Below are 119,525 nucleotides of genomic sequence, written 5' to 3'. Positions count from 1 at the left end.
GTCTTTGTTGCTGCGCGGGCTTTTCTCTAGTTGTTACGAGAGGGGACGACTCTCTAGTTGTGGTGCTCGGGCTTCTCACTGTGGTGACTTCTCTTGGGGAGCACGGCTCTAGAGCACAGACTCAGTAGTCGTGCACAGGCTTCATGGCTGTGCGGCACATGGGATCATCCCAGATCAGGGACGGAACCCGTGTTTCCTGCATTGACATTCTTTACCGCTAAACCACCAGGGAAGCCCCAGTAGGTGTTTGGATGAGTGGTAAGTTGGAATAAGGCAAAGAAGAGACAGGAGAAAAGAACAGTTAGGGTATTTTAAACATAAAGCAAAAAGAACTAGGAAAAAGGTCTTCTTGTTTCTTAAAACAGATTAAACAAAATGACTATAATTTTACATAATATAAAATATAACTATAAAGGTTATTTGCAGTATCCAATAGAAAAATTATATTTTAGCCTAGATGCCTTTTGTGGAATTGAAAAAGATGACCCCACAGTTTGCTACCTTTGAAAAGAGATTTGTAAGAAACTCATAGGAGAATTTAATGGTACAGAGCCTACACTGCGATGGCGTAGGGGAGGGGACCGCATCTTCTCTTAGGTACTTCCTCCTTCCTCCCTCCCTCCCATCCCTGCCAAATGGAGATCAGACACGTGTGTCAAGGGGACTCGGTCACTTTGTCTGCATATTAACTGTTATATTAAGATTTGCTGCAAAAAGACAGTCCATTAAAGTTTTGCCTCTGAAGAGGGAAAGGAGTGGAAATAAATTATCAGCTGAAGGACATTTTTACAAGAGATCCTTTAGCATTCGTTATGACTATTTAAGACTAATTGAAAGCAATTGTTCCAGCGCCTCAGCTCTACCCAGTTCAGTTTTGCCCTTGGGAGAGCTTGATTTCTTCCCACCTCTGGATCAACAAATAGTGTTCTGACTTGTTAGCTCTGTAAAAAGATCCAAGAGGCCTCACTAAAGTAATTCAGCTTCAAAACAGACTGTTTCACAAGAATGCAGAACTGGGATGGACTCCCATTCTCATGAGAAGCAAGGGGCAGGCCAGATGCTGTAGGCCAGGATGGAAACAAGACGCTCAATGAAAAATAAAATTGGCCAGATCAATGGCACACAAAGCTGAGGGCAGTTTCCTGAAGCAGCATCTAGATGGTACCAAGAAAGCCATTTGCAAGGGACAAGTTATTCATCCTATGTCTTGCACAAGCCTGCTCAGGAAAGTACAGCCCAGCATCACTGGGTCATTCTGTCTTTATACTTGCTATACTCTTGAGTTCATTTTCCTACTCTGATGTACAGTTGGATTATGAGATTTGAGAGCAGCGAGGAAAAGCTTACAATTCAAATGTAACCTATATGATCTTTCCTTTGTGCCTGATTTGTTGTTAATTGAAGCTGAGTTACATTATCATATTAATTACAGGAGAGACCAGGATGAAAAAGAATGGAACACAGTTTTGCTGGGAAATTAGAGGGTATGTTCTTCCAGAAGAGTGGGTACCAGAAAGAGCATTGAATCAGGAATTAGGTCTGGAGTTTGAGATTTTTCTTTGTTTCTTATTAATTACATAATGTTGGATACTCCATTTGGAATTTTAGAATCTCCATTTTCTCATTATAAAATTGGGATAATAGCATCTCCCCTAACAACCTTACAGGGCTACTTTGTTTATAACTCAGGGCGATCAAGGGAAGATCCAGGTTCTGTGGAGTCTGCAGCTTACAGAATTTGGGGTACCCTGGTTAAAAAATAGAATTACCAAATCATAAAAACAAAATTACATAAAATGTGGAATTTAGAATAAGAAATCACCGTATGTTATGAAAACCATATTCCGACCTCAAATTTATTTTAGCCAGATGTCAAAAATATTTCAAAGAATGTGGCCAGGAAGAAACACTTGAAAGAGGAGTCAGAGTAAAGAGAAAGCCTGGTCACAACAAACTCCTCAGTTGAAATACCTACTTTTTCGAATTTTACAAAAACACAGAGCGTGTGAACATATTGCCAGGGTCTCGGAAGGGGCTTGTACCTGTGAGAGACCTAGCAACCAAAGCATCTTTAGCTTCATGGTAAATCTGTTTCTGAGATGATGTTTGTTAAAGATCTTTGTGAACTGTAGAGCATAACATAGATGAAAGGCATTGTTTCCCCTTTTCCATTTCCACAGTTGTTCCCTGCCAGGAAGTCTATTTAACTGGCTACTGTTATAACTCTGTTTTAGTAAACTTGATGCAGCCCCGCAACCTAAATAATTTGGTTCAAAGAGCATATTTAAATTTTCTTTCTCTGAATATATGCACCCAATTGCATTTCCAAAGCAGGCATTAGCTTTATAAATGACTCATTTACAGTTTCTAAAACACTTTCTATTTGAGGTTTGTTTTATCTATCGTTAGGTAACAAATCATCCCCAAACTTCATAGTTTAAAACAATAACATCATGTATGATTTCTCCTGCTTCCTGTGGGTCAGTTACTTGAGAATGGGTTAGATGAATGATTCTGGCATGAGGTCTCTCATGTTGCTACAGTAGGATTTTGGTTAGAGCTGCAGTCATCTGTAGGCTTAACTAAGACTAGAGGATTTCTTCCAAGGTGCTCACATAGTTGGCGAGTTGGTACTGACTGTTGGTCACCCGCCTGGTTTTCCACATGTGATACTTTCCCAGGCTGCTTAAATGTCCTCACAGCATAGTGACTGGCTTCTCCCAGAACAAGCAATCTAAAGGAGAGAAAGAGAGAGCCCATAGAAGTCATCTTACCATTTATGACCTAGCCTAGGAAGTCGTCAGCATCATTTCCCTTGATATTTTTGGTTCAGAAAGTTAGAAGTCAGTCCAGATTCAAGTGAAGGCAACAAAAGCCTCTTCTATCAGTAAAGGATTATCAACACCACGTGGTTGAAGGAGAGGTTACAATGCAGTATCAATCAGAGCAACCATTTTTGGAAAAGATGTATGTACAAGCCTCATATAAACTTGGGAGATTGGTCAAGCAAGCACTGTCATCTTTATTCACCCAGAGGGAAAATGTCAAAGCACTTTGTCGAGGAGAAATCTAATATGCCTGGGTCGAAAACTACCCTTTATACTATAGCTAATTTCTCTGAACTCTTCTGAAAGGAAGGTACTTAACCTCTCAGGATTTCTCTTGACATGTTTGTTAACTCTAATACATGATTCTCATAAGGCTTAAATAAGATAAGTTCTGTTAGGGGGTCAACCCTGTGCCTGGCACAAAGTGCATGTTCAACAAATGGTAGGTATGGTTTGGAGATGAGCAAACACCAACTGAAACATTAAGTAATTGCTCATTAAATACTTTCTCAAGGTTATAAGCTACAAAAAAATCAAAGTATCAAAAAATTTTTAACCTAAAGAGGAATAATTTCTTCATCATAATGGGGTCCTTCACCAAACAAATAAATGACTGTCCTTTGTGTTTGCATGTAATTCATATATAATTTGTTCATATAGCTTGATTATAAGTAGAAGCCCTTCTTTTAGTCTAACTTCAAACACCAAAGGGAAAGTTAAATCTCTTTACTTCCAGATGCCCATTGTTTATGTTTGGATGTTAAATGTGATTCATATTATTGATGAAGGAAGCACTGAACTTGTGAATCACTTTTTAATTATTCATTTGGATAGAATACACAACATGTAAAATTAATAGGAGCCTCAGTCTGGAGCAAATTTCCATTTTTTTCCCCTTAGTTAACAGACTCGGTATAAACAATAACATAGCTGAGTTTAGCCCACAGGAACACGAGGCCATAGTTTTCCATTGTTAAGACATATTGACTAGTTATTTTCTCTTTTCTTGAATATTAAAGGTGATTAAGGGGCTTTGTTTACCTAACATTATTCTGGCCATGTTTGTTGGGAGGTTGAGGGGAAGGGTTAGCAGAAAGTGTTTAATGCACTAAACATAAGGTTTCCATAATTCATTAGCTCCACTTTTGCACACCTTCCTGTGCATTTACAGAGTCTGCATTCATTACACAGTGATGGATGGGATGCTGATTAAATACTTTGTGTTGCTCTTGTCCAGAATACCTTTATTCACATTAATTTAAAAAATTTTTAAATGGTGTCCTTAAAAATGACTGAATGTTTATACCAGAATTGAACAACAGACTTAACCAGAGTTATCAGGAATTTGACAAATAAAAAGTTTGCTTTCCCTTGACCTCTGTTTACTCTTTCCCATTAAGACTAAGAAACAATGCACATGAAAAGATGAAGCCTTGAATTAAGCTTTCAGCAATTCTTGAGTTCTTCACAGTGTTCATAATACTGTGAAGGATATCTTCCACCCCTGGGAAAGTTACTTGGAAAGCTTGCCTATTTCATCTCCCTCTAGGAGAATCACTGAGTACCGTCACATATTAAAGGTTCTCAGAAATCAAGTAACAAAATCCATTTCGTTTGTTTTAACTCAGTGTCTCTGAAGTGTATTTGAACAGGGAGTTCTTTTTTGTTCTTCGTTTTTTCAAAGAACTTCAATTGACACCTCCTGGACTCTCATCCTCTTTTGTGGGTTGCATTCCCTATTCTAGTGTATATCTGTAATACCATTTTACTGAGCAAAGCTCATACTGATGGATATTTCAGTTGTTAGCAGGTTTTTGCTAGTTTCAACCCCCAGTTTGTAAATGGTAGCATGTATTCATAATTACTGTCACTAATAGATGTCCAGAAGTAGGATGCACAGCCTTGACCCGGTCTTGATATTTAAGTCACAGATCAGCTTCCTGAACATCACTAAAGTTGCTCCATGGAAACCCAAAACCAATAATCTCCATTCTGCAGTGGGAATGTCATGGTGGTTCCATAGTGACAATTAGAGCAAGAGGTCCTGATGTTCAGGGACAGACAAAGCCCCATATGCTATATTTCTATGGAAGCCAGCTCTCTGCTTCACTCCTGCTTCTACTCTGGGTGTGGATACTTTGTTTTCATCAATTGTAAGGTTTGCCACAGAGGTATCAGCTGAACACCTCAGACTTCCTGGCTGAGAAAACCTTGGGATAACGTGCCCGACTTTCCCTCAAGTAGCCCCTGGAATATATGAGTTAACTGCACAAGGCATCCAGTGAGCACGCTCCTTCTGCATTGCCCTCTGCCCAGTACTTACCCATTTTCTGCTGTTGGCTGGTTACAAAAAACAGCAGTGCCTGGAGCTCAGGAAACAACTCTCCAAAGACCATCTGTTTCTGAGGGCACTAGCGGAACTTATCTCTACTTAGCTTACAGCTCATGTTCCCAGTGGTGAATATACTTTCTCAGTGAACACTTGGCCAAATGATTTGCAATTGGGAATCAGATATATTCTTATGTATAAACAGGATCATCATTTCATGTATTTTGGAAAAACTCTGAACCCATCTAATTCTCATTATGGCTGTGCCTTTGCATAAACCCTGACCTAACCGTATGACTGATTCCTTTCCAGAACAAACCTGCTTTGTCTGTGCTGCTGTGTCCAAAATCACTAGCTGGCATTGCACTCACTCTTGTATCCAAGCCTCACTAGTTGACACCATTCCTTCTTCCCAAAATAACCACCGTGCTTCATCCCTTTTCCTCACCCCATATCCTTTGTCTCCAATGTTATGGATTTGATCTGTTCTTCAGGACCGAGATCCTGTCTACAGCCTTCCAGAAGCCTGCCTGCTCTCCTTACCCCAAAATGATGATTATTTTCTCATTTTTTCGGCCTTCTCCATGTTTAGACTTATATCCTCATTTATCTTTTTTTAAAAAATCCTATGTACTTTGTCTTCAACTGGATTGTAGGCATTTTGAAGTCAGTGACTGTCTTCTCATCGTTTCAGATGGAAGAAACATACATCTTCTCTCATTTCTAGAGAATAGCAAGTAATCCCCAACCTTTTTGACACAAGTGACTGGTTTCATGGAAGACAATTTTTCCACAGACCATGGGAGGGAGGGGGATGGTTTCGGGTTGATTCAAGCGCATTACATTTATTGTGTACTTTATTCCTATTATTATTACATCAGCTCCACCTTAGATCAGGCATTAGATCCAGGAGGCTGGGGACCCCTGGGCTATAGGACAAAAGCACAGATGACGTATGCTCAAATAGACATAGAAGCTAGTGAGTGATTCTTATGAACTTCCGTAACTCTCTTCATCTGTATTTGAATATTTGAAAATAACATATGGCATATTTACACTAAGCCACAGTGCTTGGAGTTTTCTTTCATTTTCTGTAAGGTGGAAAATGTTTTCTACCTTAGTTTTCTGTCCTTAAAAGCTATTTGTTTATACAATCAGAAAATTAGAATGTCTCATTGCAAATATTTCTCAGAATTTTGAGCCAAGAGAGTGATAGGGGTACTTGTTTAAAGTGTTGACTGATTTATTGAGTCCAAACATTTACTGAGATTCTGCTATATATCAGAACCCATCCTAGGTTCTGGAATCTAGCAGTGAATAAGACACAGTCCCTATCCTCAAGAAACAAATGCACTGAAGATCTTTTGCTCTTGAAAAAATATGAACCCAACCTTGAAAGCTGAGAGAGAAAAGATATATGAGTGGCCATTTGGAATTCTGGACATAAAATATATGCATCGCCTATTTTATGCATACGTGCTAGTACGTGGTTGCATAAAATGGAGCTTTTTTTATTATTCTTTTATGGATTGGCCATAGACTATGCAGTGCAAGTGGGACATAAAAGAATAATGGAAAAGATGAGACCTTACTAAATAAATCCCTTGAAAGCTTTTTTTAAAACACTCTGTCATGAGAATAAATTCCCCTTGCACCATTTTTTTTTTTGCTTTTGTTCTTTTCTAGGTCACCAGAAATGAAAATATATTAGGAGAATGGCATGTGCATTAAAAATCTTTGCAGTATCTCCAAGTCAACACTAGACCTTTAAAAACCTGAAGGAAATACTCAGAATGAATACATTGGGGGAAGGGCACTGAATAGCATTTGAAAACCTGAAAATATCTATGCATTTGTCTAGACTGGTGGTTATTACTGTAATAAGCAACTGAAGCCAAACAAATGAGGCCATTTTTCATGATAGTTTTCAGATTGTAATCATGCACACTGAGAACACAGAATGCACATTAGATAAACCTCATGATAAGGGATTAGGGAAATAGTCTGCAGAATAAATAAAATGAGGGGTTTAGAGCCAGGCAACATTTACTGTAAATTTGGGCATATATATGAAACATCAGGCTGCAGATGTTTCATTTCCATAAAATGCTTTAAAATAATTCTTCATCGTTAGAAATTTCCAAGCCACAGTGAATGATAGATGAATGACTGGGAGGTAGAATCAGAAAGCTCTATGATAAAAATGAGGTATTGATTCTGTGAGATTTTAATTTAGATTAGTTCACTTAGAAAAAGTAATAAATTGATATGTACTCGACACAGCTTACATTCGAAATGACTTATCAGGATTCCAAAACGAAACCTTAAGCAAGCAATAATTTTAACTGTAGTTCTCCCCCAAGTTGCCCGCAGTAAATTACAGCATCTTTGCAAATAATTGGGACAAGAACAAGACAAGTGGTATATCTCTGGATGACGGATGGGAGTTTGAGCTTCAACGCCAGAAGAAAAGATGGGGAAAGAACTGGAAAGAAGTGTCTGGCCATAATAAATTAGGAAGACAAACATCTGAACTATTAGAAAAGTGATTCAATATAAGCCATACCATATATTTGCTCGAAGCTGAGTTCAATTTGGTGGTTTCAGATGGTCAGATGTGAGGCATTATCTGTAGGCAAATACAGAATTGGACCTTTTTGATTCAATCTAGATTTCTTGAGATTTTAATTTGTTGGTGTTCAACTTCATTTTGAAAGAATATTTCATTCAGTCTGTTTGGCCTTTATTCTATGCAATTAAATCAAATAGCACACGTAAATCTGCTAACACAAAATTTTGGTCTATAAGAAAATAATAATAATCATGATAGTTAATAGTGTTTGAGCTCTTATTACAAGCTTGGAACTGAGCTAAATATTCTTATTATGGCATTTCTTGTGGAGTTCAGAAACCATTATGTCCCTTTCTGTGCAATTATATCTCACTTTGCATTTAGTTTTACATTTTCTATACTGAAATCATGACCATAGAACTAGAAACTCTTTAATGTTTCATTTTCATTCTGCAATTGAAGGCTCTAGGGTCACTTCCTATGCATTTATTGTTCTCCATTGCTTTTTCAGTCAACTGATGCCATTTTCAGGATGAATATTTTGCTTACATGGCACACACAAATACACACATGCACACACAGGTGTTCTTATAAACCTTCCCGATTTAAGTGTTTTTTTCCTCCTGACCCTTTCTGTGCATCTGTTCACTTTAAGAGTCATTTTTTGCCAGGGGACCATGATGAAGTGATTTTCCCAGGATCCACAATTCGTAGTATCTTATCTCTGAAATTGTTAACTGCGCTTAGTAAAGAATGACTTAGCTTCTGTTCTGGTTCTTTCATAATAGCTCAGCTTTCTAATCTCCCCTTTAAAGAATTTTTCTTTTGTTGGTTCAATACTTACCTCTTAGAAGTGAAGTTCTTTGTTAAAGGTTTAGCTTCTGTAGCATCCCAGGATGCTTCAGGGGCCATTAAGCTTAATGAGTTAACAATTTTTTCCCCAAAGTGTATATAAGGTGCCTACTGAAGGTAACTTTAACAGGTCCTCCTGATTTATTACAAAGAAAGTCTCTTTCAACAAAAGCTTTCAGGCTGAACTTTCATTCTAGTCTAAGAGAAGCAAACTTTTGGTCTCAAGTACTGCATAATACATCACATGCTGTGTCTGTATTCTTGGGCTATTATATAACCAAGCTATCAGTTACATCAAAGCTTGTCTCCCCACATAAAGATGCATTGACAACAGATAAATCCCCTTTCTCTCCAGTTGGATTTTTTCCCCAAAGAATTCCATTGAATGAGGATCACTTTTCCCCCTTTGAAATGAGATTTTAAATTTCACACATATTTATCAAGAAACTCAAAGCAGAATAGGTAATTTTTATTATAAAGTTTTTTTTTCTATAGCGCCTCTAAAAGACAAACCCCATGGAACCATCAGAGGACTTTTTTAGAAATAAGTCTTCAAAGCATTCTTTTAGTCCAGTGGTGCCCATCTCATAACAGAGACCCCAAAAGTCCCTCACATCCTACCCACCATATTTGATACTTCAAAGGGAACTCCTGACCCAGAGGAGGGCAGAAGCAAAGTCTCTTCATGGAAAAAGCAGGAAGAGTCCCTTTCCAGCTGGTTGAAGTTGACATCCATGTAAGGCAGCTCTGGAAGGGGTAGGGGATCACCATCCTACCACCTGTCATGACAGCCAATATTTCCCGGACTCTAAAGGGCCCCGCTGACCTTTGTCAGCCCTCATTCTGATTCAGCCTGTAATATTTCTAGAAAGATGTGGTCCAGGATATAGCCTTCAGAGTTATAAACTCTGTCTATTGCCTGTGAAATAACCAGCCAAGAGCAGCATGGCACACAAGCCTCTGTAGCACCTGGAACAAGTTTCTTACTCCCACTGTGACCCTCATTTGTAAAATAGCAATTTTTTATTTTCTTTTTGAGTGCATATTATGTATCAGATTCCTGGGTGGGGAAGATCCGCTGGAGAAGGGATAGTCTACCCACTCCAGTGTTCTTGGGCTTCCCTTTTGGCTCAGCTGGTTAAAGAATCTGCCCACAATGCAGGAGACCTGGGTTCGATCCCTGGGTTGGGAAGATCCCCTGGAGAAGTGAAAGGCTACCCACTCCAGCATTCTGGCCTGGAGAATTCTGTGGACTGTATAGCCCATGGGGTCACAAAGAGTAGGACATGACTGAGCGACTTTCACTTCACTATGTGTCAGAAAATGTTTTGTGTACTAAGAATATATCAATGACCAAAAAAAAAAAAACCACTCATGAAGATCTCTATCCTAAATTAGCATACTTACTACTAAGAGGCTTTTTTATTTTGCTGTGCTGGGTCTTTGCTGCAGCATGCAGTCTCTTCATTGCTGTGCACAGGCTTCTGTAGTCACAGCAAGCAAGCTCTCCAGTTGCAGTGTGTGGACTTAGTTGTCCCACAGCGTGTGGGATCTTAGTTCCCTGACCAGGGATCAAACCTGTGTCCCCAGCATTGAAAGGCAGATTCTTAACCACTGGACCACTAGGGAACTCCCAGTCAGTTTGGTTTTTTTTTAAGTTAAATGAGCAATATACTATGGTGAAGAGTAAAAGGGGGATAGAGACCATCATGTAGGTGAGAGTTGCAGTTTTAAATAGGGGACCTGGTGGCCTGTCTTTCTGAGCTTGTGACATTTTAGCAAAGACTGGAAGGAGGTGAGGGGATGAATCATGGAAATTTCCAGGGGAATGGCAAGGAAGGAAAAGAGCCAGATTGGGAAGGTGTCTGAGTTCCAGGAAAAGCAAGGAGCCAAAGGTGAGGGGAGAAAGTGTGAAGCTGGGAGAGGAATAAAAAAGGAAGTTGAAGGGCTAACACAGGAGCAGATTTTATAGAGCTTGTCATCCTTTGTACTGCTGGACATTGAGTGAGATGGGGCTATTTCAAGGATTCGAACATAGTGATATGATCTTAGAGTTTCAGAGACATTGTGATGACTGGTTTGGGAGCAGAAGGGGACAAGCAAGGACAGAGGCAGAAAGAGAGTTTAACAGGTGGCAGTAGTTATCTAGACAGGAGGTGATGGTGGCGAGGACCCAAGGGGTCATGAGAAATGCTGAATGCTGGGCATAGTTTCAGTGGAAAATCTGTAGGATTAACTGACAGTTAAGATACATAATGTGAGGAAAAGAGAGGAATAGAGATTGGCTTAAACTTGAGCAACCGAATATATGAAGATGCTGTTTACTGAGTCACAGAAATCTGCAGAAGCAGCAGGTGGGTGGGGGAAGGACAGGAGACGAGTTTTATACACATCGTTTAAAAGGCCACCTAGGCTTTCAAATGGAAATATGGAGGCGACATTTAGATAATAGTAGTGCTTATTATTCATGATGATAGTGAGGATTAAATGGGCTTTATCGTCTTGCCCTACCTACTTCTCCAATCATATCTGCCAACGCATCTTACCACCCACCCAGCACTCCTCATGTCAAACATTTCTTGCTTTCTTCTGTCTCCATACCTGGCTATATGTAGTCTCTCCCTTCTCACTCATTCCCTTCCTTCTATTGGCAATAAGAAATGGGAATTTCTTACATTAAATCTTTCCAGTTCTTCCCTTCTTGTATGTTGTGCGTGCTCAGTTGCTTCAGTGGTATCCAACTCCTTGTGACCCCATGGACTGCAGCCCACCAGGCTCCTCTGTCCATGGGATTCTCCCGGCAAGGATACTGGAATGGGTTGCCATGCCCGCCTCCTGGGGATCTTCCTGACTCAGGGATTGAACCCGCGTCTCCTGTCTCTCCTGCATTGCAGGTGGATTCTTTACCACTGAACCAACCAGAGAAGCCCCTCCCTTATTGTCCAAGTCTGAGAAAAAGAAACAATTGGTATTCTTTGTCTAGGACGGCAACTATTACTTCCTCCAGGTAGCCCTCCATGACCTCTCTGGGTAGAGAGATGAGAGATGTCCTCCTTTGAGCATTCATAGGGCTGATCTAGAGCTTTAATGACAATGTTTATTATACTTATTACTAATTGTTGTTGTTGTTCAGTTGCCCATTTGTTTCCCAACTCTTTGTGACCCCATGGACTGCAGTATGCCAGGCCTCCCTGTCCCTCACCATCTCCCAATGTTTGCCCAAGTTCATGTCCATGTAATTATTATTAATTACTAACTTATTACTTATCACTGTACTTTGACATACATGCTGCTGCTGCTGCTGCTAAGTCGCTTCAGTCGTGTCCGACTCTGTGCGACCCCACAGACAGCAGCTGACCAGGCTCCGCCGTCCCTGGGATTCTCCAGTCAAGAACACTGGAGTGGGTTGCCATTTCCTTCTCCAATGTGTGAAAGTGAAAAGTGAAAGTGAAGTCACTCAGTTGTGTCCGACTAGTAGCGACCCCATGGACTTCAGCCCACCAGGCTCCTCCGTCCATGCGATTTTCTAGGCAAGAGTACTGGAGTGGCTTTCCACTGCCTTCCCCGTGACATACATGAGTCTCTCCTAATAGGCCTCATGGAAGATGAAATTGTCCCATGAAGCTCCAATACTTTGGGCACCTCATGCAACGAGTTGACTCACTGGAAAAGAGTCTGATGCTAGGAGGGATTGGGGGTAGGAGGAGACGGGGACGACAGAGAATGAGATGGCTGGATGGCATCACCGACTCGATGGACATGAGTTTGAGTGAACTCCGGAAGTTGGTGATGGACAGGGAGGCCTGGCGTGCTGTGGTTCTTGGGGTCGCAAAGAGTCGGACACGACTAAGCGACTGAACTGAGCTGAACTGATAGTAAGTATTTAATAAATATTTGCTGAATGAATGAGTAAACAAATGAATGTTTCATATGGCAGAAATAAAATGGAGAAGTCATCACTTGAAAAGGATTTTTGTAATCAGAGCTTTTGTCATGAAATTGACTTAAGTGGCAAATGTTGAGTGAGTGATCTTCACTGTTGAAACCCTCCCTGAGCCAGTCTGTTTAGCCCTAGCCTCTGGCATAGTGTCTGGTGCCAAGGAGATGCTGATTAGAGTTTGTTGAAAGAGGGGTTGAATGAACTCCGGAAGTGACTCCCAAAGGAAGAGTCTACCCCCATGGTCTGTGTCAGTGAGGGAGATTAGTCACCAGAACGAAATTCGGAACTGAAGTTTCAACCACTATGGTTAAAAGTACCTTTTAGAATTATTACACAATAGTAAAATGTACTTCTAAAAAGAAGTTATTCTTAAACATTTCTTGAAAGTGCCAGGCATCAAAGCCACCTGCCAACATGGGTTTGCCAATACCAGATAGTTAAGAAGCAAATGCCTTTATAAACAGCAGCTGCCAAGCATTTCCAAATGAGAGGCCCAGGTGTTCTGATGAATACTGAGCAGCAGCTCCTCTCCTTCCCTAAACATGCCACATTTTCCCCTCAGGCCACTCACCTACCCAGAATGCTGTTCTCTTCCATCTCACCTGGCCAACGCCTCCTCCTCCCAGCTTCAGCCTGGTATCACTTTCACTGAGAGCTCTTTCTTTTTAAAATTTTATTTATTTTATTACTTATTTGCTTATTTCTGGTTGCTCTGGGTCTTCGTTGCTTCCCATGGGCTTTTTCCAGTTGAGGCAAGCAAGGGCTACTCTTTGTTGCCACGTTCGGGCTTCCCGTTGCGGTGGCTTCTCCTGTTGCGGAGCACGGGCTCTGGGCACACAGGCTTCAGTAGTCGCAGCGCTCAGGCTCAGTAGTTGCAGCACAGGGACTTCAGTTGCCTCACGGCATTGTGGACTCTTCCCCGACCAGGGCTCAAACCTGTGTCCCCTGCACTGGCATGTGGATTCTTACCCACTTACCACCAGGGAAGTCCAGGAATTCTTTTGTGATCCTCCAAGACACTGGTGGGGCCCTTCCTAAGTGTCCCCACAGCACCTCCACATATCCCCCTGTTGAAATGATGATCCTTCTTCATTATATATTCTTGGTCAGTGGCCTGGATTTTCCCTTTTTTTATAATTTTAGCACATTTAACCCAAAGACTGAAATATTAGTAATACACAGGAGTCCTGAAATAAACCAGTAAGTTTGGATAGATGGGGGTGATTGGGAAAACGTTGGTGAATAGGGCTCTTTGGAAGGATTGACTTACACAGAGGGCCCTAGAAATAAAGTGTTTCAGGAATCAGAAATCATGCTTTTCCTATTCTACAATTCAGTCTGGGCCAATTCCACTAATAACACCGTGTAAAGCCATGGTGGCTGAGTGGCTATTATGAAATTCCTTATTTCTCTTTTGAAAGGTATATTGTTGTTCAGTCGCTAAGTCATGTCCAACTCTTTGTGACCCCATGGACTTTGTGACCCCACGCCAGGCTTCCCTGTCCTTCACTGTCTACTAGAGTTTGCTCAAACTCACGTCCGTTGATTCAATGATGCCATCTAACCATCTCTCAATTAGAGAACGTGAAGGCCTAAACCAGGTTGTCTCTCCTTTACGGCCCCTCGGGGTTTTCAAGATTGAATAGGAATATCTTAAATTCAAATTTGACAATCTCATTTTTCTCATGAAAGAAAATTTTATAATCACTGCCATGAAGCTTCAGAGATTTCTGAGACTTTCCAGCTACATCCATTCTAAAACTGGGTGTTTCCCCTATTTTTTGTTCCCATTTACTCCACAGAGCGTCATTTCAAACTCTAATCTGGGGTGAAAAAGGGGAATCATAGTGGATTTCGTAAGATTCCTTTTCCTGATCCACATGTCTTTCAGAAATGCACCTGAGCAAAACTTGTCTTTGAGTTTCTTTGCCTCTTTGCCAAGATTGTTTATGCCCTCAGCAAATAATGTATGAAGTCCTTGAAGCTACTGAACTCACATTAGTTGTTAAAGCAGTAGAATGAGTAGAAATCACAATTAGGACACCACTGTCAAAAGAAATTAGGTATAAAGCAACCCTAAATCCATTTAACATAGTATTTGGTGTTTAATATAAAATGTTCTGTTCTGTTCTGTTCTGTCGCTCAGTCGTGTCCGACTCTATGCGACCCCGTGGACTGTAGCCTACCAGGCTTCTCCATCCATGGGATTCTCCAGGCAAGAATACTGGAGTGGGTTACCGTTTCCTTCTCCAGGGGATCTTCCCGACCCAGGGATCAAACCCGGGTCTCCCGCATTGGAGGCAGAAGCTTTAACCTCTGAGCCACCAGGGATAGGTGAGGTCATTGCCATGTTGTACCAATTATCTCATGATCCATGCAGAAGATACATGGGCTCAGCCAAACATTACCTTACAGAACAGGTTTTCAAAAGAAAACTTTTAGTCAAGCTGAAAATTCCCACAATTTGACTATGGAATAAAATTTGAATCAGATAATAAAAATTTACCAAATTTAACTTGGTGTTCAGAAATCTATTCTTGAAATAGGCATTGTTAAACACACACAGACACACAAACTACACATGCTGAAAACACTAAAGCCTCTTATGGGATAAATAATCCAGAATTAAATTATTTCCTGTAAGACATAGATTAACAATACTGATCTCTTAATTTACAAAATTTTATTTTCAAGTTAGATATGATATTTGTATTTATCGCACCTCAAGAGCAAGAGAAATGGTAGAATTAGAGCTTTCTGAGAACGATATTGTAAAACAGAGACCATGCTACATTATTATTATTTTGATTTATAAATTACTGTTATTTATAAATAATTGGAATGTGTGTATATCGTCACAAGGTCTTTACCATTTCCATTGGTCTTCATTCCTCTGTGTACATTCATATTTCCATCTGTAAAGATCATTTTCCTCCTGTTGGAAGACTGTATTTCTGAAGTAAAGGTCTGCTGGTGATACTTTTTCAGTTTTGTATGTTTGAAAAGTCTTTAGCTTCCTTTTTGAAAGATATTATCACCAGGTATAAAATTCTAGTTTAAAAGTTTTGTTCCTGCATTATTTATATATTTTCAAAGAATGAGTATTCTAAAACTATTGGAAACTGGATTCCACATATGTTCTTAGATCTAATTGTTAATTGACTCATTCAAATATTTTACTCTGTTTTTAAAATATTTTAGCCTTACTAATTTTTCTCTGCTTAGTCCATCAATTCCTTAAAAGCATGTGTGAAAATCTCTTTCTCTGGTTGTAGATTTGACATTTATTTTTCTGTTAAATGTACTAAATGTTACTTTACATGAAGACATGTTGTTCAGTTCAGTTCAGTAGCTCAGTTGTGTCCAGCTCTTTGCGACCCCATGAATCACAGCACGCCAGGCCTCCCTGTCCATCACCAACTCCCGGAGTTCACTCAAACTCATGTCCATCGTGTCGGTGATGCCATCAAGCCATCTCATTCACTGTCGTCCCCGTCTCCTCCCACCCCCAATCCCTCCCAGCATCAGAGTCTTTTCCAATGAGTCAACTCTTCGCATGAGGTGGCCAAAGTATTGGAGTTTCAGCTTTAGCATCAGTCCTTCCAGTAAATACCCAGGATCGATCTCCTTCAGAATGGACTGGTTGGATCTCCTTGCAGTCCAAGGGACTCTCAAGAGTCTTCTCCAACACCACAGTTCAAAAGCATCAATTCTTCGGTGATCAGCTTTCTTCAGTCCAACTCTCACATCCATACATGACCACAGGAAAAACCATAGCTTTGACTAGACGGACCTTTGTTGGCAAAGTAATGTCTCTGCTTTTTAATATGCTATCTAGGTTGGTCATAACTTTCCTTCCAAGGAGTAAGCGTCTTTTAATTTCCTGGCTGCAATCAGCATCTGCAGTGATTTTGGAGCCCAAAAAATAAAGTCTGACACTGTTTCCACTGTTTTCCCATCTATTTCCCATGAAGTGATGGGACCAGATGCCATGATCTCTGTTTTCTGAATGTTGAGCTTCAAGTCAACCTTTTCACTCTCCTCTTTCACTTTCATCAAGAGGCTTTTGAGTTCCTCTTCACTTTCTGCCATAAGGGTGGTGTCATCTGCATATCTGAGGTTATTGATATTTCTCCCAGCAATCTTGATTCCAGCTTGTGCTTCTTCCAGCCCAGCGTTCCTCATGATGTACTCTGCATATAAGTTAAATAAGCAGGGTGACAATATACAACCTTGACGTACTCCTTTTCCTATTTGGAACCAGTCTGCTGTTCCATGTCCAGTTCTAACTGTTGCTTCCTGACTTGCATACAGGTTTCTCAAGAGGCGGTCCAGTGGTCTGGGATTCCCATCTCTTTCAGGATTTTCCACAGTTTACTGTGATTCACACAGTTAAAGGCTTTGGCATAGTCAATGAAGCAGAAATAGATGTTTTTCTGGAACTCTCTTGCTTTCTCCATGATCCAGCGGATGTTGGCAATTTGATCTCTGGTGCCTCTGCCTTTTCTAAAACCTGCTTGAACATCTGGAAGTTCACGGTTCACATATTGCTGAAGCCTGGCTTGGAGAATTTTGAGCATGACTGTTAAATGTACTAAATGTTACTTTACATGAAGGCATGTTGTTAGGTGCATAAAAATTTTCACTTGCTTTTTTATAATTATGACAGAGGTTTCTAGTGCTCATCCATATGTGGTTCTTCTTGCCTTCTGGGTCCATTGGAACATTATACTTCCCTGCCTCTTTGCCATAAGGCAAGACCAGTGACCAATTTCCACCAAGGGGCTGTGAGGTGAAGTGAATGTCACTTCCAGGATGAAACATTTCATTCATAGCATGTGACTGACCCTCTGGTGCTCTTACCCTCCATGGCAAAAAAGGCTGTGTCTTTCAGAGATGACAAAGATTCTATCATCTTGGGTTCCTGAGTGATTATGTTGAATAGAATACCACACTGACCTATTAACAGTTGTAAAATGTGAGCAATACATGTAAAACAACTGGGATTAGGGTTAATTTTTACTGTGGCAAAACCTATCCTGTCAAACTAATTATGTAGTGATACTCTGTCCCTAATGATAATTTTATCTCTAAACTTTTTTACAAACTGTATTTAAAAAATTTGAACACAGCCTAGCTACTGAACAACAATGACAATTTATGTATTTATTTTTGACTGTGCGGGGTCTCCACTGCTGCTTGTCTTTTCTCTAGTTGTAGGCATGCAGGCTTCTCATTGCGGTGGCCTCTCTTGTTGCTGAGCTCAGGCTATAGGGTGCTGGGACTTCAGTAGTTGTGGTACGTGGGCTCAGTAACTATGGTTTGCAGATTCTAGAGCACAGGCTCAATAGTTGTGGCCAATGGGCTTAGTTGCTTCACCACATATGGGATCTTCCCAGACCAGGGATTTAACCTGTGTCTCCTGCATTGGCAGGTGGATTCTTTACTGCTGAGCCACCCAGAAAGCCCTCTAAAGTTTTTAAAAACTGTATTTTGTGTTATTCATCTATCTACATTAACTTTCTTTTCATTAGTTTGGGGAATATTTTAGCTTGTCCTTTATTTTAATACAATTTTGTATTTTCTCTTTTTTTTTTCATTTTAACTTTATCTCTTGTAAATAGAATATAATAGGCTTCCAATCTGATTTTTAATTATTTCAATACACATTAAAGTATTCATTTAATTACTTCTAAATATTAAGATCTATTTCTGGATGCTAGAGATAAAGCAATGAAAAAAGTAGATTTTTTTTCTTTCTTTAATGAAGCTCTGAATACCTTTTGTAGTAAGCTTGATCTGCTAACATTTATTCCTGTTGATGTTGAATTTTTATTATCTAATTTTTAAAACTTTTAACTTTAGTGGGGGCTTTTCTTGCTTCTTTTTTCCTCATTTCTGCCTACTAATAGTTTTTCTCCTTTATTCACTTAGATGTTATACATTCAGTTTCTATTCTTCTGAGAATACCATTAAATTTTTAATACTCCCTCATGTTTGAAAAATATATAAAGGAAGCCACTAGCTTTATTCTTCTCAACTACGTATGATTCTTCGGAGAAGGCAATGGCACCCGACTCCAGTACTCTTGCCTGGAAAATCCCATGGACGGAGGAGCCTTGTAGGCTACAGTCCATGGGGTCGCTAAGAGTCGGACACGTCTGAGCGACTTCACTTTCACTTTTCACTTTCATACATTGGAGAAGGAAATGGCAACCCACTCCAGTGTTCTTACCTGGAGAATCCCAGGGACGGAGGAGCCTGGTGGGCTGCCGTCTATGGGGTCGCACAGAGTCGGACACGACTGAAGTGACTTAGCAGCAGAAACAGCATGTATGATTCTTAGAACGTTTGTTACTAAGTTTCCTTTCTGAAACTATTGTTTAGTACTTTAGTTATTCTTTGCTTTTATATAGTCCTCATGAGTCAATATTTTTGACCGTGTAATGAAGTCAATGGTTGTTGAGATGTTACCCTATCATGTTAAATTTCTTTGTTTAGTTGCTTTCTTCATTCCTCTCTGTCCCCTGACCTCAGTTTCCTTTTTTTGAATTATAATCTTTCTATAAGGATTTGGAGTGAAAAGTTCTCAGTCTTTTTCTGAATATGTCATAGTTTTACCTTCACAATTGAATAAGGAGTTGTATGAATAAAATCCATTTTTGGTTAAACTATATATGACATTGCCATTTTTGTATGTGTAAGGCTTTAATATCTGCAGTTTTATACAGTTCAAGCTCACTAGATTATCAGCTTTTTTTCCCTCAGTGTCTAAGATCTTTGGCCTCTGTTACTGGTATTGAGGTCGCAAAGAGTCGGACATGACTGAGTGACTGAACTGACTGACTGACTGACTGGTATTGAGGAGTTTTATTTCAATGTAACTATTTTTGTCTAATAGAAGTGATTTGTTTTCTCTGATTTTTAAAGAATTATTTATTAGTTTTGCTCTGCTTTTGTTGATTGAAGGATTGTACTTTTATTATTTTTTCTTTTAAATTTAATTTTCATTGGGGTGTTGTTGCTTTATGTTTAGTTTCTACTGTACAGCAAAATGAATCAGCCATACATATGCGTATATCCCTTCCCTTTTGGATTTCCTTCCCTCTTAGGTCACTGCTGCTGCTGCTGCTGATTCTCCAGGCAAGAACACTGGAGTGGGTTGCCATTTCCTTCTCCAATGTGTGAAAGTGAAAAGTGAAAGTGAAGTCGCTCAGTCATGTCTGACTACTTAGGTCACTACAGTTCATTAAGTAGAGTTCCCTGTGCTATACAGTATGTTCTCATTAGTTATCTATTTTATGCATAGTATCAATAATATATATGCATCAATTCCAATCTCCTAATTCCTCCGACACTCCTCTTCTACTTTTGAATTTGTGGATTCTTTCATTAATTTTGGAAAAATAGCAGTTATCTCTTATACCTATTACTGGTCTCCTATTTTTTTCTACTGTTTCCATTTGGAATTCCTGATAGATGTATTTTGGACCTTCTCACTCCATCCCCTTTATTTCTAAACATTACTTTCCTAGTTTCCACTTCTTATCATTCATGATACATTGTTGAGTTTTTTTCTCAAACACATGTTTCTGTTTATTAATTCCATGTGTTTATCTGATGTTCAACACATCTATTGAATTTTTAGTTTCAGTTATCGTACTGTTCTTAAAGATTTATTTCATTTTCCAAATCTTCTTCTTTTCATGTAATATCTTGTGTGTGTTTGGTGATTTTGATTCCTTCACTTAACACTTATTCTTCAATATGATTTTGCTTTCAGGTTGACATTCTAATATCTCAAATTTGTATAGCATGAGTTTTGTTGCTATTTTGCATGGTGATGCTAATGCATTTGAATTGATTCCTCACAATCTTTTTTAAATAGGCTCATGCAGCTAATCTCTTTGGTTATTGTTTTTTCAACTGGGTATAATATGTGACATAAATTAAGAGTTTACATTTGTTTTTAGAAGGTACTTCCTGGGGCCACATTTTATGTTAAACTCTGGGATTGGAGTTCTCAGACCACACGGGTGGTATAAATTCAAAATATAAACCTGAAGGATACATAAATCTAGAGTTTTAAATTATATTTTCCTACCATAGACCAGGCCTCAGTTCAGTTCAGTCGCTCAGTCGTGTCCGACTCTCCGCGACCCCGTGAATCACAGCACGCCAGGCCTCCCTGTCCATCACCAACTCCCGGAGTACACTCAAACTCATGTCCACAGAGTCGGTGATGCCATCCAGCCATCTCATTCTCGGTCGTCCCCTTCTCCTCCCGCCCCCAACCTTTCCCAGCATCAGAGTCTTTTCCAGTGAGTCAACTCGTTGCATGAGGTGGCCAAAGTATTGCAGTTTCAGCTTTAGCATCAGTCCCTCCAATGAACATCCAGGATTGATCTCCTTTAGAACAGACTGGTTGGATCTCCTTGCAGTATAAGGGACTCTCAAGAGTCTTCTCCAACACAGCAACAGTTAGAACTGGACATGGAACAACAGATTGGTTCCAAATAGGAAAAGGTGTACGTCAAGGTTGTATATTGTCACCTTGCTTACTTAACTTATATGCAGAGTACATCATGAGGAACGCTGGGCTGGAAGAAGCACAAGCTGGAATCAAGATTGCCGGGAGAAATATCAATAACCTCAGATATGCAGATGACACTACCCTTATGGCAGAAAGTGAAGAGGAACTCAAAAGCCTCTTGATGAAAGTGAAAGAGGAGAGTGAAAAGGTTGGCTTGAAGCTCAACATTCAGAAAACAAAGATCATGGCATCTGGTCCCATCACTTCATGGGAAATAGATGGGAAAACAGTGGAAACAGTGTCAGACTTTATTTTTTGGGGCTCCAAAATCACTGCAGATGCTGATTGCAGCCATGAAATTAAAAGACGCTTGCTCCTTGGAAGGAAAGTTATGACCAACTTGGTAGTATATTAAAAAGCAGAGACATTACTTTGCCAACCAAGGTCCGTCTAGTCAAGGCAATGGTTTTTCCCGTGGTCATGTATGGATGTGAGAGTTGGACTGTGAAGAAGGCTGATCGCCGAAGAATCGATGCTTTTGAACTGTGGTGTTGGAGAAGACCAGGCCTAGACAGACAAAAACCTTTATTTTTTTCCCTGCTCCAGGAAGTGGATGTTTTTATGTGTCTAGTTCTTCAAGGTTCCCAGAATTATGCAACAGTCATAACTTCAGCTCACAGACCTATAAATATATGAAAGTGAAAGTTGCTCAGTCGTGTCCGATTCTTTGGGACCACATGGACTATTCAGTCCATGCAATTCTCTAGGCCAGAATGCTAGAGTGGGTAGCCGTTCCCTTCTCCAGGGGATCTTCCCAACTCAAGGATCAAACCCAGGCCTCCCACATTGCAGGCGGACTCTTTACCAGCTGAGCCACCAGGGAAGCCCCTAGATATAGATAGATAGATATGGATATCTGAGACCTTTTTGCCTGTGACTGTCAGGGCCCTAAAATTCGAGATAATAGGTCACTGATACTATTATCTCCCTCCCGCTTCTCTCTAGTCACAGCTGCATCACACTAGCCATTAGTTCTCTGTTTCTGACACCTGGAGATTTCATGTCATGTGTATATCTGTGTCTATGCATGCGTGTATGTGAGCTCACAAATGTATTTGAAGAATGTTGTGCTTTAGTCAACTTTCCAAGTGTTTGTAGCACCTGTTTTCAAGTCTAGAGTTAGTACATAAAAATAATGTAGAAGAGAAAGGAAATGAAGAAGGGGAGATGGAGGAGAGACAAAAGGGAAGAAAACTCATAATCTTCTGGTAAGAAAATCAAGGAGTAAACAGGCAATTAAATTTGGAACAAAGATGTAAGGAGATGAAATGGTGCCAATTCCTGACAGTACAGGATTAAAATGAAAGGAACAATCTCTGCAAAGTTGGTATAAGCAAAGTTTTCTTGGATAGAACCCAGAAGGCACAAATAGTAAAAGAAAAATTAATAAATTTAACTTCATTAAAATTGGAAATGTCTGCTTTTGAAAGACAGCATTAAGAAATTAAAAATACAAACCACTGACTAGAATATATCTGCAATTTATATATCTGACAAAAGACTTATATCCAGAATCTATAAAGAACACCTGCTTTCCTGGTGGCTCAGAGGTTAAAGCGTCTCCAATGCGGGAGACCCGGGTTCGATCCCTGGGTCGGGAAGATCCCCTGGAGAAGGAAACGGTAACCCACTCCAGTCTTCTTGCCTGGAGAATCCCATGGACGGAGAAGCCTGGTAGGCTACAGTCCACGGGGTCGCATAGAGTCGGACACAACTGAGCAACGGATTGGAACGGAATGGAACCCAAGAGTGACAAAAATAGGCAAGATTTAAACAGATTTCACAAAAGAAGATAAACAATAAGCTAATGGAAAGATGCTCAAAATCAGTAGTCATCAATAAAATGCTAATTAAAAGCCAACTGAGACATCACTATATATTGATTAAATGGATACAGTAAAAAATTAAAATACCATGATTTGGTTATGAAATGCAGGAGCTCCAATTCCTAAATACTGTTGATAAGAATGTAAAATGGTGTAATCACTTTGGAAGAGTATTATCAGTTTCTCACATAGTTAGACATATATATGACTTAGTAATTCTGGGGGTTTTTCCATGAATAGAAATGAACACATGTCTACACAAAAACTTGTCTTCAAGTGTCCATGGAAGCTTTGTTCAAAATAGCCAAATGATGGAAACCACTTAAATCCCTGTCAGCAGGTAAGTGGATTCACAAAGTGTGGTGCAAGTATTCATCAGCGTACTGCTGAAAAATGAAATGAACAAACCTCAGATCCACACAATAACATGAGTGAAATGGAAGAAACACAATGCTGAGCAAAAGAAACCAGAGCAAGAGAAGAGGTACTATATTCTTTTCATTTGTATGAAATTCTAGATCTAAGGTGGAAATAGAATAGTGGTGGAAATAAATCAGTGGTTGCCTAGGGCCAGAAGTATAAACCATAAATTCCCTACAACTCTGTACCAGGGTACTTTGGGGAGTGATAAAGTGTTCTATGTCTTGAGATGGTAGTAGTTGTATAGTATGCACAGTTGCTCAGGTTTGAGCCGTTTGAGACCCAGAACAGCCAAGATAAAACAGAAAATTTCCTTGATAATGACAGATATTGGCTATCCCAGCTTGGTTCTGTGAGTATTCAGAACCATTGAGTTTGATTTTGGAAAACAAAGCAATGAGATATTTCAAGTGCCTGAATAATGTGAAGCAAATATCTGCTGCATGCCGTTGATTAATACCATCTTTCCTGAACAAGAAAAAGGCTAATCCACAGCAGGATAAATACCCCATCAATCCTGTGATATTCTCCAGACCATACACTGTCTTGTAGCCAGGACAACCAGCACCAAATGAGCAAAACTCAGTGTTTTCTGTGTTTTCCCCAGTCTGTGTTCCCTTAGGAATGAAAAGGGCTTTATAAGTTTTAAATGGCATTGTCACCACCATGGTATAAAGGTGCCATCCAACTTCTCATGATATTAGAGTAAAGCCAGCTTCAACCCTTTGCTTGTCAGAGATGTCTGTCAGCCTATACTATGGTGACTGCTTCTATTTGGGGGTCTTATTATTTTTCTTTCTGTTATTGAAAGTGTACACCCCTCCATCACAGCCTTCTCTGGTGTTTGGTAGATTCTGCCATGGAGACGACACTGGCAGCTTGAAGCCTGATGTGTGAAATAACATGTCAGTGTCCAACCTTGCTTGGCAAAGAGAAGTGGCATTTCTAGGAGCTCAAATACTCTGGCTCAAATTCAGAGCCAGAGCCTTTTGCTGAGAGTGGATAAATATATAGATGGAAAGAGCCCTGATCACTCCTATTCCTTATCTACTTGATTGCATATTGTATTGTTTTGATTTACAACCCACTCTCAAATTTCTGCTTTGATAGTATCTATTATCTGTGTCTGTCACTTGCAAGAATTGAATTTTATTTTCTTTTGCTCTTACATACCTGGGGTAGATGAGAAATGGCCTCCTCTGTACTTTCATTTTCACAGACTTTTCATAAAAATGTTGACAGGGAAGTCCCTCAAATGCACATATATAGTGTCTGTAACTAAGGGGTGGGAAAGCCTGGAAGGAAAAATAATGAATAGACCTTGAGCGCTGAAATAAAAGGAGAGAGGGAAAACATGCTGCAGTGAAGTTTTTATTGTTTGGAGCAAAGAGAGGTTAGATAAAGAACTTGGAACAGGGTGTCAGGCCCCCTGGGCCCCCTGCCACTTTCTAAGTTAATTAATGTTTCAGAAATGAATATTTTTCATGTTTAAAGCAGTGATTCCTACCCACAATTTTGTTTTGAAGGTTAAATCAGAAAATGTGCAGTGCCCAGCACTATCTAAAAATAATTGATTGATTGATTGATTTATCTTTGGTTGCACTGGTTTTTGTTGCTGTGTGCAGGCTCTCTCTAGCTGTGGCGAGCAGGGGCTACTCTTTGTTGCACTGTGTGGGCATCTCATTGAGGTGGCTTCTCTTGTTATGGAGCAGGGGCTGTAGGCTCACAGGCTTTAGAGTGTTGGCAGTAGTTGGGCTTAGATACTCCATGGCATGTGGAATCTTCCTAACCAGAGATGGAACAAATGTCCCTTGCATTGGTGGGCAGATTCTTAATCACCAGATCACGAGGGAAGCCCAGTGCTTGGCACCTCGAAAGGATTATTTCAGCTTTGTGCATGTGTGCTCAGTCCCTTCAGTCATGTCCAACTCTTTGTGACCCCAGGGACTGTATGTAGCCCACCAGGCTCCTCTGTTCATGGAATTCTCCAGGCAAGAATACTGGAGTGGGTCACCATTCCCTTCTCCAGGGGATCTTCCGAATGCAGGGATCAAACCCGGGTCTCCTGCATTGCAGGCAGATTCTTTACCCTCTGAGCCACCAAGGTTCTGGATCCTTTTAGTAAACAGCACATCAAACAGAGTCAATGTATGATGTCTAACCATTGGACACATCACAAAGATAAGGGTAAAATGTAGGGCGTTAGGAAGGGAGCATACAGAATCCCAGGACTGGCAAGAGTGGGAGCCACTACCAGTCCCAGCCTCCAGCAGGTGAGAGTGGTTACCTGTGCTGAGTAGAATAGCAGCCCATCTAACCAGAGCTGGAATGTAGTAGAAAGATCCAGTTGACACATGATAAACTAGCCCACCATATTCCATCCTTTTTCATCTTAACTTTTCTGGAAAGGGAAATCACATTTTTCTTTATCTTTAAAGCCAAAGAAATTTCTCCTAATCTGCACCTAAGAAAAAGAGATTCTGTCTTCCCCTATCATTTAGTTTTTGTTTGATTTACAGACCTGGCTGCAGTTTCCCCCTTCCTGCTATGTGGCTGTGCAATTCTAATCGTTTGGATCTTTAATGACAGGGATGATGTCTTTCTCATCTGTGTATTCTCATCAGTGTAACAAAATTGGTGGTCCATAAGTTGAATTGGAGACAAAAATTTGATTTACCCACTGGACTTTCATGAGCTCATTGAGTGTTACGTCAGGACTGATGAAAAGATAAAGGCATCAGTCAAAATCACTGGGGATAAAGTAGCAAAGATGAGAATTCATTCATTAGAGATGATGCAAAGCATGCAATCTATTTTACTGAGTACTATTTTTGTGTCAAGTACTCTTTTTCCAGTTTTCTATGGGGCAAGACAAGTCTATTGGCCATCCATTCATTTATTTGTTATTTTCACTAATATTTATGCACGTGATCAAGATAGGGAATAGGAGAAAGAGTGGTATATCTAGTGTGGCTCAAGTGTGAGGTGGCTTTTATTCAACTTGATGAAGACCAGAGGTAAAGAAAGAGTGCAGGGAACTCATATAGGAGACTAGAAGGGCATGACCATTAATGCCAAAAAATTAACACTTCTTGTGGGCAATCAGCTCTCTCTGAGCACCTGTGATTAACAATGAGGAAGAAAGGCAACAGCGTTTATCATGGAGACAAACCAACAACAACCCCTATTAACACAGAAGGGCAGACAGAGGATGCTTCTAATGGTAATTCAGGCAGAAGCAGTGAGAGAAAAACAAACAAATTGATGATGACAACAAAACTTCCCAGATGGAGAGTGACATTTCCTGAGTAGGAAAAGGAACACGTTCAGAGCACTCAAATGAGATTGTTCTAGTGTGCAGGAGGTAGAAATTTTGAATTGCCAAGGGGCTGAGATATACAGCTACTCCATTTCTAATGTCTTGAGTCATTTTTAAGGACTAAAAACCCTGGACAAGAATTTCTTTGATAAAAAATGTTTCAGGAGAAGGTGTCATAAACAAGATTTATGTACAGATCAGGTTTTGACTGCAATTTAGAATCATGCTTAGAGACGGCTACCTTGAGTCTCGAGGGGTTCCTCACTCTGAAGAGGATAACTGCCCTATCTCTGGGGTGAAAGCACTTTGTTAATAAGTATCTTAAGGACTGGTCAGCAGAATAAAATTAATTTCCCATCCCTGAAGATGAGTTCGTTCATTCAAGGGAAACTGCAAACATCCTGATTCTGGTCCTCTTGAGAGAATCAAATGGAAAAGCCAGCTTCGGGGGCGAATGCTAATGTCAGTCACCCCTAGCTGCTGTGGCAGTGACAAACAGATCTATTAGCTCAGTGCAGCACATGACCTCCGTGCCCTGAAATAGAACTTCTGAGAAGAGCCAATTGAGCATCCTTCCGTGAGAAGCAATATTCATTGAAATAGAAATGGTGTGATAGCCAGGCAGACATGGGTTTGAATTCTGACTCTGACACATTCAGTAGTTCTATAACCACGGGAAATGGGGGCTGGGCTGTTGGAAATAGCAAGCAAACTAATATGTTCATTTAGTCAACTTCTGTTTGTTTAGTGAGTAAAGAATCTGCCTGCCAATGCAGGATACACAAGAGACACAGGTTTGACCCCTGGGTCAGGAAGATCCCCTGGAGGAGGGCATGGCAACCCAATCCATTATTCTTGTCTGGAGAATCCCTGTGGACAGAGGAGCCTGGTGAGCAACAGTCCCTGGGGTCGCAAAGAGTCAGTCATGACTGAAGCGACTTAGTATGCACACGCATTCACACGTGTTTGGCACTGGGAACACGGTGATGAACAATAGAAAAGAATTAAAACACACCTTTGGAGATTTTATTTCGATTTCAGTCAGATATCATGCAAGAAAGTGAATAATTATGATGGTACCTAGAGCTATGAACAAGAAGATGTGCTCAATAGTAACTACTTAGGAGCGGAGGGAAGGGCACCACTGTACATAGTGTGAGCTTAGGTGTGAAGATGTAAATCATGGTAAAGAGTGAGGGAAAGTATATTCCTAGCAAAAAAGGAGCAGTAATTCCAAAGACGCCTTGAGCAGAGTTATCTGTACTCTCATGCTTATTGCAGCACTACTCAAACACGGAGACTACCTAAGTGTGAATCAACAAATGAACGAATAAAAGAAATGTGATATATCCATAGTGGGCATATTTTTTAGCCTTAACAAAGAAGGAAATCCTATCATTTGGGACAACACAGATGAACCTGGTAGACATTATGTTAAGTGAAATAAGCCAAACACAGAAAAATAACTACTGCATGATCCCATTTGTATGAGGTATCTAAAATAGAAACTCAGAAGCAGAGAATACATCAGGGGAGGGAGGAGGTTGGAAATGGGGAGTTGTTTACAGTTATACAAGACAAAAATTCTAGAGATCTGCTATACTAAACATAATGCCCACAGTTAACAATACAGTGTTGTGCACTTAAAAACTTGTTAAAGGTAAATCTCATGTTAAGTGCTATTGCCACACATAGACACACACACATACAAAACAAAAGCAAGAGGTCACAAGAAATCTTCTGGAGGTGATAGATATGCTTATTACCTTGATTTTGTTAGTGTTATCATGGGTATATGCTTATGTCTAAACTCATCAGTATATACACACTGTGTCTGTACTAAGTCACTTCAGTCATGTCCAACTCTGCGACCCCAAGAACCCACCAGGGTCTTCTATCCTTGGGATTCTCCAGGCAAGAATACTGGAGAGGGTTGCCATGCCCTCCTCCAGGGGATCTTCCCTGCCCAGGAATTGAACCTACATCTCCTGGGTCTCCTGCATTGGCAGGTGGGTTCTTTACCACTAGCACCACCTGGGAAGCACCATGTATATATTAAATATATGCAATTTTTTTGTATATATGCCAATAAAGCTGTAAAAAAGAAAATAAAAATCTAAAGTATATAAAGTAAACAATTATATTTAATAGCACATTCTGGATTTTTAACAAAAGATTAATACTACTATTATTGTATGGATAATATATGCATGTTTAATTCTAGTTTAGAAAAAAAATTAAAAATAAATTTAAAAATCTTAGATTTTCACACTACTACAATTTTTTTTTTCCCCTCCAAACTCTTCTACATTCTCCTTTCCAAAGCAAAATCTGAGAAAATTACCCATAATGTGCGTTGGGTAAACACTATGGTATCATGCTACATTAGGTGCCAAAGTGTCAACTGGCACCATCTGGACTGAAACACGTTTTCTTCGCTTGATGTCAAAAGAGCAAAGACAGCAGAAGTCATATTTAGTGTGCTGGAAACTTCTAAGTATCCATCCACAGAAGGCTTCTAAGGTTGAGAAAGCAGACTCCTAAGAGTCACAAATAGCCTGAGAGTCCTGGAGTTGGCCAGGAAGCTTGGTGGAAGACATGGACGGAGAACACAGCCTGCAGTCTTAGGTGATATCACTTTCCTCACCTATAGACGCGGAGAAGGCAATGGCAACCCACTCCAGTACTCTTGCCTGAAAAATCCCATGGACGGAGGAGCCTGGTGGGCTTGCAGTCCATGGGGTCAGAAGAGTCGGACATGACTGAGCGAGTTCACTTTCACGTTTCACTTTCATGCATTGGAGAAGGAAATGGCAACCCACTCCAGTGTTCTTGCCTGGAGAATCCCAGGGACCGGGGAGCCTGGTGGGCTGCCGTCTCTGGGATCGCACAGAGTCGGACACGACTGAAGTGACTTAGCAGCAGCAGCAGCACCTATAGATGAGAAGTGGAAAAGCTGCATTTGTCCTCCACCCCTGGTATAGACAGCCCCAAATGAGATCTGTGAGTCGAGGGGTTAAATGGAGACCAGAATCTCCATAGTTATGTTGGGAGGAGGGGCTCTAGAACTTTCTTTGGGATTATTGTCAGGCTGTAACAACTGCAGGCCCCAGGGACTTTAATCCCACGTGTAGCTGCTACTGTTTCCCCATCTTGTTTTGAAATGCTTTTTAACATGTTTTATTGAATTTGTCATAAATAAATAACCTCTTTTGGTGTTAATTTTTTATGATTTATTTATTTTTGGCTGTGCCTGCTCTTTGTTGCTGCATGGGCTTTTCTCTAGTTGCAGTGCAAGGCCTTGTCATTGAGGTGTCTTCTCTTATTGCAGAACGCAGGCTCTAGGGCCCACTAGCTTCAGTAGTTGTGGCCCACGGACTCAGTAGTTGAGGCTCGGGGGCTCTTGAGCACAGGTTCAATCACTCTGAGGCATGTAGGATCCTCCTGGATCAGGGATAGAACCCGTGTCTCATGCATTGGCAGGCAAACCCTTCACCACTGAGCCACCAAGGAATCCCTGATGTTTACAAGCACAAAGTATTCCATTGTATAGGAAATTTCTGACTTCCAAGAAAGTAACTTCTGAGTCATCAGAATCACATATCACTGAGCAGTTGGTCAAACATGCATTAACTTCCCCATGAGACTCTCACAGCCTGTGCTCTAACATGGGTATTTCTGAAAGTATATGAGTTTTGTGCAGTAGGCAGGTACATATACAACAAATCATAGATAATTCTTAGAATCGCCAGAGAGAGTACACATTAGATATTGCTCCTCCAAGTAGCCCATTTTTACTTTATTTTTTAAGCAATTATTAAAAATTTACTAATCCCATTACGTATTTTTATACCATTAGGAGCATATTGTGTGTGCAGTTTAATGTCATATTTCCACTTTCCTTAGTATTATAACATACATTTTTCTATGTAATTTTTAAATTGAAGTTTAATTTACATTATGTTAAAGTGTACAACATAGTAATTCAATATTTTATAGATTAAACTTCAAAATTATTACAAAATATTGGTTATGTTCCCTGTGTTGTACAATCTGTCCTTGTAGTTTATTTATTTACTTATTTATTCATGCATTTTATTGAAATATAGTTGTGTACAATATTGTATGTTGCTGCTGCTGCTGCTGCTGCTAGGTCACTTCAGTCGTGTCCGACTCTGTGCGACCCCATAGACGGAAGCCCACCAGGCTCCCCCATCCCTGGGATTCGGTGTACAATATAGTGATTCACAATTTTTAAAGGCTATACTCCATTTATAGTTTCTTTAAAATGCTGACTCTACTTCCTGTGCTGTACGATATATCCTTGTAACTTGTTTTATACATAACGGGTTGTACCTCTTAATCCTCTAATCCTATCTTGCCTTCCTTCCCTCTTTCCAAACCATGAGTTTATTCTCTATTTCTGTGAGTATGCTTTTTTGTTATATTCTCTAGTTTTTTGTATTTGCTGCCTATTTACTTAATACATAATAGTTAAGCCTCTTAATTCCATACTCCTATCTTGCCCCTCCTCACTCCCTTCTCCTTGCTGATAACCAGTAGTTTGTTCTACTATGAATCTCTTTCTCTTTTGTTATATTCACTTTTTTCATTTTTTAGAGTTCACATACAAATGATAACATAAAGTATTTGTCTTCCTCAGTCTGATTTCTATCCCTAAGCATAATACCCTCCAGATCATCCATGTTGTTGCAAATGGCAAATTTATTCTTTTTTATGGCTGAGTACTATACTGTTGTATGTATATTTCACATTTTATCCATTCATCTGTTGATAGATGCTTATCTTGGCTATTGTAAATAATGACACTATGAACTTTGGGGGTGCATTGTATCTTTTCAAATTAGTGTTTTTATTTTCTTTGGATATATACCCAAGAATGGAATTGTTGGATCATATTCCAAGGAGCCCATTTTTGAAAGTAGTAGGGCTGAAGGTAATTTTAGCTATTGATATCCACATTCCTCTCTTATTTTGCATTCAACATAGTAAAAAATTACAGGGGTTTAATGAGCAGCTACCCCACTGACAATTATATTTTCTATATTTTTTATAGTTCCTTCTCCAAATTTCTATATGCTTAGCTAATTTTGCAGAGAAGGCAATGGCAACTTGCCTAGAAAATCCCATGGATGGAGGAGCCTGGTGGGCTGCAGTCCATGGGGTCACTAGGAGTCAGACACAACTGAGCAACTTCACTTTCACTTTCATGCATTGGAGAAGGAAATGGCAACCCACTCCAGTGTTCTTGCCTGGAGAATCCCAGGGACGGGGGAGCCTGGTGGGCTGCCGTCTATGGGGTCGCACAGAGTCGGACACAACTGAAGTGACAGCAGCAGCAGCAGGTTTACTATGTGTGTGGGGGCAGGGAGCAGTGGACTCAATAATAATCCCTTAGCCTTTCTCTGGGGTAACTTCAGAGACTGTATCACCATTAGCCAATTGTAGTACTGGGCATAAAGTTCATAGAAAACCCCAACAATGTGCAAAGAATAGCATGAAACTATAATTATTTAGTATTCACTGATCAGTTCATTTATTCAAACAATATCCATGGCTCATCCAGTCTACATGACGGATTACGCCATGTCTTGTGTATATCAGCATGAACAAAAGTGATATTTTCCAATCTTAAATTTAGAGAATATGTTTTTCCTTCTGAAAGTGTTTTTCCTGTCATGTTTATTGCTACTATTATACTCTTTGGATATGAATTTTGTTATTTTAACTATCATTATTATGTACCTCTCATTGATTTACCTAGTCTAAAATCTGCTTGGAGGCAGGTCAGCAACCAAAACCTTAATTGTTTCACACACACTTAGCACCAGCAGCAGCAGCTTATTTTGACTTATATGGTTACTTTTCAGAATGGTACTTACAAATCCCTAAGACTCACACTTTGTTGGATCCCAGAGGGGGGGATCCTGATCATGCTAAACAAGATTGAGATGAAGCACAATGGATCAGACTACCAGAGCCCTTAAGAGAGGGAACTTCTCAACCAAACCAATAGTTTCTAGCCTCCAGGTACAACTGTGCTCGAGCAAGAGAGCTCATAACAATTTAAAGAAACGGTACGACCTGACCTACAAGTTCTCTGAAAGATGAAGTATAAATCAGCATGACTGTGAGTCCCTTGTCCAGAGGAGGTGAGCAGGGAAGCCCCACAGGTAGATAAGGTGAATGTGCTCCTAACCTAGTCTAACCTAGTCCTCACATCCAGAACAGGTAGTCAAGACTTGGGTCAGTCACTTTACCATCAACATGCATGCCCAGCTGAGCAGATTAAAAGTTCAAACAAGCCATCCAAGATGGAAAATTCTGCATGTACCATTCTATCTTGAAATTCCATAAGAAACACCCTTATTAGTGGCTTCTCTGCTTTAGGAGCCTAAAGTGCTGCTCAGACCCTGACACCGGAAGAAAGGCCCTCCGTTTGAAGGCTACAAGTCATGATTTGGCAGGAGGACAGGGTGACAACCATATCTAATGAAGGTCACCATGCCCCTGTCTCTGTTCTCCACTGGTCCCAAGAGCCCTGGGGTGAAGTTGTCTATGCTCTCAAAGGATAATTTTAAAAATCAACTTCCAAACAGGAGCCTATATGTTTGTGCAGGAAGATGTATCATATGTGTGTTTATATACTTACAAAATGGATTATTATGAAAAGAAAGAGTATCCACAAGAAACTCACCAAAATCCTGCTTCCCGCTGACTTGCTAGTTGGTGGAGCTAAACTTTTAGGAAATTTAAAAAGCGCACTAATTTGCGAAATAGACAGCAAGGGCTTCCATGTGATTCTCAACTATAACTTCCAATTTACAAGTCTTTCATCTGTCTTCACTTATTATCTGCCCTTTTTCCCCTTCAACATTGTTTGAACCACAACATTTCCATCAGCATGGAGATTCTGAAGAATTAATTGCCTGAAGGCTTCCCTCAGGAGTACAGAACCATCTATTCAGATATTTTTAGGGTACTTTCAACGTTAGGACAGTAGTGTCTGGACACATGCCATACGTCATATCAATTGGTGAAATCCAATCAGCTCAGGATCAACTTGCAATAATAATCATCATAGTATGTATTAATAATAGTAGTAGTGGTAGTAGTAGTAACAGTGGTAGTGGTAATAATAATAGTAACAGTAGTAATAATACTTGCCAGCATCTTGATCGTTTTATACACATTGTCTCATTAAATGCTGTTGACAAGCTGTAAGATAGCACTTTGAAAAGCGGAAGAAACACTCTGACTTCTAAAGCCATGTAGCTAATACATGGCAGAGGCAGAATTAAACCCAGGTTCAGTGTCTCATACTCTTAACTGCTTCTGCATGTTGTTCCTTGAGAGACAAAGATCAGGCTAATTAGCATGTTGCACAAGTGCTAGACTGAAACCCTGGACCAAGATTATTGGCAGCTTTACCCAAAGATGCTCAAGCCGCACTCTTAGGGACCCAACAGTCACAAGGCAGGCAGAACACAGATAAAGATTAAACCATACACCCTGCATGAAGCCCCATCATGGAGCTTAGATCATGCCTGGGAAGAAAGACACATTGGAGGGTGTAGAAACTTGGGAGAGGCTGACTCTGAGTGGAAAGTATTTTGAGAGAAACCAGAACAAAGGAGCAGAACAGTGACAGGTGACTTGTAGCAGAGGGCATGGCTCCTTACTAGGAATGTGGCATGGCCAGGTCAGATGCCATGCTCTTAGCCTTGGGTGCTATCAGCACTCAGATCATTGTAAGTCACAGCATCCCTAAAATGTCAACTTCTAATTTGAGTTCATGCCCATCAGACTTTCCTTTATAGCTGTGATTGTTGTTCACTAGGCCAGGTGACTGTGTAGAACATAGGTTAACCAACCTTGTTATTATTTTTCATTTAAATAATTTCTGCATACTTTATATTAGATTCAATATATTTGCGCCCCTGGCTTCTGTCTTTGAAGACTATAGAATCTAGTAGGGAGTTAGACACATAAATAGCTACTAGGATCTATAAACCATGTTAGAAGCAGTGTAGTTGAATTTTTTTAGAACCACTTTCTTGAGTTATGGTTGACATACAAATAGCTGTACATATTTAATGGGTACAACCTGATGAGTTTGAAGATAAGTGTACACCCATGAAACCATCACCACAATTTATGCAGTAAAGCTATCTATCATCTCAAAAAGTTTCTCCAAAGACTTGTAATAACAGGTGCATATTGATAAACTGAAAACTGTATTTATTATTATGTAACACAGGGTACCAACCGTAGCCAAATAGCATTTATTTATTTATTCAGCCAAAATATATTTCTCAAGTCTCTGTTAAATGTCAGATACTGCATTCATTGCTTGTATATACTTACAGTCGACATAGGGTAACAGGGAACAGGCATTTTTAAGGTCTATATTTAATTAATGCTACAGAGAGAAGTTCAAGAAGTTATGGGGGTGCAATATGGGGGAATCTACACCAGGCCTAATTGAGTGTCATTTAAATCAAGACTCGGCTGAAAATTTAGCCCCTTTTTTTGTGAGAAAGAAGATAAGAATCTTCCAGGCAGGGGAATAGAAAATGCTAAGTCCCTGAAGGAGAAGCCTGGATGAGTAGAAATGTGGCTGAAGTAAGAACAGAGGGAAAGAAAAGGTACCAGGTGAGGCTGGAGACAAGGGTCATGGAAGACATTGTCAACCGTAGTTTATCCTATGGTTGGCAAAGGACTTTATTCTAAGGGCGCTTTATATATGTTAACTGTATGGGTGGAAATCTGATCTTCTGTCTTTTGTACTTGGGGAAGCTCATCCTTAGAAAATTTCGGTGAGAACTTGGATTTACACCAAAGCAGTCTGGCTCCAGAACCCAGCTGAACTGTTGCTTGACGCAGCCTGTAATGATTAGCTTTGTGTTTCAGAGAAGAGTGCATGGGTAAGCATGTTCTATACATCAGTCATATCAATTGGATATGTGAGTGAACAAGGGCAGACTCAGATTTCAAGAAGAAATTACTGTTCATCTATCTGCCTTGAGTGCATAAAGCTAGAGGAGACCTTTTGACAAATGCAACCATCACTGGCCAAAGTACTTTCTGTGTCTATAAGACATTTTGCACTTAAGAGACTCTGCAAAAATAGGAGTAGTCCATATTTCAGCAACTTCCATTAAGCTGTCATACACCTTCTCTGCATTTCCTTTCTTGTAGCAAACCTTGGATTAATAAAATTTTCTATACTTAGTGAGGGTTTTCCCCTCTCACCTGCCCAACCATCCTGTGTTCTGCTTCTGCTATCACAGTCTAATAATTTTAATGTGAGCTTCACAAGATCAAACCCAGATCTTGGGCCCTTGAGTGATTGTGAATCATTTAGCAACTGTAAACCCATCTTTAATGAAGGCTGGAAAGGATTGAAAGTTTTGAGCTTTTCTTTTCCCCAGATGAACTGTGCCATAGAGTAGTGATAATCATTCTGATAAGCAAATGTGCCTTTTCTGCAATTCTAGATAAAACTCCTCCCCACCCCAATATCTGAGTATGAGAAATTGTAAATAAAAGCTAGCCATTTAATTTTGTTTTGTGTATTTTATATATATGGTAAAGTTGAGACACTGTAAATATTCTATAGATGTACATATATTTTAATTAAGCACTTCAAGCTATTGGAAGTGATTGGTTTTCAAAGTTTATTTTTCAATCAGTAATACAGTCACTCAAAACAATTTTCCACCCATCTCACTGAAACATTATATATGTTTATATCCAAATACATACATATATACACCTATGTACATAAACAAAATTCTAGTTTCTCATTCTTTAAGTCGAAAAATTGAGGCCATATTCAAGATCAGCGAGTTATTTAGGTCATTCAGTGTTTTCAAGACATTGCATGTGCGGGTTGCATTTATTACTCTATAGCTAATGACCCTCAGTAATATTGTGAGTATTATTCAACAGCTGAAAAAATTTTCTCTGAAGCTGTATGGTCATCATCATCACCATTATAATCAGTACAATTGCCTTTTTCAAATGAGGCAGAATTCACTACTCCTCAGGGTAGTGGGTAAAAAAAATAGCATTACTTGACTTTCTTCACTTCTAGTCTACTCACCTCAATCCCACCTTGTCACCTCACCAAGAAATTTTGCTTCTTTAATGTTAAACAAGGGAATTAAAGGCCATCTCTCTCTATATATATATATTTTTTGGCCCCACTGTGCAGCATGTGGGATCATAGTTCCCCAACCAGGGACTGAACCCTCACCCCCTGCAGTGGAAGCACGGAGTCTTACCCACTGGACAGCCAGGGAATTCCCTGAAGGCCTCCTCTTGACCCTCAGGTCAGTTTTCATGTTATTTATGTAGCTATAACGAGCTGGGAGAGGAGTATAAAGTTTTAGAGCATGCATTTTGGAATATCACAAACATGGGCTTGAATTAGTTCTATTATGTGTTAGCTTGGGAAGTTCATTTATACCCTCTGAGCTATTTCCCATCTGTAACATGGAGGTTGGGCTTCCCAGGTGGATCAGCAGTAAAGAATCTGCCAGCAGTGCTGGAGACCCAGGAGACTTGGGTTCAATCCCTGGGTCGGGAAGATTCCCTGGAGGAGGGCATGGCAACCCACTCCAGTATTCTTCCCTGGAGAATCCCATGGACAGGGGAGCCTGACAGGCTATAGTCCATGGGGTTTCAAAAAGTTCGGACATGACTGAAGTGACTGAACACCCATGCACACACAACATGGAGGTTATCATACATATGTCATGAAATTTAGTTGAGAGTCAAATAAGAAAATTTACTTAATTTCTCAACTCAGTACCTGACACCTTGCCAGGCCCTATTAATGTTATTATCAACGCTATTTTCCACAACATATCACTATTGTGATTATCCTTTAGAAAATGTTAACCCTAGTCTCTCCTTCCAGCCATCAATTCAGTGTCTCCAGTCCTTTCTCCATCACTTTGCCAGAGACATGCCAATTTCAGGCTGTTAGTGCAGACTCACTGAGCATAAGATGGGTGGCATTTGTGGGGCACAGAAGGAGGTGGGGGCAGCCTCTCTCGCTCCGAGTGAAGCTGGAACATGAAGCTGGCTGGATGTGTGGCTGAGGGTAGCACAGCCAAAAAAGGCCATCTGGACCAGTGCAGACAGGGCTTTCAGGAAGCCTGTGGGGCCTCTGACTAAACCAAGTTATTTGGCTTCTAATCAACTTAATGTTAAAATTCTCCAAGCCTCCTGTCTGAGATGCTAATTCCTCCTAAAGAGGTGTGTGATGTACAGAAGCCCACATCAATCAGGACTGTGATTTTTCTTCTGCTCCACTTCACTCCTGTCAGCTGGACTGATTCACTGGAAAGCAGAGATTTTCCTTTATAATAAAGCAAAACCCTAATTTGAATAAACACTGCTGCCAGATCCTCACTTTAAGAGCCTGAACACGTTTGGGGTGGGGAGGTGGTTTGTGGCTTTGTCACTCCAATAATCCTTCCCATAGAATAGATGCCAGGTTCGTTTTCTTGTTAGGAAAGTGGTCAAGCTTTTTTGAACCAACTGTACCTTCTGGAAGCACCCAGCCCTTGACTTCCAAACCTTCTAAAAATTGTCTGAAGGTCAAGAGTATCCTGAATTCCAATGTAACATTAGTATAGAAGCTGTCTCCTCCAACATGTTAATTAGTGGTAGGATTCTAAGTCACAGAATGCATCCTGTAATTACTTTCTTTATTTCATTACCAACTTCAGCCAGGTATATGGCATTCAGAGATGTCTAATTGTGTCAACATTCCCACAAGTTAATCAAGACCTTCCTATTAGAATCCTGTATTATAAAGTTAGCCTCTGGTGCTGGGGCAGGGGGAATTTGAGATCAGACACTCTATCTCATTTTCCATTGCATCACCTTGAGTTCCCCAGATACAGGGCCAGGCATATAAAGCTGCTCAGTCAATGTTTACTGAAATGATAACAACAGTTGCCACCGGAAGAATTATTTCTGAGTCCCCATGGATTTTCAGCCTTATGGTCAAGCAGCCTTAAAGGAAGATCTCAGTAAGAAATTCTCTGTAACTCAGACAAACAAATAGTGTGTATGTGTATGTTTTAGGTAGAATGAAGGTTGGAGAGGGAAGACAGATATACTCTTGTGGAAAGAGATAAATCTATTATATAATCTCTACAATATAGTGCCTATAGTAATTGCTGCAGTTATAATAATAATAGCTGCTGATTATATGATGGTTTGGGGCTTTGATATGCAGATGATACCACCCTTATGGCAGAAAGTGAAGAAGAACTAAAGAGCCTCTTAATGTAAGTGAAAGAGGAGAGTGAAAATTTTGGCTTAAAGCTCAACATTCAGAAAACTAAGATCATGGCATCTGGCCCCATCACTTCATGGCAAAGAGATGGGGAGACAGTGGACACAGTGGCTGACTTTATTTTTGGGGGCTCCAAAATCACTGCCGATGGTGATTGCAGCCATGAAATTAAAAGACGCTTACTCCTTGGAAGGAAAGTTATGACCAACCTAGACAGCATATTAAAAAGCAGAGACATTACTTTGCCAACAAAGATCCGTCTAGTCAAGGCTATTTTTTTTCCAGTGGTCATGTATGGATGTGAGAGTTGGACTATAAAGAAAGCTGAGTGCTGACGAATTGATGGTTTTGAACTGTGGTGTTGGAGAAGACTCTTGAGAGTCCCTTGGACTGCAAGGAGATCCAACCAGTCCATTCTAAAGGAGATCAATCCTGGGTGCTCATTGGAAGGACTGATGCTGAAGCTGAAACTGCAATACTTTGGCCACGTGATGCAAAGAGCTGACTCACTGGAAAAGACCTTGATGCTGGGAAAGAGTGAGGGCAGGAGGAGAAGGGGATGACAGAGGATGAGATGGCTAGATGGCATCACCGACTCAATGGACATGAGTTTGGGTAAACTCCAGGAGTTGGTGATGGACAGGGAGGCCTGGAGTGCTGCAGTTCATGGGGTTGCAAGGAGTCGGACACGACTGAGCGACTGAACTGAATTGAACTTAGGGCTTCATAGGTGGCACTAGTGGTAAAGAACCTGCCTGCTGGAGATGTAATAGATGTGAGTTCGATCCTTGGTTCAGGAAGATCCCCTGGAGGAGGGCATGGCAACACACTCCAGTTTTCTTGCCTGGAGAATTCCATAGACAGAGAAACCTGGTGGGCTACAGTCCGTAGGGTCACAAAGAGTCACACACGACTGAAGCAACTGAGCATGCACCCATGCACATGTGATGATTTACAGTTCACCTATGATATCCCATTTGGTCTCCATAACAACTGAAGGGAAATTCTTATTCCCATCTTACTTGTGGGGAGATAGAACTCCAGAGTTAGCTGTGAATAATTTACGGAACACAATTGACTCTGCTGACCGCTATCCCAATTAACTTACTTCCACCTATTCCCGTCTGCTCCCTACACTCCCTTTCCTTAAGGGTGTGATCAGAGATCATGAGCCACCCCTATGTTTTAGAAGTTGATGATGTGTGAACTTGGGAAAACTTCAGGAGATGGTGAGGGACAGAGAGGCCTGGCATGCTGCAGTCCATGGGGTCGCAGAGTCGGATACATCTAGGCAACTGAACAACAATATATTCCATGATCGTTAACTTGATAAACTATCCCATGATTACTTAGATTCTAGGCACAATGATAGTTTCTAGGGGAAAATAAAAAGCTAAATAAAAAGCTACCATGGGCTTCCCTGTTACCTCAGCTGGTAAAGAATCTGCTCGCAATGCAGGAAACCCCAGTTCAATTCCTGGCTTGGGAAGATCCACTGGAGAAGGGATAGACTACCCACTCCAGTATTCTTGGGCTTCTCTGGTGGCTCAGACGGTAACGAATCAATGCAGGAGACCTGGGTTCTATCCCTGGGTTAGGAAGATCTCCTGGAGATGGGAACAGCTACCCACTCTAGTATTCTGACCTAGAGAATTCCATGGACAGAGGAGCCTGTTGGGTTACAGTCTACTGGGTCGCAAGGAGTGACTATTTTAATATAAAGATAATTGCTTTTAAGGGACTCAAAATCTAATTGGGAAAGTCATAATTATAAATAAATATTTTTGTAGAATGTAATAAGTGCCTACAAGCTGTCAAACAAGAAAGGAAGCTAGATGAACTAACTTTCTGATAGAATAAGGCAGAAAAACTTCAGAATCAGTCTTTGGTAAGACTCTGGAGGATGAATAGGAGTTTTTGATGTTTTGGTTTTCTCCCAGTTTTATTGAGATATAATTGACATATAATATTTTATAAGTTTAGGGTGTATAACATAATGATTTAACATATGTACATGTTGCAAAATGATTACCAGGATAATTTGGTTAACTCCATCATCTCAGATAGTCACTTTTCTTTCTTGTAACAAAAACTTAAAGATATACTCTTTCAGCAACTTTCAAATGTATAATACATTACTGTTACATATAGTCACCCCGTTGTACATTATATCCCCAGAACTTGTTTGTTGTATAACTGAAAATCTGTGGACTATGAGTTTTTTCAGGAAGAGAAAAAGGGAAGGGAGGGCATGTCAGGAAGGGAAATGAGCCAAAGCCCAGAGCTGTGAACTGTGATGGCCTGCTCATGAACAGGTGAGATGCTCAGTGTGTTACCAGTACAGAATACTTGTGAACAGTGATAATAGATGAAACTGGAAGGCGAAATCAGACCAGACAACCTCAACTGAGCAGTCTAGTTTTTAACCCTGTGTGAGATGAATATATTCATCTAAGAATGTAGTTTCTTAAAAGGCAATAAGGTTTGTAAATAATAAACTTCACAGTTCCTTCTCTGGAGAAAGGCCAAGTTGTCCCAGATCAGGTATGGATAGGATGTGGGCCTTGTAGTCAATGGTGGGGATTGTAAGGGTACTATGACTTTTCCTTGGAGGTTGCATGGAGAAAGGGGACAGCTCCTACAGACCCAGAAAAGGAACTCATGCCTTAAAATGCACACATACACACACACAGTAAGCTAAACACCACACTCAGGGGACTACAACCCATAACCAGTGTCAGGAGGTTCATTAGGTGGAGGTAGGAGCCAGGTTGACTTGATGACTAGTGAACCTGCACGCTCCTGAGATGGATCTCCCCTTTGAAGCTTTTGTGCTGTCTGCTATCAGCACCATTTAAATAATATGATAATGAAATAAAGGCTTCCCTGGTGGCGCTAGTGGTAAAAAAAAAAAAAAACCCTCCTGCCAACGCAGAGGACATGAGGGACACAGGTTTGAGCCCTAAGTCAGGAAGATCCTCTGGAGGAGGGCATGGTAACCCATTCCAGTATTCTTGCCTGGAGAATCCCACGGACAGAGGAGCCTGGTGGGCTACAGTCCACAGGGTCACAAAGAGTCAGACACGACTGAAGCGACTTAGCATGCACATACGCACGTAAAAAAATAAAGCCATACTTGGTTTTATTTTTCCCTGTTTGATTTTATTTTCACTTTTAAGGCATATCTGTGTCTGTGTGTGTTTGTGTTTTAAAAAACAAAGCATTTCTTTACAAGGGATTTTTTGATACTTGGTAAATCTTTGATGAATTTGTTTGAAAATGTATTTTGCCAAAACAACAAAGCTGCAGAATTGTAGCAAACCACGTTTCTGCTCGGATGGTAAAGAATCTGCCTGCAATTCAGGAGACCTGGGTTTGATCCCTGGGTAGGGAAGATACCCTGGAGGAGGGCATGGCAACCCACTCCAGGATTCTTGCCTAAAGAATCCCATTGTCAGAAGAGCCTGGTGGGCTACAGTCCATAGTGTCGTGAAGGGTCGGGCACGACTGAGCGACTAAGCACAGCACACACAGCACGTTTCTGCTGTAATTCCTACTTCCATTCAATGGAGGTCTTCCCTTTTACTAAACTTCCAACTTTTCTCCCGGTGGTGCACAGGGCTCTGTCCAGCTGAGCCCAGTGTGTCCCCCTTCCCCTGGCCTTATTTTCTTTCCTTCAGACAAGCCCAGTTCTTCTTGCCTCGTGCCTTCACACACGCTGCCTCCCCCTCCCTCCACCATTGTGCATGACTGGCTCCTTCCTAACCTCCGGGCTCAGCCCAAATGTCATCTGCTCATAAAGGACCTACATGATCACCCTGTGTAGATATCCCACACCAGTCAGTACCATATCATCTGCTTTCATTTTCTTCTTACCACTTGGCACCATCTGAAAATGTCTTATTTATGTCTTTATTTCTTTATTGTCCATATCCCCTACTAGAATATGGGTACCATCATCATCCCTGGATCCTCATGTCTACCACAGAGCCTGGCACATACTAACCATTAAAATCCCATTAAATAAACAAGTAGATTAAAAAGCAAAATCAGTTTTAGGGTGACTTAAATTCTGCCCTACCCTGGCATTAGTATTTTTTTTTTTGGTAATTAATTTATTTTTTATTGGAGGCAAATTATTTTACAATATTATATTGGTTTGTTTTGCCATACATTGACATGAATTCGCCCCGGGTTTACATAAGTTCCCCCTCCTGAACCCCCCTCCCACCTCCCTCCTCCCTTTATCCTCCCTCTGGGTCATCCCCGCATGCCAGCCCCGAGCATCCTATAACATGCATTGACCCTGAACTAGTGATTTGTTTCACATATGACAACATACGTGTTTCAATGGCATTAGTATTAAAATGTTCCAATTTCTATCGGCTTTGCTAGTAATGGAGGGAAATGGCCGTCTGTTACTATACTTGCATCAAGTTATTTCAGTGTCCTCCGTCCAAGATATGTGTAACTTACGAATCAATTTGGCCCTATTATCCTCAGCCTCTGACCCTTCTGTCTACTGTATCCCAGTCTCCATCCCATGTCCCTGCTTTCCCAGTTTATTCTATTTTTGTGCACAATAGGAGAGGAATTTACGTTTATTATCTGGGCTAGTGACCTAGCAAACTAGACACTATGCTAAGCATTTTATATGCATGATCTCAATGCGGTTTACTTTAAACACCTTCCAAATTTTGTCAGGTCCTACGAATTTGCATTATAATCACCTTCGGAGTTATATCCAAAACAGTTACTGCCCAAACCTGTCAAACATGTTTCCCCTATGTTTTCTTCAAGTAGTTTTATAATTCCTGATCTTCCCTCTAAATCTTTAATCCATTTTGAGTTGCTTTTGTACACAGTGTGAGAAGAAGATGCACTTTCATTTTTCTGCACATGGATCTCCAGTTTCCCCAATATCATTGATAAAAGAGACTACACATTCCAAATTGTGTGTTCTTGGTACCTTACTGGAGATCAGTTGGCCATAAATGCATGGATGTATATTGGGGCCTTTATTCTGTGGTGTTGGTCTATAGTTCGTTTTTATGCCAGTACCATATTGTTGATTCCTGTTGTTTTGTGATGTATTTTGAAATCAGGAAGTGTAATGCCTACAGTTTTATTTTGCTCAAGATTGTGATTCATTTTTTCAGGATCTTTTGTGGCTCAGTATGAATTTTAGGATTTTTTTTCTATTTCTGTGATAAACTGCAATGGAATTTTGATAGGAATTACATTGAATCTGTAGAGAGTTTTGAGTAATATAGATATTTTAACAGTATTAATTCTTTCAATCTATGAACACATGATATATTACCGTTTATCTGTGTCTTCTTCAGTTTCTTTCTTCAGTATCTTATGGTTTTCATTGTACAGATTTTTTTTTTACCTCCTTAGATAGATTTATTACTAAGTATTTCATTCTTATATAGTCCAGCCCTAGCATTCCAAGCTTATCTAATCCTTAAGTCAGTGCCCAGTAACTTCTATTGTAAAAGAAGCACTGATACCTCAGTAATTGGAGAGAGAAATTAAGTGAAATATTTTAGAGCCATCAGTAAAATTTCATTAGGAAATGGGACTGATTTCATGATTTGATCGCACCTGAGCAATGCCTCTATAAAATACATTTTTTAAAGAAGAATGCAGATATGTTTATTTCTCAGAGTTGATGTCTAACATATGAGTATTAAGATGTTTTTCAGGACCTCTGAGGTTTTATTCAGTCATTTCTTAATCTTTGATATAAAAATGTCTTCTAGACTATGTATCTAAGCAACAGTATACTCCCTTACACTATGCCTTGTGTGTTTGATCAATAAATATTGGTAAAATCAGTTGAAAAAATGGATTACATGACTTAAAAATTAATGAAAAGTTTCAAGATGGAATTAGAAGTTTTCTTTAAAATCTATATACTGAAGTATATATTTTGCAAATATTTATACCCACATAAAACACCGTCCATAGTTGGGGTATAGATGGTAAAGTCTAGGGTGTTTAAAAGCTATCAAAATAATATTAATTATGATAATAAGAAGAAAAACAATTGCTTCCCTCAGAATTTTCTCTTTAGTCAACATTAAAGATGATCTCATCTCAAGCCCCTGAAAAATCTTCTCCATGGTTTTCTGTTTATAAAGGAAAGGTGATTGAATGGAAAAAGAATCTGCTTCTTACTTATGAATTCAGGGCTTACTGAGCCAGGGAAATCTGAACTGTCCTTTCCTCATCCAAATTCAAACAAGGTGCTGAACTCTGTGAGACAGTAGAAACCAGGAAAGGAGGCTTCATCTTTCTGGGCTATTAATTATTCATAGAATGTATTCCGCTAATGAAATGTCAACACAGGGTACTCATGTTTTTCTGGTTGTGGATTCTGCCATGTTAGAGACACATTAGGAGTGGAGAGTGGGACAGTAACAGAAATTATTCTTGATAAATCCCGTGTTCAGGCCAAAGAAAATCCCCTATTCATCACTGCAAAAAATAGGAGAGGGGATAGAAAAGAAACAGGGTGTTAGTTGATAAAGTTCCTACTGAATTCCATTTGAAAAATGAAGTTCAACTTCAAACAAAACCCCAAAATCACATCTGATGCTGATTTTATTGTACAGGTTAACTCACCATGCTTTACAATATCTTCAATATGGCTGGCACCCTTTCTTCTGTAATAACCCCAAATACTCTGAAACTCTACAGATCTAGGGACGTAACCTTTGATGGTACCACTGGACTGTGTACAACCATCACATGGTTTTAATGGCTGCAAATAGGACAATTATGTTTTCAGCAAATGGGCACCCCTTTGAGGAAAGGAAATGTGGGGCAATTATACTGATACATTGTCTCCTGGGGCTTCCTTGACACACCTGAAGAGGGTGCAATTCAGCTTGACATCTCTCAGCACTTCCTGGCCTTTATGGCCAAAGAAGCTCAAGTGTGTTTCAGTTTTTAACAACTGTGAAGGGCTACCATAGCTTCTGACCACCAATGTCTAACCCCCACTGGGGATTCATAGCAATGACCAGCATTGTACAAAAGTGCCTCTGATTCTTAGATCACCTTTGATCTCTCTTAGACCAATCCGCTCCTCAAATGTGTTCTTCCCTCCATTAAAAGACTGAGAGTGGACATTTATGTCCTCTCAATACAGCCCTGACTGGTGTCACAATAAATATTTTCTGTCATAATTTTAGTGATCGAAAGATGACTTAATCCAAACTCTCTTTTTCCTTAATTTTTGTCTTAAACATACATTAACATTTTAAAATAGAATTTAAACAGGTGCCCAGTAACAGAATGACAAACGTTAAGTGTGAAATCTGAAAGTTAGGAAGCTGAACCACATATGGTCACCTTTTTTTTTTCCCTTAACATCCGCCTGCGCTGGACTGTTAAGTGGTTTCATCACTGTCAGGCCAGGCAGGACTTGTAAAACTGGGGATGTGGGTATTCAAAGACAACATTTGCTTGGTGCCTTTAATGATTTCTGTAATTAGTCATTTAAGCAGATTGCCCTGTGATCCCAAACAGGGAATACAGGGAGATGAGCTGAGAAAATCATTTCCTGAAGGTACTTGAAAGCTATTTGCGGAAAATGAGGTCTGTCTCTTTGCAGGGTTCTCTGACTCCCATTTCATTGGGTGGGGATGGCGCTGGAAAGCAACATTCTCCAAGAACCTATAAAATGTGTATGCCCAGGCACACTTTTTTTATTTTTATTTTTTGATACTAGAGTGCTAAAAGCCTTTGTTGGCTTTCAAATTTTAACAGGTAAATATGTAAAATAGATGACCAGTGCAAGTTCAATGCATGAGGCAGGGCATCCAAAGCTGGTGCTCTGGGACAACCCAGAGGGATGGGTTGGGGAAGGAGGTGGGAGTGGGGTTCAGGATGGGGGGACACCTGTACACCCATAGCTGATTCATGTCAATGCATGGCGAAAACCACAACAATGTTGTAAAATAATTAGCCTCCAATTAAGATAAATTAATTAAATTTAAAAAATTTAACAGGTAAGTAAATGATCCAAATACGGCAATGACAGTTTAGAGACCAGCAGAAGGAAATGCACCTAGCAAGAGCAAGTCTCAACTCCATGAGAGAAAGAAACACCAAAAACCAAGGAAGTGATGTTTCATAGGAAAAGGGTACAAGGTCCGGTCGGGGGAGGGGTCCTGTGACTGCTTTCATGGAACTGGACAGTTAAACAGGGCTAATAAATGCGCTTGGAATGCCTCATTCAGCTTTTACTTCAAAGATAAAAGTAGAAGTTTTCAGAGCGTGTCAGAAAGGGACTTAACTATTTTAATGATTCCAGGACTCCCTTACTAGGTAACGCTCTCTCAGATAAGCCTTCGTCTCAGCAAGCCTCAATCGCTCCCTGTGAGAGAAAGGGCTGTTTAATTCTCACCAATAATTTGGCCACTCTTTTGTGGGAGTGTGTTGATGACTCAAAACCTTTTCAAAGTTGGCATGATATGAATCTCTGTGACACATACATGCAGACTCACTTTGTTTTTTTTTTTAATTAATTTTTTTATTTTACAATATTATATTGGTTGGTTTTGCCATACATTGATATGAATTCGCCCCAGGTGTACATGAGTTCCCCCTCCTGAACCCCCCTCTCACCTCCCTCCTCCCTTTATCCTCCCTCTGGGTCATCCCCGCACACCAGCCCCGAGTATCCTGTAACATGCATTGACCCTAAACTGCTGATTCGCTTCACGAGACAGCAAAAGAGACACAGTTGTATCGAACAGTCTTTGGGACTTTGTGGGAGAGGGTGAGGGTGGGATGATTTGAGAGAATGACATTGAAACATGTATGTTGTCATGTGTGAAGCAGACTCACTTTGCACATAACAGTAATGGTTAAGATCCTGAGTGCTAACTACCCGCCATACACAAATCCAACCTCTGAGTCCTTATTTATGAAATTCTCCTGCATCCCAGTAGGGAGGTTTTACTGATCAGGAAACAAGGCCAGAGCATTTAAATCGCTATCTGGAGGTCACGGAGCTAATGAAGGGAAGGGCTAAGACTCAGACTCAGGCAGTCGACAGAACTGCTGTTCAAAGGATAAGCATTCTTTCCTTCATGTCCTTCAGCATTCCCATTTTCTATCTGTAACCAAACATATGGAACACATACATTTCTTTTCTGGTCCCTAGGCTCACCACGGAGCCCTAGATAAATCCTGACCGGATACTGGATAACAGTGAAGCACAGGAAGGACGGAGGGTGGCAGTGGAGTTGTCTTGCTTTTAGTATTCTGCAGAATAAAGCCTGTTGCTTTGAAAGACACGAAAAATCATTAATGTTTCAGTAGCCAGAGAAAATACCATTCCACAAAGTAAAGAATTCTACTGCACTATTGCAGTAAGTTCAATGGCCTGGAGTTCTGACCATGCCGGGGAGGGGGGCAGAGAGAGAGGGGTAGACCTTGGGCACTGATGCCTGGCACGTGAAATCCCTTGGTGGTAGCTGCTCTTTCATCTCAAATCCTTAAAAACCCCACTTCAGGTTGTCTTGACTTTAACACAAAAACATCTACCATCCAGAATTTTCAATCTAAATGACTAAAGAAGGAAAATTTCAGGGAAAGAGCAGAAATGGCTGGGAGCCATGAGGCGCTGCCTTTGGTTGACATACAAGTCCATCTCCCTTGGGGTGACCTGGCATTTGATGTATTTCTGACATCGAATTGAATATTAACACTATTTCAGAGAAAAGCAGAGCAGACAGTGCCCCTAGAACTTGTGTGTTTGCCAGGTCGTCTGTCCTTTAGAGCTCCGTCCTGTACAAAGTATGGAAAAGCAAAACCACATGGCAGCCCTTGAGACGGGAGACTGAGTTGGCATGAACCATTCCTTCTGTTTCGAGAGCCAGCTGAGGCAGAAGCCACTAGGAACCCCAGAACCTCTTGTTCTGGTTGCCTAAGCTTATTTCCCGAGGTGGGGGACATGCCTGGCCATCTCCACGGAGCAGGGCGAGCCCTCAGCAGAATGCTAAGTAGGTCTTTCGGCGGTGTGGATTGATTTGCAGAGATGGCACACGTGTGACCTCCTCAGTCAAAGTCAATGTTTCCTTGGCCCTCAGAATTTCAGAAAAACACAAACGTAAATAAAAAATAATGACAAGGCCCCAGAGTCATTGCCTCAGCAATTATTAATGCCTGCTAGGTTTCCAGCACCCTGCTAGATGCTGACAATGTCAGAAAAATCATCAAAGGCAGAACTCCTATTCTCCTTAATGTTAATGATAAAGTACCAAAAATTGCATTTTTAAACATCACAGAGTTGATTGTTTTCTTTGCCACATATATTCTGCTTTTCAAATTAAAAACCAGCAGGAAAACACAAGCATGATTTACACATAGCCTTCTCTGTCTAGAAGACCTTTTTCTTCATCTGCCTGGAGAACCTTCCTATATCATTCAAACTCCAGTGTGGCTGTCAGCTTAATGACGTGAAGTCTCAGTTGCCAAGCCCACAATCCTCACCACTCTGTGCTCCCTTCCTACCCCATCCACATGGTTGCAAATTTAGATATCATTGTAGGTCCCTGGGTGTATGTCTGAATCCCCCACTTAGTGATCTCTTTTGGCTGAGGCTCTTCTAGACTCTGTCTGTTCTTTAGAATCATCTCTGGGTATGTTAAAACATACAGAAGTTCAGGTTCCAAACCGGACCCATGGAGGCCTGCACATCTTTACTTTATGATACTCTCCACAGATGAAAGACATGCAGAGAATAATAGCAGAATACAAATCAAAGTTCTACATCCTTAAAATCTGAAGCAGGGCCCAGTAACCCAGTGAAGTGCTTCCGGCTTAGAACACACTGCTCCAGCTAGAAGCTGAAGTGAGACTTCCCTTTCCTTTCTACTACTTGAATCTGAATCTCGAAACCAGCACATTCAGTTCTCCCTGTGCAAAGATGGAGTGGGCTGGTTAGGAGAGATGGATGGCTAGATTTGCACAGGAGGCTTGGCCTAACTCACCTACTCAGCTCTCTGCTCAGAGGGTTTGGAAAAGAAAAAAAAAAAAAAAGGAGAGAAGCATGACTGGCCTGGAACAGGGAGACACTTTTGTCCAGGTTTATCTACCAAGGAAGCAAGGAGAGAAAAAATGAGATCGGGTATCCGTGGCTGTAGACACAGGAACCCTGTCTAGGAGAAAACCACAGCCCAAATAAAGTTCTCGCCTCAGATGAGTCATGTTAAATACTCCTGTCCCCTTGTTGGAGAGTCTGGAACGTGCACAGAAGTGGACCTGGCATGTCAGGAGCAGCCTCAGATTACTTCCTCTTATCCCACTGACTTCTGGTCAAAAGACACTTTTAGCGGTGCCTAAAAGTGCCACTTCTGAGTCATCCTGATTCATGCCCCAATCAACTGCCATTTTCCCTTTGTGTGTGTGTGTGTGTGTGTGTGTGTGTGTGTGTGTGTGTGTGTGTGTGTTGCAGAGTCCTTGCAGTAATTAGGGGGTAGAGCCCAGGGTTGCTGCTCAACCTACTATGATGCACAAGAATAACTTTCTGCCATTGTGTTGTAACAGTCCATCCACAACAAAGAGTGATCCAACCCCAAATAATGATTCCCCTATGGTTGAGAAACTCTGGATTGAGAAGAATATCTATGGAGCACTCAATTTTTACCACACAAAGAACCTTGTTCTTTACATTTTTACCCCACATAGTTCTAACAGAAACCCATTGATGAAAATATAATCCCCATTTCCAGATGAGGAATCTGAAGCTCAGAGAAATGGAACAGCAGTGGAAGGTCACAGATGTGGAAGGCAGCGGAAGGGACTGACCAGATTTCTCATTCCTTCTAACGTTCATCCCTTACCATAGAGTCCCCTGTTTCCATTGCCTCACTCCTCTGTCCCTTTCATGTCCCACATCACTGGCAGGACTCAGGGTCGCCAGGGTCGAGGTTGGCCCACAAGCACTTCCAGTACTTTAGGTTTCCTCTTTCTTTAGCAGACTCCTGTGTGGACACAGCACTGGTGCCACCTGAGACAGGATGCATTACAGAAGCACCCGTCAGGCCTTTACTTTTAAACACAGCAGTTTGTTCATCTCATTCTTCTGAGGAACATAGGCTCCTCTTTTGCAGGCACTTCTGAAATAATGGCTGATTGTCAATGCGGATTACTTGATCAAAAAGAAACAGCTCCCCACCCAAAATAAAGCAAAAGTGTTCAAAGAGAAAGTATAGATGGGATTTTGGTCAAAATAGATCTGGTTTCAGCTACTTTCTTACTTGGACTTGCTTGTTTGTCCTGCCTTTTTTAAAAAACTCTTTTAGCCATGCCATGTGGCATGTGGGATCTTAGTTCCCTGGCCAGGGTTTGAACCCTTGCCCCCTGCATTGGGAGCATAAAGTCTTAACCACTGGACCACCAGGAAAGTCCCTCTCCAGCTTCTGGTCCTTCATATTCTTTAACTCACTCTTTACTTAGTACATTCTGGCCACAAGGACCTTCCCCAGTTCCTCAAATGCACCCACTTCTTTCTCCAGGGTGTCCCCTCATTCTCTTGCTTCTTCTGGAATGTGCTTCCTTCTACAGTGCATTTTGCTCTCACCTACCTCTTCACTCAAGTCTCAGCTTAGATGCCATTTCTTCAGAGACGCCCTCCATTGACCTCCCCAACCTCAATCAGCCCCTGTTCTTTCATATCACTTGCTGCTATTTGTAGTATATCCTCGGTGATGTTTATCAGTATAATGCCTCTCTCCTCCCAAAGGGGAAAGACTTCTGTGAGGGCAAAGAGCATGTCAGCTTGGTTTACCAATGCTCTGCCCATAGCCTGTGTTGAAAAAGATTTTTAAATGAAAGAATAAATGACAGTGGTTGATTCACTTAACCTTTATGGCTTTATCTATACAATGATGGTATTAATTTCAACTTTTTAAAAGTCATTAGAATGAAATAAGGGGACATATCTAAAGAGCCATGCATGCATACGTGTGTGCTCAGTCATGTTCGGCTCTTGCAATCCCATGGACTGTAGCCTGCCAAGCTCTTCTGTCCATGGGGTTCTTTAGGTAAGAATACTGGACCTCAAGATTCTCTTTTACCCCTGACTTGACCCTTCTTTGCTTTTCATGTTTTGGAATAAATGTTGTGACTCTTTCCTTGCCACTGATTCGTGGTAAGACTCCTTCCTGAGTTCAGCTTTGCCCACTCAGCCTCAGGCTGGGTTACTGAAGGGAGGTGAACTTTCTATTACCTGTGGTTACAAACAGCTGCTATTTCAGCCCCAGTGAGGAATAATCTATACATACATTTCTAGAATGAACACAGCTACCGATGGGTGAAGAATCCAATTGACTGATGAATCTAAGCACGTTTTCACTTATGGTGGATGGAGCTAAATAAAGGATACAGTGTGCATCGTTCTGTATCATGAGTTTCTCAGACTTCTTCTGTTGGTTTCTTAGAAACTGTGGAGCAGCACGCAGTGGCCTGTCAAACTTGGGGAGCTGGCAGAGCAACTGACTAGTCCTGAGGGTCTTCGCATAAGAGGCAGTCGGGATCCTGGTCGGCTGGCAGCTCCATCTGAATGGTGAGTGAGTGCACAGGAAAGCGACTGCTGAGGACTTTCGCAATTTCTCTCCGAACCACCTGGCTCTCCCGGCTGGCTGCTGTTGATAAAGAACTGAGAGAGGTTGGCACTGATTGTACACACAGGGGTGACGGCTCATCTCCGGCTTCAAGTACTTTGTCTCTGCTGCTGAGGTAGGGCACAGGCAGTGCACTGGAAAGGAGCCCTGATGGCGCTGAGAGTCGGCTACACTTACACAGACACGGCTGCCAAGCGCCCTGTCACTATGGGAACTTTCTGCCCACAGTCCTCTCTGGGGTCTGGCGTCCCTAGGGGCTGAGTGTGACAGAGGAGATAAGCCATGAAAAAGCCAAGTCAGAACTGCTGTTTCTTATACAGCCCTGCTCACTGGCTCCATGGGTTCTCTGAGTTTTCACCCTTGTATATAATCACAATTTATCTCAAGGATGGTGACAAGAACCAGAAAACATTTAGAGCAGCAACCCTCTCTGCCGTCTTTTTCTCTTTTCCCAAAAGGTATCAGGAGGCTGTGAAGTTCCCTCCATAGTAACCTGAGTGTTTACTAGATCCTTCCATTTGCAGTGAAATATTGGTGTAGGGGAGGCTGTAAATTCCCTGCAGCCAGATCCAAGCCTCTCAGCTGAGATGAGGATGTCTGAGAAAGCACAGTCCTCCAATGACTCTTCCTGTATCCTGCCTCTAAGTAACCTCATGAGTTATTTCTCAGCAGTCTAATATATCATTCTTGGTCTGAGCTGTCTCCCGAGCCATTGCCCATTTTCTCAGCCCTAGGATGTATCATGAGCAAAATCACCTTCTACTTGACAAAGTAGTTTTTAAGGGTAAACCTCACATCCCAAGAGTCCTCTCATATGGTTGAAGAATTGCTAACCATCCAGTAAAGGAACCACCATTAATTCTGACTAGTATATCTTTTACCTTTTTGGAATCTTAAGGATGGGACCTGTGTCTCCTTCACCTTTCTCTCCTTGATGCTAGGGTAAAACATCTCACACACCAAAGATAATCAGTGAAGGTTTCTTGTTAAATTCATTCCACTCCTTTAACCAATAGGACATCAAGTCAAACAGAATTTAAGGCCTTGAAGCTTGGGTGGCGTTTTATCCTTTTGTTCTACTCTCTAAACCTCTACCTTCGACCTCCAGGGTGGTCATAAGTAGCACTGTTGCCATGACGACATTGGCACAGGGAAGGGGATTTCAAAGGCCCTTGGTCACACAAAACACATTACAATTGTTTTGGCATGCAGCAGACACCCAGGGCTGCTCTTCCGAAAGGAGGGAAATTACTGACATTAAGGATAAGACTGAATTTTTGTCCAGGATGTTTACCAAACTCACTGACCTGCAGCAACGTGAACAGAGAGAATCACTTGGTTCATTGTTAGCGACCAGACGTGCAAACTGTGCACAGACACCACCCCATCCACGGCTAAAATGAGGTCTTTCACACCGTTGTAGCTCAGGTGCTTTGGCACACCTGCCAAGAGGAGAGCACAGGAGGCTGGGGTTAGGAGGTTATCTCATGAAATGTGGCTCAGGGCAAAGATTAATTGAGGCTGCAGACTACTTAATAAAATACTACCTTGCCCTCTCCATCTGTGGTTTCTCTTTTCAAATGTTTACAAAAGCAGATTCACCTGTTTCAAAGGTTTTGCCATCAGCCACAGGTTCATAAAGAATATTTGCAGATTTTACTCTGTGACCATCAAAACAGTCATTACCCTTCACTTCCAGAGTGTATTTCCCCCAATTATGTTTGCAATTATCTGGAAAGCAAAGTGAAATCCCATGGGATTTGGTATTGAATAATCTTGGGTTGGCATTCTGACTGCAACTATTGTGAATTTTAGCCAGCACTTGGAACTTCTCTAATCCTCAGAATATTTGTAGTAAAATAGGCATAATAAAAGCAATATGTAGTTAACAGAGTCCTTTGGGGACTCTGAAAACATCTCAGAAAACATCTGTCCTCTGTAAACTCTAATGCTATACAATTGTTAGTTATCCAACCAGTCCCTTAGCGAACTATGATAATAGGAGATCCTAATGTTGTAATACCATCTCATTATTCTGTCTGTAGAATTTCTGTTAAGTACATTAGTAAGGGTTTACTATTCAAGCCACAGAAAGTAGTAGTTTGACTTCATCATTGTTTCTTCATCACGAGTAGTGTGGGACGTGCACAAAGGTGGGGAGTTTGGCAGCCAGTCAGCTATGTTTTGGGGCTGAAGGAACTGGAGTGTCTCTACCTGGAGATGGGAAGGTGAAGGGAAGTAGAATCACCCTTTTCAAACATTGCAAGGATTGTCACATAGAAGATGATAGGATTTGAAAATATAAGGGCACTTGCTTTGGCTGGCTAGTCAATGGTTGGTTAAATCATAAGAGGTATCAGGCTGATATAACAATTTTTTAAAAATCAACTCAACTAGCACCACTCTGGTAAAGCCATTTGATGTAATAGGTAAATCTCTTGTCAACTAAAGATGATCCAAAGAGGATTCTGTAGAAAAGATTTCTAAGGATGAACACTTTTTAGCTTCCACTTCAGTTATATACATACAACACAAACACCTGGTGTGTTGGTTACAAATAAATATGCCTTGGCTCCATTAAAATTCTCCTGAAGAAAACATCTATGGATGGAGGCTCTGAAATCTATATGCTTTCAGAGTGGCTGTTGACCTTGGATGCACATTAGTGTCACCAGAGATTTAAGAAATCCCAATGACCAGGTTATACCCAAGACCAATTAAATAAGATTTTCTGGGGATAAGACCAGCATCAGTATCTTCTTAACTCATTTGTTGATTCTAACAGAGCCAAAGTAGAGAACCATTGCACTGGTATTTACAAGCTACTGGGCAGCCCTACTTTGAAGTGGTTCTCAAGCTTGCCTACATGTTAAAAAAAAAATAATCAAAGCCAGCTTCTGTTAAATCTGTCAAGATCTATCAAGATCTATCAAGATCTCTGGGTCTAGGACCTGGGCGTAAATATTTTTTCAAAAGCCTCTCAGATGATTGAAATGAGCTGCCAGTTTAGAACCACTTTCTTAAAGGGAATAGGAAACCCTTAACCCTCCTTTTTCAGGATTTAAAAACCTTGCTCATAGGGATTCCCACCTTGGAGCTAACTTAAAATTCAGTACAGTATGAATTTAGTTTTATCCCATTTTATATCTTTTCATAGAACAAACATCTGGTCAACATGATTTTTTACTCTATGAGCTCCACAAACCTAGGGGTACTAGAAACAAAGAAATTCTTTCTCATGTTAGCCATAGAATGTGCATATAGTCATGGGTGGAAATATTACACAATAATAAAATAATTAATAATATTAGCACCTTTATTGAGAACCTACTATAGGTCGAGGTTTGTGCTAAGCACTTTCTAGTAATGATCTTATTTAATAGTTATAAAGCTTTAAGATCTAATTAGTGTTAGAACTGTTGGACTGGAGAAGAAATTGGGAGTCAGAAGGGTTAAGAAGAATTCGTAAGGCCACATGGGTAAGTGGAATGCCAGACTCTAAGATCCCTCCTCTGGGTGTGAAGTGTTATGTAAACATTAGACCCCAGGTATTGTAACCCAAAGGTGACAATTATGCTTAATGTGTCATCCCTAGAGAGTTTCCCTTATGCTGTCATTCATCTGGGACTCTTGAGATGAAGTCAAGATTCCACTGCCTCTTTTTCTCTTGCCTCCTTTTGTCACTTTACATTTATGGAGGATGCAGGTCTACTCCTATTTATTTTCCTCTATGAAATAATACTGACAAGCAAGAGGACATGTTCCCGTGGACCTCAGTGTTCATCACATCCTAGAAACCTTTTTCTTTCTGATGGAGATCCTGCAAAAATATTAATGCATCCAGAAAAATACCCAAATTAGTGTTCAAAAAAATAACTACCCAGGCTAATAGGTATATGAAAAATCACTCACTAGGTTTCATAATTAAAGATTCATATATACAATCAATAAGATATAATATATTCACCTATCAGATTAGAGGAGAATCAACAGTTTGATAATGTCCAGTGATGGTGAGGATGGGAAGAAATGAGCACTCTCATACACTGTTGGTGGGAAAGAAACTTATATGGTCTCTTTGGTAGAAATGACAGTATCTATCAAATATTAGAAGGTCCATAACTTCTGAAACAGCAATGAATGTCTAGGAATTAGTCCACAGATATAAGTGTTAAGAATATAATTGAAACATTATTTGTAATGTCCATCAATAAGCAAGTGGATGCTAACAATAGAATACTTTGTACCCATGAAAAAGAAAGAGGTTATCTATGTATTTACTAATATGGAAAGATTTCTAGTTGAAAAAAACAAGGTGCAGAACAAAATACCTGTCATCTTGTTTGTATGATAAAAGACTTACACACACACTATATATATATATATACACACACACACATACTCATGTATATAGACACACATATGTATGCACATATTTAGGGTTTCCCTGGTGGCTTGGTGGTAAAGAATCTGTCTGTCAAGCAGGAGACATAGGTTCAATCCCCAGGTCGGAAAGATCCCCTGGAGACGGGAATGGTAACCCACTCCTGTACTCTTGCTTGGGACGGGGTTGCAAAAGAGTCAGACACAACTTAGCGACTAGGTAGCAACAGCATACACATGTGTGTGTGTGTGTGTGTTATTACATATACGTATATGTGTAAACGCATATATGTTTTTGGAAAGATATATCTCACCTTTTACCTTATTAGATGTTAGGCTTGAAGAATAAGATTGAGAATTTAAAGGTGAAAAAATGGGGAGAAGTCTTATCATTTTATGCCTTTCCATTTACACACATATATGTATGTATGCCTTTCCATATATATATATATATATATATATGGGTTTCCCTGGTAGCTCAGCTGGTAGAGAATCCACCTGCAATGCAGGAGACCCTGATTCAACTCCTGGGTTGGTAAGATCCCCTGGTGAATGGATAGGCTACCCACTCCAGTATTCTTGGGCTTCCCTGGTGGCTTAGACAGTGAAGAATCTGCCTGCCATGTGGGAGACCTGGGTTTGATTCCTGGGTTGGGAAGATCCTCTGGAGGAGGGCATGGAAACCCTCTTCAGTATTCTTGGCTGGAGAACTCCATGGACAGAGGAGCCTGGCGGGCTACAGTCAGTCCATGGGGTTGCAAAGAGTCAGACATGACTGAGTGACTAAGCACACAGCACACACACGCACATATATATATTTAAATTTTATCAAGTACAAGTATTATTTTATGCTAACCTAATTTGAAAACCTAATTTAAAAATAAGTATATTTCATGTAGGAGTTACCTGCCTTTCTGATAGGAGTTTCAATAATTAGCTACACTTTTTCTTACATAAAAAAAGATAATCATGAAAGAAGAGCTGTTCTGAAAGAAAACACTGAATATAGTCTTCCTAAATTGTATATGCACTTGTCTCTCTTCGATAGCTTCTGTAAAAGTAGCAACAGCTGCAGCTCGGCACTCAGCCCCCAGGACAGGAGGTGGAATCATCTGGGACCTAAACAAATACACTGTCCCCTGCCAAGCGAGGGCGTTCACTTGTCACCCAAGGACTTTCGACTTCACTTCCTGTTTCACTGCGGTCAGCACAGTCACCTACCAATGATTACAGTGCCGGCCGAGAACAAAGCCCTTCCTGTGTCCTCTGCAGTGAAGGCTAAGCTAGGGAAGGAGGAGCTACTGCGAAGGCAGCTGCCCTCTGAGACTGTGTCCACCGTCTATCACAGTGCTGGACAGAAGAGAGCAGCTCAGCCAACATCCGGCTGTTTTTGATTCTCTGAATATTTGATAGGATGCAAACCTCTAGCTGTGATTGGATTTTCCAAGGATCACTCCCCGTGCCCTCATGGAAGAACCCCTAAAGTGAGATGAAAACACTAGTCCAGTGGTTCTCAGAGTACGGTCCCCAGGGCAGTAGCATCAACATCTTGTTAAAACTCAGATTTCTCAGGCCCCATCCCATCCGGGTCTACTGTCTCAGGAACTGTCTGGTGGGCCTCACAGTCTGTTTTAACAGACCCTCCAAGTGGTTCTGATGCCTCTAATGCCTGAGAACTGCTGGCCTAACAAGCATTTTACTTTTTCAGTATTATAGTAGTTATAATTTTGCCCAAGAGACAGAGTTACACAATCTTTCTTGGGTAATTTCCATGTATTTAGGAAGAAACGTATAATTTTGCTGTTTCTCCCTCACTGTTTATCTCTAGTATTTGTACATATTGCTTTTATACTATGCCATATGATATGATAGTTGCTAGAGAATAGAAGCCAATTCTTTTTTATTTATTCCCATATGAATAAAACTCATAGTACTTGTATTCATAAAAATTCCTTATAAGTTTACATTTTCCTTATAATGCAGGCTCGCAGTGAGCATGCCTTGAGGTCATTTCCTTTTGTGGTTATAGTGAAGAGAAAACACACATGCTGGAAATAATACGAAAATCACTCCTACCTTCCATGAGTAAGATGGAGAAGTCCTTTAAGATAGTGACGGTGGTGGCCAAAACCAGGCCAGAAAAGACAAATGTGCAGATGGGGTCTGCCATCTTATACTCTGGCTAGAAAAAAAAAGGAATTTCAGTTCATTGAATCCAGGCCTCCCCTGAAGAAAGTCTAACTGATAAAATAAGTAAACCCCCACGCTTCCTTCCTTTCCTGTCACCCATTCACCCTCCTGACACTTACCATCCAAATCAGAGTCAAGACTTCCTGAAGACATAATCCCTCTAAGCTTTCAACTCTCAATGACTGAAGAAAGGGAGACCATAGGACATGTTCTCCCCACAATTTAAGAAGTAAGGAGAGGGATTTTCCCAAGTGGTCCAGTGGTAAAGAATCTACCTTCCAGTGTTGGGTCTAAGGTTTGATCTCTGGTCAAGTAACTTAAGATCCCACATGCATGGAGCAACTAAGCCCACACAGCGCAACTACAGAAAGCCTGCTCACTGCAATGAAAAGCCAGTGCTGCCAATTTTTTAAAATTTAATTAATTTATTTTAATTGGAGGCTAATTAATGGCAAGCCACTCCAGTACTCTTGCCTAGAAAATCCCATGGATGGAGGAGCCTGGTAGGCTGCAGTCCGTCGGACACGACTGAGCGACTTCACTTTCACTTTTCACTTTCCAGTTTCACACATTGGAGAAGGAAATGGCAACCCACTCCAGTGTTCTTGCCTGGAGAATCCCAGGGACAGGGGAGCTTGGTGGGCTTCCGTCTATGGGGTCACACAGAGTCAGACACGACTGAAGTGACTTAGCAGCAGCAGCAGTAGCAGCAATTACTTTACAATATTGTGGTGGTTTTTGCCATACATCAGCATGAATCAGCCTCGGGTATACATGTGTCCCCCAACCCTGAACCTTCCTCCCACCTCCCTCCCCACCCCATCCCTCTGGGTTGTCCCAGTACACTGGCTTTGAGTGCCCTGCTTCATGCATCAAACTTCATGCATCAAACATGGTTATATACATGTTTTCAGAGAAAGCAATGGCAACCCACTCCAGTACTCTTGCCTGGAAAATCCCATGGGCGGAGGAGCCTGATAGGCTGCAGTCCCTGGGGTCGCACAGAGTCGGACACGACTGAAGCGACTTAGCAGCAGCAGCAGCAGCGTATACATGTTTCAATGCTATTCTTTCAGATCAGGAAAAGCCAGTGCTGACAATTTTTTTTTTAAACAAGGATAAAAAAGAAGAGGAGAGATATCCTTGAGTGCTCCCTCAAAAGACCTTATTTAATGTCTCTCAACTTAATAGAAGCAGAGAGGATGGATGAAAATATGCACACATGGGCACAGCGTTCAGTGACTTTTCAGCCTTAATTATGATGAGAAAGGGAATCATCTGCTCAGAGGTTGCACGTGACCAAGGTACAGCCAGAGCTTGGTCTTGGCTGATGGAGTCAGTTTATAACTTTCTCTCTTAAGTTATGTTACAGACTCAAGGTAGGCATCTTTGATACAGTCCAAAAAGTATACACTGAGGCCTCATTCTCATGCTCTCTCACCATTGGAGCCCTTGACCTCAGGGTGAAACATTTGCTCTCCTGCCCTTGATGAAGTTCTGTGCCACAGAAAACTTTCTGCCTCATTACTTCTAGGAAACTCAGCCAGAGTGACCTTGATAAGAGTACTCTCAAACTCTACTCACCTGTACAACTTGAACAATTTTGCCTTAAACTTAAAGCTTTCAGTGAGGATTTACTCAGTTGAATTCAGACATATCTTTATAATTTTTGTTTACATGTTTTAGTTTTTTAGTAAAACAATAGAGTCCCTGCTAAATGGACAGTCATGACGCAAATGGACAGAGACAAATGGCCCTCTCCGCCATTATGTACCTGCCCGTACCTCTGCCCTCACCCGCGTCTTTTAGTTCTCGTTACTACCAACAGAGAGCTATAGTAAATATTTGTTTAGGGTCAGAGGCTCATCCAGATCTACTCTGGTTTCCATTAACACAGTTCTTTTGGGAAAGAAGTTCTCTCCCTCCCATTGTGGAAGAGTCAGTCAACGGCTCTACCCTTCCCAGTCAAGCAACAGATACAAGACCCAATCTACATCAATTGGGTTCCATTTCCCCGAAACATGAATTTTCAGCAGAGTGACAAGAAGAGGAAAACAAATTAGCTGAATCACGTTCATTTCACGCTTCTCAAGTGGCTCAGTAGTAAAGAATTCACCTGTAAATGCAGGAGACATGGATTTGATCCCTGGGTTGGAAAGATCCACTGGAGGAGGAAATGGCAACCCACTCTAGCATTCTTGCCTGGAAAATCCTATGGACCGAGGAGCCTGGTGGGCTACAGTTCATAGAGTTGCAAAGAGTTGGACACCACTGAGCGACTGAGCATGCATGCACACATGTACATTCATTTCAGCATGGTGCCTGGGACAGAAGTTGGATAGTTTCTGAAATCAGTGAATCTATGTTTTGCTTAAGTGAGCTAGAGACCTTTTCTGTTGCTTATAATCCAAGAACCCTGAGTTCTTCATGGTTCTGTTGCTGTCCACCTTAACCCCATGACAAAAGAACTGCTTTCTTAAAAGACTGGCAGCCGTATAGTTAAAGACATAGCTCTTATGAATTTGGAAAACCTAAGGTTTCAAGCTTTGAATGTTTGTTTGTTTACACCTTGTAAAGTAATTTGTGTAGGCAAATCAGCTGTCCACCCCCATTTAAAGTAATAATGAAGGACCAGATCATTTTCCACCTAATCTATAAAGTCACTGGAACAGAGTAGATTCCAACATACTCACCTTAAAGTAGATAATAAGCGCACTGGTTAACACACTGATGCTCTGAAGTAGGTCTCCAAGGGCATGTACAAAAGCAGCTCTGACACTGGCATTGGCTGGCACTTCTTTGTGATTGTGGGCAGGGCGTTCCTGGTGTAAAATCACACTTAGTCTGAAAGAACAAACAATGTCCTTGGCACACATGAGATTAACCTTAAAAATCTTTGCAGTGTCATGTTGACAATAGCCTGTGTTATCCAAACTGGCAACGGATTGAAACATTGCTGCTTTATAATGGACTGTTTTGGAGTAATTTTGAACACAGGAGTATCACAGAATTTTAAAATTTTCACACAAGGACAGACATTGAAGATGCTGTGCTTAGTTGCTCAGTCATGTCTGACTCTTTGTGACCCCATGGACTGTATAGCCCACCAGGCTCCTCTGTCCATGGGGATTCTGCAGACAATAATACTGGAGTGGGTTGCCATGCCCTCCTGAAGATCTTTCCAACCCAAGGATCAAACCCAGGTCTCGCACATTGGAGGCGGATTCTTTACCATCTGAGCCACCAGGGAAGCCCAGGAATACTGGAGTGGGTAGCCTATCCCTTCTCCAGGGGATCTTCCTGACCCAGGAATCAAACTGGGGTCTATTGCATTGCAGGCAGATTCTTTACCAGCTGAGCTACCAGGGAAGCCCAGTTAATGCTACTGTGTTTCATTTAAAACTAGAGAGTAACATCTGTTAGGTAAATGCCAAGTATTTGACAATGAGGAGGGGAAATATCATTTATCAAGTGTCTACCAAGCTAGACTTAAAGCTGAGCTTTGGTGGGAGCCTAATTAAATGTGCTGGTTTCAAATGCAAAAAGCAGCAGAAAGCAATACAACAAAATAAGCAGTGAACTTCATCAAGGTTGAATTTTTTAAACTTTTATTTTACTCGATTTTATTCATTTCCACTAGAACTTGAAATGTGAATAATTCCCTAATGGTCAATGATGAGAGTAATGTGCTTGCATAAATATGTAGCGATTTATCAAAACTGCAATATATTCATGTATATAAATGTTTTATGTGTGTATAACATATTGCAAAATTTAACATCTCTAATCCAATTCCAAGAGATTAGTAGTGGGCCCCATAAATTCTGTACCCAATTCTGTTTATCTACAACTTTAGGAGTAATATCTCTTATGTTTTGCCTAGAAACACTTTCTGAGCATTTTGGAACAAAGGCGTAAAAAAATAATTTTTCAGTGCCACATACCCCAGTCTGTTTGCAGGTAAAGTGTCTATTAAATCTCAGGCCATCGTCACAAAGCAGAATGACTTCTATTCATCAAGATTTGATCATTACAATAATGTACAGGCTTTATATTGTTAGTGTTTGAGCAGAAATTCACCTTCTATTAGAAGCTACCATTTAAAGTTCTTTAGACAGCCGTGTATGCCTGGCAGTTTATAGGCCTGCTATGTATGCTCATCCCATTGCCATTCATTCTTTTACTCACTTTATGTTTAAAAAAAAAAAACTTATTTAGGCATTTTATATGCCAGGCACTGTTAAATACTTGGAGCATAACAGTGAAAACAGACATGGTCCCTTCCCATTATAACTTTAAGTATGATGGAGATGGCAGAGATTCTAAAAAGACACACATAAATGGAAAATTCTAATTATACTAAGCCTATTAAGAACTGGTGCTACAGATAGTACAACAAGGGAGTCTGATTTAGTTAGACAGACAAAGCAATTGCGTTGGGTTTGAAAGGTTATACTAGAGTTAAATGGGCTAGGAGAGGAGGAAATGTTTCAGGCAGAGAAAACTTAGCCTTAAGGCTCTATCAATAACCTTCATCCTAGAATCCCTTAGCAAATTCTGTTAGAACTTTCTGCCCTGATTTTTGGCTCCCAAGGAATAGATTTATGCCCAAATTATGGTTCAGATATCTCTGTAGTCAGACAATGCAGCATCTAGCACTTGAAATCTGTAATCCCAGTTCTCTAAGTAAACGTTTTAGTCACTCAGTATGTTTATCCATAAAAACTGCCTCCTTGTGAAGGGAAGTCAATGCTTTTCAATTCCCTGGTCTTTGTAAGTATGAAAATCACCTGCAATATTAGGCTCAGAGTTTGAAAGCAGTTGCCGTAAAAAGAAAATGTGGATGGTATCTATTTAGAAAGTCAGCTTCAGTCATCAAGGTGCCAGATTTATGTGGTAGTTAACTGGGTGCATCTTCATCCTTAGGCAGCATGGACACAGCCTATATGACAATGACTCTTCAGAAATTATTAATATTTTTATTGCTGCTGCTGTCCTGGGGACATATTATTCTTCTTATGCAAAGATGATGGCTTATTTGTCTCCTAGGAGTGATAGACTTGTATTGATCTCTCCATATTTTTTCTCCCACTGCCAATGTGAAATGCATTTTCAAGTTAACTGCGTAAAATTAGGGATCTCATCAGTGACAGCAGATCAAATACCACTCTTCTGATTGTTTAAAGATTCTGAGCAATGGGTCCCAAACTAAGAAGTAAGGAACTGAAGCAGGTACAAGGTCAGGATATGACAGCACCTAGAGGAACTCATTTAAAGTATGCATGCTCAGATTGTCCTCTAATTCCAAGGACTCCTTTGTACCCTCTCTTTTAAAAAAAATGTTTAAAATGCCACTCTACTCTCACTGTCTTCTTCACTTTTATGCGTGAACCTACCTGATTGCATGTATCACGTTACATTGCAAGATAGGTGATCATAGAAGGTATCTGGGTTTCCTGTTGCTGCCATAACAAGTTACCACAGAACCTTTGTGGCTTCAGTCGCTCAGTCGTGTCTGACTCTTTGAGACCCTATGAATCGCAGCACGGCAGGCCTCCCTGTCCATCACCAACTACTGGAGTCCCCCCAAACTCATGTGTATCGAATCGGTGATCCCATCCAGTCATCTCATCCTCTGTCGTCCCCTTATCCTCCCGCCCCCAATCCCTCCCAGCATCAGAGTCTTTTCCAGTGAGTCAACTCTCACATGAGGTGGCCAAAGTATTGGAGTTTCACTCTCAGCATCAGTCCTTTCAATGAACACCCAGTAATGATCTCCTGTAGAATGGACTGGTTGGATCTCCTTGCAGTCCAAGGGATTCTCAAGAGTCCTCTCCAGCACCACAGTTCAAAGGCATCAAATCTTCGGCGATCAGCTTTCTTCACAGTCCAGCTCTCACATCCAAACATGACCACTGGAAAAACCATAGCCTTGACTAGACGGACCTTTGTTGGCAAAGTAATGTCTCTGCTTTTCAATATGCTATCTAGGTTGGTCATAACTTTCCTTCCAAGGAGTAAGCGTCTTTTAATTTCATGGCTGCAATCACCATCTGCAGTGATTTTGGAGCCCAAAAAGTAAAGTCTGACACTGTTTCCACTGTTTCTCCATCTGTTTCCCATGAAATGATGGGACCAGTTGCCATGATCTTAGTTTTCTGAATGTTGAGCTTTAAGCCAACTTTTTCACTTTCATCAAGAGGTTTTTTAGTTCCTCTTCACTTTCTGCCATAAGGGTGGTGTCATCTGCATATCTGAGGTTATTGATATTTCTCCCAGCAATCTTGATTCCAGCTTGTGCTTCTTCCAGCCCAGCATTTCTCGTGATGTACTCTGTGGCTTCAGTTCAGTTCAGTCGCTCAGTCGTGTCCGACTCTTTGCGACCCCATGAATCATAGCACACCAGGCCTCCCTGTCCCATCACCAACTCCTGGAGTTCACTCAAACTCACCTCCATCAAGTCGGTGATGCCATCCAGCCATCTCATTTTTCTGTCGTCGCCTTCTCCTCCTGCCCCCAATCCCTGCCAGCTTCAGAGTCTTTTCCAAAGAGTCAACTCTTTGCATGAGGTGGCCAAATAGAACAACATTAATGTATTATCTTATAGTTCTGGAGGTCAGAAAGCGGGCAGGACTGCATTCCTTCTGGAGGTTCCAGGAGGAAATTCATTTTATTACCTTTTCCAGCTTCTAGAGGTCATTTCTGTTCATTGACTCCAGGCCCTTTCCTCCATCTTCAAAGTCAGCAATGCATCATCTCTCCCCTCTGACCTTATGCGTCCCTCTTATAAGGATTTTTGTGGTTATGTTGGGCCTATCTGTATAATCCAGGATAATCTGCCCGTCTCAAGATCCATCCTTAACCACGTTTGCAAAGTTTCTCTTACCATGTAAATTGACATATTCAGGAGTTCCAAGGGTTAGAATGTGGAAACCCCTGAGGGGTCGTTAATGTGTCTCCCGCAGATGGTAGGTAGGTAGGTAGGTAGGTAGGTAGATAGATAACAGAGTTTTAAGTAAGGTTACCCCAAATCAGACTATCAAATAGGAAAGAGCAAATCAACCAAAAAGGGTCAAAGTCCTGGCCTCAACTCCCCATTGTCATGAGTAATCAAGCACTTCATGTAAGAAGACCAGACCAATATGGCAAAGATCAGATGTCCTATGAGAATGTGTTAAGACTGCCTGGATAAGAGAATGGACCAACAGGTGGAAACGAAAGAGAGAATTTAGCTAACACAGTTTAAGGAAGAATTTTCATGTAATCATAATGATGCAAAGATGAGATAGGTTGCTCTTGAGAGATATAAATTCCCTGTTATTCTGTTAAAATATATATGAAACTAATGACCATCTTATGGCGATATTCCAAAAGGGAATTCAAAAGTAGAAAGGGGCTGAAGTAAACAAAATTTATGATCCTTTCCAACCCAGGTCTCTGGGAACCCATGAGACAGAAACAGGAGAGGGGTAAGTCACATCCCACACGGAACTGTCAGTTTGTGTGAGAGAGTAGAATGACTAGAAGCTCAGTTCTGCGTTTGGTGGATCTATTTTCAAATCCTCCTCTGCACTACCTCATTGGCAGTTTATTTAACCTTACTGAGCTTCAATTTCCTAATCTGTAAAATATTTGCCTTGTGAACATTGAGCCTGATAATGTAGGTCAAAAGATCTTAGCAGTCTCTGGCACACAGGAAGCATTCAAGATGGTAGCTATTAGAAGCGGATATTAAAATGCACATTAACTAGCACAAGCAGCCTGATCTTCGGTTGTAGAGCCATTTGAACACTCTGTCAGGTCTCTACCATCCTCCCAAGTGGGGGAATTAGAAACAAGCAATAACAACAACAAAATCCCCACAAATGTCTGTCCTGACAAGCTTCACGGGCAGCGTGTGGGGCTACTTACATAATGTTGGCTGCCACTGCACAGCTCGAAACGATGATCATCAGAGTCGCCTGGATCTGGTAGTCGGGGTGCAGCAGGCGTTCACATGCCAGGTACACCAGCACGCCCGTCACCACCCAGACGCATAGGATGGACAGCAGGGCACCGAGGATCTCTAGAGATACAAGCACACAGACACCCATGCACAAAGGATCTGTGAGCCACTTTGATCTCCGCAAGACTCATGAGACAATGCTCCACCTCCCCACCAAGGAAAAGAGGCCCCACAGTACTTCACTTAGTCATTTACAAAGCAGAAGTGTGGGTGAATTTTAGTACTAAGATGAGACACTTTCTTGTTGCATTCATAAAATAGCAGTTCATTATGCTCCATATTACTAAGTAATTTTCAGCAAAATTTTAAAGCATATTAATTGCTGCCTGCCCTTGCTGTTTTCCTGAGGGATTTTAATTTAAACAGGTGCTAAAATGATTGAAAGTTATTAGGAGATGAAATAATGAGACACAAAGGGTAAAATGTGTTTAGAAACTCTTAATTCTGCCATAAAACATTTACAACTTGCCAGCACTGTAAAATAGTAAAAAGGGAAGGTTTCAGAGGCTTAATGAGAATGAGTTTCCTTTGCCAACCCAACATACTATAAATACAGAGGCAAACTCCAAGGTATGTCAACACTCTAACTGCATTTTATGGGCAAGAATAGGGAAGAAAGGAATCAGAATAGAGACATTTACATGAATATTTAAAGATAAGACAGTGCTCAAGCTTCCCACTGAGCAAAGCATGCTTGCTTACTTAGAAGCTCCTTAAGCCTCACCTTGATCTTTCACTCAACCTTTTAGATCAGTTCTAAAACCCTACAAGGCTCTAGATACACTCTGTGAGTCAGTGGTCAGGCACATCCCATAATTTCGACCCTCCCCCCTTTTAAGCAGAGCAATGTAACATATCATTTCCCAGACTTCAGTTATTTACATACACAATTTATGATTTTTGCTATATCCACATGCCCCCAGTCTCATTGTCCACTTAACACTCTATTCTTTTATTGAGGTATGGTTGATGGACAAAGTTATATAAATTTCAGGTGTATGAGATAGTGATTCAAAATTTTTTAAAGTTATATTCCTTTTATAGTTATTATAAAATGTTGGGTAGATTCCCTGTGCCGTATAATGTATCCCTGTAGCTTATTTACTTTATGTAGAACAGCTTGTATCTCTTAATCTCCTGTCCCTGTCACGCTCCTCCCCCTTCCCTCTCCCCTACTTTGTTTTACTTTTTAGATTCCACATATAAGTGGTATCATGTAGTATTTTTCATTCTCTATCTCATTTATTTCACTTAGTAGAAGGTCCTCCCTGTCCATCCATGTTGATGCAAATGGCAAATTTCCACTCTTGTTATGGCTGAGTAGTATTCTACTCTGTGTGTGTGTGTGTATGCCCAACTTATCTTTATCACCTCATCTGTTGATGGACACTTTGGTTACTTCCATATCGTGGAAATTAAAATAATGTTGCTATGAACATTGGGTGCATGTATTAACATTATCTTTACCTAAACTCACTTTTTTATTAAAAAACAATAATAATAAAATAAATAGAACTTTTATTAAAATAAAATAATAATAAAACTTTTTTATTAGCTTCTTCCTAAACAAAGTTATCCATGAAATTATATGTTTGATATACTAGTTGATTTTCTCCTATATGTCTGTGGCTGCTGCTGCTGATGCTAAGTCGCTTCAATCGTGTCTGACTCTGTGTGACCCCATAGACGGCAGCCCACCAGGCTCCCCCATCCCTGGGATTCTCCAGGCAAGAACACTGGAGTGGGTGGCCATTTCCTTCTCCAATGCATGAAAGTGAAAAGTGAAAGTGAAGTCGCTCAGTCGTGTCTGACTCTTTGCGACCCCATGGACTGCAGCCTACCAGGCTCCTCCGTCCATGGGATTTTCCAGGCAAGAGGACTGGAGTGGGGTGCCGTTGCCTTCTCCAATATGTCTATGGAGGTGCTGCCTAATATGGTAGCCATTGATCCAATGTGGCTGTTCAAATCTGAAGTAAAATTAAATATCCAGTTTTTCACTAGCACTAGCCACATTGAAATTGCTCCATGGCCACAGTGTTCTATCTATTGTACAACATTTCTCTTGAAACAGAGAGTTCTGTTGAGTAGCCCTGGCCTTCTGGAGAGTCAATTCTCACTGACCTCCATGGCCAGGAGGAGAAAGTTCAAGTAGCAGTCTAAATTCTGAGTCCTCCCTGTGTTTACAAAACAGCTTTGACCAATGGTATCAGAAAGGGTAAAATACGTGTAAAAATTTATGAGGATCAATGATGGGTACTCAGTCAAAGGTACATGTTTTCCAAATGTAGCCCTATTAGGGACTGATCTTTAAATTAGCATCTTTAAATCACAATGTCACCAAGTCCTTTTATTGATGTTTATTTCCTCAATTCTCTCTCTCCCTCTCTTTCTCTGAATGTTAAAGGCGAAACAGAGCAAAACACCTTTGATAATAAATTGTTTGGCATGAAATTGTTATTGTTCAGTCAAACCAAATCATGTCCAACTCTTCGCAACCCCATGGACTGCAGCATGCCAGGCTTCTCTGTCCCTCACCATCTCCCGGAGTTTGCTCAACTTCATGTCTATTGCATTGGTGATGCCACTCAACCATCTCATCTCATGAAATTAGAATTTCTATCACTCTAAGCATTAAAAACCACAGTTCATGATCATCAGGCTATAACCTGTGGTTTGCGTCTAGAGGCACCTTTTAGTGAAGGCTGTCTGTGTTAGCATGTTGGCCAAAGCTCTGCCCTCAGATCTCTTTCACGTTGATCCTCTCAACTGGTGTGAAAATATGGAGTTGTAACTCTTAGTATAAATGATTTTTACATTCAGCCAGAAGCTCCTCTTATTCCTCTGACATAAGAAATAATACAAAGGAGGAGAAGTAGAGAGGCAGTGTGTGTTAAAGAGATGGATGGACTGTAAAAATGAGCCACAGTAAAAATTTCCCAGACTGTAAAGCCTCATCATACCTGGTCCCCTTCCTAGACAAGAGCAAGCCATCACCCCATCAAAGACCCAGCTCTAAGAAAAGAGGAAAAGTAAACCTTCCTCCCCGCTTCCTCCTCTTCCTTCTCCTTTTCTCGTGGTTGTTGATGGTTGTTTGAACAAGATATCCAGCTGAGCCATTCACTGAATGGCTAAATGCCATGTGAACTGAAAGTCCATATTCTATTCCCAACTCCTCTGTGAGAAGCTCTTCAATCTTTCCAACTCTCTGGGCTCTCTGTGCTTTATTTTGCAAAATGTCAGAAGCTTCACCCCGCCCTCTCTCCTAGATGCCAAGTCTTTTAATGAATAACATCATGGGTGTTACCACACACTGAGATTCTTGGGCTGAGGTGGCTGCTAAAATGATGCATGTGTTCCTGTTGTCCCATTGGAGTAGAGGTAACCGTCATTCATCTGGCTATTAGTGGAATTAGCATTGAGAGCACACATTCCCATATACACATCTATTTCACTCTATGCACCAGAGATGTGCCTCTAAGGGATTTTCAAACAAAGCTTTGCTTCATCCCTTCCATATTTATGCTTGATTTGACTCTGCAGCATTACTCTGCGTTGATACTCAGTTGATGAACTATACCTGCTCGGTGCCATCCAAAGGTTAGCCGCTTGGAGGGGGGTTTTGAGGACAGCCACAAGGAGAAGAGACTGAGCAGGAAACTGGTCAGGTCAATTAAGAGATGGGCAGCATCCGTAATGACAGCAAGACTCCCAGCAATGTACCCACCTAGGGGATACAGAATAGGATATGGGGTTAGGGCCCCACGGTGCCACCAGATCGTATGTGTCCTAACCACAGTTTGGTGAAAATGCTCAGACTCACAGAACTGAAGACGAGAAAGGGTCTTAACTTGGATATAATCTACATCGTTTTGACAAGTAAGGAAACAGATTGAGAGGGTGAGGAGAATTTGAACACGTAGAAATGAATCGCACAGGAGAGGCCATTCCTGGGAGAGCTAAGGTACAGAGATTAGAAACTGGGGCACATTTGAAGAACATTCCGGTTAGATTGAGGCACAGGATTCAAAAAGGGAAGTATAATAGGATGAGACCAGAGAGGTGCAGGCTGGATTGAAAGGGTCTCCAGACTGAGGACCTGGACTTTGTCTGTAAACCAGATGACACAGTCTGGCCCGCTGATGTGCTCTTGTTTGATGTGTAATTTTACCATAGTCTTCACTACTTCCTTCTCCTCCATTAATTTATCTTAACCACCTGGGCTTGAAATCACTGTGATGAATATTGGGGAGGAGTAAGCAGAAAGGACAGGCACCTTCCAATGAGATCCTTTTTAAAAATGTTTATTCTGTATTGGAGCATAGTTGATTTACAATGTTGTGTTAGTTTCAGGTGTAGAGCAAAATGTCTTCATTGTTCATATACATAAACCTATTCTTTATCAGATTCTTTTCCCATATAGGTTATTATGGAATACTGAGTAGAGTTCCCTGTGCCATACAGTAGGTCCTTATTGATCATCTATCCTATATATAGTAGTGTGTTTATGTTAATCCCAAACTCCTAATTTATCTCCCTGCTACCTTCCCCTGGCTTGCCTGGTGGCTCAGACAGTAAAATGTCTGCCTGCAACACAAGAGACCCAGGTTCAATCCCTGGGTCCGGAAGATCCCCTGGAGAAGGAAATGGCAACCCACTCCAGTATTCTTGCCTGATCAATCCCATGAACAGAGGAGTTTGGCAGGCTACAGCCCGTGGTATCTCAAAGAGTCAGGCATGACTGAGCAGCTAACACATACACCTTCTCCCTTGGTAGCCAAAAGTTTATTTTCTGTGTCTGCAAGCCTGTTTCTGTTTTGTAAATAGGTTCATTTACATCATTTGTTTAGATTAAATGTGTAAATAATATCATATGATATTTCACTTTCTCAGACTTACTTCGGTTGGTATGATCATCTTGAATGCAGCAACAATCCAGTAAAGCATAGGAAGGGAACCCAGAGCATAGCAGACCTGCCTTGTTGTCTATCTGGTTTGTTCCCTGCACTTCCATTTAGTTCTCTATTAAGAAAAGACCCCCAACCTCTAAAACAGAAGTCAAAGAGCAGCCTTGTCTTTTCTCAAACAGGGCTTGTTGCTTGAGTGCAATAACTTTTATTGCTCTTGTTTCATCTTCCCAGCAAAGCGCTTCTGCTGATGAATTAGTCCTCCCAGAAGCTGTTTATCACCTTGTGTATTGCAAAGTGATGGAGTCTGTCAGTCATCAGCCCCTCCATCATCAGACTCACCTTGTCTCAACTAATGATTTTAAAATACTACATATAAGGTTCATAATTGCAGTAATCCCCACAGATTGCTGGCTCTAGCTGTAGTTAATAACTGGTTTGTCAAAGTTTAATGGTCTGAAGCAAAATCATCTTCAAGCTTGTTACTGAGCTGTCAGGGCAAAAATCGGAATGATTCATTAGCCAAAAAGCAACATTTTGCTAACAAATCAGCTGTCCTTCCAATTATCCTCTAATGTTGCTCTGTCTGCCAAACTTGGGCCTGATAATAAAGCTGTGTTAATAATGCATTATTTCTTCCCAGAGGAATGACTACATGCAGATAAGCAGCGTGCCACAATCTTAGCAATGAGTGATGGTGATGATTCTGTATGCTGGGCTAAAATCATAGCTTCAGTCAAGGAAATGACATCTTATAGGAGTTCTTCTACAGACTCAGCCAAGTTGGGAGGCACCCGGGAAAGAAAAAGGACTTACTTTGGAAGAAGCATGTTTGTATGGGAACTGAGAACCATTTTACAACCATCTGAGCTTCTTATAAGAACAATCCAGAAAACTGTGGGCCCTTATGCTGAATCTTACAGAGTAAATTGTTTTTAAGAGGTCATCTTGGCTGAACTTGCATTTGCTTCTGAAAGCCTGGGGATATTATTGACAATTAATTGAATCATCCAACCTGGATGTATGGAGCCCTTCCTGTACATAGGAAGGTAGTGTGCAGGGGTAGTGTGTACAAAGATAAATAAAGTGAAATGAAGCACAGGCCCTCTCTGCTGTGATCTCATTGTTTGATTCTCACTATCCAGAAGACAGGCGACATGAGCAAAGGGATCAGAAAGTCACTGTCACTGGGAGCCCTGAAGAACTTTCCACAGAGGGATGAGTAAGAATTAACTAGAAAGGAAGTATTTTTCAGGAAGAGATAAGAGCAGGAACAAAAACAGAGAGAAATGAAAGATCAGGGTACCTTCGTTGAAAAGTAAAAGGGGTGAACCTTTGCCGACAAAGGTCCGTATGGTCATAGCTATCGTTTTTCCAGTAGTCATGTGCAGATGTGAGAGTTGGACCATGAAGAAGGCTAAGTGCTGAAGAATTGATGCTTTCCAATTGTTGTACTGGAGAAGACTCTTGAGAGGTCCCTTGAGAGGCTGCAAGGCGATCAAACCAGTCAATCTTCAAGGAAATCAACCCTGAATATTCAATGGAAGGACTGGTGCTGAAGCGGAAGCTCCAGTACTTTGGCCACCTGTTGTGAAGAGCCGACTCATTGGAAAAGACGCTGATGGTGGGAAAGATTAAAGGCAAAGGGAGAAGCGGGTGGCAGAGGATGAGATGGTTGAATAGCATCACTGACTCAATGGACATGAATTTGAGCAAACTTCAGGAGATAGTGGAGGACAAAGAAGCCTGGCATGCCACAGTCTATGTGGTCTCAAAGACTCAGGACCTAGCAGCTGAAAACAACAAGAGGGGTGGCGTGTTGGAGGAATAATGGGCAATGAGATGGGAAGGGTGGCTTGGGCTCTTTGTAAGGTATCACACATCATGCAAAAGGACTTGAATGTTATCCTGTGGGAGAGAGGGATCTTTTTATGATTTTGAGGCAAGGTTATGCCATGCTCAGGTCTGTATTTAAGATCAGGAGATCTTTGCCAGTGATAGGGAGGATGACTCGGAGCCGGGAGAAGCTGGAGGTTAAGACACAGCAGGAATAGCCAAAGGGAATTGTGATACAGGCATGCAGCGAGGCAGCAACAGTCCTAGTCCTGGAGTGATTGACACAATGCAGAGAGCAAGGCACTGAGAACAGTGTGGGAGAGGTGCTAGGGACTGAGTCCTGGAAACAGACTCTCCCGGGGCCTGGGGGTGGAGATGACCTTAGACAAGCAGGGCAGCTGTTGGGCCTGAGTCTCAGATTCCCCTCAGATCTGGAGAGCTGGTGTCAGACACTCGGGATGTTTTTCATGAACAACAGAGACGTGCTGACAGGTCTGAGGGAACTCGGTGTTCATCTGACAATTGTAGTCTTGTGTCCTAGTGCTAGACTACTCCCCGTATATGTCGTTAAGTCATATTTTTAAAATTATTTGTTTTATGAGTAGCATTATTACACTGCATATAATGTTATGTCAGAAATTCATGATGTCATTATTTTAAAAGTATTTCAAACACATCACAGTTTGCTTTGGCACATTTTCGTAAATTTTTAGTACCAGGAACCTCAAAAAATATAAGTAACCTAAGCCACTGAGACACTCTGGCTCTAGTACAAAACAAGTACCCTTAGTAATCAAGCTTGTGGTTGTCACATCACCCAGCTTTGGCTTTCTCTTACTGCTGCTAAGTCGCTTCAGTCGTGTCCGACTGTGCGACCCATAGACGGCAGCCCATCAGGCTCCCCCGTCCCTGGGATTCTCCAGGCAAGAACACTGGAGTGGGTTGCCATTTCCCTCTCCAATTCATGAAAGTGAAGGTGAAGTCGCTCAGTCATGTCTGACTCTTAGCGACCCCATGGACTGCAGCCTACAAGGCTCCTCCGTCCATGGGATTTTCCAGGCAAGAGTACTGGAGTGGGGTGCCACTGCCTTCTCCTTCTCTTACTAAGAGAGAACTTTTTCTCCCTCTGAGATACTTACCATCTTCCCCAGCCTGCTGCCAGCTCTGTATTCCTGTCCAGAAAGCTAGTGCTTCCTCCATCCCTGCTTAACTCTTAACAGGACCTCAGGATGTCTTTCCCTGGCCACGCTCATTTTCTTAAAAAATGGCCATACTCGATTTTACTTTTGTGGGTTCTCTGTGTCTGCATGTCTGTCTTCTTAAATACAGATGCATATTTACATATGCAGTGTAACTCTGCTTAATGGCCTTTCTACAGTTAGGACCTTTCACGAGCAATCAGAAAGTTTTCCAGTTCAGTAGGCTCAGGGGCCCATTCACAGTGGACACACTGGTGCTTGTAGCCTTCGTTAATTCCTTCTTCCTGTCTGCTCTGTACCCTGTGGCCAGTTCTTTGTCTAAACACAGCTCTATGACCTTGCTCTCTCCTGTTCTAAGTGTCAGGTACTCCCCAAGGCCTATGGAATACACCCAGATTCCCCAGCCAGGCTGCTCAGCCTTCTGGAGCCCTCAGCCAGCATTCTAGTTTCATTCTTCACTAACCATGCTGCACCCCGTCCCGCTGCCTTGGGTTCTCTCCGTTGCTAAGTCATAAACACCCAGTGCAAACTACTGTAAACAGCAAAGTGATCATTTATTGGCTCAAATAACAGAGTAAATCTGGGTGGGACTGGATCAGGTACAGCCTAATCGTAAGGGTCAAAAAATCTTATTGGGGCTCTGCTCTGGCTCCAATTATTGCTTTTTATTTTTCTGCTAAAGACACACTTTCTCCCCTTCAGAAAAAAAAAAAGTGGGTCTCTGAGTTTCTATCATTACAGCATAGTATTTTAAAGGAAAACGAGAGAGCTTTTTCCCAAATCTCCTTGTATAAAGACCCAGAGACCCTGATTTATCCAGCTTGGCATCTCACATCCCACTGTGCCTATGAACTTGAAGTGCTGGGGCCAGAAGGACCAGCACTGCCACCAGGACAATAAGTATGAGAAAACCTTATTGGACAGGTAATGCCAGTCCACTGCAAACAGTGGCACACAAATATAGCTACACGTCAGAATCACTTGACTTGCTTTGTAAGAATACAGATTTCTTGTCCTGATGCTAACCTACCCACTCAAAATCTTTCCAGGTGAAGCTGATATTTATGATCTGCTGGGCCACATGCAAGCCCCTGAATGTGAAAGGCCCTTCTCATCTCCCTCTTTGGTACCTTTCAATTCCTACTCATCCTTCAAGGCTTTATTCAGACCCACATCCTGCAGGAGGACCTTCCAGATTGCCAATAGTCAACAGATAACACTACTTGCTTTCTCTGACTTGGTCAAAAATGGTTTTAGAAAGGCAGTGAGCTGTGGGTTGGAGTCTTGAATGATGGTCAGGGTTTTGACGAGTAGAGAGAATGAGAGGGCTTTTCCATATAAATCAAAGGGCATAAGCAAAGGCTACAGAGACCTTACAGTGCAATGATTATTTTGCACAGAATGAATAAATGTCATATAGGGAAGAAATGTCACATACAGTAGTAGTAAAAGGAGAACATTGATAGTTTGGCAGCCAGATGGTAGAATAATCTGAAAGCCAAAGTAGAATTTTTCACTTTGTCCAGGATGCTGGCGTTTTCCAATGTATTGATCTCTTTTCCCTTGGGGCACCAAGTAGAGCTTAACACAGAGAAAGCCCCTGCATCAGCCTCTTTCTGCTGCAAGGATACTTGTCAGTTTATCTCTGTGCTCAGGAAAATTTCCTGTGCTTGCCGTGATGGGGAAAAGGTTGTGAAGGACTGAAATGGCAAAGGTGAGCCACTGGAGAATTTTGAAGACAGAATTAACACAAAGAGAGCAATGTTTTAGGAAATTTTAGCTCAATATCAATACAATTCAAATTCCAAGTGATTTTCTGTTAGTATCCATTGAATTCCTTTACTGACAACATCACTTTCTTCTGACTCTAAAGCCAGATTTGAACTCACAGACTAATTATTAGAAATGAGAAGGAAAGGAGGAGATTGATTTGCTTTCTCAAAGTGAATAGCTTCTCATTTCCCCTCGAAAAATATGTCATTTTAGAAACAAAGTGACAGGGCATGGAAAGGTACAAAGAGGAAACTGAGTTTTGTAAATGAGAGACCATCTCATTCCAGAATATCAATTACACATCACCCGGGGAGATTATGTGTCTGTTCGCAACATCCACATGATTTCAGGGCAAAGCAATAGAAGCAAACTGTGGAGAAAACAAGCCAGTTTATGTGTCCTGTAAGGTGTGTTCACATGGGGGTGGTATGTGTGTATGTTCAGTCGCCAAGTCATGTCCAACTCTTTGCAACCCCATGGACTGTGGTATGCCAGGCTTCCCTGGTTGCTCAGATGGTATGGGGTGGGGTGGTAACAGTACTTTATCTGTAAGGCTATGAATTTCCAGAATATCACTTTTTCATGTCATGTTTCAAATGGATTCTGTTTTTTAGATTTTCCATTTTGTTGATCTCTTATACAAGCAATTGAAAATTGTGTACAATCTCATGAATTTCCCTAGTAAAAAAGAATGCCTCTCTAGTATAGGTATCAATGGATTTCCAGAGGGAGCTTTCCAGACTGGAGCTGCTAAAAGTAACTTCTTGGCAGCTCTATCAAGTTATTAAGTCATTCATTCAAAAGACTTACCCTGGCTCTAGAAATTATATGGCATTAATTTTTTAAAATTTGACTAGAAGGTTATTTACCAACTCTGGATTCATCTTGAATCTGATTAAGAGCCTGGGCTCTCTTCCCTGATGCTGGGAAAGATTGAGGGCAGAAGGAGAACAGGGCGTCAGAGGATGAGATGGCTGGATGGCATCCCCAATGCAATGGACATAAACCCTGGCAAACTTTGGGAGATGGCATGCTGCAGTCCATGGAGTCGCAAAGAGTTAGACACGAACACAACAACAAGCTCTCCTCAAGCTTTCTAGTTTTCAAAAGCTATGAAAGTCTATGTGTATAGGTCAGAAGACTCAATATCTTGAAGAAACAAATTAATTCTCATTGCTTGCTTTTGTAGTACAAAAAAAATAGTTTAGCAAATTCTCCTTTAGTCTTAGATTATTATTAATTTATCACCCATCTGGGGTAATAAAGAGAAAATGAAGCCAAAATATCAGTAAGAGAATGTAACAAGTAATAGTGGTAAGAGTGGTATTGAAAAATGAAATTGTCAGTTGCTCAGTCATGTCTAACTCCTTGTGACTACCTGGACTGTAGCCTGCCAGGCTCTTCTGTCCATGGAATTCTCCAGGCAAGAATTCTGGAGTGGGTAGCCATTCCCTTCTCCAGGGGATCTTCCCAACCCAGGGATCAAATCCAGGGATCAAGCCCAGGTCTCCCACATTGCAGGCAGATTCTTTACCATCTGAGCCACCAGAGAAGCCCCAAGAGTACTAGTAGCTTATGGCAAAAACTATATAGGTGGTTTATAATGTTATTTTAAATTATTTTGATAAAAAAAAATAAATAAGATTACATAGCATACCAAAACCTTTAGATTGTTCTTAACTATACATAGCTTTGTTATTAATAAAAAAGGATACAAATATATTAAATAAGAATATAACAAGATATTAAAATATGCAATAGAACTAAAGCTCTGACAAAAGAAACACAGAGGAAGTAAAAATATTTTTAAAGCCAAGGATTGTGAATTAAGAAAACAGAAGGAAAATTAAAATAATACATTCAATAAAAATATTTACCAATAAAATAAATAGACATCTATCAAGTTAAAATTAAGAAAAAGAAGTAAAAATATACAGACAGTATTAAAATGAGAAAGGAACTGTATTAAAGAGAGTACCCATATGAGACTATCATGTTCCATTTTACAATTTCTGAGATGAATCAATTTAGAGATTTATAAATAACCAAAATTTATTCAAGAAGTAGAAATTTTTAATATGTCCGTGAATGAGAAAGAAGCTAAAATATATCAAAAGATTATATCCAAGAATGTCTCTTAAGTCAGAAAATTTATTAGGGAGTTCTTAAAAAAGAATAATTACAATGCCATATAAACTTTTAGCTTTTTTAAATAAAAAGGAAATTATTAAAACTAAATTTTTCATTTCAATATGCATAACTCAGATTCTAAAACCTAGAAAAGTAGTTCCAAACAAAAAGCTATAGTTAAATTTCAACGACAAAAAAAGGTATAAAAGTCCTAACAAAAATATCAGTGACTCAGGTTGAGCAATGCATTGAGAGGATGGTCCACCAAGGTCAAGTTCAGAGGCACCATATGGGAGCCTAAGAACATAGGCTCTGGAATTCAAACTGCCTGCCACTGATAGGTATGTTACTAAAGTCAATACTTTACTCTTTGTGTTTCAGATTTATGGTCTATAAACTGCAATTTATAATAGGACCTATCTCTCAGGAATGTCATCAAGGTTAAGTAAGGTAATTCATTGAAAGCACTCATCACAGCTCCCAGCACATAGTAAGCATAAATAAATATTAGCTGTTGTCATCATAATGTCAGAAATGCATGGTGATCTCTTAATACAATGCACATCGAAAATAGATCAAACTTTTTAAAACAGAATGAACTTAAAAGAAAAGGTTTTTGATAAAAGGCAATACTCATCCTTGATTATTTGTTAACCATTAAAAAATTAGGAGGACAAGAAGAATACTTTGTTAACATAATAAAAATACTTAACCCCTCAGGAAATATTTCACTTAACAGTTAAATAGTTGAACATATGACTTCATTTACCATATTATTTAACATGATAAAAATATGAAACATACAGAAGAGATATAACTATTGAAATGAAGGAGAAATAAATTTTTTGACAAAAGAGGGTTATCTCCTGGGATGGGGAGGAGGGATGACAAGAACAAGGAAAATTAACTGAGATACATTTAGAATGGCAATAGTTCAAATACATTATTGAATTAAAGTGAATATACAAAATGAAAACTTTCCAAAATACAATAAGTAATGATCTACAAAGTAGGACATGAGAAAAGGGAGACCCTACTCACCTCTGGAAAGAATAAACCAAACACACAAAACTACTATAAACCTAGCAAGAAATAGATTGCCTATGTCTTTAAACAAGCAAACGTAAACCACAGAACCTTGAAGAGAGATGTAGAGTATTGGGGTAAATGGAGAAATGTACCATATTCCTAGAAGGAAAAACTGAGTATTTTAAGAAGATTTGTGTTCCCAAATTAATTCGTATACAATGAAATCATAATTAAATTTTGAAGGAAGCTGAACAAAATTATTTTCATGTTCAATTAGAATAATAAACAGGAATGAACAGCTTTATTTTTTTTTTCTGTTAAAGGATAATGAGGGAAGAACAACAGACATTACAACATGTAAATCTGCATTAAATATGTTAACTGCCGACAGATCAGCAACACAGGTCAATTAAACACCTTAGAACCTAACTCTATTAAGTTCAAGAAGGAGGTGATATATGTCTACGTATGGCTGCTTCAAGTTGTTGTACAGCAGAAACCAACACATTGTACAGCAATTATCCTCCAATTAACAATAAATTTTAAAAAAAGAAAAAAGCAATATGGAGAAAAATCAATGGAGGAAATAATGAACTATTCTATAAATGATGCTGAAATCTTTGTTAGCTCATTAGAGAATTTTCAATCCTGAGAGCATATATAATTTCATATTGATTTAAAATTAAATGTGAAAAATTGAACAACACAGTGATATTTATCTTCTCAGTAGATAGGAAAGGCTTACTAAGCACTAAAACAGTGGAAGACTAGTATAATAAAATAAATCAGTTCAAAATGAAATGTTTGATAGAATTACCTATATAAAATTTGAAACTTCTCTAAGTCAAACCAAAAATTAATCCAAAATTAAAAAGTAAATGACAAATTAGAATAGTGCTTATAACAAATGTAACAGAAGTTTAACATCCTAATATATAAAGAGCTCCCAGAGATCAATATAGAGAATTACAAATTATCTGACAAAATACAGATCACTAATACATTAGCAGAGGGAAATAGAGATCACTAATAAACATGCAAATAATATTAACAGTAACAGTTAAAGGAATGCATATTAAAATAAAGCTTATTCATCTATACAGTAGCAAAGATTTTTAAAAGATTGAAATAAATTCTAGTAACTATTTGGAGAGAGTCATTCTGCAAAGCTGGCAGACCCAGGAATTGTTTCAAGCTTTCTAGAAAGCAGTTTGACCATGTGCACAAAGAAGTAATAAAAATATTCATGTTCTTCAACCAACAGTTTCCACTTTAAGGAATCTCTTTGAAGGGATAAGCCAGAAAAGCAGGCAGAGTTTTATTCAAGATTTTTCACTGCGTCATTGTCCATAAGCAGGAAAAAAACTCCCTAAATTTCTAACAATGGAGAGATGGTTGTGAAAATCACAACAGCGTATTATAGAATATTGTTCAGGCATAGAAATGTTTTTTGAAGAATATTTGATGGCATGGCAAAAAGCATTCAGCATGCTCTCAGTTATATTTTAAAAAGTTATGAGCTATGAATATAAAATATATTGTACAAAAATACTCCATAATGTTATTGGAGATTATCATTCGATTATGGGATTTTGATGAATATTATTTTGCTTCCTTCTATTTTCCAACTTATCTACAATGAGCATATTGTTACTTTAAGTGTACAGAAAATAGTCTTTTTTTAAAAAGAAGCACTTTAGACAACCCTCCTGTAATGACGCGGGGGTCTCGTTTGTTTGCTTGTTTAATTGGAGACGTTTTGAGAAATACTCACCCACGACCTCTGCAATCATGAAAACTAAGCATATTCCTGAAGCAGCACGGAGCTTCCACTTGGCGCAGATTTGCTCCTGTGCCCTGTCCTCTGTAGCCTTGCAGTTATGGTGGCAGTGATGGATGACTCCTGACTCCAGCTCCTCTGGCTTTTCTCCCAGACACTGATCTTTATTCAAGGGTTTCTGCTGGAGTTCCACGCTGTGGAGGAGTTTGACAGAAGCACGAAGTGAACATGGTTGCAAACAAACTTCTCACTGACAGCCCTACCCATTCTCACAACAGCTATGAGGACATTTGCTGACTAGCTCGGAACTTAGAATTCACATCTCCTTCTAGGTGAAACATCCAGTGTAAGGAACAAGCAAGAGATTTTCTTCTGAATTCTGTTTCAAGAAAGTTTTGTTTTTATGTAAGCAAACTCACATTTAGTCTATATTACCCCTGTGGAAACAGTGTCAGATTTTGTTTCTTTTGGGCTCCAAAATCACTGCAGATGCTGATTGCAGCCAGTCACTGCAGATGCTGATTGCAGCCATGAAATTAAAAGACGCTTGCTCCTTGGAAGGAAAGTTATGACCAACCTTGATAGTATATTAAAAAGCAGAGACATTACTTTGCCAACCAAGGTCCGTCTAGTCAAGGCAATGGTTTTTCCCGTGGTCATGTATGGATGTGAGAGTTGGACTGTGAAGAAAGCTGATCGCCGAAGAATCGATGCTTTAGAACTGTGGTGTTGGAGAAGACTCCTGAGAGTCCCTTATACTGCAAGGAGATCCAACCAGTCCATTCTAAAGGAGATCAATCCTGGGTGTTCATTGGAGGGACTGATGCTAAAGCTGAAACTGCAATACTTTGGCCACCTCATGCGACGAGTTGACTCACTGGAAAAGACTCTGATGCTGGGAAAGGTTGGGGGCGGGAGGAGAAGGGGACGACGGAGAATGAGATGGCTGGATGGCATCACCGACTCTGTGGACATGAGTTTGAGTGTACTCCGGGAGTTGGTGATGGACAGGGAGGCCTGGCGTGCTGTGATTCATGGGGTCGCGGAGAGTCGGACACGACTGAGCGACTGAACTGACTGACTGACTGACCCCTGTGGAAACAGTGTCAGATTTTGTTTCTTTTGGGCTCCAAAATCACTGCAGATGCTGATTGCAGCCAGGAAATTAAAAGACACTTACTCCTTGGAAGGAAAGTTATGACCAACCTTGGTAGTATATTAAAAAGCAGAGACATCACTTTGCCAACAAAGGTCCGTCTAGTCAGGCAATGGTTTTTCCCGTGGTCATGTATGGATGTGAGAGTTGGACTGTGAAGAAAGCTGATCTCCGAAGAACTGATGCTTTTGAACTGTGGTGTTGGAGAAGACTCTTGAGAGTCCCTTGGACTGCAAGGAGATCCAACCAGTCCATTCTAAAGGAGATCACTCCTGGGTGTTCATTGGAAGGACTGATGCTAAAGCTGAAACTGCAATACTTTGGCCACCTCATGCGACGAGTTGCTGCTGCTGCTAAGTCGCTTCAGTCGTGTCTGACTCTGTGCGACCCCATAGACAGCAGCCCACCAGGCTCCCCTGTCCCTGGGATTCTCCAGGCAAGAACAAGTTGATTCACTGGAAAAGACTCTGATGCTGGGAAAGGTTGGGGGCGGGAGGAGAAGGGGATGACAGAGAATGAGATGGCTGGATGGCATCACTGACTCTGTGGACGTCAGTTTGAGTGAACTCCGGGAGTTGGTGATGGACAGGGAGGCCTGGCGTGCTGTGATTCATGGGGTCGTGGAGAGTCGGACACGACTGAGCTACTGAACTGAACTGAACTGAACTGAACCCCTGATTAGGGTTTCCCAGGTGACTTAGTGGGTAAAAGAATCTGCTTGCAATGCAGGAGATGCAGGCAGACGCAAGTTCAATCCCCAGCTCAGGAAGATTCCCTGGAGGAGGGCAAGGCAACCCACTCCAGTATTGTTGCCTGGAGAATCCTATGGACAGAGGAGCCTGGTGGGCTACAGTCCATAGGGTCACAAACAGTCAGTCACGACTGAAATGACTAAGGACGCACACACACCCACAGCTCTAATGAAGAGATAGCAAAGGAGGGACTTCCCTGGTGGTCCAGTGGTTGAGAATCTGCCTAACAACGCAGGGCACACAGATTTCATCCCTGGTCCAGGAAGATTCCACATGCAATGGGGCATCTAAGCTTTCAAGCCACACCTGCTGATCCCAAGCACCCTAAAGCCCATGCTCCGCAACAAGAGAACCCGCCGCAACAATAGAAGCCACCACAATGAAGAAAAAAACACAAAAACCTACGCACCTGCAACAAAGAGGAGCCCCAATCGCTGCAACTAGAGAAAGCTTGCACGCAGCAAGGAAGACCCAGTGCAGCCAAAGATAAATTCATTTTTTAAAAGAGATCAAAAAAAAAAGGAGAAAGGAAGCAAATACATTTTTATTCATTTCCTTCCCAGCTACTTCACTGAAAAGATTTTGGACACTGCTATAAATTTAGAAAGGGGCAGTGATGAGATTATTATTGTTATTAATGAGCAATGTGTGTATGAGCCAGCCTGGTGATGGAAATACTCACTGTGGTGTGCCATCACTGTCTTTCTTCCCAATAGTCACATTGTTAATAGGTTATAGCACTTTTTCCTGCTGAGTCCATATGGACCCTTAACACAGCTTTGTAGAAATCTCTACCGATCTATCAAAGTTGTAATGAGAGTTTTTTGTTGTTGTTCTTTAGCCGCTAAGTCATGTCAGACTCCTTTATGACCCCATGGACTGTAGCCCACCAGGCTCCTCTTTCCATGGAATTTCCCAGGCAAGAATACTGGAGTGGGTTTCCATTTCCTTCTCCAGGGGATCTTCCCAACCCAGGTATCAAACTCACATCTGCATTTGACAAGCAGATTCTTTACCACTGAGCCACTAGGGAAGCCCAGTGAGAGTTAAACCTACTTGTACTTCCCCAAAGAGGCAGTGCATTTTTGTTCTGTTCAAGGATAAAGAATTCATAGAAATATGGAACCATTTATAGAAATATAGAATTTCACAGATGCAAAGATTGTAGATGACATTAATCCAGTGCCACAGAGAGGAACCTGTCGGTTACAGTCACAAAATATCAGACACAACTGAACAACTAAACAACAAACAACACATTTCTTACTGAAGTAACTAAGATTCAGAGAATTTAAGTAATTTCCTGAGGTCAGATAGCTGGGAAATGGCAGAGCTAGGACCCCAAGCTCAAACTTGTTTTCACTGTGCCCACTTTGCCTCTCTATCTGAACATTGGTACACTTAAAACCAAAGTTTACCACCACAGTGATCTCGAACTACTCAGGCTTATAGTTTTAATAAACTTATTAGAAGACATTAATAAGATTCTTAGAAGAACTTTGTATTCATGGCTTTGAAAGGCATAAAATAGAAATAAATTATTTTTCTCCACTTGAAGAGTTACTTCATTGGCCTTATCACCATCCAGAAAAAGATCTGATGGTTTTGGCTTAAATGATATTTATGATTATAACTCTAATTATCATTATATATTTTTCTGAATAAAATAGCATACATATTCATTGTAGAAAAACTGGAATTACAGAAAGGTACAAAACAGAGGGAAAAATCACTAATAAACATACTTCCAAGAGACAAATACTGTTGATAGCTTTAGTTTAGCTTTGTAATACACAGATGCACTTTTTTTTACTTAGTTGTTGTCGTTCACTCACAAAGTCGTGTCCAACACTTTGTGACCCCATGGACTGTAGCATACCAGGCTCCTCTGTCCTCCACCATCTCCTGGAGTTCGCTCAAATTCATGTCCATTGAGTCAGTGATGCTATCCAACCATCTCATCCTCTGCCACACCCTTCTCCTTTTGCCTTCAATCTTTCCCAGCATCAGGGTCTTTCCCAGTGAGTCAGTTCTTCATATCAGGTGACCAAAGTATTGGAGCTTCAGCTTCAGTATCAGTCCTTCCAATGAATATTCAGGGTTGATTTCCTTTAAGATTGACTGGTTTGACCTTGCAGCCTCTCAAGGGACCTCTCAAGAGTCTTCTCCAGCACCACAATTTGAAAGCATCAATTCTTCAGCACTCAGCCTTCTTTATGGTCCAACTCTCACATCCGTACGTGACTATTGGAAAAACCATAGCATTGTCTAAGCCCACTAGGGCTTCCCTGGTACCTCAGATAGTAAAGAATCTGCCTACAATGCAGGAGACCCAGGTTCGATCCCTAGTTCAGGAAGATCCTCTGGAGAAAGAAATGGCAGCCCACTCCAGTATTCTTGCCTGGATGACTCCATGGAAAGAGGAGCCTGGCAGGCTACAGTCCACAGGGTTGCAAAGATTCAGACATGACTGGAAGACTCACACTTTCACTTTCTTTGACTCTACAGACCTTTTTTGGCAAAGTGATGTCTCTACTTTTTAATATGATGTCTAGATTCCTCATAGCTTTTCTTCCAAAGAGCAAGCGCCTTCTAATTTCATGGCTGCAGTCACCATCCACAGTGATTTTGGAGCCCAAGAAAATAAATCTGTCACTGTTTCCACTTTTTTCCCTTCTATTTTCCATGCAGTGATGGGACTGGATGCCATGATCTTAGTTTTTTGACTGTTGAGTTTCAAGCCAGCTTTTTCACTCTCTTCTTTCACCTTCATTAAGAAGCTCTTTAGTTCCTCTTCACTTTCTGCCATTAGAGTGGTAATATCTGCATATCTTGAGGCTGTTGATATTTCTCCCAGAAGTATTGATTTCTACTTGTGATTCATCCAGCCTGGCATTTCGTATGGTGTACTCTGCATACAAGTTAAATAAGCAGGATGACAATATACAGCCTTGACATACTCCTTTCCCAATTTTGAACCAGTCAGTTGTTCCATGTCTAGTTCTAACTATAGCAATAGTTAGAAGCATTTTGACCCACACAGAGGTTTCTCAGGAGACAAATAAAGTAGTCTGGTATTCCCATCTCTTTAAGAATTTTTCAGAGTTTGTTGTGATTCACTTTTTTCTTAGAGTCCATATTAATTAGAATGTTTTTCATTGCAAGTACAGAAAACAAAGCTCATGCTAGGTACATCAATACACGGGAATTATTGGTTTTGCAGCTGAAAACATCTAGAGGCATCAGGCCTGATTTATCAAAGCTCCAGAGCCATTGCTCTGCAGTTCTCTACTACTCTTTTACTGCAGGCTTAATTTTTATCATAAAGTGGAATAGTTGCCCAAGGTAATCAGGACTGTGTACTTGTATTTTCTTATACAGGGAGAAAGAGTGTTCATTCTCTCAACTGCTAAACAGGAGTCCTGAGTTGCATGCTGATTTGGCAAGCCTTTAAAGCCAGAGGAATATGGATGGGCTAATTGACTTAGACCTTGTTATAGCCAGAAAAGTGGCTAAACCCAACCGCACTGACTCCTACAGCTGAGAGTGGGGTAAACTCTACCCAGATCACGTGACTGCAACTCAGTGGGGGTGGGCTGGGGATTCCACCAAAGATACAGCTTTGGGACCTAATATTTAGCTGAATGTATTATTAACATTTTCTCAATTTATTAAATATTCTACATCATTAGTTCAATATAGAGAACATTATATTTAGTATAGATATATCACAATATTTCCTAAAATTAAATAATTGACTCTTCCAATTATTTGCTCATATAAGCTCTGTTGTGATTCATATCCTTATATTCCTTATATTTAATTTTTACTCAATATATTATTATTTCCTCAAATGTAATCCTGAAAGGGGAATATCTTGGTTAAGAAGTATCTACACTTTTAAGAAATTTAATGTATGTTGACAAATTGGCTTCAGAATGTTTTTGCTGGTGATGTTAATAGCACTCAGGATTTTGAAGAGTTCTAAATCTAATTGGAATAAGAACCATTTGGCAAAAGACACATTTAGTTCTTATATCTATAGATTTTCACCTTTGTAATGTGATACACACTGATAATTAGCAACCATGTAGCATAGTAATATTAGTCACCAATGGTCATTGACTCAGAGGAGCCAAGAACTAATAGGAGAGCATGATGGAGGTTTCTTTTTTCTTTGTGCTGAGAAGGCAGTGTGAGAGGAACAGGGTCACCGAATGTTCTGGCATTGTTCTTATGACCACTGGTTTACTATACTTTATTTTTTGTTTTTCATAACCTTGTAGGCAGAGAAAACCAGGTGGTGAGTGAACTTACCTTGGAGCATTTTTGAAGGCAGAGCATGACAGGACTCCTACCAGAGGCACAGCCTGTGTGCAATGCCACAAGAGGAAAAGTACACAAAACCTGGCCAATTTTTACTTCTAATACTGCTGCCTTGTCCTAGACAAGGACAGGAGCTGAGATTGTTTCTGGAAGCACTAAGCCAGAAATCCAAAAGTGGCACTGAAATGGATGCCGTGGGTTCATACATGTATATGTATGTGTTTTATGGGGAGGGCAGGAGCCCACCATCTTCACTGAACTCCCCAAAGGATCTGCAGTTCCAAAAGAAGTTAAAAACCAAAGTTAAAATATATTCCTCATCATCTCATAAGACCAAAGTGATCTAACTGTCTCTAGATGTATGACAGGCCCTCAATCTGAAAGTGTTGCAAATTCTAAGAATTTTAAAACATAGGTTCTAGAAAGCAAATGCTGCTGCTGCTGCTAAGTCACTTCAGTCGTGTCCGACTCTGTGTGACCCCATAAATGGAAGCCCACCAGGCTCCCCCATCCCTGGGATTCTCCAGGCAAGAACACTGGAGTGGGTTGCCATGAATATATCACAAAAGGAAATGTGAATCTGTCAAAAGGTAAATCACCAGAATTCCTACCCATTCAAATATGGCTGAGGCTTTGAAGAGCAGAAGAAATAGGGTGGAGCAAAGAAATTTATTGTACTATCAAAGAGAAAAAAAAAAATGTGCGTATGGTGGGGTAGAAACAGAAAAGAAAAATAAGGAAATATTAGAAAATTTGACATCAGCAGCCTAAAACTTTAAGTTCATCCCTTTAAAAAGGAATTAAAGAGTTGAGCTTTATTTTGTGACCTTGGAGAATTGTATTTTGTTTTAATTTTGTATCTTATTTTCATTTGCTTTTAGAAGTTAAATATCGTTGTTTCTATACCTTTGAAGTGGAACTGGTAATATTGGACTGGCTGAAAAGATTGTTCAACATTTTTGGCCAACTAGATAATTTTTTAACCTCTTATTTATATGTTGACTACATAAAATCACTTTGTTCTTGTACTTTAACATTACTTTTCCCAAGAACCTCAAATCACTAGTCCTGTTGGGAAAGGAAATAAAAGCTTAGGTCCCACCATGGCATTTCCACCACTTCATGTATTCATCCATTCAACAAATGTATTGCATATCTACCATACAACTGCCCCATCAAAGGTGCTAATGATACCATGTCCCTGATGCAAACAAAGCTCTTGATCTAAGAAGCTTTATGTCCTAGCAGAGGGGGGACGCGTCAAACCAGCCAACAGTAACAGAGGCTGTGTGGTGTCGTGGGCAGTGACCGGGAGAGGAAAGGTTAAAAAGAGTGGTATATGGGAAAGTTGAAAGACTACAGATGTAAGTGTATTTTAATTAAGCACTTCAAGCTATTGAGAGTGACTGGTTTTCAAAGTTTATTTTTAAATAAGTAATATAGTCACTCAAAGCAATTTTCCACCCATCTCACTGAAACCTTATATATATATATATATTTATATCTAAATAGGCTGTTTCCCTGGTGGCTCAGTTGGTAAAGAATCTGACTGCATTGCAGGAGACTCCAGCTATATTCCTGGGATGGAAAGATCCCCTGGAGAAAGGATAGGCTACCCACTCCAGTATTCTTGGGCTTCCCTGGTGCTTCAGACAGTACAGAATCCACTTGCAATGCGGGAGACCTGGGTTTGATCCCTGGGTTGGGAAGATCCCCTGGAGAAGGGAATGGCTACCCACTCCAGTATTCTTGCCTGGAGAATCCCCGTGGACAGAGAACCCTGGCGGGCTACAGTCCATGGGGTCACAAAGAGTTGGACATGACTGAGCAACTAATCTGATATCCAAATAGAGCTTCCCTGGTGGTTCAGACGATAAAAAATCTGCCTACAGTGTGGGAGACCTGGGTCTGATCCCATCCCTGGGTTGGGAAGTTCCCCTGGAGAAGGGAATGGCACCCACCCCAGTATTCTTGTCTGGGGAATCCCGTGGACAGAGAAAACTGGCAAGCTACAATCCATGGGGTTGCAGAAAGTCAGACTCAACTGAGCGACTAACACACACTCAAACAACCATCACCACAATCTAATTTAGAACATTTTCATCACCCCAAAAAGAAATTCCATACCCAGTAAATCCCCATTCTCCTCACACACAGTACTACCTCAAGAAACCACTAGTCTACTTTCTGTCTTTATAAAATCGCCTAATCTGGATATTTTCTATAAAGAGAACCGTACATTATGTAGTTTTTGTGACCTGCTTCTCTCATTTAGCATAATGTTTTCAAGGTTTATTCATGTTATAGCAAGTATCAGTACGTCAGTACTTTATTGCTTTGTATTGAGTGTGTCTTCAGGAGAGTGGGAGGGGAGGGGAACAGAATTCACAAACAGGAGGTGTGAGTCCACATCCCAACTCCGCTATAATCAAACAGACATCCAGCTTCCAGAATGGTATTTATTCTCTTTGGAATTCCCTTACCTATGTGGCAAAATGAGGAATTAAGATAAATAATGTTATATAGGCTCAAGTGTCTTTGGTTTTTGTTGTTGGCAGCACCCATGTGGCTTGTGGAATCTTAGTTCCCCCACCAGGCTCTACCTTTGGGAGTATCAGGCTATAGGAACAAAGAGCTATGCGTCTTTCCCTTAGAGGACTGATAGTACCTCAGCTAAAAGTTTTCTTGGCAGTGAAAACAAGGAGTCCTTTAAGTTCTATTGTTTTTATTTGAAAAGAAAGTAAAAATGAGCTTGACAGTTTCTATCATCACTGTATCCTGAAAACTGTACCCATATATATGAGGTGAATGAGACCCTGTAACCATAAACAGTTGCGTAACCATAAACAGTTGCTTTATTTGCATCAAAGAGAGCTAAATGGTCTATTTTAATGAGAAGGGAAATACTATTAATTCAATCATGTAGAGGTCCTCTATTAATAGTGTCCATAGTCTTAACAATTTGTTGTTTAAAATTTCTGCCGACCTAACACGAGGCTTCATTGTTTATGATCTCAATAAATCACATCTAATATTGTTTTCCAAGAAAAATACTTCTTACAATATGAGATAATGTGCTAGATTCTTTGTTGTATATTTTTTAAGCAAAGTTATAAATATCCTAAGGAAAAGTCCCTTTGCAGTTGCTCAAATATTTGATGCTATCAAACACAATGCCACTACTCTTTGGAATATTAATTTGGCTTCATGAAATGCACAATAAACATTAAACATACTATTATGGGTATGTATTCTCTTAAATTCCACTCCTAACACAAATTTTTTTCAGGTTCTCATTTGTTTATCTATGTATTCTGAGTACGTTTCTCTTGGATCGAATTCCTCAAACATACCAAAGTCTCATTCTTATTTGCCTCTATCTTTACCAGGAAATTAACCCCAATCAGGAAAAATTTGTAACCCTACCTCCTATGTAGGGTTTCCCTAACTTCACTCTAACTCCTTTTTCTTTTTCAATTCTCAGTCTATCACTGCTGAAAAGCTTTCTCTGGCTCCCAAAGTCCAGCTAAGACCTAGGTTCCCTTGAGATATTCTTACTGAACGCTCCTAGAATAAACACATGCCATTTTGTAATTGCCTATTTCTCAAACACATTCTACATTAGACTCAAACTTTCAAGAAGACAGAGATCTGTGACTAGGAATGTTTTTGTTTTCATTATATATCCAGATGTGTTCAACCAATAATTGCTAAATAAGGGGGGAATGCATGAATACATTGCACATGGCACTGTGGAAGATAATAAAAAGAACTAGAGCTAGGTAGACCACTAAACTCAGCTATATTTATTCTAGGTGTGAATATTTGATAATGATATTATATAATTAAGGAAACAGCAATTAAGATCAGTGTAACCACAATTTGCCACATAGTTGAAAAAAACCTTAATTCTTCCTAAATATAATTTACTAAAATTTACCATCTTAAAAGAGGGAATAATTTAGGGAAAGAAAGGTAAACACATTAGATTGTATATATCAATTTTTTAGAAAATCTGCAGATAAAAATATATTAATAAGATGTATCCTTCATGCACTCAGGATATGTAAGGAATCAAATCAACTATACAGAGTATGACCTTTTCAGAATATAAATTATACAAGTCGATCAACAGTTGATAAAATTTTGCAAAATGTCCCTAGGTTGCAACAGCAGAAGTCTCCAAGTCTGAAGCAGTAGGCTCTAGGAACTCTGTGAATATTCAAGACACAGAAACTGTGAAGCAGAATCAGATGACTGTTACCTGTCTAGTGTGAAGGCATACATCTTGGTGGCTTTGTCATTCACAAGGTAAGTTCTTTCAAGAAACTCCATGGTGGCCAGGATAAAAGCTTTGGCTGTTGTTGTTGTGTCAGCGGCTGCTGCTCATTAACTCACTGTCCAGTTTTGGAAGCAAAGCAGTGTTACAATTGTTCTCACACTTTCCAAAGAAAAAATGAAAAAACTTCCGGGATTACAGTAAGAAGCCTCCCACATCAATGTTCTTGATAGATCTGCTAAAATTATACTCTGTTTGAAATATCACCTGGCCTCATTCTCTCACCCACAGAAACTTGTTTCCTGCAGGTAGGAACATATGGAGTGTGTGTGTCTGTGTGTGTGTGTACTTCCCATGATATCTGATGGTGTTGTGCTTTCTGGGAGGTAGAGGAGCTCAAGGGTCAACTACTAATTGCTGATGTAGGGGGATGGTCTTCAGAGCACACCTGAGTGAGCTGCAAACAGTGACCTTCTGTATGTAACTATTTCCCCCCTACGTTTCATTTTCTTTTTCTTCAGTGGTGAGTGGGGAGGTCTCTCTCTGAACCTAAAAGCATTTCTCCTGGGATTTTGTTCTAAAATGCCCTCTAAGCAGCTGTCACGATTTACTTCTCTTCTCTTCTAGGACCATTTGGGGATTTCACTCTTGAAGCGAGGACACGGGTCGTTAGTCACTGAAATCTGTAATCTGAAACAGTTCCTGGTGCGGCAGCTTTGAAACCCTTTTGACAGGAAGGAGGAGGGCAGTCTCGGCTTCTAAATAAATAACAGCCCTCAGTCACAGAAGAACTAGAATGATCTGTGCTCTCCCTGGCCAGGGGGCCCTTGGCTGAGGATAAAAGATGGGCCCAAGCCGATCCTACCAGGCAAACCCATCACAGATGTTAGAAATGGAGTCTTCTCACTTGATCTCTAGAGAACTTCAACCCCCAAATTCCTGTGAATTGACCTTTTATTTCATGACAAAGAACTTTCCAAATAAGAGAAAGGACCATGGCCCAAGGACAACAGCCTGGTCACACAGCAGACTTTTACGTGTGACCCAAAGAGCACCCAAGAACTACGGAGATGCACACAGGGACAGGCGAGGGCAGAGTGGAGAAGAGGGCGTAGACCCTCCACCTCTGAGTCCTGAGCTCCTTCTCCCTCTGTCGAGACTAATTCCCTAGTGAGAAAACTCAGAGTGGTGTAGCCCTGGAGTAGCCCAGTGGCCCAGCACCCTGGGGATTTACCCATGTTACTGAGCAGAGATCTCCCACCATTAAATCAATATTATCTCCTGGAAGGAGAGTGGAAATCAATGGCAATGACTATAGACAGTGAGGGGAGAAGTCACCTTTCACTGAGTGGCTGAGGTTTCCTATGACATCTGCCGTGAAGCTGTACCTCTTGTCTCTTTAAGCTTTCAAATGCTCTCCTCTCTAACGTGAATTCTAAGGTCTCTTCATGAGGCCCCACTGCCTACCTGATCATTAACTGCTCTGACAGATGGAAACCAGAGAAATGGCTCTGGGAAGCCATTTTTCTTCACAGGAGAAATTCTGGGTCTGGTGTTAAAGTATTTCCTTCTCTAACATCCTTATTCTTAACTTTGCAAAATAATAGGTTATTCTGTGGAGGCAGAAGTAAGAAACAAGGAAAGAATGACTAATGAATTGTGTGACCCGTTGCCATACTTTACAGCTTGAATCATTTGTGAGTAGTTTCTAGCACATAATAAAAGAAAGAGAATTCAAGTGAATGAGTATCAAAAAAGTGAAGCAACTACTTAAAAACAGGCTGAAATCCCTTAAAGATAAGTGCCAAGAAGAGGAGATAAGTATTATTTAAATGCAGGAATTAAAGTATTTAACTATAGCTTTCAACAGAGAGAAAAGCAATCTGGAAGTTTGAGGTTTCACACGATGAGTTTGGTGGCTGGCATGCATGCAGATGCACAGATATATTTGTACCTGTTTGTGATTCCATGGGCCTTCCCTGGTGGCTCAGACAGTAAAAAATCTGCCTGCAATGCAGGAGAGCTGAGTTCATGATTCCATGAGTATGGAGATACATACATACACGGTTATTAATGTGAATTGCCAGTGAAAAGAGGATAGCGTGGGGATATGTGAGAAGGGCAGAGTAGAGCTGATATAGACAGGGTAAGGTGGAAGTGGGAAAAGAGGAAACAGGGATCCAAGCAAAAAAGGTGAGAAAAAAATGTCTTCTATGATCGTTCATGAGTTGAAGAATATAAAATTGCCATTTTTGTAGACCCAGCAGTTTCATATGATTTTACTTAAATATATATGCACGAGTGTGTGTGTATTAGTCACTCAGTCATGTCTGACTCTTTGCAACCCCATGGACCGTAGCCTGCAGGGCTCCTCTGCCTATGGAATTCTCCAGGCAAGATTACTGGAGTGGGTTGCATTTCCTTCTCCAGGGGATCTTCCCCACCCAGGGATCGAATGTGGGTCCCCCGTATTGCAGGCAGAATCTTTACCGTCTGAGCCACCAGGGAACCACACACACATATATCCATACTTCTAAAATGCATGTGTGTGCATGTGAGACACATTTAAAAATAAAAAGTTAAGTGTGCATATACTTTAAAAGGACTGGGAAATTAGGTACTATTTTCATCAAAGGTTTGTGAGTTCCCAAGTACTACCCTTGACGATAATTACTTGACTGTAAATCAAAGCTTCTGGTATAAGTAGTATAACAGCAGGGAATAGTGGATTACAACAAATAAAATTTTAATATTAAAGAAAAGTAAGTTTTGCTGCTGTAAATTTAGATGTAAAGTTATGATCAAGAACTGCATGCATGTTATGTAAAATATCTATTGATTATCTTATCTTATAAACCCCTTTTAAACTGCACCATAATTCCCTTCCCCCCATATGTTGTCAGTATATTGTTTATGAAAAATGTCCCACCCTCCCCGACTAACCTTTGGCCCACTTAGGCCTACACTGACCACTAGGGGTTAATGGCCCAAATCAGATGCCACTCCATGTGAGTCACAAAATATGTATGTGGAAAGCAACACAGATCAAAAAAGAAAACCCCCTATCTTGTTGACAGTTGGTTTTGGTGGGCATTTTGCTGCTTATCCCAGTTTCCTAGGCAACCAGCTTTCAAACCATCCTGAATTACAGGTTGTCCTCTCCGCCCACTCTCCATCACAAGCTTGTAGCAACTGAAGGGGCAAAATACAATTTATGACAGTTAACTCTGGGAATAAATATTCTATCAGCCACAAGAACATAACTAACACAACCAAAGGTCTGGTTTTGCTCCCCAATGCTAGCTGTTGTCAACAAAAATTTCTTAATAGGATTTTACACGTGGTAGCTAACACATCTGGAAAAATAATTTACACATGTGTCTTACACACGGTTTGCTATTTTACTTGCAGAAAGGATGTGTGTACGCAAAAGCATTGTAATCATCCCTACACACTAAAGTAATGAGTTCTCACAATCTTCATTCCCCAAATTTAAATTCTTATTTCAGGAACACTTCATGTTGTTTGCATATAACTGTTCTTTACAAAGACATATGAAAATGTGCTTGTTTTTAAATACAAATGTGGATTTTTGTTCTGTTTGTATCCTTGTTGTTTGTGTGTAGAGGCAGTGGAATGAAGTGATTTTGTTTGTTTTTTAATTTCTCTTGTCCCCTGTCCAGACAGTGTCCTGCCCCACAGAAACAATAGCTTTGATTTCTGTCACCATTGATTAGTTCCACCTGTTTTTGAACTTCATAAAAATGGAATCATATGGTATTGACAGTGTGCAATATTTTGTATATGGTTTCCTTCTCTCAAAATAATGTTTTGGGGATTCATGCATCAGATTGGTTTAATGTATGGACTTGCAAATGTATGCGTGCTAAGTCTGTTCAGTCGTGTCTGACTCTTTGCAACCTCATGGACTGTAGCCCTCCAGGCTCCTCTGTCTATTCAAATGTATAGACAGACTTAGTTTCGGTTTCTGGTTTGACCCTTTTCTTCTTTCCTTGAACAACTTTTCTGACCTCTGTGGTTTTCAATTTCTCATCTGTAAAATGAGGACATTATTTAGAATCTATCTTACAGAGTTCTTATGAAGAGTAAAAGAGATACTGTGTATAACAGTACTCCATGTAGTATCTGCCATGTAACCAATTTTATCTAGATGTAAGCTGCTATTTAATTGGCCATGTATAAGGATAATACGAGATGGCTGGATGCATCACTGACTCGATGGACATGAGTTTGAGTGAACTCCCGGAGTTGGTGATGGACAGGGAGGCCTGGCATGTTGTGATTCATGGGGTCGCAAAGAGTCGGACACGACTGAGCGACTGAACTGAACTGAAGGATAATACCTTAGCTGTCCAGAAGAAATTGACCCCAGTCTTAGTAGAGGCTAAGAATAACTCAAGGAATAGAAGTAGAGGTTTCTGGGGAAAAGACCTGGGAACTGGAACCTGCCATTAGCTGGATGACTCTGAGTAGATGCCTCAAATTCTTGGGCATGAACTTCCTCAAATAAGAGATTCGTGCCTGCCCTATCCTTCCCATGTGGTAGCAGAGTGCCATTCAGGATGTGTCCTCAATAAAGAGGACACAACAGGAGAGAAAATGCAGACTCCATCCATATAATCACCTACTAAAGATTCTGGACTTATGCATTCCCTCACAGACTATGAAAGTATTATTTCTGAGTTGGGTAGCATTTTCTTAGCAAGGTGGTTTTATGGTTATTACTACAGTGTGAGTTTTTCAAAAGTTCCATCCAGGAGCTTGTAAACACACTGGAAATTTAATTGGATTGTATTTTAAAGAACATTATGAAAATTTCATTTTACTCTAAAGCGAACATGTATAAAAAGCATCTGCCAATATTTCATACTTTACTTGAAAATGTACCGAAAGCCATCTAAGTTTTATTTTTTTTCTTGATAAATTGGGACTATATAATTCCTTGGGCAGGGGAGGGGATCAGGCATTTTTATTTTAAAGAGATGAACCGTAGCAATGTTCCAGTGCAAATGCAACTTGTATTTGTTGAGAAAAAAAAGACTTGATAAAATATTTATACTAAAACAATAAAAGAAATATTTTATTAAGTGTGATAGATGCAAATAAATAATACAAAAATAAACAAGCAGTGTTTTAGTGGGGAGAAATATTGAGGCTAGGTGGTTTAAATGTTTACGAAGTGTATATTTTATTGATTAGTCTACATGTCTCATGCTTCCTTTTCCAAGTCTTCTGCAACTTAAACTATTTAACCCTTAAAGGCACCTCCCAAGTTACATATAATTGTGTCTTGCAAACTCTGGGGCGGCTTTCTGCTGGCTTCATACTCTCATCACAATGCATGTCTCTCTATTTTATTTGCATTGGCAAACAAGTGAAGGCCCCAAGGACCTAAGCCGTGATTTTAAGGTGTTGGAATACAAAAGGCAAACAAAAGCATGCTTCCCAATATTCTAGCTCCTTGATCTATAAATACACAGAGCATCACTGAAAACCAAAGCACTGAATTCCTGAATCTAAAAAAATAAAGAGAGGGAGAAAGAAAGAAAGCCCTCTTTCATTATCTAGAACATGAGTACAGTTTACTTTCCTTTAGTGAAGTCTTGAGGGGCTGATAATTCGTCCTAGGAGAAGGATTTTCACAGCAAGGCCCCAAATGAATGCGAAGAGAGCAAAGGCATAACTCATCTTCTCCTCCAAATCGTGAAGCCTGGATTTATTTGACTCGAGGCTGACAAGCCTGCCTCTCAGGAGATAGTCCAGGAGACAAGACAAAAGCCTCCTCAAAGCTTTCCCCTGAAAGACTGAGCCATCGCTTTTTACGTCAAACTCAAAGTGCATCAGGGGACAGCAGCTGGGTTTTCTGCTTGGAAGCGCAACTACAGGGCATCTCAGCTAACGCATCTCTTCTTTTGGTATTAGTGAATTTCCATTCAGTGAATCCACATTTTTAAATGCTTCTAATTCAATTGTAGCAAAGCTCACCACCGCCGCCAGGGTAGGAGTCCTTTGAATTTGCATCCAGTACAGCAAGTGAGGCATCCTATTACCTTTTGCACCCCAAGACTTGCTATTCATTCACCCAGATATTGTCAGTGAGAAATGATGGGAATTTCCATTTCCTTCACAGTCAGCTAACTCTGAAAAAGAAGGAAAATATATAATTATAACCAGCTAACAAACAGCACATCATTGAAAAATATTGTCTTTGGCAGCAGATTTTTATATGCCTAAGATAATATTCTCCTTTAGCCTTCAGAATCTAAAACTAAGATGTTTCTCTGAGTTTGCACCAAAATTGTGATAATTCGTCATTCACTGAATAAGCATTTCATTTTAAACTTTATAAACATTCAGATTAAACTGCTACAGAAATGATACCCAAGGCAAAGACAATGGCAATTAATGTCCTTCTATAGTTTAAGCTTTATTTATGCAACAAAAATCAATATGGCAAAACAGTCTGAAGAATTTTTGATAGAAGTTGGTTAGAATGGAATTTGTCATAACCTGCATTTCCTAGTCACAAGTTAGTTTCCAAGAGAGCTGGTAAACAGTAAACTCAGATACCCCTTGGCCATTCTCTACCGAAGGAAACAGAAGGAGAAATGTATTCTATGATTAATGTAATGTCCCAATGAGTACTAATTCTCCATTACTTCTTAGAATCATCTGTTATGGATGTTCCTGTCGGCAAATGGGGAATAGTTCTTTTTTAATTTATTTTTTATTGAGGTAATATTGGTTTAAGCATTATATAAGTTTCATGTGTACAATACTGTATTTTTTAACATTAGTTAATAGATAGCATATTAAAAAGCAGAGACATTACTTTGCCAACAAAGGTCCGTCTAGTCAAGGCTATGGTTTTTCCAGTGGTCACGTATGTATATGAGAGTTGGACTGTGAAGAAAGCTGATCGCCGAAGAATTGATGCTTTTGAACTGTGGTGCTGGAGAAGACTCTTGAGAGTCCCTTGTACTGCAAGGAGACCCAACCAGTCCATTCTAAAGGAGATCAATCCTGGGTGTTCATTAGAAGGACTGATGCTAAAGCTGAAGCTCCAATACTTTGGCCACCTCATGCAAAGAGTTGACTCACTGGAAAAGACTCTGATGCTGGGAAGGATTGGGGGCGGGAGGAGAAGGGGACGACAGAGAATGAGGTGGCTGGATGGCATCACCGACTCAACAGACATGAGTTTGAGTGAACTCCGGGAGTTGGTGATGGACAGGGAGGCCTGGCGTGCTGTGATTCATGGGGTCGCAAAGAGTCGGACACGACTGAGCGACTGAACTGAACTGAATACTAATTTTGGCTGTGCTGGGTCTTTGTTGTCACATGAGCATTTCTCTTGTTGCGGTGAGTGGAGGCTACTCTCTAGTTGTGGTGCATGAGCTTCTGATTGTGGGGGCTTCTCTTATTGCAGAGCGTGAGCTGTCGGGCGCAGGGGCTTCAGTAGCTGCAGCACGTGGACTCTAGTTGCGACCCCCTGCCTCTAGAGCACTGGCTCTGTCGTTGTGGTGCAGGGGCTCAGTTGCTCCACAGCATGTGGGATCTTCCTGGACAAGGGATCAGACCTGTGTCCCCTGCATTAGCAGGGAGACTCTGTACCACTGAGCCACCAAGGAAGCCCCTAATATTATACTTTTATTTCTGTATATCCTATAGCATGCTTATTGCCCTCAAATTTAGCTTTCATTCTGCATGATATAGTTGATTCCATTCTACCCATTCAGTCCTTCCCTGACCCCCTTTTCCTTCTGATAACCAGTACTCTGTTCTCTGTACTTATATGCTTGTTTTTGTTTGGTTTGCCTGGCATGCTAGAGTCCACGGGGTTGCAAAAGAGTCAGATACAACTTAGCGACTAAACAACAACAATTATGAAATAGTCATTTCTCCTTTTTAATAAAGACCAGGCCCCACCCCTAAGGTAAGGTATACTGGTTCGCTCTAATATTTGAACATAGTGGAGTCATTGTCTGCCCAAATACACCCTTTCCAATATTGGCTGATCAGATTACAGGCCTCGGGCATCCCACTTGGTCATCTCCTACTAATTCAAACTCTTTGCTTTGAAGATGCAATTTAATTTCTACCTAATGGCTTAGACAGTAAGATATACTCACCTGCATTACCCTCTTCTGAGAAGATATTGCCCTCAGGACTAGCTTATTTGACACCTGTATCCAGCCCGGCTGCCCAGTTTTAACTGATTTCACCGCTACACTGACCACACTGTTGTGCTGAATGCACCCAGTTTGTAAATTTGGCTGCTGCAAGTTCTCATTCTGTCCTTTTTACAAATTTTCAACGTGCCAGTGAATACATTTGCTCCTTTCTACCCCAATTTCCTAGCCAGAAAATATTGAATGATAGTACTAAGCCACTTCAGAAGACTCTTCTGAGTAAAAATAATCCCTTTCTTCCTTCAGAGATAACAAAACACTTGCAGAGTTTTTAATATTGTTAAATACATTAAATATTGAGAAGTCATTTATGGATAAAAGCAATAAAACATACCAGAAGTTAAATACCACCTATATAAAAAATTTAACATATTTTAACTTAAAAAGAATACATATACACAGCAAAACATCTTTAAAATTCAAGAAGATTGACAATGGATGGTAAATCCTCCTACCTAACATCCTAGGCTAAGATGGAATAAACCAAGTTTAAGAATATTCTGAATATCTTCATGGAATTTTTTGTGCATTTATGGGCACACATACACAAACTTTTTTTGCAGTCCAAATTAATGTGTATTTGAGGAATGACTTATAAACTTGTCAGCAGTTGATTATTTACATGTCATTTCTTAGTTATTAATAGATTTTCTTTTCTTTGATGGCTCAGATGTAAAGAATCTGCCTGCAGTGCAGACCTGGGTTCAATCCTTGGTTCAGAAAGATCCCCTAGAGAAGGGAATGGCTATCCACTCCAGTATTCTTGATTGGAGAATTCCCAGGACAGAGGAGCCTGGCAGGCTACAGTCTTTGGGGTCACAAAGAATCAGACACAACTGAGCGACAAACACTTTCACTTCACTTTTTTTTCTTTTCTCCAACAGTTTTAGGTTCAGAGAAATTGAGTGGAAGGTGCAGATTTCTCGTATACCCTGTCCCACACATGAGAAGCCTCCCCATTCTCAACATCCCTCCCAGAGTGGTACATCTGTTTTACACCCAAAGTGTTTCCATTAGGGCTTTCTCTTGGTATTGTCCGTTCTATGGGTTTGGACAAATGTATAATGGGATGTGTCCTCTATTATAGTAACATACACAGTTTCACGGACCTAAAAGTTCTTTCACACACACCTTTTTATTTTTAAATTTTTATGATTATGTATGTATTTATTTATTTTTGGCTGCACTGGTCTTCATTGCCTCACCTGGACTTCCTCTAGTTGCAGTGAGTGGGGGCTACCTACTCTCTAGGTGTGGTGCCCGGCTTCTCATCGCAATGGCTTCTGCTGTTATGGATCAAGGGCTCTAGGGCTCACAGGCTTCAGTAGTTGCAATGCGGGGGCTTAGTTGCCCTACTGCATGTGTGATCTTCCTGGGCTATGGATTGAACCCATGTCCCCTGCATAGGCAGGTGGACTCTTATCTACTGGACCACCAGGGAAGTCCTACACACACTTTTTAAACCAAATTCACCCGATTTTTATGAGAGTGCTATCTGGTGAATCCTAAGGTTGCATCAATAATAAAGCTATTGTCTTTCCTTTGGCTCTTGCTGGGAGACTCCCAGGCCTGTCCTCTCCCTACTGGACCAAGACAATCTGATGGTTGTGGCTGCTGTCCCACAACCTCCACCAGCCAATAAGTCCAGTTCCATGTCCCACCTCTCGTCTTGTTTACCAGCAAACTGAACAGGCTAAAGTTCACAGCAGTTGCTCTTCATTAGGAGAAAAGTAAAAGAAGATAGCCAGAGGCCCCCAGAGACAACTCAGCTCTTTGTTCAGTCCAACAGTTAACATTCATCTCATCCTCCTCTTCCTCCCAAGCCTTGATGAAATTTCTGCTGCTAATGGCTAAGCCCCAAAGCTCATCCTAAGTTCTAGTGAATTGGACAGACATGGTTCCTGCTTTCTAAGAATTTATAATCTAGGGGAGACTGCCTTTAAAAAGTAATCCTGAGACTTCCCTGGCAGTCCAGTGGTTGACTTCCCTTTCCAATGCAGGGGATGCGTATTTGATCCCTGATTGGGGAACTAAGATCCCAATGCCTATCAACCAAAAAAACAAAACCTAAAACCAAAGCAATATTGTAGCAAATTCAATAAAGACTTTTAAGACAGTCCACATCAGAAAATTTTTTTTAAAAAGCAATCCATTTGGTCCAGTACTGGGTGACATACCATAGTCATTACAAACCAGCAAACATATCCCAGGACATATTTATACTTTATATATATATATATATATACACATATCATGGGCTTCCCAGGTGGTGCTAGTGGTAAGGAACCTACCTGCCAATGCAGGAGATATAAGAGGCATGGGTTTGATCCCTGGGTTGGAAGATTCCCTGGAGAAGGGCATGGTGACCCACTCCAATGTTCTTGCCTGGAGACTCCTATGGGCAAAGGAGCCTGGCAGGCTACAGTTCATGGGCTGCAAAAAGTCAGACACAACAGAAAGACTTTACTATATATATATATAAAATATATATAGTTAGACTTTACTAACTATATATATATATATAATACTCTTCCACAAAACCTGAAGAGAGTGAATATTAAAGTGAACATCACCATCCCCAGTCATTTTGTACACCAACATTAAAAATTAGCACCTCTTATCTTAGCCTCTTGGATTATCAGATCTGGCTCTGTCAATCAAAAATAATACCACACATCATGCATTATCTTACAGTTGCTCACAGCTCTGAAAAGAAAATCTCTCTCTTAGAGCCTGAAATGACAGACATTGATGCTTATAACATTGTTCTGAAAGAGTTAGACAATTTAAAATGAAACATTTATTTTGTCATATGAATCCAAATATCTTCCTGTCTTTCAGGGAAATGTCACAAGAAGGTGACTCTTGTCTGGCTTCCTCTAATTGGGGAAGTAATGACAGTGCACAAGATACAGTATCTCTTCCAACACCCTAAGAGCAGAATTATCCTGTCACTCAACATTGCAGGTCTCTTTCATGGAGAATTTCAGTTATTACTCTTCACCGCAGTGTTTACAAACACTCAGCAACTTATTATTCAGCAGATGAGAGGAAATGGGAAAGCTACCCAAAAAAAAGTAACTGAGACATTAAATAATGTGAAAAAACTAATTAGATGTGTGATGTGCCCATTATTTTCCCCTAAGAACTCCCACATGAGGCTCCTTTCTCCTAGGTCTCAAAAATAAATGTGGTACATACAGTAAATAGGCTTGAGAGTTATCTAAACTGAACACCTGAAGATGTCATGGTGGCATTAATTTAATCAACAAAAACTAGAGGACACATTCAGTGATCTGTCTTCTAGAAAAGAGCATGGTGTAGGATTGATTGTGGATAATTTCCACTGAACAAGTTATCTGGATTTTTAAATGGGCACTCATAAGAATAAGCTTCCATTGCCTGGAATTGGCCCTCCTAGACACCTCCCCAACCCTGCCTCCTCTTCTGGAACACTGCTCCTTCTGGCCATGCATGTGGATGCTGCCTTCTCATCTTGAGGGTCTCAGCTCAGTTAGCCCCTCTTCAGAGAGCCCTTCTCAGACCTCCTGTGAAAAGCAGTGGGGTCTCAGCCCCACCTAACCTCCCTTCTTCATTCCTTGCAGAGCTCTTCTCACTATCCATGTCACCCTTGTTTTCTATTTCAGTTCTCATCTTCTGCTACAAGAATGTAAGCTCTTGGGGGATCAGGGACTTTGCTGTTTCACATTGTTGTATCCCCTATTCATGGTACACAGTATCCTGTATATCGTGGGAGAATGGGTGAATAAAATATTTTAGAATTCAATGAATGGAAAAATAAATGATTCCATGAATGGTTGGATGGATGAATGAAAGATACTTGTAAGAATTACATTCAGAGTACTGTAATTACTTGTGATTCAGAGTAAACATTTTTGTTTTTTAAGCATTGAAAGTAAAGTATTAGTTGCTCATTTGTGTTCAACTCTTTGTGACCCCATGGACTGTAGCCCATCAGGTTCCTCTGTCCATGGAATTCTCCAGGCAAGAATACTGGAGTGGGTAGCTATTCCCTTCTCCGGGAGGTCTTCCTGATCCAGGGATCAAAGCTGAGTCTCCTGCATTGCAGGCAGATTCTTTGCCAGGGATCTCTTTATTCATGTGATGATGAAGTTAAAATTAATTTGCATGATACCATCTCCAGGAACTCTGCTTGCCTGCTAGGTTTTTTTTTTTTTTTTAACTTTTCATTTTATATTGGAGTAGAGCTGATTAACAACATTGTGATTTTTTTCAGGTGGACAGCAAAGGGACTCAGCCATACATATACGTGTATCCATTCTCCCCCAAACTCCCCTCCCATCCAGGCTGCCACATAACATTGAGCAGAGTTCTCTGTGCTATACAGTAGGCCTTTGTCGGTTATCTATTTTAAATATAGTGGTGTGTACATGTCGATCCCAGAGTAAACCTTTTGAACTCATGTAGACATGGCAAGCCACTCCACTACTCTTGCCTAGAAAATCGCATGGACAGAGGAGCCTGGTGGACTGCAGTCCATGGGGTCGCTAAGAGTCGGACACGACTGAGCGACTTCACTTTCACACATTGGAGAAGGAAATGGCAACCCACTCCAGTGTTCTAGTCTGGAGAATCCCAGGGAAGGGGGAACCTGGTGGGCTTCCGTCTATGGGGTCACACAGAGTCGGACACGACTGAAGCGACTTAGCAGCAGCAGCAGCAGCAGCAGACTTGTGTATCTCTCTACTCACTAATCAGGCTATGATAACCTTTATGAGCCTGTTTTCTTATCTATAAAATGGGGACAATAAAATTTTTCTCATAGGACTGTTATAAAGATTAAATCCAATTATTTATAATAAATGAATTTCACATATAAAGCTAATAGTAATTGCTCAGTAAACAAAGGATATCCATATTAATTCTTCACATGTAAAATCAGCCTGTAATCAGATAGGCAATTGTGCCTTATCAAATATGAAAAAACATCACAAAGCACTTTCAGAGCTAGTTGTCAAGTTTCAACTAGGATGGAAAAAAGCTACAATGGAGTGGACTTTTCTGCCTTAAAAAAAAAAATTGGAGCTGGCAAGGGTTCAGTTCAGTTCAGCCACTCAGTCATGTTTGACTCTTTGCGACCCATGGACTACAGCATGCCAGCCAGGCTTCCCTGTCCATCACCAACTCTTGGAGCTGGCTCAAACTCATGTCCATCGAGTCAGAGGCACCATCTAACCATCTCATCCTCTCCCCTTCTCCTCCTGCCTTCAATCTTTCCCAGCATCAGGGTTTTTTTTCTAATGAGTCAGTTCTTCATCAGGTGACAAAAGTATTGGAGTTTCAACTTCAGCATCAGTCCTTCCAATGATATTCAGGACTGATTTCCTTTAGGATTGACTGGTTTGATCTCTTTGCAGTCCAAAGGACTGTCAAGAGTCTTCTCCAATACCACAGTTCAAAATCATCAATTCTTATATTAAAACTTAAATTGCACTGCTAGCTGGTAAACCTTAGATATATCTATACTTCCTTTGGATGCAGATGGAGACAGAAAAAGGGAAGAGAAGATCATGAAGAACATATTTATGGAAGCAAAAAAACCCCACAACTCTGATATTTACTAAATTACTATACACCTAGATCATATTATAGTTAGTTTTCTTCTTAAAATTCAGAAACTTTATTGCTTATTTCCTTTACTTTACTAAAACTTACAGAATATTCCAGTGCTATTTAAATTCTAAGTACATTTGGACAGTATATATACATCTTAAAAATATATGTGGAAAGTGCCAATTTTATAATAAGACATGAGCTCTGCATTATTTCTCATTGGTGCAAAACTAATTGGCTTTTCCTATTCATTGCACAAATACTTGTTTTTCCATTTTATTATCCTTATAATTGTAGCTGAAATTAAAAGAGGGCACAACTACCTGCCAAAATCTGGTGCAGGACGCTTTGCATTTCCAAGTGTCCTAGCCAAGTTGTTTTCCCAAGTCTTGGGAGCCATTAGTGATAGAAGTCGTTACTCCATAACACCACCCCGTTGATGGCACTAGTTTTCCAGGTGCATATCCAGTTACACCAACATTTGGTGAATTTTTTTGAGCTGGAAAGACAATCCTAAAATATACCTGTTATCTAAGACTCCAGAGGTAATGATGAAAAAATGGTGGCATAAACTCCTGGTTGCTCCACTGGACCACATCGGAATCATGAAAATCTGGGGTGGTGTCTTTTCATGTGAAGTGGAGAGGAATAATGAAAAGTATAAGAGGATGGAAAAGGAAAAAGGAAAGAACAATAACCTGTAAAACCAAGTTACATTTCTAGATTTGGGGACCAGATCCAAGAATCTCAATAAATGCAACAAAAAATTTCTTAAATACCCACATTTTTTATCCTGATAAAATCCTGAGTTTATGTGGATATAACCAACCAGGAATCTCCTGACTCCTTGAAAGATTTGGCTTTAACCCCAAATTCCATAGTCAATGGAAATCTATAATCTTCCCTTTATTTTGGCAACTTTTTGTGGAACAGAAAGGGCATGAGGAAGAGTGGGAGAATGTCTGCCTTCAAGTTCTGCTTCTGTGTTAAACCAGAAAAGAAACTCCCCTTCACTTTTTCACAGAAGAGATCTGTGCATACAGCAGATAGATGAAGGTAGCAGACTGACCGAAGACCGAAGGCAAAGATGAAGGAAGTTAAATTGCAGCCACGTGAAAACTCTAAACTGGAACTGTAATCATCGTTGTTCTCATGACTTCAGGTATCTTACCAAAGGGTTTAAGGTTTTCTATGAACTTTTACTCATCTCATCTGTCTCTGCATCTTGCTGACACCTATCTCTTTATTCTTTTTCTTTTCTCTTCTTCCTCATGGAATCATAGCAAATTCTTAAATTTATCACACTTGGAGTAATCCAGGGATTATTTTCTGTTGCCTGGTTAGTCAGCTCTCAACCCTCAGGCTGAGATGCTTATCGAGGTATTTTCCCAAATGAGAAGACTTTTCTTACTGAATGTAATTCTGATGCTAGAATTTTATTTAGTATTACAATATTTCCCCTCTCATTTCATTAAAAGTTCTATATATGTAGTGATGTTTACTGCCATTTCCTGATATTTGATTCTCCTCCCTTTCTGGACACATGGGTAGACTTCTCTGCCCCCTTGAGGCTGCATGATAATTCAGTGCAATGGGCTGAGGTTGAAAGTCCCGTGAATTACTTTCTGTTTGAGATATTGAAATGCCAGTGTGAGGTCCCCCAGTACTGTTTGCCCTGCTGTGACATTCATAAAAACCTATGTATAACTTGAATCTGCCTCAGCCTGGGTGCCTGAAAGACAGCGGTGAATCAGCAGAGCCTCCCTACTGACCTGCACTAGATTTATAAAACAAGGAGAAACAAATCTTTGCTGCTGTGAGCATCTGGGATCCATGGCTTGTTTGTTTTTGCAGCGCTACCTGGCCTCTTCTAACTTATACAGTTAAGTCCCCCACATATAACGAGTTCTGCATGTTTGTACGTCCAACTAACTCAATCTGCTAAACAGTACTGTACTATAATAGGTTTATAATACTTTTCACCCAGTTCAGTTCAGTTCAGTCTCTCAGTCCTGTCCAACTCTTCACAACTCCATTGACTGCAGCACACCAGGCCTCACCGTTCATCACCAACTCCTAGAAATTACTCAAACTCATGTCCGTCGAGTCAGTGATGCCATCCAACCATCTGATCCTCTGTCGTCCCCTTCTCCTCCTGATGTCAATCTTTCCCAGCAGCAGGGTCGTTTCAAATGAGTCAGCTCTTTGCATCAGGCGGCCAAAGTATTGGAGTTTCAGCTTCAGCATCAGTCCTTCCAGTGAACACCCAGGACTGATCTCCTTTAGGATGGACTGGTTGGATCTCCTTGCAGTCCAAGGGACTCTCAAGAGTCTTCTCCAGCAGCACAGTTCAAAAGCATCAATTCTTCAGCACTCAGCTTTCTTTATAGTCCAATTCTCACATCCATACATGACTACTGGAAAAACCATAGCTTTGATTGGATGGAATTTTGTTGGCAAAGTAATGTCTCTGCTTTTTAGTATGCTGTCTAGGTTGGTCATAGCTTTTCTTCCAAGGAGTAAGCGTCTTTTCATTTCATGGCTGCTGTCACCAACCGCAGTGATTTTGGAGCCCAAAAAATAAAGTCTCTCACTGCTTCCATTGTTTCCCCATCTATTTGCCATGAAGTGATGGGACTGGATGCCATGATCTTAGTTTTCTGAATGTTGAGTTTTAAGCCAACTTCTTTCACTCTCCTCTTTCACTTTCATCAAGAGGCTCTTTAGTTTTTCTTCACTTTCTGCCATAAGTGTGGTGTCATCTGCATATCTGAGATTTATTTATCCTGTCAATCTTGATTCCGGCTTGTGCTTCATCCAGCCCAGCATTTCACATGATGCACTCTGCATATAAGTTAAATAAGCAGGGTGATAATATACAACCTTGACATACTCTTTTCCCGATTTGGAACCAGTCTGTTCTATGTCCAGTTCTAACTGGTGCTTCTTGACCTGCATACAGATTTCTCAGGAGGCAGGTTAGGTGGTCTGGTATTCCCATCTCTTTAAGAATTTTCCACAGTTTGTTGTGATCCACACAGTCAGAGGCTTTAGCATAGTCAATAAAGCATAAATAGATGATTTTCTGGAACTCTCTTGCTTTTTCCATGATCCAGCAGATGTTGGCAATTTGATCTCTGGTTCCTCTGCCTTTTCTAAAACCAGCTTGAACATCTGGAAGTTCACAGTTCACGTATTGCTGAAGCCTGAGTTGGAGAATTTTAAGCATCACTTTACTAGTGTATGAAATGAGTGCAATTGTGTGGTAGTTTGAGCATTCTTTGGCATTGCCTTTCTTTGGGATTGGAATGAAAACTGACCTTTTCCAGTCCTGGAAAAGTGGCCACTGCTGAGTTTTCCAAATTTGCTGGCATACTGAGGGCAGCGCTTTCACATCATCTTTTAGGATTTGAAATAGCTCAACTGGAATCCCATCGCCTCCACTAACTTTGTTCTAGTTATGCTTCCTAAGGCCCACTTGACTTCACATTCCAGGATGTCTGGCTCTAGGTGGGTGATCACACCATTGTGGTTATCTGGGTCATGAAGATCTTTTCACCCAAATAACACATAAAAAACAAGCACAAAAAATAAAATATTTTAAAATCTTACAGTGTAGTACCTTGAAAAGTATAGTAGTATAGCACAACAGCTGGCATACAGGGGCTGGCATCAAGTGAACAAGCAAGAAGAGTTACTGACTGGAAGAGGGAGAGGAGGTGGGAGCCAGTATATGGTCAGTAAAAGGAGATGGAAGGCAAGGTGTAAGTTCACTCACGCCTGACATTGATGGCACAGGTTCTGGCACCTTGCTAGAACCAGATGCACAGTCACATCTTCGAGTTCGCAGCTTGAAGGTTCATATGTAGGGGGCTTACTGTACAGTGTTCTTATCACAAAGGCTTAGCACAACCCTTACTTACTTCTCCCTACAGTAAAAGACTACATCCCCTTATACCATATTTTACTCTCAGGGGACTAAGCGTCAAAAACAGTTTCTTCCTTTTGACAATGTTCTCTCTGAGTCTCAAAGCCTGAAAATGCATCATTTTTGAAGAATTTGTTCATGGGAATTAGTGGATTATTCTGCCCATCCATTGGCTTCCCAAGCTTTGCTTCTGCTTGGACATCGCTTATCAAGGGCCTATCAAGTTGCAACTAACCAAACACTTGATTCTCAAACTCAAACAGAAGGGAGGTTTCCCCACAGCAAGTCAATATACAGGTTTACTGGCCAACAAGACCCAATGCAGGTTCTTTGTTCATTTTCTTCATCGATGGTTCCCAGTATCTTCAGTGTCCATTCAGTGGTCTATACTCTTATATCTCAAAGTGAATTGAGAAATTAAAATGAGCAACTATCTTGTATGTGAGGTATATTAAGAATGAACATTAAGTTCTAAATTAGAAATGGACTATATTGCATATCTGTATAAATGTACTAAAAAGCCTTGAAGTGAACACATAAAACAAGTAATAAATCATACCTCAAAAAATCTGTTAAACATGATGAAGTGAAATATTTCTTTAAGTATAATTTCTTTAAGTGATTTCTTTAACTATAATTTTGAAAACCAAATACTGCTCTATGTTATGAAATTTTCATGATGCTTTACACACAAAAAATACCATAAACTTACATTTCAGTATTTTAAGAAGTATGATCATGTCCCCAAGGTATTAGTGGCTAATAATGAAATTAGTTCAGGTTTCTAATTAATGTACATTTAAAGATTCCATCATGTTATTTTAATATTGATGGTCTGTTTATAAAAATATCATTAGTCTCATTCTGATGTCTGTTTATTCATTACATAAAATCAGGAAGCCATATTTTTAAAACATGAAGGCTGTTGGTCAGAGGAATAGACCTTTAGTCTCTGTGTCATCTGAGTAAATAGGAAAGCTTAAAAGTTGGTGTATCATTTCTATTGTCATGTATTAAAACTGGAGCCCAGGAGAGGGTGGTTAATTATTCAGTGGCAAGGAGTAAATAGTGAAGGCGGAGGAGATGGAGCCTGACCTGAGACCTGCCCTCTAAGGTGAGACAGAAGATGCAAAAGCTTCTCTTTCATTCATTTGACAAATGTTTGTTGCATGTCAACTCTGTGCCAAGCAACATGCTCACTGCTGATGCTGCAGCAGTTACCAAGTCCAGCAATTCCCTGTGCTGTGCAGTGTGTGTTCTGATGGTAGGGACAAATGCCCAGGACAATGTCAGAAACCCTGGCAATCTCAGTCACGATTTAGGGAGCAACTGATTCAAGGATTCCCATACAGAGGAGCAGAGCTCTGTGGAGGGGAATGGAGACTGAGGTCCTCTATGGAATACAGGCAGACTGTGATCATCATTAAGGACACAAGGGCCCTTGCAAGTCTCTTTGGTCCACACTTGTCAGAAGGGAGACTTGGGCTTCCATGAGTGATTAGGAGAGCACATAGAGATCAAGTGTTATGTAGAACCTAATACCAAGGCCTACGAAATGAGAGCATGAAATCGTTTTCAAATTTTCCTGTCTCAACTATGAGTTTATTTGGGGCCTTCAGTGGGTGTCAGACCTCTGATGAAGAGTCAGAGATGGTGAGCCAGCTGTTGGAGACTATGATGATACAGACAAGGAAAGGCTATATGGCAGTAGTTAAGGGTATGAGTCATAGGAGCAGAAAGCCTGTCTTGGAATCCCAGTTCTGCCCTGCATGAGCTAAGTAACTTTTGGCAAGTGGTATAATCAAGGTCTTTAGCTGTAAAAGGTCAGTGATTATGACAGAATCTAATTTATTGAATTGTTGTGGTTATTAAATGAGATAATATATGAACAGTTCTTAGAATATTGCCTAACTCTCCACAAATTCCTAAGATATAATACCTGTTATTAAAGGTGCCAGGGCCCAATCTTTGAAGCTGCAAATAAGTCTCTTGATCTCATTTCCCCCACATTAAGACCCTAGTATAAACCAATTAGAGTATGTAGGCCACACAAAAGCCAGTCTCGTCACTGCTTCTAAGCCTTAGTTACTAAAAAGTAACTTGGATGCGTATAAACACCCAATGAAGCAGCCTCAAATGCAAATGGCAATTATGACACCCTGTTTTCCATTTCAGTAAAAGCCCACATACCATAGACAATACTGTAAAAACACCTGACATTTTATGTTCATATAGCACCATGCCTTCCTAATACTGTAGCTTCTACCACCTCTCAAGACACTAGGCCTTCTGAGAGCATCTTAAGAATGGGGTATTAGCCATGTAGAATGAAACTTAGGCTTAATGACCTCACTTTGGACCAGATGATAATTAGAGTGGGGAGCAGGGAAGGTTGCAGTACAGAGAAAGGAAGAAGGGCTGAATGGGTGGTCAGGTTAAGATGGTAGAGCAATTCCTGAGAGAATATATTCTTCTCACATTTCCCTTAGCTTCCTCTTTGATTAAAGTGAAAGTTGCAAATACAGAGGGTTACTTCAGCAGCCAGAGCGCTGACATTGGCCAGGAGTCTTCTTTCTTGTTTGCAAACTCAGTCTAAATTCTGAAGATGAGGGACTTCCTGGTGGTCCAGTGGTTAAGAATCTGCCTTGTAATACTAAGGACTCAGGTCTGATCCCTGGTTATGGAAGTGTTAATAAGATCCCACATGCTGCTGAAGAAAAGTTATGACCAACCTAGACAGCATATTAAAAAGCAGAGATGTTACTTTTTCAACAAACGTCTGTCTAGTCAAAGCTATGATTTTTCCAGTAGTCATGTATGGATATGAGAGTTGGACTATAAAGAAAGCTGAGAACTGAAGAATTGATGGTTTTGAACTGTGGTGTTGGAGAAGACTCATGAGAGTCCCTTGGACTGCAAGGAGATCCAACCAGTCCATCCTAAAGGAAATCAGCCCTGAATAGTCATTGGAAGGACTGATGCTGAAGCTGAAACTCCAATAGTTTGGCCACCTGATGCGAAGAAGTGACTCATTGGAAAAGACCCTGATGCTGGGAAAGATTGAAGGTGGCAGGAGAAGGGAACGACAGAGGATGAGTTGGTTGGATGACATCACTGACTCAATGGACATGAGCTTAAGTATACTCTGGGAATTGATGATGGACAGGGATGCCTGGCGTGCTGCGGTTCATGGGATCGCAAAGAGTCGGACACAACTGAGCAAATGAACTGAACTGAACTGACATGCTATAGAGCAATTAAGCCTACCTGACACAACTACTGAGCTCATGCACTCTAGACCCCAAGTGCATCAATGCAGCCAAAAATAAAAATAAATCATGAAGATGGAAAAGAGCAGTGTGAACTGACTCCCAAAGAATTCTAGCTCGGGGTTGGTCTCAAATGTTCCATTAGCATGAAGTGTCTTAGCTTGTAAATAGAGCCTACCTGGAATCTTTTCCAGAACACTCATATTGATAAAGGTGATCAAAACTGGATCTGTCCTTTTCAAGTTAAGGCTTCATTATTACCTGCCATGGAAGCCAAAGAAAAGGGCCATACTTGTCTTCTACCATCTCTGACTCCCCATGACACTGAGCCTGTCATGACTTTGGGCCTCAGAGGTACTTGCCTCATTTCCAAACTCTGAGTGAGTTTCAACTTTAACTGAATTGTTTCCACTATTTTCTCTACATAAATTCACCAGAATTTTATCATCACCTAATAACAGTGAAAAGATGAACGACTCAGATTGTTGTTCAGGTAATAAAAGACCAGGCCGATGAATAGCTTCACACATCAAAAGAAAATGATGATGTCTTTCAAGTGAGAAGGTGTGCATAGAGAATGAACAGGATATGTTTGGAGACATTTACACTTTGGTTGACTGATCTCTTTTAATATGTTTGCACAAAAAAGAGAGGGGGAACGTGTAGTGAAATACTACTCCAAATCTACATTAGTTTGAGGGTTGCTGTAGGCTTTCAAGTTCTGAAAATATGACTTATCCAGTCTGGTAATGCATTGAGAATGCTCTGAGGTTTAAAAAAATGAGCTATTGATCTTAGAAGATTTTAATTTAGATTAGTTCACTTAAAAGTGTAATAAATGGCAGGGCTCACATGTTGAATCACTAAGGCTACAATTATTTTAAGAGGATCAGTTGTCTGTGCTTTGAATTTAATAAAATCTCTTTCTGGAGCTTTTAGACAGTATTTGAAATAACCACATAACCTGTCTGTGAAAAGATGTTTTGAGTTGTATGTCAAAAGTTGAAGAGAAATTATAAAGACAACTTATAGTTTTCTAAGACCAATAATAACAGATGGGCAGTTGCTTTTACTCTATTTGTGAGCAACTGTTGTTTTGAAAGGTTTGTTTTTGGTGTTTTTTTTTTTTGTTAAAGAAAGAGAGAAAAAAGGGAGAGAGAGTACAATATCTGGACCCAGAAGGTTTCTGAGTTAAATTTGAAAGAGCTAAAATTCTTTACAAAGGTAGGATAAAAGTAGTGACACAACTTGGTAACCTCTAGCAAATGAATTATTGCTCATGTTCATAAGGAAAAGGCAAATGCAATAAAAAGAGAAAAATGAGAGATACCTTGCTGGTAGCATTAACTTGCAATTTTACTTTAAAAGCCAAATATTTAGGTTGAAAGGCCTTCTACCTCTGACCTTTTCAGGTTTCAATGAAGATTTCATCATCATGGTTCTTGATATGCTAGTGACTCCCTGTTGAGATAAAGCCAGAGGGGTCTTCATCTCTAAGCTGAGACCTCTGGTTCTCCTTTTCATCTTATAAAATTCATTTAGAGCCATCTTTCCTGACATCTGTACATAAAGCAATATAAAACATTACAATATAAATTACATCTGAGTGATTCATCTGAAATTCTATTTCATTGTTTAATAATTAAAAGTCAAAAACGTCTCTGTGGTTTTATAGCACTCTCTATCGAGAATAAATTTTCTTGATAAGGCATCCTCCTCCCAAACAATGGAAGCTGTTGGCATATTCTGCAGAAATGAGTTTAGTTATTAATAAATCCTATCCTCTGGAATGTGACTCCATGTCTGAAACTCTTTGGAGGTGATGTTACATATTCAGAGTTCCCAAGTTATCCACCCATTTACAAGTGTTGGAATTTAACATAAGTGCCTCCATGTTCTTCATTCATAAAATGATGTTGGACAGTTACCCATTACACATGGTTGTGCAAGGATTGAATGAGTCAATATGAATGAAGTGCTCAGAATAGAGCCTGGAAAACAGTTTCTGTTATTTTAACTGTTATGTTTTGTGTTATTCAGAAGAACCTTTCTGTTTCACATGAATGAGAAATTCTCCAAAGGAAAACCCTTCTAGGAGTACAAACATGATGATGGCTAAAAAATCGTTTTTCATTGTTTTATGAATCAAGTATTTCTATTGCAGGGGGTGATTCCTTTTTTATTGGACTATAATTGCTTTACAGGCTTCTCTTGTGGCTCAGCTGGTAAAGAATCTGCCTGCAATGCTGGAGACCTGGGTTTGATCCCTGGATTGGGAAGATCCCCTGGAGAAGGGAAAGGCTACCCACTCCAGTATTCTGGCCTGGAGAATTCCATGGACTGTATAGTCCATAGGGTTGCAAAGAATTGGACACGACTGAGTGATTTTCACTTTCACTATAATTGCCTTACAATGTTGAGTTAGTTTCTGCTGTACAATGAAGTGAATCAGCTATATGTATACATATATCCCTTCCCTCTTTGGCCTCCATTCCCCCCTACTTACGTGCTACCCCCCCTCCCCATCTAGGTCATCACAGAGCACCAAGCTCAGTTCCCTGTGCTTTGTAGCAGCTTCCCACCAACTATCTATTTTACATATGGTAATGTATGCATGCTGCTGCTACTGCTGCTGCTAAGTCACTTCAGTCGTGTCCGACTCTGTGTGACCCCATAGACAGAAGCCCACCAGGCTTCCCCATCCCTGGGATTTTCCAGGCAAGAACACTGGAGTGGGTTGCCATTTCCTTCTCCAATGCGTGAAAGTGAAAAGTGAAAGTGAAGTCTCTCAGTCGTGTTCGACTCTTAGTGACCCCATGGACTGCAGCCTACCAGACTCCTCCGTCCATGGGATTCTCCAGGCAAGAGTACTGGAGTGGATTGCCATTGCCTTCTCCGAATGTATGCATGTATCAATCCTAATGTCCCAATTCATCCCACCCTCCTTAAGCATTTCTAGAATGATACAACATTAATCTTTGAGAGCCTAAAATCTACAAAGTAGTAGGGACAGGGAGCAGTGTCCTAGGCTTTGCACCTGCCATTCGTGTGTGGAAAGATTTTCTCCAAATCGCAGGATGCCTGGCCTCTTCTCATCACTTACTTCTCAGTTCATTTCCCACAGCCTCAATGAGCATTTACCCAACACTCTAGAAACTGACTCCCAACCCTTATCCCATCTTCAGTCCTGTAGCCATAGAACTGTCCTTCTACTTGTTGCTAATCAAAAGATTTCATCTGTTTATTTATTTGACATCTGTCTCCCTTACCCAAAAGGAATCTCAGGGAGAGAAAGGACCTTGTCTTCTGCCTAACACATAGAAGGTGCTCAATGCCTACCTGCGGAGCAAAAGAAAATGACAATCGTGAAAGAATGCATATGACATGAACAGATACTGCTATTAAAAATAGCACTAGGCTCTTGAAAGACCTGGCGGTGTGACCAGAAGGATCCCCTAAAGGAACCAGGAGAGCTGGAACAGAAGACTGATGGGAGGACTAAGTAGGGGTGACACTTGGCAAAGATAATCTGTAGCTATTTTACAAGTTTGCCTGCAGTGTTAGGGAAGTCCCTCTTGCTGGCGTCCCACGTAGAGAAGCAAAGATGGTGATTATCTTATACAGCCTCGAATGTAACTCAAAGGTCCTCATTCTTATTTCTGATGCTTCCTTGGCAGTCATTCTGGAGGACTGACTTGGTCATTTTCGTATAGCTATGGGATATTCCGTGGCCAGGGAAGCATTACCTACAAAAGGATAGCTTTCTGTCACCCTGTTCCTGCTCGTTTTCTTAGTAGCCCCTAGTCTCAGGGGCTCGCGTGGCTGAGAATTTGCTGAAGTTGGAATCATGAGCCTCTGGCTCGGGAAACAGCCAGTTAATTCCCTTTTTAAAAATGAAACACTGTGTAATAGGAGGGCCAGGGATTTAAGGCTGACAGGGGTCAGCTTAATCTCTGATGGGCGAATTCTCTCTAGTGATTACCCCACAGCTTAAGTGCTCAGTCATAATACTTAATGCCTCCAGATTGATTTTCCAGATTCTATCATCACCGGATCATTGCTGCTCCACTCCCTTGGGTTCTGGCACCCTGCTGTGGAATCTGATTAGCAACTCAGAAGAAGGGCCAGTGGGGAGGGTTCAGTTCAGTTCAGTTGCTCAGTTGTGTCCGACTCTTTGCAACCCTACGAACCGCAGCATGCCAGGCCTCCCTGTCCATCACCAACTCCCGGAGTCTACCCAAACTCATGTCCATTGACTCAGTGATGCCATCTAACCATCTCATCCTGTCATCCCCTTCTGCTCCTGCTCTCAATCTTTCCCAGCATCAGGGTCTTTTCAATGAGTCAGCTCTTCACATCAGGTGGCCAAAGTATTGGAGCTTCAACTTCAACATTAGTCCTTCCAATGAACACCCAGGACTGATCTCCTTTAGGATGCACTGATTGGATCTCCTTGCAGTCCCAGGGACTCTCAAGAGTCTTCTCCAACACCACAGTTCAAAACCATCAATTCTTCGGCGCTCAGATTTCTTCACAGTCTCTCACATCCATACATGACTATTGGAAAAACCATAGCCTTAACTAGACAGAGCTTTGTTGACAAAGTATTGTCTCTGCTTTTTAATATGCTGTCTAGGTTGGTCATAATTTTCCTTCCAAGGAGTAAGCATCTTTTAATTTCATGGCTGCAGTCACGTTATGTACCCAGAATACAGGGGTTCCCTGATAGTCCTTGTCAGATGAACATTGTTTTTCTCATTCGGATTTTAATTTAATTTCCCCTAACAATTATTTCTAGCTATAGACAGGCTATATGATAGCACTTCCCTGGGAAACTTTATGAAACATAGAAGAAAAAAAGAGCCCCTGTTTTTAAGTGCTATGTGTCTGAATTCTCTAATCTGATGATGAATTAGACAAGGTGTGTGTTCCCAGGTAGAAATGGGTCATCACTTTCTAGTGATCTAGGGATGGATTACTCTACTGCCTGTGGATGTCCTATGCCCCAGCAGCGCTGAGAGCTTGTTAAGGGAGCAAATGAGAAAAATATAGTCTCTCTAATCTGTTGTGTTCTGGTTTTACAAATCTCTTTGCTTTTTATTCTACCAATGTCCTCATCTATTGTCTGACCCTCTCCCAAAGCAACTACATTTTTGTACCATGAATTTTAATGCTTTTGTATGTTATATCATCATCCTAAAATAAACTTTTTGTGGGTGCAGGGGGAACCAAGCCCGCATTACCCAAAAGTTTTTCCCAGTAGTCAAGTCCTTAAAACGTTTTACTAAAGTGAGTTGAATACCTAAAATGTCTACCAGGACTATCTCCATAAATGTATAGCTAAGCAGCACTAAAACCTAACAGTGGGCCGGTGCCTTAACAAACCCGCTATTCACATCTCTGAATCCGAGAGATAAGAATGCCTTAACGGAGAATCATAATGCAGGCAATTGTTAAATCAGAATCAAATCCCAGTTTCTGGCAATGCAGCCAGGCACAATACAAAGAAACTTCTCGAAACCTTCGATGTATATACAACAGCAATCCTTTACTTTTGGGTGGCACTAACACTTTTGCAACTAGTTTCTCATCTGATCTTCACAATAGTTCCAGAGAGAGGAAAGGCAGATATTATTATCTCCATTTTGAAGATAATGCATTGAGTCATAACATAGATAAGTGAGTTGGCTTCAGTTCTATAGCCAGCGTCAGAGCAGAAAGTTGGCAACCCAGCTCCCAGGGTTCTGGACTACTAGTCCATTCTTTTTCCAATAAACTCCATTATGACATACGCCTTCCTAATGCTGCACTTTTCATATTTTCATGGGCACACAGATTGCCTGCAGATCTTGTGAATGCACAAATTCTGAGTTAATATTGTCTGAGGTTGTACTTGAAATTCTGTATTTCTGACAAATTCCTAGGGGATATTGATAACACCTTCCTTCTTATCTTTATATCTCCATTGCTTGACTCATAGCAGGTGCTAAATAAATATTTGTTGTATTAATGAAATAAGGAATGACCAACCTTTCCTGACCCACTTTGGGTGTCTCTAGTACTGCTTTAAGGGCTTCACAGGTGGCATTAGTGGTAAAGAACCAGCCTAC

At 40.6% G+C, this 119,525-nt stretch overlaps 1 protein-coding gene across 1 annotated transcript; it reads right to left on the bottom strand.

Moving 5' to 3' along the window:
• Nucleotides 1-52,543: 52,543 nt before the first annotated feature.
• SLC30A8 (solute carrier family 30 member 8) lies at nt 52,544-92,466 on the bottom strand. The gene is made up of 8 exons (XM_055432476.2): nt 92,396-92,466; nt 81,892-82,091; nt 70,824-70,970; nt 67,153-67,306; nt 61,935-62,085; nt 59,128-59,233; nt 53,976-54,110; nt 52,544-52,689 (listed from the first exon to the last, which is right to left on the bottom strand). Exons 1-8 carry the CDS (start codon nt 92,464-92,466, stop codon nt 52,544-52,546), a joined length of 1,110 nt encoding a protein of 369 aa, XP_055288451.2.
• Between the last annotated feature and the right edge of the window lie 27,059 nt (nt 92,467-119,525).

The sequence above is a fragment of the Moschus berezovskii genome, chromosome 16 (genome assembly GCF_049115385.1).
Source record: "Moschus berezovskii isolate FMDL1 chromosome 16, NW_MosBer_1.0, whole genome shotgun sequence".
Classification (NCBI taxonomy): domain Eukaryota; kingdom Metazoa; phylum Chordata; class Mammalia; order Artiodactyla; family Moschidae; genus Moschus; species Moschus berezovskii.
Note: the sequence above shows the minus strand (reverse complement) of the source record. Positions and strands in the feature narration are given on the sequence as shown.

Excerpts from the sequence above, each read along its gene's own strand:
- SLC30A8 (XM_055432476.2), bottom strand. The coding sequence starts at position 92,466 with ATGGAGTTTCTTGAAAGAACTTACCTTGTGAATGACAAAGCCACCAAG. Across the intron at positions 67,307-70,823 it reads CTTTGGATGGCACCGAGCAG|AGATCCTCGGTGCCCTGCTG; the intron begins GTATAGTTCATC and ends TTGTATCTCTAG. Across the intron at positions 52,690-53,975 it reads CTCTGTTCACGTTGCTGCAG|CAGCCAGCCGGGAGAGCCAG; the intron begins GTCAGTGAGTTT and ends CTTTATCAACAG.